Source organism: Gastrolobium bilobum, unplaced genomic scaffold (genome assembly GCF_033153095.1).
Source record: "Gastrolobium bilobum isolate Gb01-03AN ecotype WA unplaced genomic scaffold, APGP_CSIRO_Gbil_v1 utg18566, whole genome shotgun sequence".
Taxonomy (NCBI): Eukaryota; Viridiplantae; Streptophyta; class Magnoliopsida; order Fabales; family Fabaceae; genus Gastrolobium; species Gastrolobium bilobum.
In genome coordinates, this window is record NW_026899779.1 from 148,076 (window position 1) to 262,754 (window position 114,679).

The 114,679-nt window shown below is 34.0% G+C and overlaps 7 protein-coding genes across 12 annotated transcripts; 3 read left to right on the top strand and 4 right to left on the bottom strand.

The window, feature by feature from the left end:
• Window positions 1-2,346: 2,346 nt before the first annotated feature.
• LOC133293457 (topless-related protein 1-like) lies at window positions 2,347-12,341 on the top strand. Of its 2 annotated transcripts, none has more exons than XM_061492038.1 (26): window positions 2,347-2,540; window positions 3,070-3,206; window positions 3,330-3,509; window positions 3,599-3,712; window positions 3,784-3,942; window positions 5,734-5,911; window positions 6,007-6,133; window positions 6,269-6,378; window positions 6,486-6,663; window positions 6,785-6,894; window positions 7,006-7,075; window positions 7,187-7,260; window positions 7,361-7,456; window positions 7,534-7,629; window positions 7,783-7,910; window positions 8,033-8,267; window positions 8,348-8,509; window positions 8,584-8,667; window positions 8,912-9,058; window positions 9,895-10,005; window positions 10,113-10,292; window positions 10,373-10,501; window positions 10,583-10,678; window positions 10,834-11,022; window positions 11,107-11,273; window positions 11,820-12,341. In XM_061492038.1, the coding sequence occupies exons 2-26, from the start codon at window positions 3,127-3,129 to the stop codon at window positions 12,025-12,027; spliced, it is 3,408 nt and encodes a 1,135-aa protein (XP_061348022.1). In that variant the 5' UTR covers window positions 2,347-2,540; window positions 3,070-3,126; the 3' UTR covers window positions 12,028-12,341. The 2 variants fall into 2 exon arrangements, with proteins under 2 accessions (XP_061348022.1, XP_061348023.1); XM_061492039.1 differs by having other exon boundaries at window positions 11,823-12,341.
• Window positions 12,342-24,703: 12,362 nt separating this feature from the next.
• Window positions 24,704-37,641, top strand: LOC133293442 (mediator of RNA polymerase II transcription subunit 15a-like). Of its 3 annotated transcripts, XM_061492014.1 has the most exons (14): window positions 24,704-24,834; window positions 25,912-26,035; window positions 27,013-27,124; window positions 27,233-27,353; window positions 27,842-28,602; window positions 29,293-29,367; window positions 29,563-30,007; window positions 32,373-32,443; window positions 33,017-33,091; window positions 33,288-33,648; window positions 33,736-34,046; window positions 35,172-35,372; window positions 35,471-35,559; window positions 37,476-37,641. In XM_061492014.1, exons 2-14 carry the CDS (start codon window positions 25,926-25,928, stop codon window positions 37,570-37,572), a joined length of 2,829 nt encoding a protein of 942 aa, XP_061347998.1. In that variant the 5' UTR covers window positions 24,704-24,834; window positions 25,912-25,925; the 3' UTR covers window positions 37,573-37,641. The 3 variants fall into 3 exon arrangements, 2 of the variants coding, with proteins under 2 accessions (XP_061347998.1, XP_061347997.1); XM_061492013.1 differs by having other exon boundaries at window positions 33,288-34,046; XR_009749056.1 differs by lacking the exons at window positions 35,471-35,559; window positions 37,476-37,641 and adding an exon at window positions 34,844-34,918 and having other exon boundaries at window positions 33,288-34,046; window positions 35,172-35,310.
• Window positions 37,642-38,991: 1,350 nt separating this feature from the next.
• LOC133293420 (uncharacterized) lies at window positions 38,992-48,849 on the bottom strand. The gene is made up of 15 exons (XM_061491989.1): window positions 48,700-48,849; window positions 48,479-48,607; window positions 48,190-48,403; window positions 47,321-47,467; window positions 45,156-45,230; window positions 44,240-44,311; window positions 43,490-43,561; window positions 42,985-43,056; window positions 42,796-42,867; window positions 41,835-41,906; window positions 41,087-41,158; window positions 40,723-40,866; window positions 40,461-40,532; window positions 39,799-39,945; window positions 38,992-39,176 (listed from the first exon to the last, which is right to left on the bottom strand). Exons 1-15 carry the CDS (start codon window positions 48,847-48,849, stop codon window positions 38,992-38,994), a joined length of 1,695 nt encoding a protein of 564 aa, XP_061347973.1.
• An 8,662-nt stretch (window positions 48,850-57,511) lies between these two features.
• Window positions 57,512-62,097, bottom strand: LOC133293439 (uncharacterized). 2 transcript variants are annotated; one of them, XM_061492009.1, is made up of 7 exons: window positions 61,936-62,097; window positions 61,630-61,726; window positions 61,421-61,545; window positions 60,963-61,059; window positions 60,170-60,279; window positions 59,616-59,690; window positions 57,512-58,117 (listed from the first exon to the last, which is right to left on the bottom strand). In XM_061492009.1, exons 2-7 carry the CDS (start codon window positions 61,697-61,699, stop codon window positions 58,067-58,069), a joined length of 528 nt encoding a protein of 175 aa, XP_061347993.1. In that variant the 5' UTR covers window positions 61,700-61,726; window positions 61,936-62,097; the 3' UTR covers window positions 57,512-58,066. The 2 variants fall into 2 exon arrangements, with proteins under 2 accessions (XP_061347993.1, XP_061347994.1); XM_061492010.1 differs by having other exon boundaries at window positions 57,513-58,117; window positions 61,642-61,726.
• A 1,330-nt stretch (window positions 62,098-63,427) lies between these two features.
• On the bottom strand, window positions 63,428-67,979 carry LOC133293444 (NADH dehydrogenase [ubiquinone] flavoprotein 2, mitochondrial). Of its 2 annotated transcripts, none has more exons than XM_061492018.1 (10): window positions 67,829-67,954; window positions 67,702-67,746; window positions 67,545-67,610; window positions 66,698-66,814; window positions 65,797-65,874; window positions 65,598-65,703; window positions 65,432-65,478; window positions 64,021-64,098; window positions 63,870-63,935; window positions 63,428-63,778 (listed from the first exon to the last, which is right to left on the bottom strand). In XM_061492018.1, the coding sequence occupies exons 1-10, from the start codon at window positions 67,883-67,885 to the stop codon at window positions 63,671-63,673; spliced, it is 768 nt and encodes a 255-aa protein (XP_061348002.1). In that variant the 5' UTR covers window positions 67,886-67,954; the 3' UTR covers window positions 63,428-63,670. The 2 variants fall into 2 exon arrangements, with proteins under 2 accessions (XP_061348002.1, XP_061348001.1); XM_061492017.1 differs by having other exon boundaries at window positions 63,430-63,778; window positions 67,702-67,734; window positions 67,829-67,979.
• Window positions 67,980-72,366: 4,387 nt separating this feature from the next.
• Window positions 72,367-74,571, top strand: LOC133293466 (protein SRG1-like). Its single transcript, XM_061492049.1, has 4 exons — window positions 72,367-72,652; window positions 72,760-73,007; window positions 73,160-73,484; window positions 74,164-74,571. The coding sequence occupies exons 1-4, from the start codon at window positions 72,395-72,397 to the stop codon at window positions 74,398-74,400; spliced, it is 1,068 nt and encodes a 355-aa protein (XP_061348033.1). The 5' UTR covers window positions 72,367-72,394; the 3' UTR covers window positions 74,401-74,571.
• A 237-nt stretch (window positions 74,572-74,808) lies between these two features.
• On the bottom strand, window positions 74,809-82,695 carry LOC133293415 (pyrophosphate-energized vacuolar membrane proton pump-like). Its single transcript, XM_061491985.1, has 8 exons — window positions 82,446-82,695; window positions 77,319-77,893; window positions 76,827-77,206; window positions 76,520-76,606; window positions 76,113-76,443; window positions 75,424-75,834; window positions 75,265-75,324; window positions 74,809-75,169 (listed from the first exon to the last, which is right to left on the bottom strand). The coding sequence occupies exons 1-8, from the start codon at window positions 82,693-82,695 to the stop codon at window positions 74,963-74,965; spliced, it is 2,301 nt and encodes a 766-aa protein (XP_061347969.1). The 3' UTR covers window positions 74,809-74,962.
• Window positions 82,696-114,679: the final 31,984 nt, after the last annotated feature.

The following is a 114,679-nucleotide window of genomic DNA, read 5'->3' on the forward strand; positions in this document are numbered from 1 at the left end:
CTCTTGAAATGGACGATTTTAGAGGGGCCATCCTATAGATTTTCGTGACCCTCCACATCAACATACATTTTTTTAGTGGTGAAGCTGTATCTCTCTCGTGCTGTATATATGTATATATCTATAAGAATTTTAAATGATAACGCTACTTGTTTCTCGGTAATGCCACTAGTTCATGCATATTTTTGGAATATAGAATATTGGGAGTGTAGCTAACATCAACACTTGTTTGCTTTGTTTTTTTAAATGAAAAGGGTAGTTTAGGATATGTAATATATATAGCTTCAATCGAGACACTGGTAGCAAATATGAAATCTTAAAATGAGAAAGATTAAATAGTTACTAAACAACATTACCATTTTTAAATAATTACCAAGCCAAAATACTAGCGCGCACACATATACATAGCGAAAAAGTATCTCATATTACTTTAGATAATTTTATTTAATATTTATCGAAATGATATTATTTTGAGTTGGAAAAATTAAAAAAAGTAGAAGGAGAAAGATTATTACAAACCAAAATGATATTATTTTGGGTTGGAAAAATTTAAAATTTAAAATGATAAAGTCTATTATAACTCTAAAATAAATTAAATTTACAAATTTACCATGATTTGCGCCCAAAAATGATATCATTGAGGTAAACATTAGACAAAATTATTTAAAGTGGAGTAAGATCATTTAATATCAGTGTCAAATTAAAGTTTGACACATCATTTGAGAGCCGTTAGATAAAAAAAGATCAATGACTCTGATTTGTAAGCATGTGACACCATTGATCTTTTTTAATCTAACGGCTCTTAAATGAGGTGTCAAATTTGGTACAAAGGATCCTACTCCTCTCTCTCTATATATGAGATTTACATTTATGCAGCGGCTGTATGTACAATAATTTAATACTTGTCATATATATACGTGAAAATATTAAATGTGGAGAATGATAACCATACAAAAAATGAAAACATTAAATATAAAAAATCATAATCATATGTGTCTTTGTTGTATGTAAAATAACTGCAGAAATAATTTTAGTTATATATATATAATTAGGGTTATGTTTATCTCATTTTACATGAGATAAACAACTCTCCTACACATATAAAAAGAAATTGGGTCCCACCACTTTTTTTTTCTCTCCTCTTACTTGTGGGTCCCACTTATACTTTTATTTCTACAACATAAAATAATTTTTTTCCTACAACATAAGAAAAATATATTCCATATAATTAATGTAAAACCTTAGAGTTAGCGAAGGTGCATTTACTAATGCTTAGCTAGTGTAGCAGTGTTGTACACCGCTTGTCTGACTTTATCTGTCTCAATGCGCACATGTTACCGATATATGAAGATACAGTAAAATATTTCCCATCTCTGGCCAGCTAGGTTTGTTCTTTGACCAAGGACTTGGCGAATTAAAAATAAATATTACTAGATAAAGAGAAATAACGTATATTTTTCCCCAGTAAATTAAAAACTGATCAGTTTAAGAAATAATAATAATAATATCTTCACAAAAATAACAATATATAGAATTTAAATTCATAATATTAACTTAAAATAAATAATGAAAAAGATAAGTTTAAAGTAGCTAGTTGCATTGCATTAGCGCATTTGATGGCTCCGTTGGAGAAGCAGAGGCAGACGTACACACCTGACAGGGACAATAACCTACACATACACTCTGACCACACATTTAATTCACTTCACTTACTTTATCAATTCCCATATCGCGTTTTCTTAACTTCATCTCATATCATCTCGTCTTTGTATCGCAATCATAACTGCTTCACGTGATACAAATTACTGCCACATCTCCTCCTCATGGCAGAAACCGTAATATTCCTCAAACATTGAGGCCAAACACTTTAGGGACCCGTACGAGAAAGTTTTGTCGTTACCCAGAGGGATCTGAACCCAGTAAAAATCGCTTTCTCGGCAATTATCCTGTCTTTTCCTTCAACCATTCTTCTTCGCTTTTACCCGTACGTTCTGTCACCTCATCATCTTAATCCAGTTAAAATCTAAATCTACGGTCACTATTAAACAACTATCCTAGGTATGGCCGTAGAATAACACTACCCATCTACTAGTTCTAGTCCAAGCTGAAGAACAGCTGTCAGCTCAAGATTCCAAGCCGATTATTTAGACAAAATGAAGCCGGCTTAAGTGGGCCCCGCATATAACTGCAATGGAAATATAAGCACTACTAGTTTTCATATAGCTTATCATTATATGTGATAAGTCAACATTCGTATCATCTCCCTTCCCTGTCTCCTCCTATATAAAAAAACACCAATTTCAGCAAGTTCAAGTGTCCTATATATATATATATATGTTTGTGGAGAGAGAAAGTCCAGTGTGAGAATCACGAGAGTGAGTATATTAGGCCATTTATTCTAGGAGAGAGAAAATCAAATAGAAGAGAGAGAAAAGCTTTGGTCTTTGGCTCTCTTCTTCTTCTTCTTCTGCTTGTGGTGGTGGTGCCTTTGTTGTTGGGTTCTATATTCGGGAGACCTTTCTTCCCATGTGTGAGCTTTGAAGGTGAGACCGTTTCTCGAAACCCTCTCTCTCAGGTTTCCGAATCTGTAACTTTAAAGTCTGTAGCTTTTATACGTATTTTAATTTCGACTTTTCCTTGTTAGTTTCCCTTTATAACCCTTTTTCTCTTGCATCTTGGATTCCCTTATGGAATTAAAGTTGCTTTCTCTGTCTGCCTTTTTTTTTTTTTTTTTTTTTTGTCGCAGTTTTCTCTCTCTCTCTCTCTCTCTGTCTACCTTTGATCGTCTTGGATAGAGTCAATTTTTTGTTTTTCACTTTTTTTAATTTTTCCTTTCGTTTTTGCGCTTAAAACCTTGTTTCACAACCTGCATCGGTCTATTTTAGTTGATTTTTCAGATATGAAAGCTTTTCTTCCACAAATGCTTTGCTGGGGCTAGTTAAATGATTTCATTCTCGGTGTGGAATTTTTTTTCTGTATTTATTTATTTATTTATTTGGATTATTGTAGCTGGTCGACGTGCAATTTCTCTAACTTTTCATTTTCAGTAATAATTTTTTTATTTTTTCGCAGATCTAGTTTATACTTGTTCATTTTGGTGCTTATCTGATCGAGGACGAGGCAGTTACTATGTCGTCTCTCAGTAGGGAGTTGGTGTTCTTGATCTTGCAGTTTCTGGATGAGGAAAAGTTCAAAGAGACTGTTCACAAGTGGGGATTGTTCCTTTTGAGTTTGTTATTTATTATTATTGGTCATTTCCTGTATTTATTTATTTTTATCACATTTACTCATTAATTAATTTTTATTTTTATTTTTATTCTTGAAAATGATAGGCTTGAGCAGGAATCTGGATTTTTCTTTAACATGAAGTATTTTGAAGATGAAGTGCACAATGGCAATTGGGATGAGGTTGAGAGGTATCTCTCTGGTTTCACAAAAGTAGACGATAATAGGTATTCTATGAAGATATTTTTCGAGATAAGGAAGCAGAAGTACCTGGAGGCATTAGATAAGTAAGCTTAAAACGTTCAAGTTTATATTATGTTGACACACATTCATTCTAGTATAAGTATTGAACTTCAGCTGTTTTAAAATTTGGTAGGCATGATCGATCCAAGGCTGTAGAAATATTAGTGAAGGATCTGAAAGTCTTTGCCACATTTAATGAAGAACTGTTCAAGGAAATCACACAGCTTTTGACATTGGAGAATTTTAGGTACGCATATAATTTTTTACTTGGTGTAAAACTTCTGAAAGATATAGACAATGATATCTGTTATTATGTAGGGAAAACGAACAATTGTCTAAGTATGGTGATACGAAGTCCGCAAGAGCAATCATGTTGGTTGAGCTCAAAAAGTTGATTGAGGCTAATCCCTTATTTCGTGACAAATTGCAATTTCCCACCCTTAAAAACTCAAGGTTACGGACTCTCATCAATCAAAGGTAATTCTTTAGAAGTCCAAGATGTTGATTTGTCAATCAACGTAGAATAAGAACTTGTGCATTGTGTATAATAACTCTCCGGTACTATGGTCATTATATTGCTTTTGCCTAGAGGTGTCAGAATGGGATAAAGCTCGCGGGCTAGCCCGTACAGCCCTATATTTGGCCTAACCCTCAAAACCCTATAATTTTTAGTTTTTCATTATTTGAAAAACTAAATATTATAAAAATTTAAATATTTATAAATATAAAAAATTATAAACATAATATAAGTAAAAATTGTTGTGAATTTGATGGAGAATTTAGAGAAAGTGAAATATGAAATAAAGGAAAATGAAATGTAGAAAGAAAATCAAATAAAGAATAAGATAAGAATAATTATGAGCTCTTGAAGGTATGGAAATATTATTATATTATGAATTCACCAAGTATCACTTTTTTAATCTAAGATATGTTTTTATATAGGATTCTAAGCATAATTTGGGGAATAACTACAATTCAACACACCATTAGTGTGATGGTTGTAGAATACATCAAAGTTTATGAAAACAAAGTCACATGTTATGAACTATGTAAAAGGTCATCCATAATATTTTACAACATTCCTCTTTGGATGTATTCTACAATTCAACACACTATTAGTGTGATGGTTATAGAATACATCAAAGGTCATGAAATACAAAGAGTCACATGTTATGAACCGTGTGGAAGGTCATCCATAATATTTTACAACACTCCCTTTTGGATGTATTTTACAATTCAACACACCGTTAGTGTGATGGTTATAGAATATACCAAAGGTTATAAAAAACAAAGAGTCACATGTTATGAACTATGTGAAAGGTCATCTATAATATTTTATAATAAAAATGAATTTTTCAGTAGTGATATGTTTCAACATATAATTTCATCTGCGCAGCAATAAAAATGAAATTTTTTATTGACATGTAAGCATATTATATATCCACATTTGTATTGAAATATATAGCATACTAAGAGTAGTTATTCAATACTGGTATTAAGATCATTTTTCCATCGTTACTTTTAGTTTTCCGCTAGAGTTGTTGTATTCAGTTATGACTTCTGATGATAAAATCTTTATTTGATGATATCATTTAATAATGAATTTAGTAAAGGTAGTAACTAAAATTTTAATATATTTATATTTTCACTTGTATATTTGTGTACAAATATTATTTTATTCAAAAAAATTATAATTTGTATAAAATATGTTAAGAAAGTTTTAAATATTTATTTGTTAAATTATTTTTTAATGTATTGAATATGATAATTTTTTTTTTTATGAAATTTTAGTTTTGGATGGCCTGTGGGCTGGCCCTAACCCATAGGGCTTTTGGCCCGTGCGGGCCTTTAATGGGACAGGTTGACCTATTTTGACATATCTGAGTTTTGCCATCTTTACGTACCATTGAAGGAGCCTTCTCTATATTTATATTTCTGTTTCCTTTGGTGTATACATGCATTGTGCTCTTGTTACCCAACCATTGAACTCCTATTTAATTTTAAATCAATGATAGGATTTGTGCTACCAATTGTCACTGGTCGTAATTTTGTTCATTGAATGTTTAGAATAACTATCCAGTACAATCTGTTGCAATATTTGGCTCTGTAGTGCCAGCTTCAATGCATCTTTTCAGTTGAATGATAGATCATTTTTATGTAGTGGAGCTATTGCATATGCTTTTGCATTGAAGATAATCTTTGAACAACTGATTAGATTATCTTATTTTATCAGATAAATGATTTTCCTTTTTTAAAATCAAATTGCAGCTTGAATTGGCAGCATCAACTTTGTAAGAATCCACGGCCAAATCCAGATATAAAAACTCTTTTTGTGGATCACTCATGTGGACAACCAAATGGTGCACGGGCTCCATCACCTGCTAGTAATCCGCTACTAGGATCCTTACCAAAGGCTGGAGGGTTTCCTCCTCTTGGTGCTCATGGGGTGAGCTACTAAACTGATTTAGTTTCATAGGAGTTTGCATAATATGTTGTTGTCTTGTTTCTTATTTTGGACTGTGCTGTGGTTCATGTGTATAGCCCTTTCAACATACCCCTGCACCTGTGCCAGCACCCCTGACTGGTTGGATGTCAAATCCTACCACTGTAGCACATGCCGCAGTTTCTGGAGTTGGAGCTATAGGTCTTGGTGCACCATCAATCCCTGGTACTACGTTCTTTACCTTTTCTGTTATTCTCCAACTCTTCATTTCTAGTGGTACTTAGATTTCATAGGCCAAGTTTAGTATGCAAAATCTTTAACCTCTGACATAACCTCTTGACATTTCATTGGCTTTTTAAGCTGCTTTGAAGCACCCTAGGACCCCTCCAACTAATCCGACTGTGGACTACCCATCTGGAGATTCAGATCATATTTCTAAGAGAACAAGACCAATGGAAATGTCAGATGAGGTAATCTGGTATCATTTATCGAAACGTCTTGCATGGTCTTGCAATTAATATCCATGCAAGTTTTACCTCTCGCATCTTTCGTAATGATCTTTCATCATTTTGTGAAGGTAAATCTACCAGTCAATGTTCTGTCAACAACGTTCCATGGTCATGGTCATGGTCATGGTCATGGTCAGGCTTTTATTGCACCTGATGACTTGCCAAAGACTGTCATGCGGACACTAAACCAAGGCTCATCTCCTATGAGCATGGACTTCCATCCAGTTCAACAGACTTTACTTCTTGGTCTGCTGCTCTTCCAAGGCCTTTCAATAGTGTTGTTGTTGTTGACTTGTTTTTTAATTGCATTATTTTACTATTCATACTGGCAATTGACTATGAGTTTCTTATCGATGCAATCTATAAGTTGGTACGAATGTGGGGGACATTGCTTTATGGGAAGTGGGTTCCAGGGAGCGGTTGGTCTTGAGGAACTTCAAAGTTTGGGATCTTAGTGCTTGTTCAATGCCATTTCAGGTTGTCCTTTCTCTCCTTTATCCCTTGATCTTCTTGATTAATCTTTCTGCCAAACCCTGAAACTAGTAATTTTGCACTGACTGAAAATGAAACTAATCATGATCAATTCAGGCTTCTCTTGTCAAAGATCCAGGTGTTACTGTCAACCGTGTGATTTGGAGTCCTGATGGGGCTTTATTCGGTAAGTGGAGAGTTTTATATTCTTCAAGTTTGATATATATAGATCTAAGTATATATACTTTCAGAAGTCAACTAAACCAATCACTAATGTACGGGTTTGTTTGATGAATAGGAGTTGCTTACTCAAGGCACATTGTTCAAATATACTCTTACAATGGTGGGGATGAAGTACGACAGCACCTAGAGGTATGTACACAAATGCAGACATATAATGAAGATTTCTCTCTGCTTGCTTGAGGTTTTATTTATTCATTTTGTAATTTTTACTTTTGAATTTATTTTCTAGATTGATGCTCATGTTGGTGGAGTAAACGATCTAGCATTTTCCCACCCAAATAAGCAACTATGTGTGATAACCTGTGGTGATGATAAGACCATCAAGGTGGGTTTGTCAAAGCACGAGCTTGGTTTTCTGAAATGAAGATAACATATGTTGCTAACTAAGTTATGTAACTTAAGGTGTGGGATGCTGCTACGGGTGCTAAGCAGTATACTTTTGAAGGTCATGAGGCTCCAGTTTATTCTGTCTGCCCTCATTATAAAGAAAACATTCAGGTAGAAGTTGAATTTGATACCTTTGGTAAAATATTAGTTGAGTTTGTTGATATGATTCGTTTAGCTCTATTAATTGAGTGCCCCAAAGAAAATCTTTTGACGATGTTCTAGTTGGTTTTCTTGCTAATATACTCTCTGATTTCTATGGTGTAGTTCATCTTTTCAACGGCATTAGATGGAAAGATAAAAGCATGGTTGTATGACAATTTGGGATCTCGTGTTGATTATGAGGCTCCTGGTCGTTGGTGTACAACCATGGCTTATAGTGCTGACGGTACAAGGTTCATATTCTCAACCCTGGCTACTTGTCTTCTGAATCTTATTGTATGATTGAATTATAATATATGTTCTGATCGCTTTCTGTTGATGTTCAAACATTTTTTTTTGCGAATATATATTATAGGCTCTTTTCATGTGGGACGAGCAAAGCAGGGGAATCGTCTATTGTTGAGTGGAATGAAAGTGAGGGAGCTGTGAAAAGGACTTATCAAGGATTTAGGAAACGATCTTTAGGTGTTGTACAATTTGATACAACCAAAAATCGATTTCTGGCGGCCGGTGATGATTTCTCCATTAAATTCTGGGATATGGACAATATTCAGCTTTTGACTACTGTTGATGCTGATGGGGGTCTCCCTGTAAGTTCATTATTTATTACAAATTGGGGAGCTGGTCTACATAAATAGTAGTTGCTAATTGTTACCTTCCTGAATTCTAGGCAAGCCCACGTATCCGTTTCAACAGGGATGGATCACTTTTAGCTGTCTCTGCGAATGACAATGGAATTAAAATCTTAGCCAATGGAGATGGTATTCGTTTGCTGCGTACATATGAGAATTCTTTATATGATGCATCAAGAACATCAGAAGCCATTGCAAAGGTTGACTTATAGATGTTATACTTTCCTTGACTCTTACAAATAAAACCTAGTCTGATACATGCTGTTTGTGGCAGCCAACAATAAATCCAATTTCTGCTGCTGCAACTAGTGCTGCACTTGCAGAGAGGGCCTCGTCTGTGGTAGCTATTACTGCAATGGTCTGTTTATATTGTCTTTGTATCAGCATTCAGTAGGACTTGTTATTTACTTGAATTTTAATTGTAGCCTTTTTTTCTCAATGTTTTTTGTTTGTTGCTCATCATGCAACTCTTATTTGTTACATAATGTATCCTACTCAAAAAGGGGAGTCAGCATTTCACTCTGATTGTTATAATGTATTTATTATAATGTATTGTTGTTGTTATTCTTATTAATTTAACTATGTCAATTTCAACTCATCAGAACGGGGATGCCCGAAACTTGGGTGATGTTAAACCTAGAATAAGTGAAGAATCCAATGACAAGTCAAAGATATGGAAGCTCACTGAAATTAAAGAACCATCTCAATGTAGATCCTTGAAGCTACCCGAGAATGTAAGAGTAACCAAGGTATGTTATTTACTCACTATATTCATTTTTTAAACCTTCCTTTCCATAGAACTTTTATTTCATTGAAATTCACCCTTTTCAACAAACTTTATTTTGGTTGGACTACCAAAAAAAAGCCTGGTATATGTAATATGTGTGTGCATTTCCTTGGTCATATCCCTTTTATTTTTGTAATTGCATGGCCTAGGAGCTCCTCTATCTGCAAAAATACTTGGTGATCAATATTTTCATATCAAAGCATGGTAGCGTGCTGTTGTTTTTTCTCCTTTTTTACCTTAATTACCTTGTAGCATGAGTATCTTACAGACTTAGCTTTTTGCAAGTGATCAGAACTGGAGATTTTCCTGCTTCTGTTTAATGTACGTTCTTAGCAAAAGCTGGCACGTCTGTTGTATAATCTGTCTTTTTGGTAACACTTGTGGTTGCCATTTGTATTACCACTCAGATAGCATAAGGTTTGTGGGTCTTTGTGCATAAAAATTTGAGCAGAAGCAGTTAAGTATTCAATCAGCGTGCTATTTTGCGTTATTTTTCTGTCTTTTTTAGTAATTTATTACAGCCGATTATTTTAACATCCCTGTTACATTGCCTCTTAGAAGTGTTTAAGCATAAAATGTTGAAAATTTAGGGAAGTCTGTCTTGTTTTAAATCCTGAATGTGGGGCCCCCCAAAAAATAAAAAACACAGAATAAGAAACAACAGGTGGACTTGTGTGACCTTTATTGTTTTATAACTGTAATGAGACCGCCATTGAACTTCTTGAACGTCTTTCTTGTAACCCATACCCCTCTCCAAAACTGAAATTGCTCTGATTGTCTCTATCCTTGTTATGACAGATATCAAGGCTGATATATACTAATTCAGGTAATGCTATTCTGGCATTAGCTTCAAACGCCATTCATCTGCTCTGGAAATGGCAGCGAAGTGACCGTAATTCATCTGGCAAGGTGTGAGAATAGAATATGTCAAGTTACTTTTGTCAGACTACTTCTTTTCTAATAAAATTGGGAATAGGAATAATATTGTTTCCTGACTTCGATGCTTATCCCTGTAGGCCAATGCCAATGTCCCACCTCAGTTGTGGCAACCTTCAAGTGGCATCCTGATGACTAATGATGTTACTGATAGCAATACTGAGGATGCTGTCCCCTGCTTTGCACTGTCCAAAAATGATTCTTATGTAATGTCAGCATCGGGAGGGAAGATTTCTCTGTTTAATATGATGACTTTTAAGGTGAGCTATGAGCCCTAGTCATTATTCAAGATTGTATTTAGTTTGTAGCTAACCAATTTCAATCTTCTTGGCTAATGCAGACAATGACAACATTCATGCCTCCACCACCTGCGGCAACCTTTCTTGCCTTCCATCCTCAGGATAATAATATTATTGCTATAGGCATGGATGATTCTTCCATTCAGATATATAATGTCCGTGTGGATGAGGTATCATTGCTGTCCATAAACATTTCCTGTTCACTTGTGGATTGAGTAATTAGGTGTTAATGCAGATTTTTTTCTTTGCAGGTTAAAAGTAAACTCAAAGGCCATACTAAAAGAATAACTGGTCTTGCTTTTTCTCATGTATTAAATGTGCTGGTTTCATCTGGGGCAGATGCTCAGGTAATAATTGTATCAGATAGATATGTCTTTTCTATTATTAAATTGAATTAAAAGATCTTATAGTTTTGAATCTTTAACTAGTTATCATCATGCTCCTCTTTGAGCATGCTGTTGGCAATGCAGTTTTCATAGTTATCTCTTTGTCTATTGTGCAGCTTTGTGTGTGGAATACCGATGGATGGGAAAAGCAGAAGACTAGATTCTTGCAACCTCCTGTAGGGAGGACTCCACCAGCTCAGGCAGATACCCGTGTACAGTTTCATCAGGATCAGATCCGCTTCTTGGTTATACATGAAACTCAGCTTGCCATTTACGAAGCAACGAAACTAGAATGTTTAAAGCAGGTTAGTTCATTAAGTTCAGTTTTATGTTTAACTGTAAATAATTTAATTTTATCTTTTGTCTGATGTATGAAGCTTTAATTGTAGTGGTTCCCACGAGATTCTGCTGCACCAATATCGCACGCAACTTTCTCATGTGATAGCCAGCTGATATATACCAGCTTTTTGGACGCAACAATCTGTGTATTTAGTGCTTCAAACCTTAGATTACGTTGTTGCATCAATCCTTCTGCTTATCTTTCTGCAAATGTCAGGTAATGCCTTGTTTGACAGATGGTTTATCTAAGTTTGCATGATACTTGCTCCAAGTTATGAATGGCTTTCTCAATTTTAAGTTTTGACGAGGTACAAAACATTTTTAAATTACCAGTAGAAATTGCATATACAAAATGAGATAGGATATTGTTACTACCAATTAATGTTACTACCAGTGTCACTAATGGTTTGTTTCACCGTTAGATCGATTATGTTGATCCAACGGTTCTGATTTAACTTTCTAAAAACTTTCTTTCTTCCTATTTTTATTTTCACCTTTGTATGGTTATGATTCTTCATATTTAATGCGAAATCATTAAATTTTCGCATAAAATATGGGGAATTATAAGCATACAAAGGTGGAAATAAATATAACCGTTGGATCAACATAATCGATCTAACGGTGAATCAAATTAGAAATAACATTAATTGGTAGTAACAATATCTTGTCTCATACAAAATACTTTTAATTTATGTTAGAAACTTATAATCTTTTTTATATAGTACTTCCTGTTGAATAGTAACTAACCTTGTATTTTATGCAGCAGTTCCAACGTACAACCACTTGTAATCGCTGCACATCCACAAGAACCAAATCAGTTTGCTGTTGGACTGTCGGATGGTGGAGTTCATGTCTTTGAGCCCCTAGAGTCTGAAGGCAAGTGGGGTGTGCCTCCACCCATTGAGAATGGATCAGCAAGCAATGTGGTAGCTAATTCAGTTGTAGCTTCTTCAGATGAAGCCCAAAGATGATCCATGTCAACCAAAGGCAAGTTTCTTTTACACACTTAAAGAACTAAGTATGTACTTAAGTGAATGCAGGGATTGTGTGTGTGTGTGTGTGCACAATCACATACCAAAGCAGTGCAGCAATCCAAAACCAAAACCACATTGTAATTGCCAATATATGTGAAATTTTCTTTCAAGTTTAATGCTACAGAGACGTAGAAGTTCTTTAGTATTTCCAAGCCTTTTCTTTTCTGGCTATTTAGTTAGATTGTTTTAACTTCCCTTTTGTAATCTCATTTAGTCTGCATGTAACTTACCAAGGTAATATTGTCTTTATCGCCCACATTTTATTTATATGAATATATAAATTTTTTAAATGGTGCAGTTTGTTATTGATGATATATAGCTAGTAAACTGAAGAATGAGGTGCAAAGCTGTAGAGTTTTTCCCCCTATTTCTAAAAAAGAAAAAAAGAATATTTGTTAAGTGCGAAGTTTTTTGCTTTAGAAAGCATTCTCGTATGCACCCTGAAAAATTCAAGAAAGGTCTATGGAAGTCTTAATCTGTGGAGGGGCCTTTAAAATGTTCTGTTCCTGCACTGTACTTGAAAATTTCAACAAATATTTTGATGTTTTTGAACTCTTGATTTTAAAAGTTGTTACGTTCTTGAGTCCTTGGGACATAATATTTTGTTGACAGCAGCGTATAATTAAATTAATTAAGAAAAAAATAAAAATAAAAACATGATCTAGAGGCTTATAATTTAATCGTTTTAAGATATTTTAATCGGTAAATTAAAGTGTATCTCCTCTGGAAGTCTATCTTTTTGTTAAAAAGTTAAAAGAGTCGTTTGTGATAATCCCATGAACTCTAGTGTAGGTCAAAACTGTCAATAACGCTTAATCTTGCGTGAGTTTTATTAATGAACCTTATTGAATTATTTTGAAAATTGGTTTGATTCCATGGTAGCAAATGAATTTGCTTTGATTAATGAACCTTATTATTTAATTTAAACTATTATTAACGCGTGTTTGTAAGTATCTTATAACTCAGATAAAATGTCACCTTATATATTCAAAATAATAAACAAACTTATAGTTATATTAAAATTAGTTTTTTAAAAATTAAATATTTACGATTTAACTCAATATTTAAATATTAAATTAATAAATCCAGGGACGAAAACTGAGTAAATAAAATATATATGGACCAAAATAACATTTAAAGTGCAGGATGAATATAATAATTAGAGATAATGCAGTCTTCCAAATCAACGCAAACATTAATATTCGTTTTGCAAAACAATTATGAGATTGGAGTGTCAATGACCAAAGTGCCACATTTTTTGTATTACATTTTGCAATTTTTTTTTCCTAAAATGCCATGTCACCTAACTCGTTACAACACCTAGCGAGTTGGGTGTTGACACGTGGCAGAAGGTGCATAGCCACGTAAGCGAGATTATGTGGCATCAAATATGCTATGCAGCATAACATGTTTAGTCGGCTTCTGAAACGTGGCAATTCTGACAATGTACACATTTTTTCCCAAAGCAAGTTCGTCTATGCAGCAAAGCATGTTATGTGTGTCATGAAATTAATTAACACTCCTAAAAATAATTAATTAATAGTTATAAACTAATTTAAATTAATTATTTTAGTTTAATTCAGTCTATATTAATTTAAATTATTTTTATAACTATTAATTAATTATTTTTAAGAGTGTTAATTAATTTAATTTAATTTAGTTTAAGTTATGTTAAATTTTTTCTGTTAAGTAATTTAATTTAATTAAGGAGTGTTAATGAATAAAATATAATTTATGTTTGTTAATTATTTTAGTTTAATTCAGTCTATATTAATTTAAATTATTTTATAACTATTAATTAATTATTTTTAGGAGTGTTAATTAATTTCATTTGATTTAGTTTAAGTTAAGTTAATTTATTTTAAACCGTTAAGTAATGTAATTTAATTTAGGAGTGTTAATGAATTGAATGTAATTTATGATTGTTAATTATATTAGTTTAATTTTATATTAATTTAAATTATTTTATGACACACATATAACATGACATGTTGCATAGCACGTTTGGCACGGGTCATAATTGCCACATGTCAGAAGCTGACTAAACATGCTATGCTGCATAGCATGTTTGATGTCACGTAATCTCGCTACATTGTGCAGTGGCTTACGTGGCCATGCACCTTCTGCCACGTGTCAACACCTAACTCGCCAGGTGTTGTAACGAGTTAGGTGACGTGGCATTTTGAATTTTTTTTACAAACATTCAGATTAACATCAGGAATTTTTTGCAAATAATAATAATACAAATATTTCCGATAAAAGATTCCAATCCAGTATGCATTACATTCATTATCATTATTTCAATTTTCAAACTAGACTAGATGATGTGTGACAACTTATAAATATTATTGAATTCATAATTTAAACCATTACATTTATGGTTTAGTGCAGATTTACATTTTATACTTTCATGCACAAAACCACATGAAATACAGATGTTCTATTACCATATCTGAGAATCATATCACTGATACCAATACATTATCAGTTTTTAATGTTTCAAATAATGCAGTAGCCAATAGAAACAATGGTGGATTCAATCGAGGAGGAGTCAGCTATGGAGGGAGATTCGGTCAAGGGCGAGGTCGAAGCTATGGTGGAAGGAACCAGCCTAATCGTTTTTGCACTCATTATGGCAAAAACAATCACACCATTGAGAGCTGTTTTCATCTACATGGGTTTCCATCAGGTTACCGTACAAATACAAGATCCTCTAATACACAAACTGCCATCAATGCTTCTTAGGCTCCTATTGTCAATTTTCATCAAGAGAGTTCGACCACTGCAGAGCCGTTTGTGCATATGAGTCAGAATGAGTACAAACAACTGATGGAACTTCTGCAGAAATCCAACTCTCCTGCGCCTGTTCATCCCACTGCCTCTACAGTTCATGCTAGTAATGTGATTTCAAATGTTAATGCAGCAGAAGGTACTCTGAAAAACCAATGGATTGTAGATACATGTGCAACAGACCACATTACACACTCCATCTCAAATTTTTCTTCAATCCGTAAAATACCTCCCTTATCCATCCTTTTACCAAATGGTTCTAACATTTTTGCACATTATTCAGGCACTATACATTTGACATCCACTCTAATTCTTCATGACACATATTATATGTTCCTCAATTTCAAGTCAATTTAATTTCAGTTACCAAGCTTATTGCCACTCTTCAATGTTCACTCATTTTTTATGGTGAATTTTATTTTATCAAACAGATCCAATCCCAGATGATGATTGGTACAGTTGAAAGGAGAAATGGCCTATACTTGATAATCAATAAAGAAACTCAGTGTAAGAATCCGCACTGTTAATTTAGAAAATTAATTAAATGAATACGAGAATTAGGAAATAATTCCATAATTGACCCTAATAATTATGAGAAGGCTTAAATAATTATGGTAAGTGGTTAAGAAGGTTAAAAGTCGCCTTTATGACGAAAAGTGCCGATACCGGTTCTGCTTCTCAGTATAAATGCGTACCGATGAAGTATCCCGAAAAATTATAATAAGTTTGAGAATATTCCTAGAATAATATATATGACTAGTATGTCAAGTTTCAGGTCAAAATAATGAGAACTGATGCAAGAACTAATATTGTCAGCGTTAAAGCGTGTACCGGAAAAAGTACTGCGAAAAATAAAATAAAAATATGAAAAATTCTAGAAAAATGACTAGGTTCAGAATCTTAAGTTTGAGAATAAAATGATAAGCGTAACTATTAACGCTAATACTGCGCGATTAAACTTAAGCGCGCCTACAAATACCCAAGGGCACATGATCCTAGGTCAGGTCTTCATCTTCTACGTAGCATTTTCTGAACCTAGGGGGGCAGCCACCTTCTCCCATCTTCTCTCCTTCATTGAAGCTCCAAGAGAGCAACTTTCCACTTAGTTCCTTCACCAAAGTTGCTTATAAGAGTGTGCTCTAGCCATGGGTGGGTAAAAGTCCAACCATTTCTGAGTTGTGGGTGTTGTGGTGAGTGAGAGAGCTGCTGACTTTGAGGTTGTGAGGTGTGGGAGCCATCTTTATGCCATTTTGAACTTCATGGTGCCATTTTGATGGAGAAAGGTCCAACCTTGTGGGCATTTTCGTGCTCTTGCAAATTCAGAACCTTTGAGCCTTGTTAGAGAGCCCCAAGAGCCTATTTTTCTGCTGAGTTTGAGCCTCCATAAGTATACCTTGAACTTTCTCTTTGAAATTTCATGAAAATAGCTTGTTTGTGTTATGAAATGAGATAACTTTAATCATTCAAGCTTAGGGTTGTTAATCTAGGGTTAATAAGTATTAATGAACATCTGTTTTGGGTCAAAATCGAACCTTGGATCATTGGGAGCCATTTTCACTTCGGTTTATGCAGAAAAATTCTGCAAAAAACTGTTATGCCCGCGTGGTAATCGATTACCTTTTGTTGGTAATCGGTTACCATGTGCAGTAATCGATTACCATGTTTTTGGTAATCGGTTACCATGTTCAGTAATCGATTACCATGTTTTTGGTAATCGGTTACCTAGTTAAGTAATCGATTACCATGTGCTTGGTAATCGATTACCACCTGTGAAAATGACAAGAAACCAGTTTTATGCGTGTGAAATTCCCCATTTGGGCATGATGGCCTAGGAAGTTTGTGTTACTGTTGGGAAATAGTGATACCTTTAATTGAGGGACTTAATGCTCGATAATTATGAACTAGAAAAGATGCAATCGAATAAGAAAATGTTGTCATAATAAAATGAACCTTTAAAGTATGGTTATTGATGATATTTTTGATATAAACATATTGTGATTGTGCTGTTTGTGGGCATTGAGCTAGTGTGAGCTTGGCTTGGATAGTTAGCTTGCGAGGTAAGCTTTCGTGTCCTCAGTTTAGCCATTGTTGGTTCCACCATGCCCCATGGGAGAATGGTTTTATGCATGATGTGTTTTCATGTTTTGATGATTGAAATGCTTTTAGGCTGTTAAGTGTAAGTGCCTTATAATATGCATGTGTTGTTCCTTCTAGATGGTAAGCCTGAGTATGTGGCGTCATACAATATGGTGATTCTGTGGGTGGGTGCAAGTGACGTCTTGCACTGATGTAGGCAATAAAAGTATTTAAGTCCTGCATTTCTCTGGCCAGTAGAATAGTTGACACACATGACATGATTATCTGTTGCATTACACTGATTTTGGGAAATGATATTGTATACTGCTTTTAGAACTTATATTGCACATGTAAGTGAGCTTTGGGTGGAGAAATCCTTGAGGACCCCTTGTCTTACTGAGATTTCTGTTTAGAGATCTCACCCCACGTTTGGGGCACCATTTTCAGGTTCAGGTAATGCGGGGGTAGAGACCTCTGGCGGCAGGAGGCCGGAGCTTAGCTGATATTTCTGCTTATGCTGATTATGTTTGGATGCTAGAATATGTTGGTTGTTTTTATGCTATTAGCTTCATGTTATGTTATTGATTTGAGACTATGTTGGGCTTGTTGCCTTATTTGGTGAGCATGGGGATTGTCCAAGCCACATTGATTGACTATGTCGTATTTTAGATTCGAGTTGTGATAATGTATCAGGATATTGTCCGGACTACGTGTTGTAGCTCCGTGATTTAGATACTCACTATTAATTATATATTGAGGTATTTCAGTTAGCAGTCTTTTGCAATTACATACGGTCAATGTTTTTGAAATGAATTAAGTAATTCAACTTGGTAATATTAATGACATCATAATTGAAAGTAAAAAGTTATTCCGTATTTTAAATTAAGCATGGCTTAATACGATGACATGTTAACACACCGGGTATACACGGGGTGTTACACTCAGCAACCACGATATACTATTACACCCACGCCCAACTACAACAATGTGAATACTGCAACAAATTCATCCATCCTTTGGCACAGACGATTGGGGCACTTATCCGAAGCTGTGCAACACAACATAATTTCCCTTTATTCCTTCATCAAATGTAAAACCTTGTGATACCTGTCATTTAGCTAAACAGCGAAGGCTGCCTTTCAATTCCAGTAATAGTAAAATGAATGAAGTCTTTGATATGCTCCACATAGATATCTGGGGTTCATTTTCTAAGATGTCAAATACATGGCCATTGTTTCTTACTCACAATGGTGGATGATTACTCACGTTACACATGGATCTTTCTTATGAAAAACAAAGGTGAAGCTCGTCAGTATATTCGTGAATTTGTTGTTTTCATTCAAACACAATTCAATACTTCACTTAAGGTCATCAGGAGTGATAATGGCCCTGAACTCATCATGACTACATTTTATAAACATAAAGGAATACTTCATCAAACAAGTTGTGCTGAAACCCCACAACAAAACGGATTAGTAGAACGAAAGCACCAGCATTTACTAAATGTAGCTTGAACACTGATCTTCCAAGCGAATCTCCCCTTTCAGTTCTGGAATTTCGCAGTTCTTCATGCTGCTCATATAATCAACCGGTTGTGCTCTCCTCTCATTGCAAATCAAACTCCTTATCAACGAATTTATGGTGTTCCACATGACTTGATCCATCTACAATTTTTGGATGTTTGTGCTATGGATCCACATTGCATGCTCATCGTACCAAATTTAGCCCCAAAGCTTACAAAGCCATATTTCTTGGGTTTAAAGAAGGTACCAAGGAATATATACTATATGCCTTCCATTCCAGAAATTCCTTTGTGACCAGAAACATGATTTTTTTATGAATCCAACTTCCCTTTTCTTTCGGCCAACTCATTAGAAGCCACATTACCTCAACAACAAAACATATCCTTATTTTGACACTTGTTACTCACCAACACAACCACCTAACCCCACAATATGTCCTTCCCTTGACATTTGCGACACACTAGCACAGCCACCTAACCCCACAACAAGTCCTTCCCTTGCCACTCTTGACCCACCAACACACCCGTGTCAATGAATCCACCCCCACATCAGTTCAACAGCCCAACATCACAATTCAACACCTAAACCCACATAATCATAGCTATCCTACAACATTAACAGATCACCTCCACAATCGTCTTAACTCCACCAACTTCACCTCATCAACAAATCCTTTACCTCGAAGATCATCTCGTCTACGCACACCTCCAAATTATCTCAATGATTATCACGTTGGGCTCTCCACAGCTACCATTCTTTATTCAGGTGATCCTTCCTTCTCTTTTCCTAGCCATCCTTTATCTGATGTTATTTCTTATGCTAATTGTGCTCCTTGTTATCAACATTTTTGTTTGAATTCATGTTCTCATGTTGAGCCCCGAACATATACACAAGCTGGAAAGTTTCCTAAATGGCAGCAAGCCATGGAAAAAGAAATATCTGCTCTTAATCTCAACAATACTTGGAATCTAGTTCCCATTCCTCCTAGTAAACAAGCCATCGGCTGCAAGTGGGTATATACAGTTAAATACCATTCCAATGGTTCCATTGAAAGATACAAATCATGCCTCGTTGCAAAAGGCTTCACACAGCAGAAAGCAGTAGACTATGTTGACACATTCTCCCCGGTTGCCAAGCTGACATTTGTGCATACCTTACTTGCCATTGCTTCCATGAGCACTCAAAACATATTGACATTGACTGTCATGTGACAAGGGAGAAGATTCATTCTGGCTTACTTTGTCTCTTTCCCATTTCCTCTAATCATCAGATAGCCAATACATTCACAAAGTGCCTTCCTTTACCTATTTTTTCTTCTGCTGTATCCAAGACAAGTCTCGCTAATCTATTTTCCCATTTCCCATTTCTTCTGCTGTATCAAAGATCCTTATGATTATGGTACCAATGATATCATAAAGATATTTTCTATGAATGTTTCTAATCATGATAGTGATTTTCTCTTTATTAACCAGGGTTTAAACGTTCTTATAGTATCATTGTTATAAATTTAAACTTTTTTTGTGAGAGACAAAATATGTCAAATGAGTTGTCATTACGTAGAGCTCGAAAAGTTGTGTGGAATAAATTTTTTTGAGTAAATACCATTTTGGGTCCTTAACAAAAAATACGATTCTCACTTTAGTCCCTTACAAAAAATAAATAGTCTCGAGGTCCCTAAGAAATTCAAAGTGGATCCATTTAGTTGAAATCGAGGTTCCTCACAAAAAAAATCCACATTAGTCCCTCAAAAGGACTAAAATGGGTCCACTTGAATTTTTTAGGGACCTCAAGACTATTTTTTTTATAAAGGACTAAAGTGGAGACCGTGTTTGTTGTTAGGGATTCAAAAGGATATTTATTCAATTTTTTTTTACCTAATTCGGACACTCGAGTCAAAAGTTATTGATTTTCAAAGTTTAATAATCAAACAATTGACTTTTTGTGCCACGTGTCAGCACCTGATGAGTCACACCCTTTGTGAGAGTGTCTCTCTCATAAAACACGCACTCTGTGAAGAATGTCTCTCTCCAACCGGTCACATCCCCTGTGAGGTGTATTTGAGTGCTATAGATTTGTATTTACATTTAAAATGACTATGTTTATATATTTATTAAAAAATAATATTTAAATTTTTTTGCCATAACGTGAGTAATGAAACTAATAAAATAGAAAATTAATCTAATTTACTAAGTAAATTTATTTTTTAGCAAAAACTTTTTTTTATTTTACTGTTGCCTTGATAGACAAAAGAAAAATAGATTAAATGGATAAATAAAATAATTTTAAATATATTAATTTGACGTAATGGCGAATCTTGTTTAATTTTATAAATAGAAGTTAGAGTTAAGTCGTTAGCATTTTATCGGTTTAGTTTAACATTTATAGAGTTTAATTTTAATTTATGGGTTCGTTTTTTCTGCGATTACTGCATATAAGTTATTTGCAGCCAGTCCAATACGACGTCGTTTTGGGACGAAAATAATGATGTTTTTGTAATTTTAATTTATTTCAGGGTTATTATAGTCTTTATATGGGAAAAGTGTTTGTCATTTTAAATGACATGACACTCTATCCTTTTAAGAGAGAGACATACACAGAAAAAAAGTTTTTATTTAAATTTTAAATTAAAAAAATCACCTACTTTTTCTCTCTCATGATTTCCATTTTTCTATGTCTATCTCTCTCCTAAAATGACATAACTTATATCATTTAAAATGACAAACACCAAACTCTCTTTATAATTATAATTTTTTAATATTTCAATCCCAAAACGACGTCGTTTTGAAAGTAAATGTAGATAACTTATCTGCAGTAACTGCTCTATTAATTTATTTATGAAATGTTCTTTATATCACTTCCTAATTAAATTATTAGATTACTAAAATTAGGGGACGGTTATACTTACCACCAGGTAAGTTTACCACCCTTACCACCAATATCATCACCGTCGGATCAGAATTAAATTCAACGGTCCATAATTATCCAATATAATCCTAATTTTTTCTCTCACATTCCCTCTTTGTCTTTCTCTCTCTAGGTTTTCATACCCTCTCTCATCCTCTCTTCACATTCGATATATGAACTCGCTGCACATCGATTTATTGAACAGGTTTCCCCTTTTCATTCTCGCTCTTTCTTTCTTAATTGTTTATTTGTATGTCTCTGTATACTTTAATTCTGATTCTTCGATTCTCCATTAAAAACAAAAGAAAAATTAACAAAATTATGAGGATTGCATTGCATCGTTATTTATAATATAGGATCAAGATGTTTGTTACCTTGGGTTCATTTCTCACTTTCCTTAGTTTAATATTTCTAGAGTTTAATTTTAATTTATGAGTTTGTTTTTTCTGCAGTTACTGCATATAAGTTATCTGCAGTAAATTCAATACAACGTCGTTTTGGGACGAAAATCATGATATTTTTGTAATTTTAATTTATTTCAGGGTTATTATAGTCTTTATAATTATAATTTTTTAATATTTCAATCCCAAAACGACGTCGTTTAGAAAGTAAATGCAGATAACTTATCTGCAGTAACTGCAGAAATATTTTTCTGTTAATTTATTTACGAAATGTTCTTTATATCACTTCCTAATTAAATTATTAGATTACTAAAATGATATAATTAAGATGACATCTAGTAAATTATGTTAAACGCACAGAACAAATTGGCCAAATAAAAAAATTGAAGGGTGTAATATTTCTCATATCTTAGGAGATAAATTTTATCTACACACACATAAAAGTATGTGAAACCTATGTGAGATCAAATAAAGAGGAGAGAGAGAAAAAAAAAATGGATCCAGGGTCTTATATATTTTTATATGTGTGTAAGAGATAATTTTACTTCATAGAGACATTAAAGCCAAAGTGAAATTGATTTGTAATCTCAGAAAGCATGCGCAAAGGATACATGATAATAAAAGTTTATAAAATTTGTCTAATTCTTATGAAAAAAAAATACGATATTGTAACAACCAATTATGGTTATTACCAATATTATTATTAATCGATTTTACCGTTAGATCGATTATATTGATCCAACGGTTATATTTATTTCCATCTTTGTAGGACTATGATTCCCCATATTTAATACTTTATATTTATTTTCACCTTTATGATTTTTCATATTTAAATTAAATATGAAAAATCATAACCGTACAAAGATGAAAATAAATATGATTATAGAATCAACATAATCGATCTAACGGTGAAATTAATTGATGTGGTTGTTACAATATCCTACCAAAAAAAATTGTTGTGTAAAGATGAATTTAATGATAAGAATCCCAACCACAATATGGCCCATAATAAAACTGTTAAGAAGAAAAAATTATGGCACAAAACCGAACTATAAAATCACCTATGAAAAGATTGTTATAAGGAAAAAATTCGTAAAGCCAAACCAAATTAGAAAATGACCCATAATAAAATTGTTATGAAGGAAAAAACTAAACAACGATTGAAATTGTAATAAACTATCCTCAAAAGTAAAATATTAATTTAGGCATTAGAGTGTCGTTACTTCAAAAAGTATCAGCTTCAATATTTAGCGATTTTTCATTTTTATTTTTAAAACCCATGTATCACATAGGCAATGAAACTAATAAAGTTTAAAATTAAACCAATCTATTAAGTAAATTTATTTTTTCGACAAAACCTAATTTTTTTAATTTCATAATTGGTTTGTTAGAAAAAAAATTAAGCGGAAAAGCATAATATTTTCAAATATATTAATTTGATTTGATGACCTGTCCTGTTTAATTTAATAAATAAATTGAGTAAGGTTAATTCATGTTCATATTTTTATAATATTTTTTATTTGTTCGATTGAAAGATAATACTTGGAAAGACTAATCCATTTTTGTTGGTTTAGTTTGATATTTTTATATTATTTATGGAGTTTAATTTTAATTTACTTTGCTTGTGAATTTTTTTATACATTATTTCATAAATTATAGTGTAAGATCACTAAAATTATATAAGGAAGAAAACATAAACTTAATGATACAAATTGCACACAGAGGATTGATAAAAAGAAATTCTATATTTCAAAATTAATTATTAAAATAAGATAAAATTCAGTTACTAACAAATAAAATCTTAAAAAATTGTATACAGAAAAAAAAATCTTAAACATTTTGTATACAGTATTAAATAACTTTACAACTCAATTAAAATAAAAATTATAATATTATCATTAAAAATATAAGTAAATTAAAAAATCCAAAAATAATACACTCAGGATTCAAAATCATTTTAAGTGCATTAATTAATGAAAATTTACATATTTTTATGATGTAAATTTTATATTATTACTATTTTTTTAAAAGATTGATATATTTGAATCTTTTAAAAAACAGTTTTATATTCAACCAAAAAAAAAAAAAAAACAGTTTTATACAGAAAAACAAAGTATAAAAATTAAGGAGATATTCTTACAGCTAAGAAAATCACTATCACCCCACTACCTTCATAATCACTATTCGATTAGTATTTTTTCTTTTTTCAAATTTTTTTCAGCATTCTTTCTTTTTGCTCCAATAGTAATTAAAAAGGTAATGAGTTTTTTGACAGTAAGAATATTTCTCCTGTATAAAAATTGTTAGAAAGAAGAAAAAGAAAAAGAATTAGAATCTCTAAACTATATATAAAATTATATAAAATGGGAACATTAGCGTCGTCATATATACAAAGTACGTGAGGTTCAATTCTTTTTGAAAAATAACAAAAATAAATAAATGTTGACTCACTTTTTGATGTATGACCAGGAGTATGTTTGTTTCGCCTTCTCAAAAAAATAATTTTTAACTTTCTTTTATTTTAGAAGTATTTTTTATAAAAGTTAAATTTATTTATATTTTTATAAAAATATTTGACTTTTGACTTATATTTTTTTTAGAAGTTAAAATTTTTATCTTTTGAAAAAAAGTAGATTTTTGATTTTTTTGTGACTTATGCTTCTTTTTTTCTTCGGTAAACACTTATGTTTTTTTTTAAAGTAGACACATTTTTCCAAACAAATTAAAAATGAGAAATATTTTTTTTCAAGAAAAAAAAACAACTTTTGAAGAAAGAAATTTTCATCCAAACATGCCCTAGGAGGCCAGGAGGGATATCTTATCGAGAAAAAACATACCACGATATAAAGTCAAGATAGTTCAACACTTCTACTTTGTCATCTCAGTTACTTAAGAGTTAAGAACATACTAAAAATTCCTTTTACTCTTTACTCATATTTAAAAGCCCTTGTTAGACGGTAGCGTCATTGCTAAGCCTTAATTCACCTGCAAGCTCCCGATTCAGACACGCCACCGCCGTTCACGCCACCACCGCCGTCCACCACCTTCAGGTTATCTCTCATCTCTGTGTGTTTATTTATCAAATAAATAGAGTTCCTCTATGATATTGATCTTGATTAGAAAAAGCTTAATATCAGATTCTGTGATTGGTAATGTTTAGTTGAAAGGCTGAGAAGGAAAGAGGTGTATTTCGAATCATCGGGATGTAAATAGGGGAAATAAGACTTGAGATCTTCGAAGGATGATAACAGTGAACATCATCCATTGTAGTTAAATTTGGAGAATAATAAATTAATTGGAGTAACTCTGGATAGGATGAAAAAATGAGGGATTATTTTTCAACATGAAGAAAAATATATGCAATATTTGAATTTTGTCCTTTTCAATAAAATTAATTTCTGAATAACAGATTTAGTTTCGGCTTACATTTTATTCTTTGGAAGAGAATTATTATTTTCGGATGCATCCTAGGTATAAGTTCAGTAAATAAGCGTTCTTAGTCATAAAATGTTGATGAAAAAAAAAAATTATTTGTTTTGTTACGTTATTGCTTTGACTGTTTATGGAATCTTCTCAAGGTTTTTCTTTTGGAAATCTTCAATCAATTTAGAGCGCGTTGGTTTAACGATTTACGTTATAATTATGTTTTAAGCTGTAAGGGTAATGCTGTTTACCATTTGTTAAATATCTTTAATGCTTATTAGTTTGATTGCAATCTGTGGAATCTTCTTAAGTTTCTGGAAACTCATGCTTCATTATCTTTTCCTTTCTTTTGCGGTTGACATTTTGTGTGTGTTAAAGATATACTAATGGTAATATTGCTTGTATTAAACCACTAAAAGCCTGTATAAAGTGTAAATTGTATGATCCTTCTCACTCCTTTGTCCATGGTGACTACAGCTCGAGCTTCTCCTTTCCCTTGGATTACTTTGCCCTCGTTCCTTCTTGCATGTATCTTGTTACAATCTACAGTTAATTCATGATTTTATGGATGGGCAGTTTGGCTCTGTGGCTTGTCAATAATTTCTGTTGATTATCTTTTTAATGCTTCTACGGATACATTTGCCCTTTATATGCTCACCTTTCAGAGTCTGATTTGACAAGAACATTCTGTTTTTATGTTTCAGTTAATTTAGAATTGATGGATACCAATAATTGGAGACCTAATCAAGGCAATGAACCCAATATGGATGCTAGTGAATGGAGAGGTCAACTGCAGCCTGAGTCACGCCAAAGAATTGTGAACAAAATGTGAGCTTCAGTTTCAACATTGTATCACTGATGTGATTTTTAGTTATTGACCATTGATGCATATCAAAAGAACAATAAAATGATATAAATCATTGGTTCCATAGATTGGCAACTTTTCCGTGAGGTTTCTGGTCTTTTTTCTCCAAGGAAAGAAAAATAAATATACGGTGTAAGAACATAAACAAACACTGTAATTGTCTAATGCATATATATTATGAAACTTGTGCTCCAATTTCCATTTGGTAGGTGAAGAACAATAATAAAATCTGTTCTTTTTTCTGCCAAACAAATGTTTATTTGAATCTGTGCTGAATATTGATTTTTCAATATCATATTCAAAGTCCATGCATGGGCTTTAGCATGTCAGTGTCACACATACTTCTAAGATGTTACCAACCCAATCTCTGCACTCTGTAATCCATTTCAGACATCCATTCTTCTATATATTTTTTTGAGTGTGTGTGTGTGTGTTGAGGGATTGGGTGGCCCGGGTTATGAGAACGCAGCATGATGATTTCAATGAGGTCTTATGATGGGAATGATCCTAGCAGTTGAGAGAAACATAAGTTTCAACAGAAGAAACCTGATATTGATATTAATGAAATGGAAACAGAACCTACATGAAAATGGAAAATAAAATAGACAAGGAAAATAATAGCTTCCTAGAGTGTTCAAATTCTTCCGAGTTTTCCACAATTCTAAAACACCACCCACCTCTAATTCTCCTACCCTCTCGTATATATATTCTACCATGCAACTGTATATCTTTTCCCAATTCCCAAATCTTCTCTCAATCACAAGTCAGCATGAGGAGGTGTCCGATCCTCTGTGGCCCATGCTTGTGTACACTTGTATAGGCTTCCTATCATCTTCTTACATGATACAAATCTTCTCTCATTTGCAGATTGTTTAATGACATTAACATCTCTATGATTTGTGTTATTTAATTATTAAACTTCTGTTTTTCATTTTTGTAGAATGGACACTTTAAAAAGACATCTTCCTGTTTCTGGTCAAGAGGGATTGCATGAACTTCGGAAGATTGCTCAAAGGTTTGAAGAGAAGATTTTTACTGCTGCAACAAGCCAGGTACAACATCTCTAATTTGTATCGTCGCAATGATCAATTTAAGGTTACCTATACAAACACATACAATATGGAAGATCTATAACATACTGTGGTATCCCCTAATTTCAGTCTGATTATCTACGGAAAATATCTTTGAAGATGCTTACAATGGAGACTAAATCCCAAGGCACCATGGCCAACAATATGCCATTGAATCAAGGTGGCCCTAGCAATCAACCTCCTGATCCAGGTTAGCGTTTACCTTGGCATGGTGAAAATGTTCTGATAGTATCTGACTCTCTTGAGTTGTTTCTTGTCTTTCAGCTTAAGCTGTTGGGAGTTGGGACTATAGGCTTGTTTGTGCTTTTTTAAGAAAAACGTCCTTTAAAAATTTGAAAATTTTGAATTATTTTATAGTAGATAGTTTTTAAAAAAATGCAAAATCGTCAACAAAAAAAAAACAATTTTCATGCTTTTCACAAAACCTAAAAAAGGCTCGGTAAAAAACTCTTATCATAAAAGCACTTTTTTCAAAACATACCCAAGCACACCATATATTGTGTCCTATTCCTTTGAAATATCATTAATACTTGAAGTTTCTACTCTACTGATCTTAAATATGATCCTTTACCTTTGTCTTCTATGTCTTTTAATTTTTTACATTGATATCATTCTTGTGTTGCTAAATCATATTTTTTTTGGTTTCTCTGACTCGGGCAATCATTATTTTTTTAATAGGGCTTGTTATGCAGCCTCAAGTTCACAATCCAGGGCCGCAACATCCTATTTCTTTGCCTAATCAGCCCCAGTCACGCCAACAGCTTCTATCTCAGAACATTCAAAATAATAGTGCATGTCAACCTAATTTGCCACCTGTATCTAGTCTAGCCTGGACTTCCATCCAAAATGTTGGCCAGAATTCCAATATGCAGAACATACCGGGACAGATTTTAGTAGGGAGCACTATTGGCCAGAATTCCCACATGCAAAATATGTTTGCTGGTTCCCAGAGACAAATGCAAGGAAGGCAGCAGGTTGTTCCCCAACAACAACAGCAGCAGTCACAGAATCCACAGCAGTATCTGTACCAACAGCAACAGCTTCAACTGCAGCTTTTGAAACATAAGCTCCAGCTGCAGCAGCAACAGCAACAGCAGAACCTTCTACAATCAAATCAATTGCAATCTTCTCAGCAATCTGTCATGCAAACACCATCTGTTATGCAGCAGCCTTCCATGATGCAAACATCTTCTCTGTCTAGCATTCAGCACAATCAGCAGTCTAATAATATTCAACAGTCAACACAGTCAATGCTTCAGCAACACCCCCAAGTTATCAGGCAACAGCCACAACAACAGACTTCTATTATTCATCAGCAACAAACACCAATGACTCAACAATCAATATTGCCTCCACAACAGCAGCAGCAGCAACAGCTTATGGGGGCACAGACTGAAGAGCCAAGTGGGGGTGATTGGCGAGAAGAAGTGTATCAAAAGGTAATATGCTATTTTCTTATCATATTTTTCTTCAGTAAGTTGGGTTGAACATCAGAAATTTGTCAAATAAACCCTAAAATAAAATAATGTAGATTGATAATAATGAAGATTGATAGCTTTATTGTGAGGAATATTCTTAATAGTCAGAGCGCAGAACTCTTCATTAGTCTTTTGAGGGAAAAAAAATGGAAACTCTTCTTAAATCCATACTATTCTATGTGTATGGTGATTTTTTTTGTTACTACCTTTTATCCTCTATAAGTTGCTGGCTTCAAGAAAGACTCATTATAATTATTTATCTGATTCTGGGTTGATATGAATGGTATTGCATTGGTAACTTTTAAAAGTTTTCAATTCAATATTCAAAGCTATGGTCTCATGGGTACCTTACATGCATGGTTTACACCCTCTCAATTTAAGCATGAAAATGACACTTGTGAGATGCCTTACAATAGGACGAGAAAAAATAGACCTATCCTTTCTTCTATTTTTGGACTCTACCAGCATTCGAACAAGGACCGTTATGGTGTTGTCCTCCAACAAGCAACAAGTACCATATTGACCACGAATGCTAGTATAGACCTATCCTTTCTATATATATTGATGCAACCACATTAAAGATGTGTTTGCATGAGAGATTTCAAGGTTTCTAATGCATTATTATTTGATTCTGATGATTTTAACTTACAGATCAAAACCTTGAAAGAAAATCACTTGCCCGAGTTGAATGAAATGTACCAGAAAATTGCTACTAAATTTCAGCAGGTATGTTTTTGAAGGCGACTTTCTAATAGCCGCTATGGACAAAGAAGCCTTTTCCGTTATAATTATCCTGGATTGCAGTGTATGCTAAGCATTATCATGTCATCGCCCTTCCTTAAAGGAGCCCTTTATTACTTTCGTGTTTCCTTATAACTTATTTTTACTGTGTTTAACTGTGTATCTTCTCTTCTCTATCAGCATGATTCCCTTCCCAACCAACCAAAGTCAGAGCAGCTTGAAAAGCTGAAGGTATTTAAAATTATGTTGGAGCGCATTATAACATTCCTCCAGGTTTCTAAGAGCAACATTACACCTCATTTCAAGGAAAAACTTGGTCCATATGAGAAGCAGATCATAAATTTCATAAATACAAATAGGTCTAGGAAAGCAGTGTCTTCACTGCAACCAGGACAGCTTCCCCCTCCCCATATGCACTCCCTGTCACAGTCACAATCCCAAGCTACTCAGGTGCAGTCTCATGAAAATCAAATGAACACTCAGTTGCAAACGAAAAATATACGAGGTTCTGTAGCAACAATGCAGCAGAATAATATGACAAGCATGCAGCATAATTCTTTGTCTGGGTTATCCACAACACAGAATTTATATCAATCACAAAGACCCCTTCCAGAAACTTCATCAAGTATGTAAAATTGTGATTATGCATTTTTCTTTGTGTCTCTTATCTTTTGTAATTTGATGGTTCCAAAGTTGTCAAACTCGTAGATCCTACCTACTACCTAGGATCATTTAGGGGGTAGACATGTAAATTGTGACACTCCCTCTAACATAAAAATATATTAAAAATATATATATAACACAAACAGGCAGAATAACTTTGAAATCACAATTAACATTAAAATAAACTCTTATTCAAAATACATAATACATGTAAGTCTGATGCACTTACAGTTGACCCATTGTACATGGCCCAACCATTGATTCAAGAAGCTCGTAGTCGACTAGAGTTGTGCCCAATAAGTATGATCCAATTGTTGAAAAAGGCAATGATTTGAAATATAACAAATTATAATCGAATCCAAGTCCCAATAAAGCAGCAGATGTGATTGTGATTTGTTTGGGAAGAAAAGGAAAGCAACACATTTGGCGTGATTTGAGATTAAAGATTTGGGACGTATTTTGAATGATTTAATTGTAATTATTTATTTATTTTTAGAATCTAATTATTGTTATATTTATTTTAGGAAGTTTTCTTATTTTTTGGATTTTAAATTTTTGAATTTTGAATCAATTTCTAATTAGTCTATAAAAGGGTGCTTATGACCCTTGTTCTAGTAGTTGAATTTTATTATTTTGAGAATTGAAAATTGAGAACCGGAGGATTACTCTTTTGTGAAAATCTTAACTTTCTGTTTAGCCGCTTTTTCTGGCATCAAAGTCTGTAAGAAGGCCTAATCCCTATTTACCCAAAAAAAGGTGGTCTATGCACTCTAATAGGACAAAGGTTACAAGTAGATATAAATAACAACATTAAAAAACAAAATATTGACATTTCAGTGAATTGCTAGGGCTGGACAGCAAAATGTAATACAATAAAAACAGAAACAAGAACCGAACAACAAGGATTTTCTGAATATATATATATATATATATATTTTTTTTTTTTTTTTCATTCCTTTTTTTTTCTTTTCTAATTTTTTATTTTTTGAAATAAAGATAATCACCCAGAGACAAAATTGCACAACACCTCTTCTAAAATTAATGCAATATAAGGTTTCCTAACTAACAAATCGCAGCGCCAGTGTCTCAAGGTCAAGGGCTAGAGCAGAACAGCACCACCTCCTCAAAACTAAATCACAAAGGCAGGCCAAACCAGAAGCAATGGTAGAACAGTAGCACAGAACTCACTCCCAGTGTCATGTTTCAGATCAATAAACTCACACTTTCCGTTTTGATCAATGAGGGACACTGTGTTGTAGCAGATAAGATGATTTTGCTAAATGCCGGATTAGTTTCGTTTGGTTCTAGGTTTGGGCTTGGTTTCTTTAGCTGCTGAGATGCCAAACCCAGGAGTATTGGGATTGGCGGGATTGCACAAAATTTTCCATATTTGGAATATTCAACCTTTGGGATTTTAAAGTGTGATTGAGTTCCACATTGGTTAGTAATGGGCTAAGTGAAGTGGATATAAATGGATGAACCCATGAACCCAATACCTTAAGGTTTTGGGTTGAGTTGTAGCGTCTGACCCACTTGCTACAATTGGTGTAGCTTAGCCCATTGATGGTGGTGTCCCCCACCACGGGCTCCCCCTCGACCCGCCTGATAATGGTAGAGCCAAGTTGAGCTCGAGCTAGCCTGGTGATTGGTTAAAGGCAGGTTGAGTACTTGGACCCGGGGTACTCGGTTGAGGGGGAGCGTACCAATGATGGATTTCATACTTGAGGGGGAGATTGTTGGGATTTTCAAGATTGATGGAGTCCCACATTGGTTGATAATGAACTAAGTGAAGTGAATATAAGTGGATGGACTCATAAACCCAATGCCTTAAGGTTTTGGGTTGAGATGTGGCGGTGGACCCACTTGCTTCAATTGGTATAGCTTAGCCCATTGATGGTGGTGTCCCCCGCCACAGGCTCGCCCTATACTTGCCTGACACATCTAAATCTTCCATTTCTGGAATGTTTAACCTTCTTTCATTTTATTTTTGCCTTGTCTGAATGCTACTTATGGGCAGTCTTCAGAAATTCTGTGGTGATGCCGTTACTATATACATATATTAACTTGAGTTTATGATTATAGCACAAGGCCTTTACTTCTCAGCCTAGTCCATAGGATAACCCCAAACTTCCTTAAAGCATCTTTGTGAAATCACAAGATATTGCAATATTTTTTTTTTTTTTGTAATTGATAGCATAATGTTCTTATAAGTTAATTTGCAGTTACCTCACCCATTCTTTATTTTTATTTTTTAATAAAGAAGCAAATATCCATATTTTTTAGCCTTGTATGCTTCTTATCTATGTAACATATAATATCTGTTGTAGATTCTCTTGATTCAACAGCACAGACTGGACAGCCAAGTGGAGGTGATTGGCAAGAAGAAGTGTATCAAAAGGTAATATACTATTTTCTTATCATATTTTTCTTCAGTAAGTTGGGTTGAACATCAGAAATTTGTCAAATAAAACTTAAAATAATATAATGTAGATTGATAATAATGAAGATTGATAGCTTTATTCTGAGGAATTTTCTTAATAGTCAGAACGCAGAACTCTTCATTAGTCTTTTGAAGGAAAAAAATGGAAACTCTTCTTAAATCCGTACTGTTCAATGTTTATGGTTATTTTTTTTATTACTAGCTTTTATCCTCTATAAGTTGCTGGCATCAAGAACGACTCATTATAATTATTTATCTGATTCTGGGTTGATATGAGTGGTATTGCATTGATAACTTTTAAAAGTTTTCAATTCAATATTCAAAGCTATGGTCTTATGTACATGGATGGTTTACATCCTCTCAATTTAAGCATGAAAATGAAACTTGCGAGATGCCTTACAAAAGGACGAGAAAAAATAGACTTATCCTTTCTATATATATTGATGCAACTGCATTATCATATGTGTTTGGATGAGAGATTTCAAGGTTTCTAATGCATTATTATTTGATTCTGATAATTTTAACTTACAGATCAAAACCATGAAAGAAAATTACTTGCCAGAGTTGAATGAAGTGTACCAGAAAATTGCTACTAAATTTCAGCAGGTATGTTTTTAAAGGCAACTTTCTAATAGCCGCTATGGACAGAGAAGCCTTTTCCATTATAATTATCCTGGATTGCAGTGTATGCTAAGCATTATCAAGTCATCGCCCTTCCTTAAAGGAGGCTCTTTATTACTTTCGTGTTTCCTTATAACTTATTTTTACTGTGTTTAACTGTGTATCTTCTCTTCTCTATCAGCATGATTCCCTTCCCAACCAACCAAAGTCAGAGCAGCTTGAAAAGCTGAAGGTATTTAAAATTATGTTGGAGCGCATTATAACATTCCTCCAGGTTTCTAAGAGCAACATTACACCTCATTTCAAGGAGATACTTGGTCCATGTGAGAAGCAGATCATAAATTTCATAAATACAAATAGGTCTAGGAAAACAGTGTCTTCACTGCAACCAGGACAGCTTCCCCCTCCCCATATGCACTCCCTGTCACAGTCACAATCCCAAGTTACTCAGGTGCAGTCTCATGAAAATCAAATGAACACTCAGTTGCAAACGACAAATATACGAGGTTCTGTAGCAACAATGCAGCAGAATAATATGACAAGTATGCAACCTAATTCTCTGCCTGGGTTATCCACTACACATCAGAATATGATGAATTCAATGCAAACTAGTGCCAATTTGTATTCAGGACAAGGAAATGCTATGAACTCCCTACAACAGGTTCCAATGAGCTCCCTTCAACAAAACACTGTTAGCGCTCCTCAACAATCTAATGTTAACTCCTTATCTTCACAAGCTGGGGTAAACGTGATCAAACCAAATCTTAATCCCCTTCAGCCAGGTTCAAGTATACTTCAACACCAGCAACTAAAACAACATCAGGAACAACAGATGTTGCAGACTCAACAATTCAAACAACAATATCATCAGTTAACTGCTTTGGAGGCTTCTGATTTGGAGTCAACTGCAACATCTAGTATCAAGAAGCCAAGGATTGCGGTAAATTTTTTTTTTTAGTTGTTACATTTTATTTTATAATTGACATATTTTACTATCAGTGTCTTAATTTTTAGGCCTGCCATTGCAATTATTAATGGGCATCAATACATTGAATATATATTCACCAACACATTATGTACATTACTTTTCACCCTTTCTTTCAATTAGAATGTTTTTCCCAGCTAGAAGTTTGTGCATTTTGATATTTCTGACTACAAGGATTTAGATTCAAAAAGTGCAGCTAGTTCAATTTACAGATGTGTAGAAAAGCACAATTTCATATTTTCATTTAGATAGTGAAACATATCATATAGGGACTATATATCAAAATTCACTATCGATATCCTACTACGGGAATCAACCAATTGAATTAGAGCTTTTGATGCATGAAATTCAAACACAATTAGTGCAACACACAAGATACCGGCTGGGATAAGTTATTTGCAACTACCAATATTTTGTACATATATCAAAAGATAAAAAATAATTTATACCATTGATTATGATGTATTCAGGACATTGTTGTATGGCTGTTAACTTATGAAGTAAAAATTTCAGATAGGAATTACTAAATAGATTTTCTCTTTTGATATTAATTGGATCAATTTAATAAGTAAACCTGCCTTTTAAAGATTCAAGTGTTACTAAATGTTAGAGTAAAATAGTAACATTCACAATCAATCAAGAGAAACAACTATAGCAATAATAGTATTGGTTGTAGTAGCATGCAACAATCGCAATTATACTTCTTGTTAATTTTTAATTAGTTTGATTGATAATTTTTCTCATTTTTACAGACGATCATTATCCTCCCCATTTAAGAACAATAATCAAGGGTGACATGAGCTTAGAACATGGAACCTATTGCTGGTGTGAGTAACTCTCGTATTAGGTCTTGAATTGTTGACCTGGGTATTCAATTGGATTCGTTATATAATGACCAGGATTTTGCATGTTCTGGATTAGCCATGGACATCCGTTTCATTAGAGCTTGATGATTCATCAGATAATAGGTTTAAAAGTAATTCTAAAGTTAGGATTGTGAGGGAGTCACTTTAAAGTTTATGGATTTTCTCTAGACAGTTTTTGATTGCTGATAATGAATTTGTGTGTCTTATATGGCAGGCTAATCATGCCCTTTTGGAAGAAACTAAGGAGGTTAATCAGCAACTTATTGACACTATAGTAGACATAAGCGATGAAGAAGTTGATCCAACTGCAGCAGCTGCTGCTGCTGAAGGAGAAGAAGGGACCATTGTCAAATGTTCTTTCAGTACTGTGGCTCTTAGCCCAAGCTTAAAATCCCAATATGCTTCAGCACAGATGGTGAGCTCTCAGAACTTTTAAACCATATACATCTTAAGTATTTATTTTTCTTTCTTGTAATAAAACTTTGTCCTTATTTGAATTTTACTTCCATGCAGTCACCAATTCAATCCCTGCGCTTGATTGTGCCTACAAATTATTCTAATTGTTCCGCCCTACTACTTGACAAGTTTCCAGTTGAATCCAGGTAAGAGAGTAAACATTTTGGCATCTCTTATGTGTTATTTTTCTTTCTTTAGCTGTATGTTATTTCCAGTTGACTCCAGGTAAGAGAGTAAACATTTTCTTTAACTGTATGTTATTTTTCTTTAACCTCATTTTGGCATCTCTTTGTGTTATTTTCTAGTTGAATCCTAATTGTTCCCCCATAGTAATCTAGATCTTCTTTCAATTGTGTGATGATAATAGGGTTCTGAAGTTGTACTTTGGCATGTTTCTTCTAGTTATATTGGATGCATATTGAGTGTTTGATGAAATGTTAGACTGAGTGAAAAATGAGTAGATACTGTCCTTAGTTACTAGATAACATGTCCGCACTAATTTGGTGATAACTTGAGCTAGAGTTGTCGAAATTGAATGAAACTTGTGGCCACTTAAAGCTAATTGGAAGCTCTGCAAATCTGGAGCGTGTGAAATTTTTTGAATGACAGGTTTGTCCCCAGATTTCATTCGAAGTTTGCTGTCCTATCTGTATAATCTGTTTTTCAACAACAGTCTTAAAGCACACATATCTCGATCTATACTAATCCAAATTGTATGATCTATATACCATTTGAAATCCCTAGATGTCTAGTTTCATGTGTTCAAATATTAAAATTTATGGATATTAGATGCATTCCCAGTTCTCGTTCAAAGTCAGTTGTTCTGTCAGTACACCCTGTTTCTGAACAGAAGTTTTAAAGTAGGCATATCTTGATCTATACTAATCCAAATTGTATGATCTATATACCGTTAGAAATCCCTAGATGTCTAGTTTCATGTGTTCAAATATCAGAATTTACGGATATTAGATGCATTCCCAGTTTTCGTTCAGTCAGCTGTCCTGTCAGTACACCCTGTTTCTGAACAGCAGTCTTAAAGTAGGCATATCTTGATCTATTGATCTATATACCATTAGAAATCCCTAGATGTCTTGTTTCATGTGTTCAAATATCAGAATTTATGGATATTAGATGCATTCCCAGTTTTCGTTCAAAGTCAGTTGTCCTGTCAGTACACCTGTTTCTGAACAGCAGTCTTAAAGTAGGATGATCTTGAGGTATACTATCCAAATGGTATGATCTATGTCTCGTTAGAAAGCTCTTGATGTCTACTTTGACATATCATAAATTCAGAATTTTTGAAACAAAAATGCATTCCCAGTCTTTGATATAAGTTTGTGGCAAAAGCCCAAACTTGTGTTCCTTGTTTTAATGTGCTGAAATCTTTGATTTTCCTATATGTAATCGTGTTTATAAACTTTATATTGGAACCATGGATAAAATAGTATGTACGAAACTTGCCTTATGATGGAATCACTTATCACACAGCCATGTGCCATGTGATTGCATATATGTATGTTGTCCTGTGTGCTTTATATGAAAGACAAAGTGATTGGATGTGTCATGTTATAGCCAAACCAGCCATGTGATTCTTTATGGTATGAGTTGAAAGAAGAATTAAACTTATGACACAACTTTAACAGGGAATACTTACGACTATATCTTTCATTTGCCTTGTTCTATGAGCGCTTAAAATTATTGTAATAGAGTATATATACATTTATAACATTGTAATTGTGAAATTTTCTCGTGCCATATTCTGCAAGTTGAGGAATATGATAGTCGGCAATGTTTGCGACGTTTCACAGTATTTTGAGCTCAAATATGCGCATAGGTCAGCTAGTTGCACGCATAGTATTAAGTTGAAATTAGTTCTTGAACCTCATGGTAGGAATGTTATTCTATTATTGATATTGATGCTATGGAACCATTGAATTAATGTGCATAATTTTTTTTTCTTTTTTTAATGCTGCTGCACTATTTTTGTCTTGGATGAGTGGTAAGAAGAGAGATAGAACCTCTTATTGAGAAAATTCTCACACCTTGTGGGTTCATGTGGCAGGTCCAAAGATCCAAGAGGATGGTTCCAAGCTGGTATGATTGTTGTATTTTGTTTGATGCTGATATTTACTACTTTGAAATATGGATTATGTATCTAAATGACATTTTGTTGTGTAATGAGCTATAAGGGATTGTCACTAGAATTATATTTTTGGTAACTTAATGTACTCTGCTGAATACTTATGTTATACTCTTCTTGCTTATTATGATGTCAATATTTAGTCTGTGAAATTTTGCGTAATCCTCTGCTAGCGAGTGGTGTTGTAGAAAATATTGTTTTTACGAGAAAATAAAGATTAAATTGTTCTTAAAATATATAGTTTAATTTAATATGTAAGAGTAAATAAATTAATTCATACAAAAAATTTGTAAATGAGTGGGTAAATTTATTCTTACAAAAATATTTACTAATTTTTAATTTAAAGTATGGGTAAAGAATTTCTCAAGTCAATGGAGATAAATTATCTCCGATGAGTTCAAAACGATATCGTTTTGGCACAAATTATGATTTTTTTGTAATTACAATTTATTACAGGGTTATATTAGTCTTTATCATTATAATTTTTTAATTTTACAACCCAAAATGATGTCGTTTTGCGCTCACTGGAAATAACTTTATCTCCAATGATTGAAAAAATACTTTTATCTTAAAGTATTATATTAATTAACAAATATTTGTAAGTATCTTACAAAACTCACGGGGTAAATTTATTCTTACAAGAAATATTTACTAATTTTTAATTTAAAGTATTATATTAACAAATATTTGTAAGTATCTTACAAAACTGAGATTAAAATGTCACCTTATATATTTAAAATTATAAACAAGCTTATAGTTATATTAAAATTAGTTTTTAAACAATTAAATATTTACTATTTAATTCATTTAAATATTAAATTAATAAATCCAGGGACAAAAAATGATTAAATAAAATATATACGTACCAAAATAACATTTAAAGTGCAGGATGAATATAATAATTAGAGATAACTCAGTCTTCCAAATTAACACAAAGATGAATATTCGTTTTGCACAACAATAAGAGATTGAACATCTTAACATCAGGAGTCCTTTATTATGACTGGGCCGTGCCGCAGGATCAAATAGTAATAATACAAATATTTCCTATAAAAAATTTCAATCCAGTATCCATTATATTTCATTATTATTATTTCAATTTTCAAACCAGACTAGGTGATGAGTGACAACTTATAATATTACTGAATTCATAATTTAAACCATTACATTTATGGATTAGTGCAGATTTACATTTCATACTTTCATGCACAAACCCACATGAAATACAGATGTTCTATACATACCTTATATATCATACAATAATAAAATAATAGAAAACTTCATAGCAAGCAAAAGAGGCAATTCAAACCTTTCATGAAGCCATAGCCAATATATAGTATAAACAATTTGAGGTTGTCTTTCCATAGTTTTCTAACACATGCAAATGTTAGTACAAAGTTTATAATATAATATAGACTATATTAGGATACCACCCCAACTACTCGGGCCTAAAGCTAACCAGATTCGGGAGTTCTGTTGATTGAAGATTCTTAATGCCATTAGCTGTCACCTTACAGGACTCCAATGACAGAGACCTCAAGTTCTTTAGTGTTTTCAAATGATGCAGCCCAGCATTGGTGATACCAGAATTTGATACATTCAAAGAAATCAAATCAGTAAGCCCTGAAATTGCGTGCATATAACTTAGTTGGCACAAAGAGTTAATTACAACCACCTATACTTAGTTTCACAAAGATCCAAGGCAATAAATGCAACCATGTGTTTTTCATTATTAAAACACCAAGAAAATGTACGTGGAAAATTTATTGCAGTTATGATTCTCATGCAACAAGACCATTATGTCTAGAGCTTACTTTTCAGCTATGATCATGCAATTGAAATTATACCAAACATTTAGATATTGCTGCTTTCCGTGAAGTATCAAGAGAAGTCTAACATCCACTAATGTAAGTAAGACAACTTAATTGTAAAAGAATTTTTCAAAAACAAGAGGAGCCAAGGAAAGTGACCAGTAAAGAATAAATAAAGCAGATAACTAAGTTCACTGGGAGGCCCTATAACTTCCGTTTTGATTTTTATTTGTTAATGTGATTAATCCAGGAAACAGCTTTTTTGCAGTTATGCAAGGGTAAGGCTGCGTATAAGGATTTCTTCCACCCCACACTCGCTAGTCAGGTTTAACAGGGAGTGGTTTTTAATGTGATTATTTTGGCTTTTCCACTTGCTCAGAAGGAAAACAAAAGTAAACTTGTTTCTAAAACAAAATAAAGGTACGAAAAAATACCAGAAATTAACTCCAAGGTAGTGTCTGTAAGGTTGCAGTTTTGCGATAAGTTTAAGCGCATCAGAGATGAAAGCTCTTTGATATTTTTCACACCATCATCAGTCAATTCTCCGCCACATATTTCCAGCCACCTCAGGTTCTTAAAGTCTGTTTTGCCATAAACACAGTTCCCAAATTATGAATTCAAATTACAATTGAAAGGGGCTTAGTCAAAGAACTAACACTAACTAGTAGTTAATTCTACATAATACAGCTAACCACAAAGGGAATAAAGATTGATTCTGAAGATTGATTGATAAAAGAGTTTCACCAAATCAATGTAGATGTCATAATTTTTACATGAGAGACCAACAAATCTTGAAGAGAGGGAGGTAAAATGGACAAACTAATTGTTACAGTTATCACATCTGAGATTTTAGTGGTCAGGTCAAACTTATGAGTCCAATATAATTACATTTCTGGTAGCTGAAGCCTGATGAACTAAGATACATGCATTTTATAATTACCTTACATACTAAATCAAATTCATGCAAGTTAACAGTACTGAATAATTATAACTAGACTTGATTCTATTTCTTATTTAACAGTAAGAAACAAACAAAAAGATGAAAGATAGAAGAAAACCACATGTTGGAAACTAATATTATTACAATATTTCATACTTTTCAGATAGTTTGTTCCAAAATCTGTGATTCGAGCACCAAACAAATCCAGGTCAGTAAGCCCAGTCAAACCTGCATCAGTAAATTCACAATGATGCATTATGCAATTAATGTTTTGGAAAAATAAAGTAGCCAACTCTAGGAAAGATTATAGCACGAAATCAATGGTAACATTCCAAACCTGAGGTAATGAAACATTTAGAAGCCTCCCGAAGATAAACAAACCATTCTTTGCATTGTAAATTTGCATAGGAACACATACCTGATAGGGTTGCCAGTCCAGTATCAGTAACTAGGCGAGCATCCAAATTTAGAGACTTGAGAGATGAGAGTCCACACAATTTTCTTAAACCAGCATCATTAACCATAGTGAATGACAGGTTTATTTTCTCCAGACTAGACAATCCTACAAGAAATATAATAACAAAATAATAAAAATAGCAAAACTAGAGTCCATGGCAAAGATGGTCACAGAATTCTACATCACTATAGCTCATGCATACAATACTCCTTGGATTAAAGCATACTACATTACAATGAAAGTCCAAGAACAAGTTACTCACAAAGTAAATAACTATAAAAGCGCATAAACTTTGGTTAAAGTAATATAAGGTGGTATATCTAACCTGATAAATGGTGTAGTCCATTGCTTCCAACTTCCGTATCAGAAAGTTCCAAGCAATTCAATTGTTGATGGCCTACAAGGTAAAAGCATTCACATGCAATTAGTAATCACATTTAGTAGGGCTGCCAAAATGGGACAAGTCCAAATAGCCCACAAAAAAGGGTTGGGTCATTAAAATAATAGCCCACAGAAAATTTGGCCCAAACAGCCCAATGGTCTGATGGTGTATGCTTGGAGCTGGGCTGCTGGGTAGACATTGGTAGGCCTAGTGCTGTCTCACTGGGCTGAGAATAATAAAAAGCAACACAGCACAAGAAAACCCCCCTCAGTTGCCCATTATGCAGTACAATGACTTTACATAGTTGTGGGGAATGGACATAATCCATTAAAAATAAGTCATAATTACATCAGATTACTATCCAATGACTTCACATATACGTGAGGAGTGTACAAGTGTAAATTTATGCAAGTAGAGTTGCTATAAGGAAAGAACAAAAAAATCAAATCAGAAACCAATGCACAGTGCAAGAATTACTTTGTTAATCATAATTAAGATGAGAAATTCTTGCTTAGACATTGCTTACCACATCATCTCTTAGGCATTCCATTTCTTAGTAAACATGTGGAGTTGTTGTTTAAAGATTAGTGCAATTTTAACCTGGTTCCAACAAAACATGTTTAATATTGAATGGAATGCCTATGGTAGGCAATACCTAGCCAAGAATTTCTCAAGAGTTTCAAGCATCTACCTGCCAGGTGGACCAATCCTTCATCTTCAATCCTACATGAATCCAGGTTCAAGCTCTTCAAATTTTTCAATTCTGCTTTTAAAAAAATAAGGTAAAACAAGCAATTAGTCCCCATGGTTTAACTCGATTTTGGATTTAGTGTGCTTTTAGATATATCCTTAGAAAGGTGGACTTGTCAAACAGTCAATAAATTAGAGTAAAGCTACATGGTCCAAAAGTTGCATCAAAATTATTGTTATGACATTCCAAGTCAATAGCAGTGCTGACTTTTGAGGTGACACATGAAGAATATTTACAATAAATCATGTTATGTTTTATTCCGAATAACTTTTTTTCATTTGTTTTCATAATTGTTTGGTTAATTTACGACTTGGCAGTGCTGACTTGGCGGTCACATAATTTGCAACAGTAATTTTAGCATAACTTCAGAGTTATTTAACATTTCTCATTAAATTGTGATTTGACTGATCTCACATCTTGCAGTCATGGCAAGGTCAGATCTTGCTTCCCAGCTGCCTCAATAGAAGGTAAAACTTGCATCTAAGACAGTGAAGAGTGAACAAGTACAGGTGTCTATCTACTTTATTGTTAGAGAATAATATAAAACATTAAAAAAACTTTCACCTAATACCTTAAGATTTTGGGTTGAATTGGTTCTTTACATGGTATTAAAGCTTCAGTGACCACAAGGTCACGAGTTCGATCCTCATCTCCCCCCACTTCCTAGTGGAATTAAATAAGCGCAAGGTAAACCAAAATAATTGGCCATTGCAATATCCACGTTTCAAGTCCAAAGAGCTCTTGCGTGAAAGGATATGTTAGAGAATAATATAAATTATTAAAAAGGCCTTCACCCAATACTTTAAGATTTTAAGTTGAATTGGTTCTTTACATTTATGTTATAGGTGGCTTGTTACTTATAGCAACTATACTTGCATAAATTTCAAATTTTTCAAATCACCTTTCAAGTGTGCTAAACATGCGTCTGTTATGCCATTAAATCCCAAGTTTAATACATTCAAATTTTCCAGTCCTGAAAAAAGAAGCCAATGCTACAAATTTAGTACCCCCAAGAATTCTTATGGTGCCACAAAGTGAATCTCAATAAGCAAATATATACTAAGTAGCTAAACAAGTATTAACAACTTACGTGAAAACTTTTCACATCCATTGTCAGAAAGATTACATCTACTAAGATTCAAGTTTGACAGGGCAGGAAGCTCTGGCAGAGAACAAAACAATGTCAAATTAAAACTTCCGTAGATATTTCAGTTTCATTGTATAATAGAGAGAGGCAATCAAGTTAAACTTCTTATTACATCCAACAAAAGAAGCAACTGATTCAAAATAGTATACTTGTTAATAAAAGCAAAAAGATAAATACTATGCTGACATTGAGAAGCTTAAAACAAATAACAAATAAATCTGTAAAAATATTTGAATGTAATCCAAAAATTACATCCCCCTCGACTCAAAAATTTGCTCAAATCACAATCTTTTGAGAGTGATATGCCGAAGGCATCCCAATAAACACAATGTGGTTCAGCTTTAAGCTTTCAAGCATTTACGGGGCAATAACCAAGATTATATCCTAACAACTAGTTAATATTACCATGACAGAATCAGCATAAAAGAAATCTATGAAGTAATTTAACCTGCAAGAGAATCCAAGCATGCAGCTGTTACAAGGCACCCTTCCAAATTTAATAAAGCAAGCTTTTTTAATCCTGAAATCAGCTGAGAAATTATTAAAAATGGAAGAAAGAAAGATGAATATTAAACAGTGAAACTCAAAACTTCATTTAAAACTGATGATCAGAGACACTTATACATCGGCACTGAGACACCATTAACAAATATCCAGTACATTAGAAAAATAAAACCAGTGCATATTGGAATTAATGATGGCATGCAAAATGCATGTTCTAAGACTTGATACCACAACTTGTTTGCTAATGAACTTCACAATATCTACTTAGAAGGATAAGTGGAAATTTTTTATATCATCAACGAAATAGATTTTTTCAAGAATGCATCCCCCCCCCCCCACCCACCCACCCAATTGAACTCTAGTTTTTACACAACTAGAAACCACATGTAAAAGACACAATTGAGATTGAATGTCTTGACTGATTTTTTATTTTTTTTATTTAAAAAAAAAGAGAGTTAAGTTATCCTTCAAAATCACACATATGAGAGATGACACTGCTGCAACAATGAAGAAGATGACAATGCTATGTTGAACCTATCAGTTTCAAGTTTCGCACTCCAGGAGAGAAAATATCATAATGAAGCATTGTTACAGGATATAAACCTTTCTGAACACACAAACCTATAAAAATATCTTAACTGGTATAAGATAATCATATATTCCCTGATGCTCTTAACAATGCAAGGCACAATACCTTTTAGAAAACTGATGCCAAAATCTGTGACTTTACTGCTGGAAATCTCTAGGCTTTTCAACTTTGTAAGCTCTGGAAGTAAATTAAATCAAATAAATTGTACCATTAGTTATTGAAACATGTATCCCCTTTCAGGAAATGTAATACTGAGAATACAATGGTTATGATCATATAACACTAATGCACACTGACTATTATATGGTTGTCAAACACGGTCACTGCAACATGTTCTGGCCTACATGGATAATTCCATTTATTGTCTTCCAGTTTTAACACCTAATGAAGGCAAAAGACCTTCAAAGTAGCATAGTAAGTGGTAAGAGGTATAGAGGAAGAAAATTTATGAAAGTAAACCCACACATAAGACATCATAAAACCAACATTTGTCATAATGCAATGAGCCATTATTTGACAGAAACTCCTTTGATGAGAATAGTACATCTCATTTCATTTGTTAAAAAATAGTCTTGTAATAAGTTCTTGGTAGTTCCTAAGAGAGGTGATGCAAAAATGGGTAAGTAGTTTTAGGATTTTAATTTTGAAATTTGGGTTTTTCATTTGAGATTATTTTTTTAGGAATTTTATCCTATGTTGGATTATCTTATTCCAGTATAGAATAGGGTTATTTTGATATTATGTGTGGTTATGAGACAATCAGTGTAAACATTTGACACACCTTTTGCATAATTATGTGATTGGGATTTCATTTCCCTCGTAGAGCATGTGAAACCCTAGTTAGAGGAGTACTCTGCCCTAGAGGTGTACTCCAAGTTTATTGTTCTACATGAAGAGGGGATACCAATAAACTTAACAGGAACTGCTATAAGGTAGAAAACACACTAACTGCATAATAGAAGTGTAGACAGTTAGCCTCAGGTAAAATTCTCAATTATTCAAAATTTCAGTGGCAACTAACCTGATATAGGCTTCATATCATCATCTATTATGCAATTACACCACTTCATATTGAGAGATTCTAACCTGGTTAAACCTGAAAAATACAGATCATATCATTGAATTGTAGATAAATTTCTCAACTGTATACCAGTATTATAAGGCATGTAAACTTCAGTCAATCTTTGCCATGAATAGGGGAAGACAACACCCACACAGGCTTTTAATCATTGCAGTTATATGCCCACACTTCCAGTTTTCTTGATTATAATCACTCAAGCATTTATTGGTTCTATCAATTTTCATTTCTATCAAATCCTGCATTTAATAGCCATAACTAGACCATCTCATGCAAAAGAGATACAAAGGAGGATACTACCATTCCGCAAATTCAATGTATCTGTTAGAGAATTATATAGTTCTTGAACCGCATGGTAGGAATGTTATTCTATTATTGATATTGATGCTATGGAATGTTAGAAAATAATATAAAACCATTAAAAAGGCCCTCCCCCAACACCTTAAAGTTTTGGGTTGAAATGGTTATTTACATGGTATCAGAGCTTCAGTGACTATGAGGTCATGAATTCGATCCTCACCATCCCCACTGTTGAGATATATAGTCCCACATTGGTTGTATGTGCAACTAATGTAGAGTTTATAAGGACTTGGGAACTCCTACCCTTTGAGCTAGCTTTTGGAGTGGTGTATCCCAAGGTTCTTTACATGGTATCAGAGCCTCGCCGCCCCCCACTTTCTCCAGTGGCATTTCTTAGCACAAGTAGGCTGGGCCTGTTGCATTGTCCACTCTTCAAGCCCAATGGGCTCTCGTGTGAGGGGGCGTGTTGAGATATATAGTCCCACATTGATTGTATGTGCACCTAATGTGGAGTTTATAAGGCTTTGGGCACTCCCACCCTTTGAGCTAGCTTTCAGGGTGGTGTATCCCAAGGTTCTTTACATGGTATCAGAGCCTCGCTGCCCCCCACTTTCTCTTGTGGAGTTTCTTAGCACAGGTAGGCTGGGCCTGTTGCATTGTCCACGCTCCAAGCCCAAAGTGCTCTCGTGTGAGGATACGGATTAAGTAATCCCACTTTCAAAGTGGAATTAATTAAGCACAAGGTAAACAACAAAAATTTGGGACTATGTAATCCACACTTCAAGTCCAAAGGGTTCTTGCGTGAGAGAGAGTGTTAGAGAATAATATAAACTATTAAAAAGGTCATCACCGCCTTAAGGTTTTTGGTCGAAATGGTTCTTTACAGTATCAATAAAGAAGCATCATGTGCACATGCCCCCTTTTCCATTGAGATGCACTCATTTGCAATTTGCTTTCATATATGGCAACTAAATGCATGCATGGGCTGCAACAGATGGAAAACCAATAACTATACACGATCCTGATAAACTGGATTCAACTTGTTATGGAAGCCAATTTTTGTTCAAATTTTATTTTCAATACCTAACTCTATGAAGAGATAGACTTCTATCCAATGCAAATGATTTGTGTTCTGCCTGGCCCAATATCAAGGGTCCAAACCACCTCAGCCCTACCTCGATGGTTCTGCCATATCAGCACCTATGCAATAGGTTTCCCAACATAAGACACCAGAATGTCTTACTTGGGATTCGCCCTCATCCCCTTTATCTGAACAGCACTCAAAATGCCTCCCCTTTTATACTTTCCCTGCACAGCAGTTGCAAAGTTCCTTGCAAGCTAAATGGTTCCTCCCCATGATAGTTGACTTAGCTCTCTCCCCTTATCCACCATAGAACCTATAAATATCCGCTCCCTCTTCTCCACCAGACACACAATATCTCTACTTGTATGAGCCGTTACTCTGTCAACTTGGAGAACTATTGTAACCATCTTACACCACCCCCATTGTCGTACACATCACTTGGGACATCCTTGCATAGCCTTGGTTCATACCATTGCTGTCAAGGACACCCCTACACAGATCATCACATCCCTTGGGGTTACCTACGTGGCTCTCTTGCCTAACCAACGATTCAATTTGAAAGGAGTAAAATGAGATTATCTACTTGATATATCTCCATCAAGTGAGAGAACAAAGCATCCAATCAAAATAATCGTTTAAATGTTGAATAATAAGTGGAGTTGTTGAAGTGCACCAAAGAACAATGTTTAGTTGAGTTTTCACATAACATTGTATAAGAACCAACCTTGAAGATGAACAAGGCCTCCATGAATCCTAGGACATCTCTCCAAATCCAACTTGACCAAGTTAACAAGACCAGAAAAGATACTCAATCCTTGAGCAGAAATTGCATCGTTTCTTCTAAAACTCAAACATCCCAAGTTCGAGAGACCTGAAAAATTTGATCATGAACAAAGCTTTAGGCCTAAGTATTGTCGCATGAATATCAACACATGTAAAAAGACACCCAAAGTACAAATATATGAAATAAATGAAGTAAGTGCATATGCAAAGATGGGAAAGACTCTGGTCTTTTGACCCATTTAACTTAAAAAGTGAACTCTTTCGCGGATTGATTCAAAATCCAAATATTTTGTTAATATAATACCGTGAGACACATATAGGGAGGTACGCGACTTGTGCATGGACGAATGTGTAATTGTCACATGGAGCGCACCTTCCTCATGTCAGGCGGGTCCAGGGAGAAGCCCGTGGCGGAGAACCACCACCAATGGGCTAAGCTATACCACCATATCAAGAGGATTCGACACCACGTCTCAACCCAAAACCTTAAGGCTTTGGGTTGTGACATGGTGTCGAATTCACTTGCTAGCATTGGGCTAGCTTAGCCCATTGGTGGTGGTCCCCCCGCCATAAGCTTCTCCCTTGACCCGCCTGACACTTCATGCGTGACTTGTGCCTCTGGCAGGCACATCTTCACCCCCTCGCCCATGCACAAGTTGCACATCTCCCCAAGGCACACACTCCATGCACATCTCACGATATTATTTTGATAAAATATTTGGATTTTGAATCAATCCAATAAAATGTTCCCCTTTTTACATCACTATGGTCAAAAGGCCGAAAAACTCAGGTGCAGAAACAGAAGAATACCACTAATATACTCCAGTCCTTGATCCGAAATTTGGGGACAGTAATTAAGATTTAAAGAAATGATATTTTTGCAATGTCTGAGATAGGTAAGGCCATGATCAGTGACATCAGAGCCAGAAAGATCCACATGAAGCAAAGATAAGCCCTGTGATGAGATGACATCCATCCAAGCATCATTGACAGGAACGCCAGCATATTCTCCCAAGTAAAGATCCTGTCAAACAACAACAAAGTGCTAAGGAACATATAATTAACTTGGGAATTGACAAAGAACTTTAAAATGAAATACCTGGAGAGCACAATCTCGAAAAGCTTGGAGAGAAGCAAGTGTGAGACGACGTGAGTAAACCAGTGTGTTAAAAATTTTCTGACTCAGGTCCCTTGGGAGTACAGAAAATGTGTTATATTTATGTATCTCCTAATTGAAGAAAGATTGAAAGCAGTTGCAGCGGTTAGATTAGCAGAATATACAGAGTGTAATGGAAAGTGGAAAGTGGAACAGTAGATTACCTCGGTGACTTTGTGGATGCACAAGTTCATCAGGGATGAACATTCACATGAACATGAACATTCATGTCCCTTTGGTAAATGGAAATTTGTAGAACAATATTTTAACCATTTGGAAGTCCCACTTTTGCAACATGTTGAGGAAACAAGCATAGTGGTAAGCAGAGAAGAAAACTAGTGTAACCCATGCATTCTAATGTTCTATTCTATAACCAAAGTTAAATTGGAATAAGTGCAGTGTGGTCTAATACCACTAACCATTTAATTTATTTAACGCGTCAGAATTAAATTAATAGAATAATAAATATATAACTCTAAACTTCACAGATATTGAGAAAAAAATGGAATTAGGAATGGTAAGTGTACCCTGACATGATGGAGTAAGTATGGATGGATTCTAAGCTCGACGAGCAGGACAAGGTGACAACGACAACAACAACATAGTGCTTTGTTTTGATTTTCAGAAAAATAAAAAATAAAAAAATCTGTTTGACAAAATCTGTTTTGTAAGAAAAAAATTTAAAAACTATAATTGTTTTTGTTTTTGAAATTAAATTTAGAGAATATATCTGCGTTATTTTTATGGGTAAAGGATTTCTTCAGTCAATGGAGATAAGTTATCACCGATAAGTCTAAAACGATATCGTTTTGGGACAAAAATCAATATGTTTTTATAATTATAATATATTACAGAGTTATATTAGTCTTTATCATAATAATTTTTTAATCTTATAATCCCAAAACAACGTCGTTTTATCTCCAGAGACCAGAGAAATATTTTTTCCTATTTTTATTTTGATTTTTAATTTAAAACAAAACATAAAAAATAATTGTTTTCAATTTCTATAACTATTTTATAAAATAATTTTAAGAATAAATAAAGAGTTCGCTTTTTTTACCGTCAATGTAGATAAATATATCTACATTGAATCTAAAATTACGTCGTTTTGAGACGAAAATCAAAGTATTTTTGTAATTATAATTTATTTTATGATTATAATAGTCTTTTTTATTATAATTTTTTAATTTTTCAACTCAAAATGATATCATTTTGAGTACGAATATAAATAGGGTCTCATCTTTTCTCATGTTGTAGGAGAAAAAATTCTCCTACTATAGACACAATAAGTAATGGGTCTCACCTCTCATTAAAAAACAAAAATAAAAAAAAGTTGTTGCACACATTTCAATATCTCTCTAGTAGGAGAAAGAATTCTCATGTAACATGAGAATTCTTTTCCCCGTATAAATAACTTATCTACTTTGCGATAAAAACATTAAAACCATAAAAAAAAAAATTAGAATACAATCAACCACGCCCTAATTTTCTGTGTTTTGGATTACAGATAAGCAACATAATTAAAGACAAGAATAAAAGAAACAAAAGACTTGCGTTGCGGGCCCCACAACCTGCAGGTGGTTCCATCATGGTCCACCTGTATCAATTATTTGTTGGGTGAAACATTAAGATATTTTGCTTATACCCTAATTAAGCTTTTCATTGTACTAAAAAAGAAAAGAAAAAGTAAGCTTTTCTTTTCTATAAAGCAAAACAATACTATAAATATTCAAATCAATATTTAAACAGGTTGCGTCATGTTAAAATTTAATCACTAATGTCACATCTTAGTTATAATGTTTTTATCATATACTTTATAAATATCTACTGATTAAATTGGGGGGGGGGGGGGGGGGGGGGGGGGGGGACGCAATACTTTGACCGCATTGATATGCGGGGCAAGTTCTTACTTGCTTCCCAACTAATGCAAAAATATTATTCCGTTCCGTTTCGTCCGCTTTGCCAACCGTTCCACGCAAACTCAATGTCAACTTCAAAAAAAGAAATTGAATGTTGATAGTTTGGTAGATTTGGAACTTGAAAATCTACCAAATCTCAAATTATAATAAAAAATTAGCAAGTCGTTTTATTTTCCTGTTAAAAAAAGAATAATAATAAATCTCAAATTATTGATATTTCTTTTGTATTTTGTCCTTTTTTAATATTTTTCTCCACTGCAAACAAATTCTGAGCTTATGTATTTGAGAAGGAATTCTGTATTTTTTTTATGGAAAAAATTCAATTTACACTTTTATTACTTATCACTTACGTTTTTTATGATTTTTTACATTCATGTCTACATTTAACACTGTTGTTGTTCGTTGATAATTAAATTAATCTACTTATATTATCCCTATTTTATTTGTATAAAAAAATTGTTAATTTGACATGAAATAATCCAACAACAAATTGCCTTGGATAATTTAGTAGTTTTGATCAAAAGTATTATTCATGAATTCAGTTTTGTTTTCTCTGAACTTCAAGATGGTATAAGAGCTTTAATGGCTCTGGTACCTGCCTCATATCTCATTTCCTTTCCTTTCTGAATTTTTCTTTTGAATTTATATCTTGTTGAAACTTAGTCGTTGAGAATCAGGTGCAACTTCCTGAATTTCTTAGCAACCCTTCTTATCATTTCTTTCTGCATTCGAATGAAAATCCTTCTTAAATACTAGTTTCTCATCTTCTGAATGGTAGTAACTATCACTCTTAGTCACGATCAATGACAATGGCACTCAGATCAAAAACAAGCTTGGTTTTATTAATGGTGTGATTCAAGAACCTGATGAAGATGATCCAGCTCACCAAGCCTGGAAGCGTTGCAATACAATAATTACCGGATGGATACACAGATCCATCATAGAAACAATTGCACAATCCATTCTTTGGATAGAGAAAGCAGCAGACGTATGGCATGATCTCAAAGATCGTTTCTCACAATCAGATATCTTTCGCGTATCTGATTTACAAGAAGAAATGTATAAGTTGAATCAAGGAGAGAAATCAGTTTCTGAATACTTTACTCAATTGAAAATAATGTGGGATGGATTAGAAAGCTTGAAACCTATTCCAGCATCTTCAGTTGCATGCGTATGTGGAGTAACAACTAGAATGCGTGAATATTACAACATATCGTATTTCTAAATGTATAATTATATGAGAAAATATAGAGTAAGGGATATGATTAGTGAAAATCCTAAAATTAGAGCCAAAATACGTAAAAAAGGCAAAATGGTAAAATACCAAACACGTAACCCTAGGCAAGAAAAATTGAGTAGAAAGCCTCAAATGGTAAAAATAATGCCTCAAATGCATTCAAGACGAAAAATCGAATAGATAGGCAAGTTTCGAAAATTTGATGAATAGTGATTTTTCTAGTGTAAAATACTGCGGTAGGAGTACTGATAAGCGCGAAAATATGATCAGTATTTCTAGAAAGTAAAAATATGACGTGAACGAGAAAAATACGTAGGTTATGAATTCGTGGATTAAAATGGATGATTTAAGAAAGTTAAGTGACATGTGAGACTCACTTAAGTGATTTAAGTGACAAAATGGACAAGTGAGACACAAAGTTCAGAATTTTCTCTCTCCTCCTTCTCCTTCTACACTTGTGGAGCTTCACCATTTTTGAGGGTTTGGGAGCTTTATTTTTAACTCTTTCTAGACACTTTTGAGAGAAACACCCAACTACAAAGTTGTTCCCCTTGAGTTTGTGAGTAACTTTCATGTAGAGTGCATCTTGTGGGGAGCAATGTGTGAGGAGAAAATCCCCAATTTCAGCCACGAAAATTTATGAATTTTGGTGCTTTCTTGTGTTGATTGGTTGGTTGTAACTCGTCCTCTTGGACCCTAGGAAGCTATTGGTGGTAAGTTTTCACACTCTCATGGAGTTTATATTGAAATCATAAAATGGGTGAGAGTTTTGATTATGTGAGATGAGTTGTGGTAGTTAGGAGCATTAAATGGTATGTTCCCTTTGGAATTAAATGCTTAGAATGATAAATGATGATGATTTATGCAATAAAAATTATTGGTGAAATGAATTAATAAGTTAGGAAAATTTTGAGTGGAAATTCAATACTTTGTGAATTGGTATGATGGGAGGATTGAATAATTGAGTTGTGGAGCATTTGGATGAGTTAATTATAGGATTTGATGATGTGTGTGAGGGTTAAATTGAATTGAAAGCATTGGAGTATAATGGCATGAAGAATTCGACCATATGGAAAGAAATAAGGAAAATGATGTAAAAATGTGGTACAACCAATGAGTGATGCCTTGGTGCACAAATGGTGAGTTAGTTTAATGACTAAAATGGTTGAGGTAATTGAATTAAAGGTAGGTTGGCCATTAGGCCTAAGTTGTGTGTTGAGAATTATTGTTTTGACGTGAATTCATTGTATGCAAGTGTTGATGATATTGGTTAATTGATGAATATAGGTTACCTCGCACGGAATCAATAGAAGTGGATTAAGCTTGGAGTTTACGTGGAAGAGCAAAATTTGTGGAGTTGAGGTAAACTCTTGGTACTTGGGTTTATTCCCTTGTGTGTTCCGCCACACCTAGTGGAAGATAGTGGTAGGATTTGGTGCTCTTTGATTTTGTATGAAATGTATGTTCATGCATTATTGACATGATTGTGTGACATGCTTGGAGCATGTTGTGTGACATATTTGTGATCTCTGGCCAGTAGATGTGTGTGGTTTGGACTTTCGCTAGAGATATCCCTTTGGGGTATTCCGGTCGGGTTTTGCCGTGGAGCCGACTCTGGGAGCGGTACCAGGATGATCCAAACGTGGGACTTCTGCTGGATAGGTCTCTTGAGGAGTTCCAGTTGGATTTTTCCATGGGGTCGTCTCATCCATGGGAGAGGCACCAGGAAGCTTCCTGGGAGTTATATGATGGGTCCTTGAACGGAATCCACAGAGTTCTTAGATGTGAGCCCAGTGTGATGTGATTTTGTATGTCATGCATTTTATATGATGATCATTGTATGCACATTGAGTGAACCATGGGGTGGAGTGATCCTCTAGTACCCTTGGTTTACTGAGATATATTTGTATATCTCACCCCGCGTTTGGGGACATCATTTCAGGTTATAGTGAGTGATATGCCTCCAGCATATATATGATTTTAAGCCAAAAAAGAGAAAGAATGATCAATCTTGGATAAAAGGGCTAGAATTGTTATTTAATTGATAAATCTCAATCAGAGATCGTGTAACTGATGATTTCCTTCTGATTTTGTAGGAAAACAGGACAAAAAGAAGCCCAAATTGGAAGCCCAAACCTGAAGCCCCGCGCTACTGGCGCGGGTGTGGTGCTGACAGCGCCAGAAGCAACTTTCCATCCAGAACCTCCACGATGTTAGCGTGGCATTCGCGCTAGCAGCGCCAGCCAATCTTGCCAACCACGCTGTCAGAGTGGGAACCATGCTAGTACCGTGAACCTCCAGTACTTTGAACAAAACTCCCACGCTATCAGCGTGGGAGGTACGTAAGAAATTCTTAAACAAATCTCAGGCTGAATCCGAGAAGATTGGACCCAAGATACACGATGCAGATATAATCAAGATTTCTAATCAAGGCACAAAGTCTATAAATAGAGACTCAGACTCCCAGAGACAGACATCTTTGACTGGAGAGAATAGTGAGGATCAGAGAATTGAGAGAATTCTTAGAGACTCGCGTTGGAGATCAGGATTTCACCGGAGTTGAAGACTGAAGACCATTGAGCTTCCTTCTTCTTCTTCTTTTCTTTTTTGTTTATGAACAATTGTTCTTATTTGAATTTGTTTAAGTCAGACATGAATATGTCTGGATAATTTCTTTTTGTAGTTGGGATCACGAACCTGATGTGAATCATTTATATTTCCTATGCTGTTTTTATGAGTTAATTAGTTTAGTTTGTTTTATTTTGCCTGTGTTAATTTTTCCATATCCTGATTAGAACTGGCCACTCTAATTATAAGGCTTTGAGGGTTAAAGCTCACAATAGACATATTGAGGTTTTAATCTGGACAAGGATAGAATAACAATTTGTGCATGACCTAGACATAGGCTTACATAGATTGCAGACTTTTAATTCATTTGCTTAATGCTTAATTCAAGAGGGATTACTAAGACACTAGGATTCTAATTGGGTTAAAGGGTTGAAATCACTACGACATTAGAGTTCAACTAATTTATAGGAAAATAATGAATTGTCTGAGCAAACAAATTAGTTAATTATAAAATACAATATAGGAATATAAGGGAGGATCAGAGGTGAAGTGCATCCTTCTCGAACTGATGGCAATCCAGTACCTGATCCCTCTTCCTACCGTCGTCTCATTGGTAGACTTCTTTATCTCATAACAACGCGTCCTGACATCAGCTTTGCAATACAACAATTAAGCCAATTCGTTGCTTATCCATTGGACTCACATCAGAATGCTGCTCACCGTGTTCTTCACTATCTCAAGGGTGCTCCAGCTTCGGATCTCTTCTTCCCTGTTCAAAATTCATTCCACGTTCGAGCTTTCACAGATTCAGATTGGGCATGCTACCCTGACACACGATGCTCAATTTCTGGTATATGTGTCTTCATTGGTTCATGACTAGTTGCATGGCGATCTAAGAAACAATCTACGGTATCTTGTTCTTCATCTGAGGTAGAGTACCGCGCCCTTGTTGGTCTCACCTGTGAACTGCAATGGATGCAACACTTGTTCTCTGATCTACGTATTCCATAGTTGAAGCCTGCTATTGTATACTGTGACAACCGATCTGCAATATACTTAGCTCGCAATCCGGCGTTCCATGAACGCTCCAAGAAAATAGAACTCGATTTCCACGTCACATGGGAGAAACTTCGGTTAGGTCTCATTCATCTTCTTCTTGTGTCTTCAGCAGCTCAGCTCGCTGATGTTTTCACGAAGTCATTACCTCTGAAGATGTTCACGACAGTTATCTCCAAGTTAGGACTCCTTAATGTGCTAAGTCCTACTTGGGGGGCTAAAACATTCCACGTCAGCAAATACCTCAGTTGCTACAGCTGTGCACACACGCGGATATAGTTTTCCCTTTAGATATATTAGAGCCACCAATCATAACAGATTTCTAATTGATCAATTGCCACGTCATATTAGTTAGTTTCAGTTTTTATCTTTCTGTTATGAATAACAAAGTTAGTTGTATTCTTTTCTTTAAGCTTCTTAGTTTTTCACTGCTCATATATATAGACTCTGATGTAATGTTGAAGTCAGTTTTTCAATATCAAAAGTATTATTTATGAATTCAGTTTCGTTTTCTATGAACATCAAGAATTCTGCTATTGAGACACATGGATTTCAACATATATGACAAGCAATTTTGTTTCGTGTCCTACTGGAAGCACTGTCCACCCCATCTAGAAATTGTTTCCTCACTCCGGTTTCCGATGTCTCTTGCCTTGAAGTCTCTCCGGCAACCATTCAAGCCAGCGGCCAGCCACCGTTTGCCACGATGGCCTGTCTAGCCACTGACAAAATTATAAGGTGAAATTTTAATTCGATTTTGTCTCATATAAAAGTTTTGGTCACCAATAACAAATTACCTTTTATGATTTAATAGTTTTGGCCAAAATTTGAATGATAAATTAGTGCTTTTAATGTAGGCAAAATAGAGATATTACTAACCATATTAAATGAGGAATTGAATGAAAAAAAATCATAAGTGAGGTAAGTAGTAATGAGGAAAAAAAACAGAGAAAAATAAATGATAAAAGAATAAACCAAAAAAAGTAATGCCGAAGCAGTACCTCATTGGCTAAACAGAAAGAAAGACTAGTGTTATTTTATTTTTTTTGTAAATAAGACTAGTGTTATTAAACCCGACTTGGACATCGACCCGATTGGGGTACTGGGTCACTTGTCGGACTGGTTAACCCGGATATATATAAATATATATAAAAATATATATAAATATAAACATATAAATTTAATTATATTCTCCATATTTAAAATGAGTTAAACAAGGTTCACTAAATAAGCTTAAAAATTACTCAATCACATTTTTACAAGATCATAAAGCATGTGAACTCATATTTTTCGAATTCATCGACATTGAAATGTCATACGTCACATTCTCTTAATTCATTGTTCCGCAAATTGCTTGAATATTGGAAGCTGAAATTCAAGGACATTGTAGAAGAGTATACTACTAGTAAAAAAAAATTACAATTTTTTTTTTAAATGAGTTCCATATTTTTTTCTGACAAAATGAAACAATTTTGGTTTTTGGTTACTTTATAATTTTTAATTTTGTTTATAAAAATGCATGACCCGACTAGGTCACCTGTTTTGACCAGTTTTATTCAGATTTGACTGGGTCCAATACATGGCCGGTTCGATGCTTAACTTGAACCGATCCGGTGATCGGTTCGTTGAGTTCCGGGTTGGACCGGGTTCATAACACTGAGAAAGTCTGAATACAAGAATTGCGAGAAAACACTATTTTTCTTTTCTGAATTTTATTAACCAAAAACAACCTGATAACAATAGAGTTCTCCAAATCTTAAATAGGCAAAACAAAATAACAAAAAAGGTAAATAACTATAATCACACGCAATCAAAAGAAATAACGCACACTCTAATATAATCTAAGAATAACAAAAAAAAAAATAATTAACAATTATTGAAAGCTCTAAATCATGGGATAAACTATAAAAAGGCCCAAAATTGTCAATGCCCATAGTAACACGACAACTCTTGCTCTAAAGCCCATTTCGAGCTGGCTGTTTACATTTGAGCCCAATACAAATCAATAAGCTCGGTGCATCATTTCAACTTTTCCCTTTTTTTGCTTCTCAAGCGTATTTCAAATACTTCATTAAAAACCATCTTGTTTGGATAATTTGAATTGAAATTTGCAAAATTTTCCTTCAATTTGAATGACTAATTTATAGAAACAATAATCATCTCTCGATCTGTTGATATAATAAGGATTTGATGAAAACAAAATAATAATATACACAATTAGTACATAATAAGATATAAAACAATAAGAATCCTAATGTGGTAACAAAGTAACACTCTCCTCTCCATCAAGGTGCTCCCAGCTTGAGCTGAAGAGATAATGCTGATTGCTGAACACATAACACAGCTGGAGTGACATGTAGCTAAATGGCAAGGTAAAAAGTCACCGCTGCAAAGACTCTATGCAGCAAACAACTAGAAATGTGCATGGTGGCTAAGACACGTGAACTTCATGAACAACACTTGGAAGCTTCAAATAGAAAGAATTACCTCAAACTTGAATTCAGGACACACAAAAAGGTGGTAAAAAACATGTCAAGGAATGCAAAAAACTGAATCAAGCTCAAGAACGACTCAAATTGGCTCGAATATAAGTAGTGGCTGGAAAACAACTGTACTACAAGAATCCCAAGAAGAAAGGGGACAACAGTATTTGTGCACTTTTCATTTCCACGTGAACTATGTTACAAGAATCCCATGAATACAGTTTACAATTTTTATCTTTCAAGAGAACTAGGAAAGCTGCAGACAGCCCTAATCAACAGGGACTTCGACATCCATTTTTAGATCAGTTTGGCCAAGAACCTGTGACAAATTAAAAGAAAATAAAAATTCAGAAACAGAAAGAGAAAGAGAATAAGAGGCAGAAACAGTCTTCTAACACAAGTTCAAGAATAGATCCTTTCATTTGACATGAGGTCACGTGAGAGGGTATAGGCTCTTTAATACAAATCAACGGTGATCTTTATCTAAACTTATATTTTAATGTAGAGTAAAGTCCCTTTTGGGTCTCTAACAAAAAACGCGATCCCTACTTTTGTCTTTAAAAAAAAAAAAAAAAACCCCCATATTAGTCATTTTTGGAGACTAAATTGGGTTTTCATTGAATTTCTGAGATACCACATTTTCAAAGAACTAGAATTGTAGAAGGACCAAAAGTTGACCTTTTTTTTTTTGTAAGGGACGAAAGTAGGGATCATACTTTTTGTTAGGGATCCAAAAAGGGCTATACTCTTTAATGTATTTTTCCATCACCGGTAAAAATCTTCTCACATGACCTTAAATATTATGAGAGAATCTATTCCTATCAGATTTTGATGTGTATAACAAAGCCTAAATTATGACCCATCTTTTTCTTCTGATCTCTTTTTGGCAACAAGGATAGAATTAAATGGAAAATAAAACGCTGAAATTGTATTTCTCCAAACCGGTTCTAGTAAGAAACCAGCAAACAGTACATACAAGGATGAAGGGAATTACAGAGTACGGAAAATTACAGCTAAAAGGAAAGGTGCTAAAAAAAAGAAACAAATAACTCAATAGCATTTGAGAGGCTACTCTTCTCTTCCAAAGTCCCAATTCCAATCCTATTCATAGCCTGACTATCCTTCTTGCCATTCTCTATTTAACCTCATATGGCCATGTCTGTGATGCAATATTCCCCCTAACAGATTATGTAATATTTCCTCCTACCAGAATTGATCACTCAGCTAGTAAAAGAACTGATAATCTCCTGTACCTTTTCCTATAGCGCACCCTTATTGCTGGTATTCTATCAGTATCTAATAAACTGACTCTTCCAAATGAATTTGAAGCACAAAGATTGAACAAACTGTCAACTTTGACATACTAGTAAACAAAATTCTACAATATGATAAAAAAGACCAATTGAGATATCAAACAATCTTGTCTGTGTTCAAATATCTCATCATTTTTATAAAGAGATACACAATCAGGCTAAATTTCTGGATTAAGAAGGCACCAAGCAAGTTGATTTTTAAATGCTTTCACAGTAGTAAAATCCCTTCCCACAAGACATTAATTTTTTCTACTTTGTTGCTTTAGTTTCATCCACTAACAAGAACCACTTCCTATAAGCTCTCCCACTGTGGCCAAGGACGTATCAAGGAGAACAAAACCAAATAACTCAAAGTAGACTCCAATCTGAGACCCACCAGATTGACAGGTCTACAGTGGACCAAATGGGGAAAAACTAACTTAGATTTAGCTATTCTTCCATACTTCTTTTTGTGATATCCATTTAAGAATTGTCCAGAGAAAATATAAGACAAAATGTATAGACCTTAATGAAGTCATCCAATGTCAAGTAGGAGTCTTCCGAGTATCCTGCTTCTTTGAGAACTTGACTCAGGACTGCCTGCAAACCAAAGAACAAAGAACAAAATTAGCCACGCTCAATTAAGTCTAAATAAACCAATGCCAGCACAAATGAAAAGGTGTGTGAAAAAAAAGAAAAACAAAAAAGACCTAAACTTATGCAGTCTCATGAGATAAAAAAATAATAACTAAAGAAAAAAAACAGATATCTTTTGGCTTTTGTTATATGGAGATGCAATTCATCTACAGGTACTACAAACAACAGAAACAAACTGGATCATACAAACAATAGAAAAATTAATGGTTACCATTATAGTCATCAGTTTCCATTTTGGAGAATATGCAAAAGTGAAACCAAGAAATCAAAACTAACGACCCAATTTACACTGTGAAGCAGAATTACATCTAACAGATGACCAATATACAAATCTTACTGATGCTGGGTGATACAAAACTCAAGAGTTCAGCATACCAAACTTAAATTAGGGATATCAAACTGGTATAGATCTTTGGTGATACCTCTCTTTGTTCATCAGACATGAATGGACCTGACAAATCTTTTAGCACTTGCAGCATATCTTTAAAAGACACCTTTCCATTATGGTCTGAATCATATACCTTGAAAATAACTGCAGCAGAGAAAAACTAGCAACTATAAGTACCCTAATTAAAAGCAATCGGACAATGCCAGTAGTAGAAGATCAGATCATAATTTATTAGGGAATTTTTTTAATAAAACTCTCCCACCCCACCCCACAAAACAATCCCTTTTTCAAGATTGAAAATCATTGAATAATTCATTTCATTTGAACTCAATATTTGCATAAGCAATTGTGAACTGTTTAATTGACTTTAGTGTTGCAGTTATCAGCACTCTGAAATACATTAAAAAAAATCCTGAAAACTATACATAGGGGCTGACATCTTCAAATAAATTACAAAACGCAGGGTTGGATCCTCCTCGAAGATTGTCATTCTGTTGTCCCTCTCCCCCTTACCTAGCTAACATCTACTGCATTTCTTCATATTATTTGTTAGATTCAGAAAGCAAGAACAGAGACATTTAATTCAAACAAATGCCAAACCTGATGCCCGTAGAGAATAAACTCCGAACTATTGGAACAATAACAACTTAACTAGTATGGTCTTTGCAAATTAATTTAAGAAAATTCAGCCTTGGTAAGAAAACAAAATCAATCCCTAACCTGCAATTCCATTTTCTGACTCTCAACTCAAAGCCTTAATATAATAGATAAAACAACTTTTAAGAAAAAAAAAAAAAAAATTGCTGTACAATAGAACTAACACGTACGTTCTATTTTTTGCTGTGCACTAGCTTTGGCACTGAATGCAGATAAGAAGGCCACAAAGTCTTTAAAATTCAAACCATCCACCATCTTGAGTAGCCTCTGGAAAATAAGCACACCATCCATCAAATATGGGAAAATAGATCATGTACTATTATGGAAATAAGCACACAATCCATCAAATAGATTATTACAGAAACAATTGTGCATGTATCATTTGTAGATTATTATAGAAAGAATTCAGCATATTTGTAGATATTCTGTGGATGTTTTGTAATTTAATCTACACATGAATACACCCACAATTCTTTCTGTAATAATCTAAGCACCATAAACTCCTGATAATGATTCTTTCCACTATACATGCCCCCTTTAGTATATGGTGATGGCAAAAAGAAAAAGTTAAAAAATAAGCAAAAATCTTGGGCTGAAAATTCCCATAAAGTGAAAAACAACTCTCTACCTGAGAAAGTGGGTTCATAGCAAACTCAGGAACAGACAAGAACTCATCTGCTGAGATGAATCCTTTTGCATTCCTGTCAAGTTGACAAAACCTTTGATACAAGGACACAATTTCCTGCTGGGAAACTAAATTCAACACCCAAAATCAGATCTATCAAGAAAACATATTGGATGCAAGTAAAGGAAGAACAAGATATAAAGATGGCCCACATAAATTATTACAGTGTTCTTGGACTTCCTCGATGTCATATTGAGTTAGCATAGATGATGCACTCCCCATCACTACTTCTGGGCTTCAAAGTAAAATCTGAACAAACATTTATCACTCAACTGATAATTTCAGTGTATAAACGAGTAAAAGCAACTAAAAAAGAAGAAGAAGAAGAAGAAAGAAACTGAATTTCAAGCCAGAAATTCTAGTAGCAGAGTTAAAAGAATTAAAATGGTGGCTTTGCTTTTTACCCCCCATCAACCAAAGTTGTAGGATTTTCAGAAGAAAGGGAAAGGAGAAGAGACCTGAAATTTTCTTGGATTCAGCAGAAGACTTTGGATACTTCAGAGTTCAGACCAAATGGGACTTTTCCTGAGAATATACACGAGTGGGTGTGGGTTGCCTTGTCATCATCGACTCTCTCGAAAAGCAGCAATTGTTCTGTCGCGTCCCAACTCGCAACTCACAACTAGCGCAGACGGACACTTTTATTCTCCCATTTAATTCCTTTCATGTTAATTTCTGTATTTTACATCATATTTTTTTATCTTACCTCTTCTTCAATATTTTATGGGATAAGTTATTTTACCTACTATTTTCCAATATCGTTAGATCAAAATCTCAAGAAGAGAGAGAAAGATAAATGTTAGTTAAAATTCTGATCTAACAGTGTTGGAGAGAGATAGGTAAAGGTAAGAAGAAAAAACAATAGGTAGAATAATATATCCCATATTTTTATAGCGAAAACATTTATCATTTTAAAGAATATAATTTTATGTCATTTTAGATTCTAACTGTTGATTTTCATCAATCAATGATTATTATTTATTACGAATTACTAATTAATTAATAAATTTGACCCAATAAATTATAATTGTTAATTGACGAAAATTAACGGTTAAAGATCTAAAATGAAATAAAATTATATCCTTTAAAAGGACAAACTTTTTTCCCTTTTATATATCCCTAAGATGTTACAGTAAACAGGAAAAAAAACCTAATTCTCTATAAACTCAACCTATCTTACAATAAATTTAATGAATTTATAATACGCTCACACTTAAATACAAGTATCATTTTTACATCTGACTATATGATGACTATATGAGGTATTAACACGCTTTAACTAATTACTAAACACAAACTTTTTCGGTTAGTTGCACGTCTCTATGTTATTGAAATGGGGTTTGTACTTATCATTTATCATGACACAACAATATTTTATAGAGCTCACATTTTTTGAAGAAAAAAGAAAATTACGACACGCAAAACGAATCTCTATAACATTACACAATCATTTTTCCTACAACATAACTCTTATAAAACCCTATTGAAATTGGGATAAATTATTCAAGATATGTTTTTTTTTTTCCAAAGAAGAAATTGGAGAATGAAAATGGCTTGAGGTGGTTCGCATGATAAACAACAATGGAAATGCTTCATGAAATCCAATAGCCAAAGAACATATCACATTGGTCTGTAGTTGTTCCGTCTGTTTCCGCAGATTATTTGCAAGGAAAAAGAGCAAGTTACCATGCACTACACCTCAAGTTTTAAATTTCTTTTTCCTATGTTTATGTTCGGTCCTGCCAGGAACTTTCCTTAATCATCAAATAACAATTGAACATTTCATTCTATAACCTGCTACTACTAGGACCGGACTCGGAGTACCCATGGCCTCTATCAAGGAAGCGTGTGTAGCATTCAACAAAATTGCACTACCATTACCATTGTTGAATGGTCGTAACCCACATGGATAATGCATGCCAACGCAATTCACTTGCTTAAATAAATTATTAGATGACATTGGAATCTCAAATTTCATTCATGATGATTAATGTACAACAGAGTACAGAAAAACATAGACAACACTGATGTAAACAAGCAAAGAGACCAATGGCTTTTTATGGAACAGATAACTTAATCGGAAGCCATCCTGGTAGGTTAACACAAAAAATGGTTGAGCATGTAACAATTCGACAATGTTCCGATCAAGGCATGCAAGCCTCATATTATTGAAGGCAAAAAATGTAACACATTTCAGCAGGCATCGAGGTCACGGCATTGAGGAGCACTGGGAGAACTTAACAAAGTAGTATTACCTCCTTCAGGTCCACTGTTCGTCCGCCCTTTATTTTGTGTGCCGGGCTAAATTCAAACAAATTAAAAGATATGCCAAGAAGGTGTAAGTTTGTATAACATGGACAATAATTAAATAGATCAAGGCCAATATCCTTACCTGTGGCTTCTCACCCCTTCTCAGCATTTCCACTATCTCAACTACTCTCTTTGGGGTTACGTCTTCCTGGAATCAACATCAACATGACATATCAAGAGTGCTTCAGAAGTACAAGTATAAAAAAAAGAGAAACAAAAGGGAAAAGACGGACATAGTAATTATAAGTATATCCTTCGGATCCATTTGAGTAATCAGCCACTGTAATCATAGGAGCATTCACACAGCATCCCTGCATAACACCAACAACTTCAATCATGCATTCCGTGGTTAATCAATAAAATATCGGACATCACAACATTGTCACTCCTATAGACTACATATAGGACTGTAATTGTGTGCAACTCGGAAAAACAGAACACAAGTATGCAACTCTTTCACCTCCCCTTGGATTTATTTTTTCTCCAAATCACAAAAACCATCCACCACAATAGGTGATTTCATTTTATTTTTTCATTTAGATACTGTTAGCAGGGTGGATGAAATGGCTTAGTGCTTCAGGGTTTTTATGTAACTACAAAATTTCCCTTAAGCTAAAAGGAAAATTCTATAGAATAGTAGAAAGGCCTACAATTTTATATGAAGCTGAATGTTAGCCAGCACCTAGACAACATGAACATAAAATAGGAGTAGCAGAAATGAGAATATTAAGGTGAATGTGTGGTTATACGAGGATGGATAAGATAAGAAATAAAGATATTCAACGTAAAGCAAGAGTACTACCGGTGGCTGAAAACATGAGAGAACGTAGATTGAGGTGGTTTGCATAAGTGATGAGAAGGCCCCTCATAAGAACAAAAGTTTGTTACCAAGAGCTCGACACAAAGATAGGTAGAGGTAGACCGAAACTCATTTAGGGAAAGATAGTAAAACAAGACTTAATGGAACGGGATATAGATTGGCGGAAGGTGTGCCTTAAGATGGAATGAAAAAAAGCTATTAGCATAATGGAAAGTTAGACCCGTTGTTATTCCTATGTTCGAGATGATCCCTTTTTAGTCCTTTTCCTCTTTATTTGCCCCCCCCCCCCCCTTCTTCTTTCCCCCTTCTTTTCCTTTGTCTCTTTTCCCCTTCCCCATCTTTCTTCTTTTTTTTTTTATTTAGTTATTCATTTTTTATTTATTTATTTTTTTTACACCCCTTTTTATTTTTACTTTTATTTTTTCGTACCTTTCATTTGGGTTCATCAACCACCGACCCCGATTAGTTTGGGATAAAAGTGTTGTTGATGTTGATACTGTTATTTATTTCTATTATTATTTTAGATACTATTGTCCCATAAAGTTTGTTGAGATGTTTCTTCTGCTAATAATCCAAGGGATTATTTGGGTAACTTAATATTACTGAAAAAGGTAAAATACTAAAGAGTTTTAAATTCAGTATTGTTATCAGAGATATATCCAAAACTATCACAACAACGTTCACCACAATCCAGCTTTGTTCTTCATGTAATTATTTCCGCTCTATACAAGCTTCATGTCAGCAAAAATCAAACAGGACTACAACTCTAAGGACAAGGAACAAGTTGAATCTGATATAAGATATTGTTTAATGAAAAGGCTTACCATGCATTCCATTTCTCCAACAGAAAACAAACCATCTTGTGTTACTTCTGCAAATTAGACGTAAAAAGAAAGTAATTTTTAGATAAATCATATGGTTTCAATTTGTCAAAAACAAGATAAGGTTCAGTATTAGGTGAATGGGAGAAATTAAGACAGGTGAATCAACCATTGCGCTTCACTCCCAAGTGTTTCAATAAAGCTTCCTCAATCTCCCGTGAACCTCGTATCATACAAGGTGTTGTTCCACAAACCAACAAATGGTACTTCCCAACCTGAAAATTTAAAGCAAGTTGATCCGTATAAGCCCTGGCTTGGTTAATGTGGACAAACAAAAATGAAAGCATTGAAGCTTATATGTTTTTCACCTTGGCTCGATTGAACATTGAGTAAAATGTGGCAACCTCATATACCCGAATAGGAGCAACCTCTATAGTCTTAGCCACCTGAATAATTCACAAAACTGTTTATTTATAAGGATTTGAATAGCTTCCTGCACTATTAAGAATTTTAAAATTCAGTTTGCAAACATTATACTAATTTGGGATTTCCACAGCAGCATCCTAGTGACAGGCTGCTATGAGTAAAACTCAATGAAAGAATGACGAGCATTAACATAGAAGGAGAAGAAATATTCGTACATCAATAATCAAACCTTGTTGCGTGTATAGATTTTAAACATAGCATGTATGTCAACCAACAGAGTGATACTTCAGCAGAAGACAAATATGTCTATACAAACTATCACAAAAGGAAAAGGCTTCACTCTGAAAACCTCAGCAAGAATTTCAAAAGGACCATCTTGACTGGAAATTCACAATAACATAATAGGCTCATTGAAAGAATTTCAAGACTATCACAGGAATTATTTAGGGGTCACGTAGGAACATCATCAACTCACAGGAGTTGTTAAATTTAGTACTTTATAGACATTATCAATCAAACACAATAAATCCAGTTCAATAACTTGCAATCCTACATGGATGACCTTTTTCCGCCAACAGCATTACAGGACTAGCTCAAAGAATCAGACATGGTCCTTTGATATGTTTCTAGACAGAATTATGATCACCTGCAGTCTGCAAATAACTGCCACGTGCAGTTCATGAATCCAAGAGTGCTAATATTTTTGATTTTTATAATTATATTTTAAAATAAAATGCTACAAATTTTGTGGTTCGGATTTTCTACAGTTCTTTGAAAACTGAAGAGAACCCCAAATCCATTTCTAGACATACTGAGAATACTTCAAGCATGAGGCCAACATACCGCATTCATTGCTGAAACAGGAAGCCAGCCCCCATGCTGCTGCTGGGCAAGATCCAGCAGAGGGATCACTGCAGATTGCTTATAGTTGGATGGATAGTGAGATATAATCTCCTTAACCTGTAATTAGCACAGATTAAAATCATTAAGAGCTTTTTAAACATGTGCTAGCCACAAAAAAGGATCATACACATGATGTCCATATTGAATTAAAAATTCATAATTCTTAGATACATTATGATAGAACCAATCATGAAGGCATCAATTCGTAAATTCTACTCTTTCTTAGGTAATATTTTCTGCTTTAATAAGCAACTTTGATTACTCCAGAGTAAAGAACAAAGCTAGTCAGGCAAAAGAGTAACAGTGGGGCAAATTGAGAACAGCAATAAGTTGCAACCCAGCACACATCCTTGAAGAGTTTTGAACTTTTCATGTACACCAGATTTTGTAGGTCCAGAGCCAGATTCAATGTAATAGAATATATAATATTCATTTGGTTAAGCAATAAAGTAATATAGCTTATAGAATATATTACATGACAGATAACTTTAAATTGTTAAAACAGTATGTTTATAGTGATTAAGCGTCAATATATATTAAGAGAGAAAGAGAGACCAAAGTTTATAAAGACAAAACACTGATAGCAATAGGCAATTAGGCATAATTCAATCAACGCCAAAAACAAAATTAGAAGCAAGATAATTAGACTAATCATCTTCAGAGGTGCCTACTGCTACATTTTGTATTTTAACATTGACGGTGAACTATATATTGTTAAATTATCACATGTCATGGTACCCACATTCCAAGTTCGAATTTTTACAATTCCAGAGCGATAAAACATCACCTTTTCTTTGTTAGCATCGCTGAATTCCCACGGAAGCTCGGGGTTGTTGTCGGGAGAGTCAAGGTGCTGTCCCAGTAAAAAAAAAATCGATACATCAACAATCACAAGCATGAAACGGAAAACTAAGAAAATCGAAGCGAAAACGAAGGGCACTTACATAGTTCAGAGCCGTTGAGAAAGCCCTCGAAGGCTGAGAAGGAGGAAAATCAGAAAAATATTTTAAATAATTAATCAAAAATCAGAAAAGGAAGTGAAGAAAATGGGAGATGAAATCGAAAGAAAACCTGACGGAAAATCTGACGGATCTCGTTGATGCGATTCGCGGCGAGGCGTGCCAGCATTTTCGAGGACGAAGATGAAACAGAACACTGAAACTAGAGAGAGAGAGAGAGAGAGAGAGAGAGAAAACTGAAGGGTGTGGTGTAAAAGAACATGGAGTGGTGGCAGAGCAGTGGCCGTTGGATCTCATCAATGAAAAATATGAACACGTGGATGGATAGATGAGATTGCAAGACATATAGTTTGGGCCTTCAATCAATGGATAACAAATCGGGCCTTTTTGTGCAATACCGGTTTACTTTGTATTGAGCCTTAAGGAGTAGCTAGAGGTCCATTTCGATTTAAAAGGGAAAATATGAAAAAACATAAGAGAAACAGACAAAAATGGCAATTGCATTATTGTGTTTTTCTAGACAACAGATTTTGGATTTGGATTTTTTTTTATGACAACCCACGAAGTATCGATATTTTAAAAATTCTGATGTATTGTGTCTAACACTTATCGATATTCTCCAACACTCTGACACTTCAACACGCATTGCAGAGACTCAAAAAAATATTCAAATGGTGCGTTGCATTGTGTTTTTAGCTCCAACTATTAGATTTGTTGGATACAATTACTATTTTATTAAATTTAATATAAATAGGGCAGGATCATCTTACACCGGTGTAAGAATAATAAATCTTACACCAAATCTTAACCATTGATTTTCTACATTTAACGGTTAAGATTTATTAGGTCTCACTCATTAATTAATTTTTAATTCCCAATAAATCTCAATCATTGGATGCACGAAAATCAACGGTTAAGATTTGGTGTAAGATTTATTATTCTTACACTAGTGTAAGTTGATCCTATCTCAATATAAATATTTGGGTTATCTGATGTTTCTTTGCAAAATTGATGGCTGTTATAAGTTTAACTTTATTTTTTTGTTAAGTTATTGAATATTAAATATAATATACACTATATAAATTAAAAATATTATTTAATATCAAAACGTGTCTTAATGTGTCAAAATTTAACATTTTTTAAAATTAACGTGTCAAGAGTATCATATCATATCGTATCCCGTGTCGATAAATATCAGTGTAACTATTTATTAATGATCAGATAAGAGGAAAAAAATTAACTCAAATTTAAGAGTTTACTATACATAAACGTTTGTTTGAGGAATTTGTGGGGGAATTTGCATATGCTGATTTAAGTGGATAATGATGTTATGGCTTTTTTCGATAATTGATTTGGAAGGTTACCATTACTTGCCGTGAACGGTCAACACTATGTCAAATCATTCAGTCCCCCTCCTCCCCAGTCCCCACCTTCTTAGGTTCTGATAGGCTGCTGCAAAATATCCTCTTTTGAAATCATTCAATTATTTAAAGCTTGTAATTATTTTGAATACAATAATTTCTTTTTTTAATTCTTTTAATGGATTTTCATTATAAGTTGTTAATTTAAATATTCATTAATGAGTTCAAAATTCATTTCCTTGAGGGATTTAAATTTAAATACTTGTTAATTTTATACATTAGGATTCAATTCTATGGTGCATCCGGGAAAAAATTGAATTTAATTAAACTAATATAAAATAGACAATACTAAAAGTTGTTCTATCCAGTTAGCCATAAGTTGCTAGGCATTAGTCAGAATCAGTTAGTGAGCATTATTGTAAAAATAATAGAACTGTTGAAATATTCAAGTGTGATAAGTTTTACATTGATTGGTAATGGGCTAAGTGAAGAGTATATAAGTGGAAGGACCCATGAATCAAATGCCTTAAGGCTTTGGGTTGAGATGTGGTATCAGATCCACTTGGTGTACGTGGAGTAGCTTGGCTCATTGATGGTGGCCCCCCACCACGGGCTTCTCCCTCGATCCGCCTGACATTTGGTATCAGAGCCGGGTTGAGCTCGAGCTAGCCTGGTGATTTAATGGGAAGCAGTGAAGTGGATCTTCAAGTACCTCCGAGGTATGACAGACTTATGTCTCCGATTTGGAGAAGGCAAAGCCGAGTTGCAAGGCTACTCGGATTCTGATTTAGGGAGAGATTTCGACTCGAGGAAGTCGACGACGGGATACATGATGAGATTTGCCGGAGGAGCTGTCTCTTGGCAATCAAGACTTCAGAAATGTGTTGCACTATCAACAACTGAGGCTGAGTACATTGCCACTACTGAGGCAAGCAAAGAGATGTTGTGGATGAAGAAGTTCCTCATGGAACTCAGCCATGATCAAGACAAGTACGAGTTGGGTTGTGACAATCAAAGCACAATCCATCTTGCGAAGAATTCAACCTATCACTCCCGCACTAAGCATATTGATGTGAGGTATCACTGGATCCGGGATGTGGTGGAAGGTGGAGAGCTCGAACTCGTCAAGGTGCACACTAACCAAAATTGGTCCGACATGATGACAAAGCCAGTTCTAGCAAGAAAATTTGAAGACTGCTGTGAAGGAGCCGGGTTGATGCTGAAGCCGACACATTGAAGTCGGAGGGGGAGATTTGTTGGGCTTCCTCCTTCAATGCTAAGCCCAAGCTCATTTGAGGGGTTTACTAAAAACCTTAACCCTAATTTCCACCTCCTCTATATATATTCATTAGTTGTAGGTGGAGGCTAGGTTAAGAGATTAGAGAAAAATTTGAGAGATAATTATTTGACTGTTTGAGCAAAGCTTTATGCTTTGCATTTGAGAGATCTATAGAGAGTTTGAGTGAAACATCTCTAGGGTAGTTTGATTATCACCATTGTTGGAGAGGTTTAGTTAACCACCACACATTGGTGATTCTGATTATTTGTAACCATTATTTTCACAGTGGATTTTTGATCTGGACTGGGTCCGTGGGTTTTTACTTCTTCATTGAAGAAGGTTTCCCCACGTTAAATCTGGTTGTGTTCTTTTTCTCTCTCTCTCTCTTTCTCTCCTGTTTTGTGATTTTTCGTTTTGATTTTTTCGCTGTGCTACCCGACCTGGTGAAGTTCAGGCCGAGGTATTGTGGAGATGCGAGATCAGGATCTTGTTGATAGACTTCCGCACAAAGGCCCCTGAGCCGATCTGAGGGAACCGAGTTCCCAACAGTTTTTTCATATTATAGAGAAAAATCACGTGAAGCCTATCATTAAAGGATTAAAAAAAAATAAGTGGATAAGACTTTTGAAGTGAGATATCATGAGATAATTACCTCGGAGTAATAGTTTCCATAAAACAATAGTACCCTCTCGAGATGCTTAAAAACAGTTGCACGACACTGATACATAAACCTTCACCGTTTGTACAAGAACATACACAGAAAATCTCAAAATTCTCGTGAATGAATAAGACATGCACGGTAACTTTGAAATTTCAGCCAAAAGTTTGCTTTATGCTTCTTTCGTTGGCTTTACGTCTTTTTCATTCTACACACTCCTTGACATGAAAGCTTCCCCACCATTTTAGCAAACTCAGGATGCTTTAGCAATATATGCTCGGTAACACGGTTAAAATAAAATTTAGAGAAATTGGAATTTTAAGACATTATTAACCATGTAAATAAAAATCAGGAAAAAAAGGTGTGTCATTTTATATAACACATTTTATATCGTTTCACTCTTCTTATAAAGAAGTGGGACTTACATCTTTAAAACTTTTTTCACTCGGTGTCTTTCTTATAATTTATCTCTTTCTGTAACTTAAAACGACACACCTTGTCTTTTAAAATGATACTCATTTTTTTATAAATCGACAAGCGTTTCTCCATTCTGTATAATGGTAATAAATTAAATAATTACTCAAAAAAATATCAACTGTATAATTAACTTTATTTTAATTTTACTTATCAACAGAGCAACAAATCTACCAATTGAACAATACTCTACATTTTGATTTTGGCCACTGTAAAAAACCTTGAGATGTAAAGAACCTTGAGATACACCACCTCAAAAGCTAGCTCAAGGGATGAGAGTGCCCAAGGCCTTATAAAGGCCATATTAGTTGTCCATCCAATCAATGTGTGACTATATATCTCAACATGCCCCCTCACGCAAGAGCCCTTTGGGCTAGAAGGGTGGAATTGCACAGGCCCAATTTTTGGTTTACCTTTTGTGCTTTTGTTTTAATTTTTAATTTCACTTGAAAGTGGGGGGCCATGAGGATTGAACTTGTGACCTTGTAGTTACTCAAGCTCTGATATCATGTAAAGAACCTTGGGATACACCACCCCAACAGCTAGCTCAAGGGGTGGGAGTGTCCAAGGTCTTATAAAGGTCATATTAGTTGCTCATCCAATCAATGTAGGACTATATATCTCAACACGCCCTCTCACGCAAGAGCCCTTTAGGCTAGAAGTGTGAAAATTGCACAGGCCTATTTTTGGTTTACCTTTTTGTGCTTTTTTATTTTATTTTAATTCCACTTTTTAAAACGGGGACGGTGAAACTGTGATAAACCTTGGGATGTAAAGAACCATAGCCACAGTCTACCGAAAGCGCACCGAAAGGGACTTTATCATTCTTCAGTGCTTACGTTAATATAAACATAGAGAGTAGTAAAGAGAAAGGAGGACGAAGGTAATTGACTTTTAGGATATAACATGAAAGGAGTTTCTATAATGCCAATGGAAGCACTAATATCCAAACGTGTTCAAGAAATGGTCTTAAATAGTGAGGAACCACCACCACCTTATGTTTGCAGAGATGATGATGACGACTTTGCACACAATGTCCCTTCTGCATCATGCTCACTACCCATCATTGATTTTGGGCTCCTTTCTTTACCAACACCAGCAACTAAACAAAAAGAAGAGCTAGAAAAGCTAAAATCAGCTCTCTCTTGCTGGGGATGCTTTCAGGTCCATGCCCAATTTGCCACTTTTTTATTTCCAGTTTGTAGATATCACTTGCACAAAACAATCCTATAATCTTCTTCTGTTTGTGTACTTTTTCTATGAAATTTCAGGCAATAAATCATGGTACATCAAACTCACTTTTGGATAAGGTTCGTCAAGTTGCAAGGGAATTTTTTGAGCAGCCAATGGAACAAAAGAAGAAAATTTCAAAAGGGGTGGAAGAATTTGAAGGGTATGGTGCTGATCCAGTTCCTGAAGAAGGCCAATCTTTAGACTGGTCAGATCGTTTGTTTCTTGAAGTTTACCCTGAAGATAGAAGGAAGCCCTGCCTTTGGCCAGAAAATCCATCATCCTTTAGGTAAATTAAAACCAAATAGTATACTAAGGACCTTAATTGATGCTAATTGTTAAAATAAATGTTCAAAAGGTTGGTAGCTACCTTGTTTATGTGTTAGTGGAGATTGATGTCCTGATAATTGAGATTACTATTAGTTAGTCACATTTCTGCAGGGATGTTTTGGAAGAATACACTGTAAAGATGAGAGAGGCAACAAATCTTATTTCTAGAGCCATTGCAAAGTCATTGGATTTAGAAGAAAACTGCTTCCTGAATCAATTTGGTGAACAAGCACCGCTGCAAGTGAGGTTCAACTACTACTCTTGTTGTACGCGGCCTGATCTTGTTCTTGGACTTAAACCACACGCAGATGGATCAGGTTACACCATTATACTGCAAGATGATGTTGAAGGTCTCCAAGTCCACAAAGATGGAAAATGGTTCACAATTCCAACAATTTCTCATGCCCTATTAGTCCTCATGGGCGATCAAATGGAGGTGTGTGCTTTTAATATGTTTTTATAACAAAGTTCGAGATAGAATACATCTTCCATTCTACTCAATGGAAGTGAGAATTCTTGATCTCTCTCAATATCTCTCTCAATTTGAAAATCCAGGATTTGTGAATGGGGAATTTGTGAATGGGGAAGGATCTCGGTTTGATCCCCACAAATACCATCTTGGAGAGGGACATAAAACTTTAATCTTGCCCCGTCTTGCACTCGAGATTAGTCTCACAACCAGTGAGCTGAAGCTTTCAAGCCTACTCGCCTCAAAAATGTAATTAGGATTGATATCAAATAAAAAAAAAATAGCTGTTAGAAATGAGATAATGTAGGTAGTGTTAGGTATGACTCATACTTCTCGTACTGATGAGGGTCCTTATTGACGGGATCAGCAAAGACAACTTGGGTCCATGAATTGCTGATGTTAAGTTTTCTAAATCTTATTTATATTCCCTTATAAACCAAGTGATGGTGAGGTGAATATAGTACAAACAAGCTAAACGTAACCTACATTGGGTGAACCAGAGTAAATCGCTGTATCGCTTCCCTTTTTCTTTTTGTTTTTTCGATCTGTGTGTGTACATTTCCCATAGGTAATGTACATCGGGAATTGTAAAGGTGACAATAAATCACATTAAGCCTTCTCTAAATATTCCTTTATGATATTGCAGATAATGACTAATGGAGTTTTCAAAAGTCCTGTGCATAGGGTTCTAACGAACTCCAAGAGGGAAAGGATATCTGTTGCAATGTTCTATACCCCTGAGCCAAACAAAGAGATAGGACCAGAACAAGGTTTGGTCAATGAACAACAGCAAAAATTATACAAGAAAGTGAAAGATTATGCTGATATACATTTCAAATACTACAACCGAGGAATGAGAGCCCTTCATGTGGCAAAAGTGTGACATCAGAGTTAGAGGCAGACTTCTAGAGCTCTCAATTTGTGATTATAAACCTTTAGACGCTATGTGCATATATATTTGTATTTGGAGTTTCTTTTTCGGTTAATATATTAAGTGTGTTATTCTGTATGTATCAATAAGGTACACTATAATTTATATGGTCATTTTATATAATCAAGCTACCCAACTAGTGATTATAAGATTATTGCCTTCTGAACTATACCCCTTTCAAAGATACATATCTATTTTTTATATGAAATCATAAGAAATAACAAAACCTAATTTCATATCATGTTACTTTTGTAGATTTATAAAGTGAATTATAAAACTAAACATTTCCCCAAACCTTCAAACGTGAAGGAAAACATTACTAAGCTGGAAATTTGACATTTTGGCAAAAACTAGATTTTGTAACAAATTTCATGTTTCTCCTAATTGAAGAGCTACCTAAAGGTGGAGAGGCTATTTGGTACATAGAATAAAAAAAGGAAAAAGGCTTAATTGTCAATGGCAAACCTATTCCGCACCAAAGAAAAGGATTAATTTAAAGCGTTTCCTATTCTTCTCAAAAGATCTTAAAAAGCAGGCCGCCATGGGTGGCGAAAAATGGAGCGAAAACAAGTGACTCAACCGCCATGAGCTTAATAAGGATGTTAAGCGAAGGGCCAGAAGTATCCTTCAAAGGGTCTCCAATGGTGTCACCAATAACAGCTGCTTTGTGAGGTTCAGATCCCTTCGGACCCAATGTCCGTGCATGCTCAGAAGCACCGGCCTGAAATTTGAAGCCCAAGAGGAATTCCATTACTAACCAAAAATCCTATAACATAATCATCTTTCATATATGTCGAAAGTTTACTAAATTATTACCTCAATGTACTTCTTAGCATTATCCCAGGCACCACCGGTGTTGGATGCTGATATTGCTATCTAATAAAAACCAATGCACATAAACAGGATTAAGCAAAACTTCATATAAAGCGATAACTTTCACTCAAACAATACTAATGGTCAGAGTAACAGCATTACCTGCACACCGGAAACTAGAGAGCCAGCAAGAACACCTGAAAGAGTTTCTACGCCAAAAAAGGTACCAACGATGAGTGGTGTGAGCATGACAAGGGCTCCTGGAGGAATCATCTCCTTAATGGATGCATCAGTAGAAATCTTGACACAGGTCGCATAATCAGGCTTGGCAAGACCCTCCATGATTCCTGGAATGGTGTTGAACTGCCTACGAACCTCCTCAACCATCTTCAAAGCTGCTTTTCCAACACTCTTCATGGTCATGGCAGAAAACCAGTAAGGAAGCATGGCACCAACTATGAGTCCAATGAAGACCTTGGGAGTCAAGACATCCACAGTTGAAATTCCTGCCCGGCTGACAAAGGCACCAAATAAGGCCAAAGACACTAGTGCGGCAGATCCAATAGCAAAACCCTAGTACAGGATAGAGTCAAGTTCAGTAATAATTACATATAAAAATCGGAGGAAACCGGAAAGAAAGCAACCGATATTATTTGAAGTTCTGCACCATTTTAAGAGAACGACTAAAGCTCCAATACTTTCAAGCTCTCCCATACATTGCTGATATGAGATTCTTTCCAGCATTACAATTTGACACAAAAAATCTATGCAACTAAGCAGCTGAACAAAAAAATGTGACGGGCTGCTCAAACATAAAGGGTAGCCAAACCCCAACAAGAATATTGCATTACCTTGCCAATGGCAGCAGTAGTGTTGCCTGCAGCATCAAGGGCATCAGTTCTCTCACGAATACGATGGCTCATGCCTGCCATCTCAGCAATACCTCCTGCATTGTCACTAATGGGCCCATAGGCATCAATAGCCAACCCAGTAGCAATGGTGCTCAGCATCCCAAGGGCAGCAACAGCAATACCATACATTGCTGCAAAACTAAAACTCACAAAAATGCTGATTGCAATGGCAAAAATAGGAATAATGACAGACTTGTATCCCAGAGCAAGACCAAAGATGACATTGGTCGCAGCACCAGTCCGGCAAGAATCAGCAACATCTTGTACAGGGCTGAAAGCAATCAATGATACAGGTCAAGACCGATATAGAAAGGAAAGATTGCACAACTAAAATATCATTCAGCTACCTGTAAGCATTGCTTGTATAATATTCAGTCACAAACCCAATAATGAGTCCAGCCCAAAGACCGACACCCACACATAAGAAAAGCTGCCTGGGAATTTGAACTATGTTAGTAGCTGGATTTCAATTGTTACCCACCACCATCAAGAAATCAAAAAACTGAAGTATTAGTGGATCATCATTAAATGATACATTTTCAAAATACAGCTACCAAATAAAATTCTAGATCAAAATGACACAGGTCAGAAACACACTTAAAACACATGGTATGCAAAATCTGCATTTTGTTTTGGTAAATATATATGTCTTACCAGCTCTTGACTTCTTTCTGAACCCCAAAGTTGAAAATTGTGAAGGATGATGGAAGAGCAATCCAACTAACAATTGCAATTCCAATGGTCATGAGCACTGTCGAGATGATAAGCTGTTTTTTCAACGCAGGTTCAATTTCCTTGACAGCCCTGATCTCAGCGAAATCGGTTGCAAAGAGAGTAGTGATCAAACAGACAATAATACCCATAGAACTGACAAGTAGCGGATATAACATGGCAGTAAAATCATGGTTGATTCCAAATGAGGAAATCGAAGCAACAACTAGGGCAGCGCAAGATGATTCAGCATATGAACCAAAAAGATCAGAACCCATCCCAGCAATATCTCCAACATTGTCACCAACATTGTCGGCAATCACCTTAAGAGACCATGGAAAAGGCTCAATACCATTATAATATTAAAAAGCAGAGGTCAGAAAAGTGATGGGGGAAAAAGAGGAGGGAGGTAGAAAAGGAGTAAATATAACTTACAGCTGGGTTTCTTGGATCGTCCTCTGGGATATTTCTTTCAACTTTTCCAACCAGATCAGCACCAACATCAGCAGCCTTGGTGTAGATACCACCGCCAACTCTCCCAAACAGAGCCATTGAAGATCCACCCAAACCATAACCAGTTATAGCCTCGAAAAGGCCTTCCCAATCATCACCATAATATAGCTTGAAGAGATTAATGGCAATGTAGAGCACCAAAAGACCATTTGCTGCAAGAAGGAAACCCATTACTGCACCAGACCTAAATGCAGTAATAAAAGCCTTTCCCACTCCCTTTCTTGCCTCCAAGGTTGTCCTTGCATTGGCATAGGTAGCAATTTTCATCCCAAGGTAACCAGATAGGACTGAAGTTAAAGCACCGAGCAAGAAAGATACAGTGCTAAAGAGTGCAGTTGCAAGAGCTGGTTTGCAGAGCTTCGTCTTGTTATATGTGCAGGGCTGGCTCCTGGTACTAAAGCTCTCCACGGAGCCCAGGAAAAGGAAGATCAGAATTGCAAAAGCAGCCATGAAAATCCCCACATATTGATATTCAGTGAAAAGAAAGGACGTTGCACCTGTAAATCCATACACACCTTGTAAGAACAATAAAATATAATCCCGTTGAATTCAGAAATCACTGCTAAGGATGTGAGATAATGCCAGTATTCGTGGAATCACCAGAAAGAACAAAAATGTCAGTTCCCATACACCAGCTCCTATATGTGTAACTAAGCACTAACCAGGCACCTTAACAAGGAGCATATGAACTACCACGTGGTATTAATCTAATATTAAAGTAAGAATATTGTTTTTGCTGAAAATTAACAGAAGTACATTTAGCGTCAGCATTCTGGACTCAAGAATGAGATTGGGAAGCTGGAACATAGGAACCTTAACGGGTAAATTGAGGGAGTTGGCAGATGTTTTTGCTAGAAGGAAAGTGAATATTGTTTGTTTGCAAGAAACTAAGTGGGCTGGAGAAAAGGCTAAGGAAGTGGATGGAACTGGTTTCAAGTTATGGTACACAGGTACGAACAAGAGTCGAAATAGTGTTGGAATTATGATCGACAAAAGTTTCAGAGATAAAGTTGTGGACGTTAAAAGGAAAGGCGACAGGATTATTCTGGTTAAGCTTGTTGTGGGTGACTTAATCCTGAATATCCTCAGTGTGTATGCACCCCAAATTGGATTGCAACCAACTGATAAAAGCCAATTTTGGGAAGACTTGGAGGAGGTTTTGAGGGGAATACCTCGAGAGGAGAAGATTTTCGTAGGAGGAGATCTAAATGGTCATGTTGGTAAAAGCAATGGAGGTTTTGATAGAATCCATGGAGGTTTTGGCTATGGGACGAGAAACGAGACTGGAGAAGATATCTTGAATGTTGCACTAGCCTACGATTTGATGTTAGTGAACACCTTTTTTCAAAAAAGGGAGTCACACTTGATCACTTATCATAGTGGCCATAATCGTAGTCAGATTGATTTCTTCCTGGCTAGAAGAGAAGATAGAACTTCTTGTGTCGAATGTAAGGTCTACCCTGGAGAGTGTGTTGCTACGCAACATAAGCTGGTAGTCTTGGATGTTCGGTTCAACAAAGTACGTACAATGAAGAAGAGGGCTCAGAATCCAAGGATAAGGTGGTGGAAGCTTAAGGAGGGAAAAGAGAGAGAGTTCAATGATAGAATGTTGCACGAAGGACCTTGGGAGTTTGATGGAGGAGTAAATGCAATATGGAATGAGATGGCTAAGTGTATTCAAAATTTGGGACGGAGGGTGTTGGGAGAAAGCAAAGGAAATGGATTTCATACAAAGGAAACATGGTGGTGGAATGGAGAGGTGCAAGAGGCAATTAAACATAAGAAGGAGTGCTTTAGATCTTTGCATAAAAGTCCCGAAGAGAACCTGCAAAAGTTTAGATTGGCGAGAAAAAATGCAAAGAAAGCAGTGCGAGAAGCGAGAGGCAAGGTTTTCGACGAGTTGAATAAAAATCTTGGGAGCAAGGATGGTGAAAGAGGTAGTTATAAACTTGCAAGGATAAGGGATAAGAAAAGTAAAGACCTCACTCAAGTTAGATGCATCAAGGATGAAAATCAAAAACTTCTGGTGAGAGATGAAGATGTAAATGAAAGATGGTTGAAATACTTCAACAAGCTGTTTAATGGGGATGGAGATACAAGCGAGGTGGACTTAGATGACGCGTATGATGATATGAATAGAAGATTTGTACGCAGAATTAATACACATGAAGTTAAGGGAGCTTTAAAGAGGATGAAGACTAATAAAGCCTTGGGGCCTGATGGTGTCCCTATTGAAGTGTGGAGAGGCCTGGGGGATGTGGCAATAAAATGGTTGACCAATCTTTTTAATAAGATTCTCCAGACGAATAAGATGCCTGATGTATGGAGGAAAAGTATGATTGTGCCTATCTACAAAAACAAGGGAGATATACAGAATTGTTCAAACTATAGAGGCATTAAGCTAATGAGTCATACTATGAAGTTGTGGGAGAGGGTTATTGAACATCGCTTGAGGAGAGATACCAAGATTTCTGTAAATCAATTTGGATTTATGCCAGGAAGATGTACCATGGAAGCCATTTTCTTGATGCGACAACTAATGGAAAGATACCGAGAAAAGAAGAAGGACTTGCATATGGTGTTCATAGACCTTGAGAAAGCATGTTCCAAGGAAAGTTTTATGGTGGGTCCTGGAGAAGAAAAAGGTTCCATTAAAGTATGTAAAGGCAATCAAGGATATGTATGATGGGGCTACTACATGTGTAAAAGCTTGTAACGGATCATCAAGTTATTTTCCTATCACGGTAGGTGTACACCAAGGGTCGGCTCTAAGTCCTTACCTCTTTGCCTTAGTTATGGATGAACTAACAAAAGATATTCAAGAGGAAGTGCCATGGTGTATGCTTTTTGCAGACGATATTGTGCTTATTGATGAGAGCAAGGAGGGTGTTAATAGAAAACTTGAATTGTGGAGAAGCACATTGGAATCCAGAGGATTCACATTAAGTCGAAGCAAGACTGAGTATCTGAAGTGTGAGTTTTCTCTGGTACAAGATGAGGACCAAGAACCTGTGCATCTAAATGGCCAAGAGGTACCCAAAAAAAATGCTTTTAAATACTTGGGCTCCATTTTACAAAACGGTGGAGAGATTGATGAGGATGTAAATCACAGAATCAGAGCAGGGTGGATGAAATGGCGTAGTGCATCTGCATTTTTGTGTGACCGCAAAATTCCCCTGAAGTTAAAAGGAAAATTCTATAAAACGGCAGTACGACCGGCAATGCTATATGGAGCGGAATGCTGGCCAGCACATAGGCAACATGAGCATAAGATAGGAGTAGCAGAGATGAGGATGTTAAGGTGGATGTGTGGTTACACAAGGATGGATAAGATAAGAAATGAAGATATTCGACGAAAGGTCGGAGTAGTACCGGTAGCCGAGAAGATGAGAGAACATAGATTGAGGTGGTTTGGGCACGTGATGAGAAGACCCATGGATGCTACTGTAAGAACAGAAGTTTGTTACCAAAAGCTAAACACAAAAAGAGGCAGAGGTAGGCCGAAGCTTACTTGGGGGAAAGTATTAAAACAAGATTTAATGGAGTGAGATATAGATTGGCGGACAGTATGTCTTAGAAAGGAATGGAGAAAAGCTATAAGTATGGTGGAGGGTTAGACCCGCTGTTATTCCTATGTTCCAAATGGTCCCTTTTTAGTCTTTTTCCCCTTCATTTCCCCCACTTCTTCTTGTCCATTTCTTTTTTACTTTTATTTATTTATATATACATATATTTTTTATTTTATTTTATTTTAATTTATTTTATTTTATTTTATTATTTTATTTGTGTATTTTTATTTATTTATTTATTAATTTTTTTATTTATTTTTTTATTTTTTATTTTTATTTTTATTTTTTATATTTTTTATATTTTTATATTTTTACTTTTTTTTCAACCGTTTTGTATCTTTCATGTGGGTTCATCTACCACCGACCCCAATTAATTTGAGATAAAGGTGTTGTTGATGTTGATGTTGATTCTGAACTCAAGAATTGACGAAATTTTTTTATTACGGAATAAGAACTACTCATAGACCATGTCAAACAACCCACTGTACGTATAAAGGTAAAGGATTTCAATAAATTCGAAGCACCTAGAAAATTTTCATCTTAGGTTATAATTGTGAACCATCCAACAGGACATGCGCAGAATTTACTAGTACTAGCACGGAGTTCCGTAATTGTTCCAAGCAAAACATTTTTCAATGTGAAATCAAGCGTTACTAAAGAAATTGCCGAGCCTCAGCAGCACAGGATGTGTGGCATAATTTATTAAATTTTATATAATATTGATTGATAATAACATGTTAACACTTAAACACGTACTTACAAGTTACAAGCACGTAACAACAATATGTCCGATGCTCCTAATATTATTGAAAATATGTAATTAAAACTACATAACCGCTTAATCCTAGTAATTAAAAAAAAAGAGTAATAATAATAACGTAGAAGACAACACGAACAAAAATACATAAAAAAAAATTAAATTAAATTTATTTAGATATAGATGACGTACCCAAAAGTATGGATCACGTGCCGTGCACATGAATACATAGCACTAAATCTCTTACATAGGAGATCATAATTACGTATTAATAATAATCGTTAGTAGCATCCAAGCCCAATAATTCAGGAATAGAATATGAATCATGACAACACCAAAGACCGCAAATAAAGTGATTAAATCGAAAATTAAAAGGAAGAAAATGATCTCAAACAAGGAATAAAAATTTATTGCCTCCAAAAGCTCTGTACTCAAATAATAGTGAATAAAATTAGAAAATGGATAACAAAGCCAGAAGCTTTATGCATTCGTCTTCATTATATTTCAAATTCATGATTAAATCACAAACCCCAATGAACGATGCCAAAGAAACAATCGTTAGCTCTCGTTTTTCAATGTTAATTGTTACTATTATTTTTCACCATTTCTCTCTCTCTCTCACCGTCAGGACACATTAGTAATAACAATGGAAGGGTGGATTTTTTTGAAAAAAGAGAAAACGGAAGCAGATAACAGATAGATCTAAACGACGACAAAGCTCACCTTCGGAGATTGCGTTTTGTATCTCAGCGCATTTGATGACGACGTTGTGGTCGTTGATGCCCTCTTCTTCTTCAATCAGGGAGTCCCCGTATCCATTCTTCGTGGGTGAAGACGAGGGTCCATTGTGCTCGGGCGTGACCTTTACGCGCGACACCAAGTGCCACTGAACCAACGAGAACACAATACCCACCACGGCGCACACCGGCACCACTATCTCCGTCGCAAGCTCCGACAGCAACGTCGCACCCATCCTCGCCGGAAACCTAGCGACGCTGGTCTCCTCAACAGAGCACAAAAGAGTAAATGCGATCACCGATTCACCGCGTTCCTGCGAGAGACTGACTGTAAGTGTGTACTATAGTACGCTAAGGTTGATGCAGATTTATAGCGGGGAGAAAAAGTTAGACTACATTCGATGTTTTAGCCATTAGTTGTACCCGTAATTTCGACCGTGGATTGATTCATCGGGTCCCACACAAATTTTGATAATGACAATTAAATAAAGCCCAATTGGTAATGATTTCTGGAAAATTTAAAATTTTGTAACAAAAATTAATGTAATAAATTGAGAATAAGATGGTGTATTGGATTGGAATATTAGAAGATTTTAATGAATTATTTTTGGATAAAAAAATTCATTAATATTCAATTAGGATTATAAAAGATTGAAAAAAAAATCATTTGGTATTCGATTAGGATTTCAAGATATTATTTTAGTGTCCGTCCAAACCCGTTCATATTCAATTAGGGTTTTAAAAGAAAAAACAATCTTAACTAGGGGTGTCAAAATGAGTTGACACGTCACGAATTTGACACGACACGAATACATCAACACTAACACGACACGAATGTTTATTCGTGTCAAAATTTTTAACACTGACACGATACGAATTTTTTGTGGATTGACACGATACGAATACATCAACACTTATTCGTGTCAACATTTTCAACATTGACACGACACGAATTTTTTCCGGGTTGACACGACACAACACGAATAACACGCAAAATAGGGATTAAAATGGTAATTGACCAAAAAAAATTAAAAAAATGAATCGATATTAAAAAAATTAAAAAAATTAAAAAAATTAAAAAAATAATAATAAAAAATTAAAAATAAAATAATTTAAAAAAATTACGGGTCGACATGAACACGAATATATCAACACGAACATGACACGAATTTTTTACGTGTCATTTTTTCAACACGAACACAATACGAATTTTTTTGCGGGTCGACCCGCGTGTCAAAACCTATATTGACACCCCTAATCTTAACGTATTAAAAAATATGACGATTTTAATAAATTTTCTATTGGTGTAAACTTCGTGAGACTTTTTAGTAAGAAATATAAATAGAATGTCTCTCTCACAATATCATCTGAACTCCTAGGATTTCTTGATATTTCTCTATTACATTTATCTTCTTCTTTCCTTAGCGGATCAACCCAGTCAAAATCGAATTTCGCCATTGGAGTTTCGTCAAAGTTCAAAAATAATATATTTTTGAGATATTTTTATCACAAAACAACCCATAAACAATGACCCAGCAAGATTTTAATCTGATCAAGCAAAAAAATAGTTGATTTTTTAGCCCTTTTTTGAAAAAAATTGGATGTTTAAAAAAAAATTCAAACTATTGGTTGTGATTTTTCTTGACACGAAAATGTGTATTTTTGTACTAAAAACAATATAAAATAGTGGGAAAACAACATGAGAACAAAAAGTCTCAAACCATTTTTCGTTTTACATCACTGAAACAACATCGATTTAAATAAAGATTGAAACTTTCATAATATGAATCATATGTTTCATAACAATAAATTCATAAACGAAATTCCTTCGCTATAGAAGACGATTTCAAACAAATTTTGTGTCAATAGATCACTAAAAACTTGGTTTTCAAAAGCCTCAAAACAATTTAAGATTTCAATGTATAGATTGAAAATAATTTGAGAATTTTTTAAAATTTTCATGTAATAAAACCCAAAAATTCTGATTCAAAATTTTCTTGGAATACTCAATAAAAACATGCATATGATATATGATTAGAAAACTCTCATCACATAGAACCAAAAAACCTCAAGGTTTACAAGATTAATTGCAAAAAATTTCAAACGAAATTTTGTCATGAATTTTTTTTTGTATGAAATTTTATCATGAATTTTACTGATTAAGTAAATTATATTATGATTTTCTTTTTTATTATTATCATTGCATTTCTTTGTTATATCTTTTATTGACTCTTCTAATTTTGAATATTTGTTAAAAATTCATATTATTTTTTAAAATCTTGCAAATCCATATTATCTTTTTAAATCTTATAAATTCTATTAAAATCTTTTAATAGACAATCTTATGAAAGTTTGATAGTAAAAAAAATTATTTAAAAAAGTCTATAAAGTCCTTCCAATTATGAATAGTCTTTTAAAATCTATAAGATTTTTTATCTCAAAACAATATTTTAAAATCTTAATTCAATACACTCCCCTAAGTGCAATAAAATCATTTTAATGTTTTTAAATGAATTAAATTTTTTTAATATGAAATAAAGTTATCTCCTATAAGGGTTTAAAAAAATCAAAGTATTTTAAAAATTCTATTTCCTATAACATTTTTCTTCATTTTGATTTTAACTGGAAAAATATTTTTGAAATTAAAGAATAAAAATAATTGTAATAAAAAAATATTTTTTAAGAAGTAATTTCCAATTTAAACTAAAAAATTATTTAAAAAATTATTAATTTTAAAATTTTAAAAGTTTGATTCTATTACATTTTATTTTATTTAAAATGTTGGATTTTGTTTGAAAGCTTAATCTTTTTTAGTGAAATTTAAAAAAATGAAAGGTTTTTAATTTTTTAAAAAAATTAATTCATTTTAGTTGAAGTCCATTTTTTAAAAAAATTCTTCTATTCTTTTTAAACAAAAGTCTTGTACAGTTCTTTTTTTGGAAATTATGATAATTTTAAAAAATATATTTAGTGTTAAAATTTGCAGGTTTTGTTGTTAATAAAAAATATAAAGTCTTTATTTCTAAACACATACAAAGAGAAAATAGCATATTCGAATAATTTTAAAGTAAGGTTTGAACAAATGTATTAAGTTATTTTAAGGGTTTAATTTTTAGCTATATGCTTATTAATTAAAAATATGTCTAATAACTTCCAAATTATACTTTCCTATTTTTTTTATATCAATAAGAGAGTTATTATCTAGTTATAATTTGAAACATATACTTTTGACTTAAAATTAAGTTCGGTTAGAATAACAATTTTCAGAGTTTTACAATTAAGATGCAATTTATTTGAGCTATTTAAGATATCTCAATCTAAAGTATTAGAATATATTCTGTTATGGACCAATTAAATCGTCTCCACTTTCTACCCCGTTACATGACATGCACTAAGCATTTCACTCCATCACTTTCTCTCAACTTTCATCCACTATAAATAACTACCCACTAAGCATTATATGACACCACCAAATCACCTACTAAACTGCCCACAATATGCACAATCTCCTAGTGCACTTCATCTATAAATGACCCATATAGCTAATAAGTGGATCATCTCATAACATATCTCAATACTTACAAGGCTTGGCATGATAGCCATAGAATTCACACTAGTGTCCAGATTATCATTGCTATATCTTCCACTCGCTCCATAAAAACAATTACCAGCACAATCATTGGACATTAATGTTCACCTCTGAACATCTAGCGCCGTCGGTGAGAATCTTAAATTTGATTCCCACCTGCCACACAACCGGGATCATTGGCCAATGACAATATCAAATCCGGAAGCTGAGCTGATCTTCAGCCTTATGAGTTTTGGTCTCCATATGTGCATCCAAAATACCCATACTAGATGGGTGTTGACGGTTACTCCATTAAGCTGAGTATTCTTTCTTTTTCCTCATCTTTAACTTAACTCCAACTTCATTGTAAATTTCTAATCGTATTTCATCTTTACTTTTCGTTATCTTTCTTCAAAGTATGGTAACATGCTATTTATTTCTTCCCTCACTAAAATATGTATGGCAATAACATAAGCACATGCTTTTTATGATAATATTTTTTTGAATTTTTAATTAGATTTTCACTAGAAAATCACATATTCTCCCTTTGCTTCTCTACTAAGATTTGGAAAACTCAGCCACTAAATGGCCAATCTTTTCCATTAAAAATGAGAGTGAAAGACTATTGCATAAATGACTGTTTGGTGTTAGGATTAGTGTATGTTGTAGAAATTAGATGAGCAGGTCGTCGAATAGCATGATATGATTAAAAAGGGTGTCTACATCAAATAAATCTTTGGTACTACTCTTGTATCAAAGATTCAGTGCATCCCATTAATGAAAATATTACATGTCAGCTAAAATACTTTTTTTCTGTTAAATTTTTTCTCTTTCCTCTGATGTGTAAAGCTCTCATTCATGGAATGCATTGAATCTAGGTACAGCAGTAGTACCAAAGATTTATTCATCTACATCACCATATGACTTATTGTTTTGATGTCTATTGCTTTTAATAAGTTGAGTCTAGCTAAGCTTCTTTTGAGTGCTATATAATTATTTTGATAGCTTCCTGCTGTGTATGGCCAATCATCTTTTGGCTTGTGAAGTTTGCATCTTGCTATTAATTTAACAATTTGATATATCCACGTGTTTAAGGTGAAAGTGTTCTATAAGAACGTATGTTTTCGTACTTTTAACTAGTGAAACTATATTCTGTAAAGTTGAAGCCTTATAGTTTGATCTATTGATCTGTGCTCTGGGAAATTAATTGAGTATATTTACTTTTCTATACATGTTAGTTTTCAAGTACTGAAGAGACTGAATAGATAATGAATTTCACTGCACTTAATCTCTTTTGAAATTATCCATAGGGTGTATAAATATTTTGTTATCTAAAGGTTGTAGAAGTTATATCTTAAAAAAAAAAATCTTACAATAATCTTCGAAGAAGTTTGTTTCCTATTTTTATTGAATCATATTTAGACATTGTATTACAGAATTATACTTCGCACATATATACCTATACATATACATTCTTGTAACTGCATTGTTCGATGACATTACGTGTGTAACGACCCGAAATTAAAAATCAAAAACAATGGAGTCACCACTAATTTTATTTACTTTGTAAAAATTGAAAAACTTTTTATTGCAAACTAGTCTTTAAAATTATGGATTAAAGATTCGGGAATCTAATTATGCGCAGGGAAAGATGAAAACTTAATCCCACTGCACTCCTGACACATCCATTTAAAAATGGTTACCTTAAATTAATTGTGCGAATTATTAATAGCTTTTAAAAATATTTGTTTTCTCCCCTAAAATATAAATATGATTAAGAAGAGAAATAATTTATTAAACTTTATTTTAGCTTGACGGAAAGAGTTCCGCTCCGACGTATTCTTAGGTGCTTTGAGAAATTCAAAGCTACGTCGTTCTTAAATATTATTTGTGTACTGGTTGGTTTTAATTTTTGAAAATAATTTTAAAGAAATTATTTTAAAGGCTTCGAATTACCAAGTTGTCACAACTAAAATAACCTGAAAAATATTACGAGATTAACAAACCGTCACGGCTAAATTAATCCTTAATTAGGATAAATAAATAAATTAATACGAAAATAATAACTTAAAAATAGCTTGAATCATCAAGCTGTCACAACCAAAATGACCCAAAAAACTATGAGATTAACAAGTAGTCACGACAAAATTAATCCCTAATTAAGTGTCTAAATTACATACGAAAAAATTCTAATAAAACAATAAAGAACATATAAAAGTAATAAACAATTATAAGAAAATTTCTAATAAAATAGATAAAGAGCATAAAAAATGCAAAAAAAATAGCCAATTATAAATTAAAAAATAGATAAAGAGCATAGACAATTATAAACTAATAAAACAAATATAGAGCATGAAAAAAGCATACACAAATAAATAATTATTAACTAAAGGAGAAGGTAAGCAGACTTACCTCAAAGACGACAAAACTTTGAGTACAGAGCCAAGTTGTTGAGAACAGCCTATAAGGTTAACAAGTCGTCACGGCTAAATTAATCCTCACAGATAAATAAGTTAACAAGCCGTCACGGCCAAATTAACAAACTCCCCTAATTCTGCTCAAAAACAAAAATTTTACCTTCACATTAGGTTGGTTTTAATCTCAAGCCCAAGTATATTTAAAAAATATTACTATGACACAAGCTTTAATATAAAGCTCAAGTGTCTTTTTAACTCTTGGAAGAGTCCTTTTGTATTTTTTTATTTGGTTCTCTCGAAAGGGTGTGTGTGTTGGAAGGAAGGGGAATGAGCTCTTTATATAGAGGAAGGGAGAAGGAAGGAATGAAGAGTAGGCAATGTGGGACTTCTTAGGAAATTTAGTTTTTTTCAATGTGGACAGTCATTTTTTTGACAACCATATCTCACACTAGAGGGCTTAGCTTGAAAATATGTTCGGTCAAATTGAAGTATCATATGAGAGGAATATGCCGACCAAATTTGAGGATGATCCAACAGTTCAATTGAGAGAAATAGCTCTCCAACAACTGCTACCCGAAACAGTGTAGTGGTTTAAAAAATGAGCCGCCTTTTTTTTTTGTCATTTTTAAATATTTGGGACAAAATTGGGTGTTCATAATGTGTGAAATAAAACGTAAACTTGTTGAGTAGCATTTGATGTTTATAGTGTGATCTAATTTGATTTGTGTTGAAACTGCATTGGAACTAATTTTCAAAGAAGGCCTTTCATAATTGACTCTGGAAAAAATGAAATAAAATAAAATAAAAAACTGAAGTACATATGTAGTTACTTTAACTTCTACGTGCATAATATAATATTTCCACTAAATGCAGTTATTAGCAATTATTCCCACTAAGTGCAGTAAGCACTACTTTGATTCTCATCTTCATTTACTTGTTTCTAATTCATAGCAAGGACTCCCCGACTTCAGCCCGTAAGTCGAAGGAAATATTCCCATAACCCAGAAGCACCACGTTGGCAGCTCGGAATGCAAAGTCATGTAAGTTCTATGAACCAAGGGGATGAACATCAACATGAGATATCACCAGAAAGCCTATCATCTTCCCTTCTTGCGAGGAAAATATCACCATAAGATGAAAACATTGAAGATGATGTCGCACAACCTAAAGGCATATTCGGTGTCACGAGCTAGAAACATTAACAAAAGTACATTGCATATGTTGTGCACAAGATGGCTACGCTATTAGTTCTTCCATATGATGGTATGCATTTGCAAGGTAAATCGAAATCTTAAAATTTGTATCTTTGTTTCAATTATTGCTAGTAGAATGCATATTATGTGTAATAGAGATAGGTTAGCTCATGAATGTTCCATTTTAAGAACAAGACTGAGAAGAACAGATAAAACATGTGCAGTATTGCTGTATGAACTAATTTTCAATGCAAAACTTCCATGGATGCTAGGCATGCAAAAGAATTAGTGTTGGAGTAGCTTGATTAAATAATTACAGGGTATTCTTAAAAATGGAAAATTTTGTTTGTTTAGGTTTGCAATTGTTAGAGACTTAGAAACCTATTTCATTAACACTTTACTGATAAATACTGAAACTCACTATGTGCATGTTTATGAATAAAGAAAATAGTCTTTTTGTTGGCTTCCTCTGAGAAGGTTCAAATTGGATAAGAAAATCATCATAAACCCCAAGGTATTTTTGCCTATTTTAGAATTGGTGGTTATATTCAATTATGTCACCTTTTTTCCTTGTACTTTCTATTTAAATAAATATTTATATTAGTGAAATGGCTACTTCTGGATTTTATAATATCTTGCCAAGAAAGGTAGGTAATTGTTTTCATAAAGATGAATCATAATTCTGCTAATGATAATTTTTGTTGAGTCACGAGACTGGTTAATGCCATTAACAAGTAAACACATGTCCTGCATTTCACAAATAAGAAAAAGAAGTTGAGTGCATACACTTTGGTTTCATGTGTGGAGTCTTTGTTGTATTTATTTATCTTCACTTAGTATATGAACTCATTTTAGATCAGACAGTAAGCATCCTACCGGAACTCTTTATTTCTAAGGTAACCCTTTCTTTACAAATAAACAGATGTCCTAGCATTTCAAAAATATTCGTTCCTTCTTTAACTCTTAATGTATTTTACTTTGATCATGGGAACAATTAACGCATGGCATTTTATTTTCAAGTTTGCATATTTTTCAAGTGCAAGACATCCATCGGATTCAAAGTTCAATGACAAAGCAACCACAATCCGATTAAAAGCATTAAGTCACATGTTCTCCCTAAACCTTAGGCACGCTTCCTTTTCAAAGTCGGAAGCGAAAAAATCAAAAGTCCCTTATCGCCAAAATTATGGCCCCTTAGGCACCCGTCTTTTTCCAAGTCGGAAGCGAAAAAATCAAAAGTCCTTTATCGCCAAAATTATGGTGCTTGGGCACCCATGCTTTTCCCAGTTAGAAACGGGAAAATTAAAAGTCCCTTGTCGCCAAAATTATGGCCCCTTGGCACCCATCTTTTTTCAAGTCGAAAGCGAGAAAATAAAAAATCCCTTGTTATCAGGGTAAAGGAACCAAGGGCACATAACTTCAATAAGCCGGAAGTGCGATCATAAAGCATATATAATTTTCCAGGTAAATGCATCCATGTAAATAAAGTAAAAGCAAAGGAAAAATAAAAGGAAGACGACAGAGATTCATCAAAAGTCGGGCACGTCTAGGTTAAAACTCAGAGACGACTACAAGCAACGAACAACCCGACAAAGTAACCTGGAATCCAAAAGCAGTCACAAGTTGGATTTTTCTGGCCTTCATAAAAAGAAAAGATGGCTAAACAATCACACAAGAGGGGGTGAATTGTGTGTTACTTCTTCAAGAAATAATTCAAAATTCAACACATTTATAACAAAATCAACCACAAACAAAATTTATAGAGCATCAAACTTTTCTTAACCCTAAAACATAACATATAGCATTCAATTCAGATATTAAAATAGCGGAATCAAAATTGAATGAGAAAAGAGAATAAATCGATGTTTATGGCAACCTCTTTCAAGAAGATGTTCAAGAACGAATTTAAAAAAATTTAGTGATTGTCAATACGTAGACAGATTCAATATACAAAGAATCAAAACGAAATCAATTGATTAAAATCAAAGAGATAAGGTTAAGGAAGAATCACACTGACATATACTGGTTCACTCTCTAACCACTTAAAAGCTACATCCAGACTAAGGTCGATCCATTCCACTATGTTTTAGCTTCCAACCGGTGCCAGAAAAATTGATTTACAATGGAGTCTTTTACAAGTCTATGACCAAACCTTTCATCACACTCAACCTATCACCTATAGAGACTCTCCAATTCACTAAAATTAATTAAAACAATTCATTCTTGCCAAACAAATGTAGAGCAATTTCTCCACGTGAAGGACAAACATAAAGATCAAAAAAAGATTGAGAAACGAGAGAATAATTGAGCTTTTTCTCAAAGATATGCAAAAGTATGCCAATATGGATTCAATTCTAAGTTTTTCAGTGTTAATTCTTTTGTTCAGAACCCTAATGATATGTATTTATAAGTGACCAATGAGTTAATAGTCGTTTATAGCCGTTGAGCATCTAAAATTTTAAATTTAAGTCACTTTAATGAATTTACTCGAGCACGTGTCGAAGACTTCCTGGGGTAAATTGTTCTTCAGCGTTTACTCGAGTAAATCAGAGTATTTCCCCCGAGTAAATTATTTCCCCTGGTAAATGTCCTGTTTACACGGGTAAATCTAGAACAGTGAAAGCTAAACATACAATTTTAGATCCAACTCATTTCTAAATGATTTATAATGACTTGTAACACATGTATGATCATGTTTCACACTCATATAACAATTATTGAAGTGTGTGTGACCTTGTATGCATGACCAAAGTGAACATATATCACCTATATGAGTTTATGGTTTAATTATGAAATTCTTAGCATAAAGCTCAATAAACTCATTTCTCTAAATAAACATAACAAACAGTAAGTACATGAGTCTTCTTTGTCTTCATTGTTTGAGTCTTCTAGTAATTCTTTTGAACTTTAAAACGTTGAGTTGATCTTTGACTTTGACTTTGCCAATTTGAGTGTTCTTTTGTACTTTGCACTTTGTTATAGTATTCTAATAACATTTAGGACTTGTTGCCATGTCTTCCATTGAGAGCATCTATGTTAAGCTATGATGGTCCTTTGTAGGTGCTTTGTTATCATCAAAACTTTAATATCATAGTCTTCTTGACCTATAGTTCAAACTTCATATCCTTTTGCATAATATTAAATACTATTTGATAGGCACGAGGGCTTTACTTTCACCCCGCCATTCCGACTTCGCGTAATGCCAGGCTGGGGGCTTATGTTATGGACCAATTGAATGGTCCTCACTTCCTTACCCTACTACATGACATGCACTAAGCATCTCAATCCATCACTCTCTCCCAACTTTCATCCACTACAAATAACTACCCATTAAGCATTACATGACACCACTAAATCACCTGCTAAACTACCCACAATGTGCACAATCTCCTAGTGCACTTCATCTATAAATGACCCCTTATAGCTAATGAGTGGATCATCTCATAATTTATCTCAATACTCACAAGGCTTGGCAGCATAGCTATAACATTTACACTAGTGCCCAGATCATCATTGCCAGTTATATCTTCCACTCGCTTCGTAGATACAATTACCAACACAATCGCTTGACATTGATGTTCACCTCCGAAGATACAATTATCAATACAATCGCTAGACATTGATGTTCACCTCCAAACATATTATGTTTTATACTTTAGATTAAACTTGATTATTATAATAGCATTCTTTTTCAATTAAATAAAAAATTCAAATTGGTAGTCCTAAGTTTTTTTTTTCTTTTAGTTTTTTTTTCATCTAATTACTTCATCATTTTTTTTACGTAATCTTTGTTCAAAATTATTTTTTACTTTAAATTTACATCAACTTAATTTAAAAATTTTATATGATTGAATCCACCTAATAAACCCTTAGTTCATCATGTTTTTAGGGCTAAATAATATATGAAATACTTTGTCAATTGAATGAAAACTTAGGTTTTGTAGTTAAAAAGCATGAAAGTTGGATGTTAAGCTAACATAACACGATCTTGCTTGTTTTGAATGTGAATTGACATGAAATAGTGCTAAAATGGAGTAAGGATCTTGAGGAGGATATTGAAGACCAGAAGGAGCCCATTTGAAGCAATTCAAGAGTAAATTGAAGACTTATGGAGCACCTTACAGCGCGCTCGTAAAGCAAAAATGACCAAAATCTTCTGTACGAGAGCGCTAAAGCGCTCTACAGTGCACTCATATGAGCAAATTTCCCTTTGAAGAGGCACGCTCAGGCAGAAGAATTAAGGTAATTTAGCACGCTGAGACGGTCAAACCCAGGCCTAAAATTATTAACTACTTAAGGCATGGACTATTTACCTATAAATAGGGGATTTTTACACATATTAAAGAGGCTTTTGGTTATTCTGATTGAAGAATCCTACTTTGGCGATAATGGAGTGTGTCTTTTATGCTTTGGAGCATTAGGAGTGGGTGGAATTCACGAATATGCTGGGAACTTTGAACATTCAACAAGCTATCATACCAATGAAGTATGGGGATTCTTTATTGCTTTCATGTGTTTTTGGATTCGCTAGGCTAGATTTCTATGTAGTTAAGGGAACATGAAACCCAATTGAATCTTTGTGTTATGAATTAAATTGTCTCTAAATTCTTCTCTTTCTATATTTGAATGAATTTATCTGTTTTTAATGCTTACTATGAGTTTGCTCCTTGTAGAATGATTTATGGGAATTACATGACAATAGGAATGTTATTGTATGAACCCTGATTGGATAAATTCATCATAATTCTTGTGATCTAAGAATAGACATAGGGTAATTATGCGATCTTTGAATTCTTGATCTTAATGCATGTTTTCTTAAGAAACAACCGGAGAATAGGATTCTTTCAATATCATATAAAATAATGGTAACAAGAGATTGAGCCTTAATTAATTTAGAAAGAATTGATTAGCATTATATTAAGAGCAATTTCCTTACTATTTAATTCATAGCATAAAGAAGGGATTGAGGAAAGTCGAAACCCAAACTACATTTTTTCTCAATTGTCAAAAACCAAACTTTTATGTACCCAAAAAAAAAAAATTAAACTTTTCTTAAATTCTTGTTTTAATTTTGAAATTCTATGCTATAGCTTGTTCTTAATTTCAATTATACCTTCGTAATTGTTTGTTCAAATAAATCGCGAGTAGTGAACTGGTGTTTAAACACCAATCCTTGTGGGAACGATCTCGTACTCAAAGTATACTTTTATTACTTCTATGATCGGTATACTTGTCAAAGTCGCAACACCACCCCTATCAAACAACATCCTGATCATCCAACAACTTACCCGAGGAACTAAGACGAGAGTGATTAAATGAAAAGGCTTTAGCGCGTATGTTTGACGCAAATTTGTGATACTCGCTGCATTCTAGCGTTAACGTGTCTCGTTCAAAGTTTGCATGGATTGGAAGGTTCTAGAGTATTTTTTTAATAACATGGAGTATCCCCACTCAATCTCCTCTAATTACCTTGTCGTCAAAGTACGTCCACTTGGACTATTTCTTTATTGGAGGCAGCGTGTGCATTGGGCCATTGTCATTGGACAAAAAATGAAACTAATCCTTCTTCGAGAAGGAGGCGGTTTCCCTCTAATCCTCAGAAAATTCCAAAAAATTGTTTTAGCCAATATTCGAACACTTTATCAAAACAAACACTTAGGCAATCAATTGTCAACTAAGCTATCATTAAGGGTTTTCTAGATTATATTTTCAATACAACAGAAGTAGTTATTTCCTTATTAAAAAGAAAATAATAAAGATATAAAAGAAAATATTTATAAAAATAAGAATAATATATATATATATATATATATATATATTTCATATTTGATAAAAAAAATGTATAAGTTATCGGTATAAATTTAGAGATTTATTATTCTTATGTTACATGAGAAAAAATTTATCTCCTACATACACAAATTCAAAATGAGTCTCACTCTACTTTTTCTTTCTCTTCCTTTGAAAGTGAATCCCACTTATACAAATGAGTCAGTAAAAAATAATTATTATCTCTTACTACAAAGAAAACTATTTCCCATAAATTTAACACCGAAAATATTTAGGTTCTATGGATTTTGGGTTGCAAGCGACGTGGGACCAAAGGTTCTTGAGAGGTTGGTTGTTGTTTTTTCTTGGAAATATGCAACGTTGGTTGTTGATGTTGACGAACCGACAATCATGATTTTCATGGAACAGTGAATGGTGTGTGATTGGCCGATTGCGGGTTTCAGTGTGCATAGTAGCAGAGGATTGTTGAGCTGCATAAAATTGTAGGTATGCTTTTTCGAACGGCTTTTGTAACTCTGGCGTAAGCCGTCTTGATTGGCGTGCAAAGCATCCTATCGGATAACATTCGCCTACTTTCTAAAGAAAATATTAGAATTACATTCAACTTGTGTTCTGCATTTTTTATTTTTATTTTTAACTTTCCTCATATCGTTAAGTATATGATTTTTATATTTGTTATGTTACTTGATATAATATAATTTTCTTACATATATAATTTTACGTGGATCTTATTTTTTTATTTTTTTCTTTTTTTTCTTTTTTCTTCTCTCTCTTTTTAGTTATATGTGTAAAAAAGTTATGTTATATTATGTAAAATAACTTTTGATTTACTCTAAGTATATATAGGATAAACTTTATTATTCTATTAAGATTGCGACTCCTGTCCATGGTGTAAGTTGGCGAAAAATAATTATAAAGTTTATATTAGAGATAGATTCATCTTTAAAAAAATTTCGAAAAGACCATTAACATTAATATTTATTTATATTTAAATTAATCTGGACTTAAGTAAATATATATTTTTTGTAAATAAGTAAATATATTTCAAATAGGTTTTCTTCAATTTTTTTTTAAATTTAATGATTTGAAATAAACATGCACATATATATCACTTACAAATGAATTTTCTAGAATCAAAATCATCTCTAATAAATCTTAACTTTGCAAGGAGTCAATAAGAAAAAGATAGTTTATGCGAGTCAAATTTTGTTTAGAAAAAATACAGTCATTTCTTTAGTTATGAGGTGTTTTATTACGTGTATACTATATATGAATGAGAATACAGTTATCCATATTGTATATAATGGAGCATCAACTGTAATTTTTTTTTGAATGGATGAAGGTTTCAAAGGATGAAACCAAATTAATGAAAAATGGTTGCGCGTTAAATTTTTAATTAATTAATTTTGGTTTGTTTTTAAGGAGGTGTAAATAGGTAAACAAACAAGAAGCTATGGCATGCGCTGCCTTAAGCATAGCTTAGCCTGACATGTTTACCAAAATAGATAAGTCTCGTGTCTAAAAAGAAGTCTGTCTAAAAAAGAGGGGTTTTTGACCTGCGAATTTCAAAAAAATTCACTAGTTCGTTGGGCAAACGTGTTATCGGATTAATGTAAGAAGACGTATTTTAAGTGATTATGTGTTTAGTCACACACTTAACACATGTGCATTTTTGATAAATCTAAACACTGTCTATACGTTTTTTGACAAATCTAAATATGTCTGTACCTGGTGCGCATCTGAATGCGTCTGTATCAGGTGCGCGTTTCTGACAAGTCTGACCAACACAATACCAAGATGTGTCATGTTCAGGCACGCGTTCCGTGGTATAGTCACATCACAGTCAGAAACACGCATGTGTCAAGTGCGCGACTAAACGCGTAATCACCTAAAATGCGTCTTTATGCATTAGTTTGATAAAACGTTTGGTCAACGAACTAAACAAATGGAATTTTTTAAATTTCATATTTCTTAGGTGAAAAACCCAGAAAAGAGGTAATGTGCATACATGTGCATTTTTTATAAATCTAAACACTGTCTATACGTTTTTTGACAAATCTAAACATGTCTGTACCTGGTGCGCATCTGAATGCGTCTGTATCAGGTGCGCGTTTCTGACAAGTCTGACCAACACAATACCAAGATGTGTCATGTTCAGGCACGCGTTCCGTGGTATAGTCACATCACAGTCAGAAACACGCATGTGTCAAGTGCGCGACTAAACGCGTAATCACCTAAAATGCGTCTTTATGCATTAGTTTGATAAAACGTTTGGTCAACGAACTAAACAAATGGAATTTTTTAAATTTCATATTTCTTAGGTGAAAAACCCAGAAAAGAGGTAATGTGCATGTGAGGAATTGAACAATAGAGCAACCTATAACATGCTTTTTTTAATATAAGAGTAAATATTTTTTTTTGTCCTCAGCAAATTTCTCGATGCCCGTTTTAGTCCCTAGCAAATAAAAAGGCTCATCGTGGTTCTTAAAAAATTCAAAATGGACCCATTTTAGTCCTTTTGAGGACTAATATAGAACTTTTTTAAATTTGTGAGGGACCACGATTTCAACTAAATAGATCTATTTTGAATTTCTTAGGGACCACGATAGACATTTTTATTTGCTAGGGACTAAAGCGGGTATCGTGAAATTTGCTGAGGACCAAAAATGGTATTTACTCTTAATATAAATATGACAAAGCAATTATTTAAATAATTTTATATAATATTATTTTGGTATTTTTTATTTTCTACTTTTGATACATTCTAAATCCCGATAGGTTTAAATAGTTTAATAGTTCATAAATGTTTTTTTTAAAAATATACCAGATTAACAACAATAAAAAATACTAAATTAGATATATAATTGCCATGTAATAATTTAATCGGAAAAGTGTTTTTCATGTCACATTAGTGTCTTAAAATAATGTTATTTTGGAGTTGCAGAAAATAAAAATATCTCATATTGCAGAAGAAAGTTAATTCCTAAATTAATATATCAAATCAAATTAAAATATTTTATATAATTCTAACCTATGAGAAAAAAATAAATTCTAACTTAGTCTAATTTATTTACACTCTTGATTAATACATATTATTAGAATTTTAACCATTAATATTTTACAAGGGTTTTATTCAAGTTTTTTTTTTTTTTTTGTGTGAAATGCTTTATTCAAATATTTATTCGTACACATTCACCATACATGCATTTTGTTATGAAGTTAAATTTGATGATATTCTAGTTTAATATTATATACACTACCATCTAATGATGTATTGATATATCTTTGAGAAAGTTAAGTTTTAAAAATGATAAAATACATATTTGGTTTAACTTTATATATATTTTTGGTTTAATTTAAATTTTCATGTTAACTTAAATTTAAAAATATGCGTAGAACGGCATTAATGCTTAAGTTATGGTTATTTTAGGATTGGCATGGGCAACTCTAACTCCAAGATTCCAGGTTGGCTTTTTAAACTCAATAATAAATATAATGGAGACAACTAACCCTCAAATGGGAAGCTGCGCAGGGAACACAGTTCAAAGCAAGTCACAAAACCCACCTCGTGGGGCAAGCTACCCCGTGCCCTAATTTATTATTTGGTGGTGTGGTGATTACAAGAATATTTTTAATACATTAAATTTTCGATGTATCTATTATTTATAACGTGATACGTATTTTACTTTTTGTTAAATTACTTTCTCATTTAATTTTAAAATAAATTATTTATTAATAATTTAATAAAAATAAAATACATGTCACATTATAAATAAAAAACATGTCACATTATAAATAAAAAACTAAGTACATCTGTATCACAAAAAAAAAAAAATTGGTGAGCAGGCCTTCGTTATCAAAGTGATAGCACAAGCCCATTTGAGGGATTTCCTAAAAATCTTAACCCTAATTTTCACCTCCTCTATATATACTCATTAGTTGTGGGTGGAGGCTAGGTCAGATTTAAGAGAACAAATCTGAGAGAAAAATTATTTGATTGTTTGAGTAAAGCTTTATGCTTTGCATCTGAGAGATCTCTAGAGAGAGTTTGAGTGAAACATCTCTAGGGTAGTTTGATTATCACCATTGTTAGAGAGGTTGAGTTAACCACCACATTGGTGTATTTGATTCTTTGTAACCATTATTTTCATAGTGGATTTTTGATCTGGACTAGGTCCCGTGGGTTTTTACTTCTTCATTGAAGAAGGTTTTCCCACGTTAAATCTGGTTGTGTTCTTCTTCTCTCTCTCCTGTGTTTACATTTTGATTTTTCCGCTGCGCTGCCTGACCTGGTGAAATTCAGGCACAAGTATTGTCGAGATCCGAGATCAAGATCTTGTTGATTGACTTCCGCACAAAGGCTGCTTAGCTGAGTTTGAGGGAACCGAGTTTTCCCAACAGTGGTATCAGAGCCCGAGTTCGACGGGTTCTGAGAGAGACGAGATGGAGACCAGTGGCATAACCAATGATGGAGACATGTTCAAGTTGACCGCAGATAATTTTACCTATTGGAGATCGATGATGGAAGATCATCTCTACTGCAAAGATTTACATGAGCCCATTATCCTTGATGAGAGACCAGCAGGCAAAACTGATAAGGAGTGGGAGATCCTGAGTCGGAAGGCGGTAGCCACGATTAGGAAATATATTGATAAAAGCCTCTTTGAACATGTGTCCGAATTCACAAACGCGTATGAGTTGTGGACGAAGCTGGAGTCCATGATTCAGAAGAAGACTCCCAGGAATAAAGCATACCCGGTTCGCCGACTTGTGAAGCTTGAATACAAGGACGACATAAGCATGATTGAACACCTGAACACCTACAAAGGTATTGTGAATCAGCTGTCAAAGGCTGATATGAAAATTGATGAAGAATTGCAGGCATTGCTGTTGTTTAGCTCGCTGCCAGAAAGCTGGGATACTCTGGTGGTGACCCTGAATAACTCGACTTCAGATGGAAAATTGAAGATGGATGTCGTGACAGACAGCCTCCTGGACGAAGAATCCAGGAGAAGAGAACGAGGTACTTCGAGCACGTCTGAGGCCAACGTTGCTGAAAACAAAGGGAAATCTGAATCCCGGGGTAGAAGCAAAAGCAGGGGTAGAAGTCGTGTCAGACGAGAAAATTCCAGAGGTCGGTCAAAGCCGAAATATGAGTTGAAGTGCTTTTACTGTGGAAAGACAGGCCACAAGAAGCCAGACTGCTGGACCCTGCAGAGTGATGAGAAGAACGGCTCTGTGAAGCCGGATTAGATTATTCCCAAGAAGAGGGAAGACAAGAGCACCACTGTGGTGGCTGCCAACCCGAATACCAAGATATTCCTCCTTGGTGAGGATAATTATTTGAATATTGCATATGATGACTGCACCTGGATTGTTGACTCTGGTGCCTCCTTCCACGTTACTCCACACAAAGGTTTTTTCTCCTCTTATCGAGGTGGTGATTTTGGAGTCGTGAAGATGAGAAATCAAGTGACCAGCAAGATTGTTGGTGTCAGTGATGTAACTCTGACCGCGGATGTCGGATGCCGACTTGTGTTGAAAGATGTAAGGCATGTTCCTGACACGCGTTTGAACCTAGTCTCAGTAGGAAAACTTGATGATGTCGGGTTAGTGAACTACTTTGGTAGTGTGAGATGGAAGCTGGCAAAGGGAAACTTGGTCGTGGCCCGAGGTAAGAAGGAAGGCTCCTTGTACGTGATGCAAGGAAAGATCAATGGCGGAGAAGCCAGTTATGTCCGAGATGGACCTAGCTTGGAGCTATGGCACAAGCGCCTCGGCCACATGAGCGAGAAAGGGCTCCAATCTTGAACAAGAAAGGATTATTGACCGGGTTGAAAGGCCAAGCGTTGGAGAGTTGCATGCATTGCCTAGCTGGAAAGCAGCAACGAGTTTCTTTTGTGAGACCGGATCAACCCAGACGGCGCAGGTATATTCTTGACCTCGTCCATACTGATGTCTGCTCCATGTCGGAAAGATCCTTTGGAGGAGCTCAGTACTTTGTTTCATTTATTGATGACCACTCTCGCAAAGTGTGGGTATATTTGTTGAAGTCTAAAGAACAGGTACTCCAATCCTTTAAAGAATTCCATGCTATAGTTGAAAGGGAGACTGGCAAGAAATTGAAGGTGGTCTGATCTGATAATGGTGGTGAGTATTGCGGCCCATTTGATGCATACTGCAGAGCGGCCGGGATTCGACTTGAGAAGACGCCTCCCAAGACACCTCAGCTGAATGGACTGGCTGAGAGGATGAACAGAACTATTGAAGAGAAGGTACGAAGCATGTTATCCAATGCCGGATTGCCGAAATCATTCTGGGGAGAAGCCGTCAAAAAAGCTGTTGACTTGATCAACCTCTCACCATCACGGCCACTTGAAGGAGAAATTCCAGAAGAAGTCTGGACAGGTCGGAAAGCGGCCTACAATCAATTGAAAGTGTTTGGATGCCGAGCTTTCGTGCATATCCCTAAAGATGAAAGGGCTAAACTTGATGCAAAGACAAAAGAATGCATCTATCTTGGTTCGTCGAGATATAAGTTCGGGTTCCGACTTTGGGATCCAATCAATAAGAAGATCGTGAGAAGCCGAGATGTGATCTTTCATGAGCATGAGAACATTCATGACATCTCGAAGCCCAAAGTCCGGGTTAATGTCAGACGTGAAGAACCCATCCCTCCTGTCCGAGCTGAAGCAGGGGGAGAAAATCAAGAGAATGAAGAAAATGATGACCAGCAACAAGCTGAAGATGACCAAGACACTGAGGTCCGAGTTGATGATGAGATCCGGGATGAGAATGATGAACCGGGTTCTCAAGTTGAAGAACAGCCGAGATATCCAACTCGAGAAAGAAGACCCTCTACGAGATACCCATCTGATGAATATACCGTTGTTGCTGAAGACGGTGAGCCTCAGAGTTATGATGAGGCTGTGACGAGCTCAGAGAAAGAAGAATGAGAAAAGGCAATGCAAGACGAGATGAAGTCTCTACACGAGAATCAGGCTTATAAGCTGACCGAGTTTCCAGAAGGAAGACGAGCTTTGAAAAACAAATGGGTCTACGAGATTAAGAATGAAGAGAACGGGCAAAAGTCGAGATGCAAAGCCCAGATTGTAGTGAAAGGAGTTGATTTTGAGAAGATTTTTTCTCCTGTGGTGAAAATGACATCGGTCTGAACCGTGTTATCCATAGCGGCTTCGATGGACCTCGAGGTAGAACAAATGGACGTGAAGACGGCATTTCTTCACGGTGATTTAGAAGAAGAGATATATATGGAGCAACCAGAAGGGTTCCAAGCTCCAGACCAAGAAGATTTGGTATGTCGGTTGAAGAAGAGTCTCTATGGCTTGAAGCAAGCACCTCGGCAGTGGTACAAGAAGTTTGAATCATTCATGACTGATCATAAGTTTGAGAAGACAGATGCTGACCACTGCGTATTTGTGAAGAGGTATGAGGCTGGAGATTTTTTGATTTTGTTGTTGTATGTTGACGACATGCTTATTGTAGGGAAAGACAAATCGAGGATAGTCGCCCTGAAAAAGGCATTGAGCTCGTCCTTCGCAATGAAGGACCTCGGCCCTGCAAAACAGATTCTCGGAATCAAGATCATCTGAGATAGACAGAAGAAGCTATTGTGGCTGAGTCAAGAGAAATATATTGAGAAGATTCTGAAGAGATTCAGCATGGACAAAGCCAAAACAGTGAGCACCCCCTAGCCGGACACATAAAGCTGAACCAGAAGCAATGTCCGAGATCTGATGAAGACAAAGATGAGATGATGAAGGTCCCTTACCAATCCGCCGTCGGAAGCTTGATGTATGCAATGGTTTTCACTAGACCCGACTTGGCGTATGCTGTTGGAATGGTAAGTCGGTATTTGTCAAACCCCGACAAAGAGCACTGGGAAGCAGTGAAGTGGATCTTCAAGTACCTCCGAGGTACGACCGACTTATGTCTCCGATTTGGAGAAGGTAAAGCCGAGTTGCAAGGCTACTCGAATTCTGATTTAGGGGGAGACGCCGACTCGAGGAAGTCGACGACGAGATACATGATGAGATTTGCCGGAGGAGCTGTCTCCTGGCAATCAAGACTTCAAAAATGTGTTGCACTATCGACAACTGAGGCTGAGTACATTGCCGCTACTGAGGCAAGCAAAGAGATGCTGTGGATGAAGAAGTTCCTCATAGAACTCGGCCATGATCAAGACAAGTACGAGCTGGGTTGTGACAATCAAAGTGCAATCCATCTTGCGAAGAATTCGACCTATCACTCCCGCACTAAGCTTATTGATGTGAGGTATCACTGGATCCGGGATGTGGTGGAAGGTGGAGAGCTCGAACTCGTCAAGGTGCACACTGACCAAAATTGGTCCGACATGATGACGAAGCCGATTCCAGCAAGAAAAATTGAAGACTGCTGTGAAGGAGCCAGGTTGATGCCGAAGCCGACGCATTAAAGTCGGAGGGGGAGATTTGTTGGGCTTCCTTCTTCAATGCTAAGCCCAAGCCCATTTGAGGGGTTTCCTAAAAACCCTAACCCTAATTTCCACCTCCTTTATATACTCATTAGTTGTGGGTGGAGGCTAGGTCAGATTTGAGAGAACAAATCTGAGAGAAAAATTATTTGATTGTTTGAGTAAAGCTTTATGCTTTACATCTGAAAGATTTCTAGAGAGAGTTTGAGTGAAACATCTCTAGGTAGTTTGATTATCACCATTGTTGGAGAGGTTGAGTTAACCACCACATTGGTGTATTTGATTCTTTGTAACCATTATTTTCATAGTGGATTTTTGATCTCTGGACTAGGTCCCGTGGGTTTTTACTTCTTCATTGAAGAAGGTTTTCCCACGTTAAATCTGGTTGTGTTCTTCTTCTCTCTCTCCTGTGTTTACATTTTGATTTTTCCACTGCGCTGCCTGACCTGGTGAAATTCAGGCACAGGTATTGCCGAGATTCAAGATCAGGATCTTGTTGATTGACTTCCGCACAAAGACTGCTTAGCCGAGTTTGAGGGAACCGAGTTTTCCCAACACATCGATCAATTCAAAAGTTGGAAGAGCAACAAAAGATACATATGACATTTTTAACTTTCCTTTGAATACAATTGTCATATCTGCTTTCATAATTATTATTATTATTTTTTAGGAATCGCTATTTTCATAATTTAGTTCTAGTTTATAATATGGTGACATAAAACAAAAACAAAAAAATCATGAGAGAGAGACTAGAAAAATATTAGATATTAATTTTTTCATAAAATAATTTAGTGTGATATCTTATTCTTCTAATTTTAATATAAATTTATTTTGATCATTTTGTTCTTATTTGATGTTTCACCCCTTTATTTCTTACTAGTTACCACTTCAAAATTTCAAGTTGATATATAGTTTCATTTCATTACTAAAAAGTCATACATTCCTTTAACGATTAGTATTAATATGATTAAGTTGCTATCAAAAACTCTGTACCCATAAAACACACACATCGTCAAACTATATTATGAATGCTATTAGCAAGGTGAAAAACTAAAAATTATGTTGGGGATAAGCTTGTTAAACGGAAAAACAAAACCCTTGTGATTATCTGCAGCGGATGAATGTGTAGTCTCAATTTCTCAACGGGAGAATTTTTCACATTCTCCTTTTGTAGACAAAGAGCATTCTTCAATGGGAAGAATTTATCACCTTTCCATTTTTCAGCATTTGGGGAGGTATTTTGGAAGGAAAGGAGAAAAAAGAAAATTGAAAAGCAAAAGTTTCTCAATGCATTTCATGCGTGACATGTAGTAAACTTCACATGTTATGAATTTGTATTGTAGAACTTACAATAACAAAATGATTGAAAGAATCGCAAAGAATTTGGAGAGATTATTTTTAATCTTTAAACCTAAATTGAACTCTCTTAACTCATTTTTAATTTCATCATTACTTTACATGGAAACCAAACCAATCATCTTCAATTTTCTTTTTCTCTCTTCTCCTCACATGATCCCATACACTTTTATGTGTGTAGATATTTTTTTACCTTATAACATCAGAAATATTGAACCCATCATTTGTACTTGTTTTGCTTGGAAATTTGCATACTATTTTTGTATACAGGTGCATTTTTTTACAGACTCAAACTTTAACATTATTAAAATCCTTTAATACTTAATGCATACACTTACCCTTAATGTGAAATATAAAAATAATATTATTCACACACTTTTGCATAAATTACTACACATCTATATAATTTTTCTACTTATGTATGATATATAGACTCATAAGATGTCTGCTAATATTATTCAAAAATATAATTGTGGGGTCCCATTTGGGTTTTGAAACCGAAAAACTCGCTTCCTTTATATTTTTTACTTGGACGCTGTTCTCCACTGTTTAAACGCATGCGTCCTGCAGCCTCTCCTCGAGTTAAATAAAAATGTCATGCACTGATATTTGTGCAAGTTATAAGGTTTTTTTTTTTCTTCTAGAAATATTATTTAAGTTTTATAGACTTGAGATTTTTAGCAATTTATGGCATATTCTTTTGAACTTTGGTGTTTGCAAATTTTTGTCAATATAGATTTTGGACAGACTTGCTCTTCGATATCTAAAACAAACAAGACACTGAAAGACAGCTTGATTCCCTGCACATCCCAGTGTGCTTTGCAAAAATTGAATTGTAGATGATTTTGATTTTATATATTATGATCTAATAAAAAATGAGTTTCAAATTTGAATCTTTCATCAAATGTAGGTTTGGATTAAAACGAGTATATGCTTTTATCTATACATGATTTAAAGGAGAAGTGAATTTTTTTTCACTTTGAACATCACAATGCTTAAGATTGTATGTAGAACCGATACCGACACAGAGTACGTGACACGACACGACATGATACTCTGACACGTTAATTCTAAAAAATATTAGATTTTGACACGTTAGGACATATTTTGATATTAAATAATATTTTTAATTTATGCAGTGTATATTATATTTAATATTCAATAATTAACAAAAAAATAAAACTAAACTTATAATACTCATCAATTTTGTAAAGAAACATAAGATATCCCAAATATTTATATTAAACTCAATAAAATGGTAATTGTAATTCAACGAATCTAATAGTTGGAACAAAAAACTCAATGCAATGTAACTTTTGAATCTTTTTTTGAATTTTTATAATGCGTGTTGAAGTGTCGGAGAGTGTAAAAAAATGTCAAAAAGTATAGAATACGACGTGTCAGGATTTTTGAAGTATCGATACTTCGTAACTTAAATTATTCTACTTTTTTTTTTTTCCGATGAATATTCTATTCAGTAAATATTATAAATAAGAGCAGTCTGTGGCACACCTTAAAGTCTTTAGCAGAGCTCAGCTTTATCTCCAATTCTATCTTTTATTGAAGTTTAAAGGCTAAAAGAATCCAATGCATTTACGCTACAGAAGCAGATGAACCTCACGCTTTGTGAGGCATCTTCGCATATATAGGTCACTTTAAATTTTCCCTCTTTGATTAATTACTTGTATATTAAGAAAGGTATTTTTTTTATTTGATGATTTTAATATTTATAAATAAAGAGGGATCTTTTAACTTCAGATTAAGAAGTAATATTTGTCATCTTAATTGTTACTATCTGTCATTTAGCGATTATAGTTTATTAAATTATATCAATTAATTAACTATTAATTATAAATTAATTACAATCATTCATTAGATGAACAAAAATCAATAATTACGATGTGAAATAAAATTTCTTAATCTTAAAGGAGTCAAAAGATACTTCTTCTAAATAAATTTATACATTTGGTCTAAACTCAATAATATTAGGGGTTTGTTTTGCGAGTTGCATGTTAAAGTAAATAATGAATTATGATTTTTAAAATATGATAATTCCATATTTAATATCTTCTCGATGTAAGTTTGAATTCAGGCTCTCTTTTCACTCTACTCAAACTCGCCTTAAAGACATACTTTAAGGCCGGTTAAAAAAAAGGGACAAGAAATGTTACATATTTCACGTATTAGTAAATAAAGCTTAACATGATATTTAAAATATGAAGTTATCTAACCAATAATTTAATTTTTTGGGTTGATATCCACTCGTAAACTCAAGTCGCAATAATTTTATTTTAATATTAAAATTATAAAGATTATTTCAAAACAAATAAACCACCCAGTATGAACATAAAAAATTTAATTAAGATATTTATAAGATATGCAAAAAAATAAAATAATATATGATTGCAATTAGTTTATATTTTCTATTGCACTAATAGCGTATAACCTTGTTTTATTTTAGATTGATATATGCAATTGATGCAGCATATGACATTATCACTTTCGTGTATAAATAATGTATGCTTTATGGATCATGCAAAAAAAAAAGTATAATTTATGGACCGAAAAAGAAAAAAAAGTAACAATTAAATTTAAAAACAACGATACAATGTGATTTTGTTCTATTATCAAATCAACCATGTATTTGACGTGGTGCACTTTGCCTACTAAAGTATTTTCAATTTGAAATGCATTGACATAATTGCGAAGTGAAGTTTGTTTCTGAATTGTCATTTTCCAATGGTGAGGTGGGATGCATTGTGTTTGAATGCGCACCAAGCCTATTAATTAGGAATGCGGGTGTTAGTGGGAAAGGCTTATTAGGCAAATGCAAATGTAAAGAAAAATGCGGGTGTTAAAGGAAATAGTGTCAAGGAAGTGTTAGAGAAAATATGAAACTTTATTAATCTCAATGCAATATAAGAGAAGCTCTCTTATGTCATAGAGATAGTCATGTGTGAGATTCACTCACTTATAAAAAAAGAAAAAAAAAATAACAACACGGAAGTCGATGTATGTGTAGAAGAAAAAAATACTCTCCTACAACATAAGAGTATATTTTTCTAAAAATATGATGTAGTGATATAAGAAAATCATAACTATATAAAAATAGGGGAAAATGTTTCTGCAGTTACTGCATATAAGTTATCTGCATTTATTCCCAAAATGACGTCGTTTTGGTATTAAAATCTTAAAAAATTATAAATATAAAGACTATTATAACCCTGAAATAAATTAAAATTACAAAAACACCATAATTTATGCCCCAAAACGACGTTGTATTGGGCTTACTGCAGAAAACTTATCTGCAGTAACTGCAGAAAAAGCGAACCCATAAAAATAAAGGTTTTAATGTTTTTCATTGAATGTAGATAAGTTATCTACATTTACTCTCAAAATGATGTCGTTTTAAATAAAAAATAATTTACCAAAAAAAAATAATTAAAAAAATTAAAAAATTATAAAGAAAAAGACTATTATAACTCTAAAATAAATTATAATTATAAAAATACCTTGATTTCTATCTCAAAACAAAGTCATTTTGGGCTCAATGTAGATAGGAGTATAAATAGGCTAGGCTAGGCTAGACTTTGACTTAAATAGATCAGGCTTGTGTACAAAACATTGAGTCGGCTCTGACTTGTTAGCCTGTGTATGCCCAAATTACAAGTCTGACCTGACCTATATTAAAAAATAAAAGTCTTGACCTAGGCCTATTTAAGCCTATTAAACATTCAACAATTAAAAGAATAACTAAAATAATATTATTTTATTATTCAAAATTATTAAAATTATTATTTTATTTAAAATAATAATATAATATAGGTTGGCCTGTAGGCTTATAAGTTCAACGTGTACAAGAAAAACTAATAGCCTGTTTTCTAAATAAGTTTTTTTAAAAGTCTAGGCCTATTCTGTAGGTCTCTGTAGGCCGGCCTAACCCATTTACACCCCTAAATATAGATAACTTATCTACATTGACTGCAGAAAAAATAAACCCAAAAATAAATTAACGGTATAATTTTATAATTATCTATTTTAATATTTTTTCATTCTCTTTCTTTATCATCATTGATCCATATTTGTATAATTATAATGGGAAAAATGTTTCTGCAGTTAATGTAGATAAGTTATCTGCATTTATTCCCAAAACGATGTCGTTTTGGGATTGAAATCTTAAAAAATTATAAATATAAAGACTATTATAACCCTGAAATAAATTAAAATTACAAAAACACCATGATTTTTGTCACAAAACAACGTCATATTGGCTTACTGCAGATAACTTATCTGCAGTAACTGCAGAAAAAGCGAACCCAATTATAATTCCTCACATAATCATATCATATATTTTTTAATACGGGAGGATTTACTCCCAATTGTTAAATCTCTGTTTTAAGTGGATTAAGCAACCAATTTTGATATTTCATTCCCCAAAATTTTGTGCTACTCGTCCGTAATTAACGTGATGACAGGGAATGAAATCGAGACAATATAGAGCTTGATTAAGGTTTTTCCATACATAGATTCATGGGCCTTTTGAGTCCGAAATGATTATGAAAGGCCCATTAGAGGAAGATGTCCCCAGGCCCAGGTAATCAGAGGAAGTGGATGAGAGACAGTGAAGTTGATAGTGCTCAATAAAAGAAGCTATGATAAATTGGGTTTTTTTACCCTTTTGTCTTTCGTTAATTAATTAATAATTATTTTGTTTCTTATTCGAAACTATCTATCAATCTGCTCCTCTTTAATCGATTAATTTGAAGATTTAATCGATTAAATGGTCAAAACTGACAAAATGGTTGACTTGAAGATTTAATCGATTAAATCTTCAAGTTAGTCGATTAAATCTCCTAACAAGTAATAAATGTCAAAAAAATTTCATAAACAAAAGCAGATTCCATGCATATGAAGCAAATCAGCAAGTTAATAAGAGTTGATTGGATACATATGAATCGATTAAATCTTCAAGTAGTTAATCAATTCAAGAGGGGTAGATTGGTAAATAGTTTCGAATAAGAGGTAAAATGATTATTAATTAATTAATGAAGGGTAAAAGAGTCAAAAAGCCTGATAAATTCACCTCTTGTTAAAACACGTAAATTTATAGTTTTTTTTTTAATATTATTGATAACTTTTTTTATGTTATTTTTAAAAATTTTCTATTTATTTTATTAAAATAATAATTTAAAAAAAAAAAAATTGTATCTTAATTTCTCTCTCTTTAAATCTCAATTGTTTATACTTTTAAATTAATTTTTTTAAACTATCCTTTTTTATTAAAATTTATTTTTCTTTCAAAATTTCAAACACTTCATATTTATATAACAATTAGAGTATATTTATTTTTTATTTATGTATTTATAAGAGAACCAATCATCTCAAAATTTATTTTTCTCTCAAATTTCAAACGCTTCATTTTTGTATACTAAATTATAATTACAATTTACCAAAAACAATAAATTAGAATATACTATCTTAAGATGATTTAAATTTTTTAACTTATTCTCTCTTAAATAATCAAGCACGACATGCTTTTTTTAGTTTTAAATTAATTATACTTTTTTTTTATAGTTTAAAATCTCTCTTTTAATTCATATTTTTTGAACTCTACATAATTAAATTATGCATATATTTCTTATAAGTTATTAAGGGTCCGTTTGAATTTAAAGTTCGTCACTCTCCTCTGAATTACGATTGGGAAGTGGATTATTAAAAGGAGGGGGAAGCCAACAATTTGATATAAGGACAACACATTTAAAATAATGTTTTTAAAAATGGATTTACCATTTAATATATTATTTGCTGACTTATTTTTATTTGGCTCAATTTTTTTTAAAAAAAAAGAAATTCAAACCAATGAACTGCTAGTTTATGAGTTTTCTACTAGTGTGTTCGGTCAGTTTTTTGTCAGACTCCTTTTATTTTATGAACTTAACAAAAACTTAAACGAAAACGAGCACAAAACCAACTCATTGGTTTTCTGATCAAACCTGCTAGTTCAGCTTTAATCTTTCTTCAATCTAATTATAGCACTGTTTTTATACTACTTCCAGTGACCTGAAGAAAATATAATCATAGGTTTTGGTTGTCCTTCACGCTTTCTCTTCGGAGAATCTTTGCAAGATGTCTTGTATTCATTCACAATTCTAGCACAAAATTAAGTACATTTTTATTGTCGTCTTATCCTTAAAGGACAATCTTCAAGTAGGGGTCTCAATATAGGTTATGACACGTGGGTTGACCTGCGACACGACATGAAAATTTGTGTTCAGATTGACCCGTAAAAAAATTCGTGTCGTGTTCGTGTCGCGGTATTCATGAACGTGTCGACTCATATTTTTTTTAATTATTTTATTTTTATTTTTTATTATTAATTTTAATTTTTTTTTGTCAATTACCGTTTTGACCCCTATTTTACGTATTATTCGTGTCAACTCGCAAAAAATTCGTGTCGTGTCAGTGTTGAGAATTTTGACACGAATAAAAATTTATGTCGTGTTAATGTTGATGTATTTGTGTCGTGTCAACCCGTTTTAACACCTCTAGTTACAAGTGCACTAAATTCCAAACACTCATGATTTTATACTTTGTCCTCAAAGCAAAAGCCATCCACTAAAAGCATATGATAGAAAAACACTTTAATCTAGTGTGGGTTGTTTGGCAATAATCAATGCAATTAAAGTCTCAGTTAGCTAAAACAACACTCCACAGCTCCCTAGTTTAGTTTCATATATAGTCTTATTTGGTAATCAACTAATCATAATGCTATCGATAGAAGGCTTTTGTGACGATTGAATGTTCCCTTGGCATGATGCGAATTCAAAACGATGATTTTGTGTAAGTTAAAATACACGTGGTCGGTGCTTATTAAGATCATGTACGTTCTTGCTTAACTAGCAAGGTTGATTGTTTGTTTTCTGACAAATACAAGACAACTTATTCTCATTTTCTTTGTTGGCTATGCTCAATTGCATCACTATATTTCATGAAGCATATTTTCTTGGCACCTTATCCTCTCCAAAAGATGAAGTTATATAATGGAGGGGAGGGATACTTTTACAATTTTTTTAAATTTTTTTTTTTATAAATATAACTCTCCTCTATAATGAAATCTAAAGTCTAATTAATTTCTCACTGTATGGAATCTCAAAAAGGGGCCCTGAAATCACATTACAAATAGATTGGGAGAAATTAGGAGGGTAGGGTGAGAATACTATATATCATGTATTAAAGGTTGCTTTTATGTGTTTCGGTAAGTTATCTCGCAAACGTTGGCCTAAACAAGTTACTTAAGCTTTGCAATCAGAAGAAACAAAAGCAGAAATCGATCTAAACAAGTTTCTTAATTATCTAATTATGTTTTAAATTGACGAAATAAGATAAGCATATGGTACAATATTGTTAAAATCGAGATCTTAAGTAAAATCGGAAGGAGATTAAAAAATTGTAAAATGTAAAATCGTTATGTAAAAAAATCGTAAAAAATTATAAAAGCGTTTGAAATATTAGTAAATTCGTGTTGACGAAAACAATCGTAAAAACGTAAAACCGTAGTGATAAATCGAGATTTTAACAACAATGATATAGTATATCATCGTGCTTAAAATTAACAACGCCCTATGTTAAATGCAGATCGAAATGTATTTAAACCAGCAAAAAGAAATATTTGTTTTATACAGCTTCTGACCCTAGCAATTATTTATATTTCAGTTTTAGCTATGCTTGGACATCGTTTATAATCCATCTTGATGTAATTCATGATAACTACCTTAAATGTTTTTAACCATTAATTATTATTTGTTTTTCACCGAAGAAATGAATTTATATGAAGAGGTGGATAGCATTAATTAATCGGATGCGGGAACTGGTAACTGAACTTCTTGTATGGTCTCTGTCATGGGAAATGGCAAGCGGTGACCCTTATTAGTAAGGTAGAAGATCCTTTATTTCAATCGCAAGCTTAGCACAACAGACACCCCTTCTTCGTTTAAAAAATAAAAATAAAAAAATAAAATAAAAAACTACATCAATATAAGACATGTACACTCGTGGTTGAAGCCTCGCTTTTTTAATCTACCAGTGTACCTAGAAGTGTATACGGGTCAAGTTTGGTCAGATTTTAGTTTTGATAGTTAAAATTATATAAAAATTTAGAGTTTATATTAGTTTATTAGTCTATTAAAGGCTTGATTTATAATTTACCAAGAAAAAAGGGCTTGATTTATAGATCTGACTTGACTTATTATAAAAAATTAAAAAGCCTAACACGGTCTATAAGACTTACCAAGTTGCAAATTAAAATATAAAATATAAAAAATTTTATTCACAAAGATCATATGAAATAGTATTTTCATTAACAATACATGAAAGAATGTTCATAAAGTTCACATGAAAATTTTATATATACATATATATACATATAATTTGCACTTTCTTTACTAATTTAATTTAATATTATATTTTAAATTTTAAATAAATGTTTATTATTTGTAAAAATAACATCAATCATATTACTTTAAAAATTAGTGTTACAAATTATATTCTCAAAATATGTCTTTAAGCGAACAATATATATCATAAATATATTATATTATTAAAAGAATTAAAAGGCTAACTTGCGAGCTTGTAAGCCAGACTTTTTAAAATGGACCTATGGCGTAATTTTTAAATAAACTTTTATAAAAGCCTAAACATGCTTTATTTAAAAAATAAAGTAGGCGAGGTCCACAAAAAAAAAAAAATAGGTCAAGTCAAGCCTAAGGTAGGCTAGACTGTAAGCCCCTGATAGGCCGACTGGCCCATTTTCACTCCAGGATGTACCGAGTTCATCAGTACACTTCTTTGCTTAAAAGGAAAAAAATTTATCTCACTTTTGAAAATATTTTTCCCACCACATCGACAAATTTTCAAGATTTGAAAAACGGGTATATCGAGTTCGGTACACCCGTAGTATTAAAAAAAATTGCCTGGTTGAAAAGGTCCCTGTTGTTTGAAAATTAAAAATATCAAATGATTTGTTTTATTTTTAAAACTTTCATGAAATATTTTTTAATGAACAAAAATTCTTACAACGCCCATAAAAAAATGTGCATTTGCCACTTATTTTCAAATAGAAAAAATGTATATCATTTCAAAGAATATAAAGTTGTGTCATTTTAAGTAAAAAAAAAAGAAAAAGAAAAATCATAAAAGAGAGAATAAAAAAAATTAAAGATATAAATCCCACCTATTTGTGAGAGTGGAAAGATGTAAGGTGTGTCAATTAAAATGACACACCTTTTTTCCTTTCAAATACATCTAATTTAAAGCGCAATAAATTCTCTTATGAAACGCTGAATGCATTGCCATTGACAAGTTAATGATAGAAACAGCCGAACTTATTATAAGTGGACTACTACCGTCTTAAATATTTTAAAGTTGCAT

What these genes read in the sequence shown, in the direction of transcription:
- LOC133293457 (XM_061492038.1), top strand. Translation starts at nt 3,127, where the DNA reads ATGTCGTCTCTCAGTAGGGAGTTGGTGTTCTTGATCTTGCAGTTTCTG. An exon ending in TTGACATTGGAGAATTTTAG is followed by an intron (nt 3,713 to 3,783) that starts GTACGCATATAA and finishes GTTATTATGTAG; the next exon opens with GGAAAACGAACAATTGTCTA. An exon ending in ACCGTAATTCATCTGGCAAG is followed by an intron (nt 10,006 to 10,112) that starts GTGTGAGAATAG and finishes TTATCCCTGTAG; the next exon opens with GCCAATGCCAATGTCCCACC.
- LOC133293442 (XM_061492013.1), top strand. Translation starts at nt 25,926, where the DNA reads ATGGATACCAATAATTGGAGACCTAATCAAGGCAATGAACCCAATATG. An exon ending in CCTTCCAGAAACTTCATCAA is followed by an intron (nt 30,008 to 32,372) that starts GTATGTAAAATT and finishes TATCTGTTGTAG; the next exon opens with ATTCTCTTGATTCAACAGCA. An exon ending in AATATGCTTCAGCACAGATG is followed by an intron (nt 35,373 to 35,470) that starts GTGAGCTCTCAG and finishes ACTTCCATGCAG; the next exon opens with TCACCAATTCAATCCCTGCG.
- LOC133293420 (XM_061491989.1), bottom strand. Translation starts at nt 48,849, where the DNA reads ATGCTTGTTTCCTCAACATGTTGCAAAAGTGGGACTTCCAAATGGTTA. An exon ending in GCATCCACAAAGTCACCGAG is followed by an intron (nt 48,608 to 48,699) that starts GTAATCTACTGT and finishes TTCTTCAATTAG; the next exon opens with GAGATACATAAATATAACAC. An exon ending in AGGACTGGAGTATATTAGTG is followed by an intron (nt 47,468 to 48,189) that starts GTATTCTTCTGT and finishes CAAATTTTTCAG; the next exon opens with GTCTCTCGAACTTGGGATGT.
- LOC133293439 (XM_061492009.1), bottom strand. Translation starts at nt 61,699, where the DNA reads ATGGGGAGTGCATCATCTATGCTAACTCAATATGACATCGAGGAAGTC. An exon ending in CTATGAACCCACTTTCTCAG is followed by an intron (nt 61,060 to 61,420) that starts GTAGAGAGTTGT and finishes CTTATTTTCCAG; the next exon opens with AGGCTACTCAAGATGGTGGA. An exon ending in CATTGGATGACTTCATTAAG is followed by an intron (nt 58,118 to 59,615) that starts GTCTATACATTT and finishes AATTTGTCACAG; the next exon opens with GTTCTTGGCCAAACTGATCT.
- LOC133293444 (XM_061492018.1), bottom strand. Translation starts at nt 67,885, where the DNA reads ATGCTGGCACGCCTCGCCGCGAATCGCATCAACGAGATCCGTCAGATT. An exon ending in CAATGTTCAATCGAGCCAAG is followed by an intron (nt 65,704 to 65,796) that starts GTGAAAAACATA and finishes TTAAATTTTCAG; the next exon opens with GTTGGGAAGTACCATTTGTT. An exon ending in GAAGGGGTGAGAAGCCACAG is followed by an intron (nt 63,779 to 63,869) that starts GTAAGGATATTG and finishes GTTTGAATTTAG; the next exon opens with CCCGGCACACAAAATAAAGG.
- LOC133293466 (XM_061492049.1), top strand. Translation starts at nt 72,395, where the DNA reads ATGAAAGGAGTTTCTATAATGCCAATGGAAGCACTAATATCCAAACGT. An exon ending in CTTGCTGGGGATGCTTTCAG is followed by an intron (nt 72,653 to 72,759) that starts GTCCATGCCCAA and finishes ATGAAATTTCAG; the next exon opens with GCAATAAATCATGGTACATC. An exon ending in GAAAATCCATCATCCTTTAG is followed by an intron (nt 73,008 to 73,159) that starts GTAAATTAAAAC and finishes ACATTTCTGCAG; the next exon opens with GGATGTTTTGGAAGAATACA.
- LOC133293415 (XM_061491985.1), bottom strand. Translation starts at nt 82,695, where the DNA reads ATGGGTGCGACGTTGCTGTCGGAGCTTGCGACGGAGATAGTGGTGCCG. An exon ending in CTCTAGTTTCCGGTGTGCAG is followed by an intron (nt 75,325 to 75,423) that starts GTAATGCTGTTA and finishes GGTTTTTATTAG; the next exon opens with ATAGCAATATCAGCATCCAA. An exon ending in ATGCTAAGAAGTACATTGAG is followed by an intron (nt 75,170 to 75,264) that starts GTAATAATTTAG and finishes TTCAAATTTCAG; the next exon opens with GCCGGTGCTTCTGAGCATGC.